The sequence below is a fragment of the Rhincodon typus genome, chromosome 6, assembly GCF_021869965.1.
Source record: "Rhincodon typus isolate 14 chromosome 6, sRhiTyp1.1, whole genome shotgun sequence".
Classification (NCBI taxonomy): domain Eukaryota; kingdom Metazoa; phylum Chordata; class Chondrichthyes; order Orectolobiformes; family Rhincodontidae; genus Rhincodon; species Rhincodon typus.
Window position 1 is genome coordinate 100,986,779 of NC_063337.1, and position 144,179 is coordinate 101,130,957.

Genomic DNA, 144,179 nt, shown 5'->3' on the forward strand with positions numbered 1-144,179 from the left:
ATTGTGTGATGAATGTAAAAGAAAATAAGATAGAGTGTAGAACAGGTCACCAAATTACTTATTTTTTGCGCTACTGCCTGAGATGAAATTCACCAACTGCATCCACCTGTCAAAATAGATCCACAAGCTTTCATTTGTATCATTGAATTAACAGCTTAGCAACCGTAAGGTGCCAGCTCACAATTTACAGCTCTAAGCATTCCAGCCTCAGAGACTGGAGCTCTACCTGTGCTTATTTTTACGTGAGGCTGGTCACTGGTAATACCATTATTTCACATTGACGCAACTAGGTAAATCTGTCCCTCCCAATTGAATAGACCTGAAAATTTCCTAACGGAAAAGGTCATAGAGTCCATTGATTCTATTGTGCAGAATTCTCCTCTTACTGCCTCATAGTTATTTATGGAGGGACATTCACCTTAAAATAATAATTCCAAGAATGTCTCATATCAATAGCGCTATGAGAAAGAAGCACAGACAATGAATTAATATTCCAGTAGATACTTCCTTGAAGCAAGCCTTTTAATTAACTCATATAACCTGTATTGCAGCAACTGGAAATCTCAATTACCTGCATGTTGATACATGAACGTGCAAATATGCAAATATATACACTCAGATGCACACACACAGGTGTTAGCTGTGACTCAGCAGTATGGTTCTTGCATCTAAATCAGAATGTTTGGGAGTTCAAACAATATTCCAAAGACTGTCACATATAGTCAAGGCTGACACTTTAGTGCAGTACTGAGAGCGTGCTATTGTCTTTCTGTTCAGATGTGGTGGCATGGTAGCTAAGTGGTTAACGCTGCTGCCTCACAGCACTGTGTTCAATTACAGCCTCAGGCAAGCATCTGTATGGAGTTTACTCATTCTTTCTGTGTCTGTGCGGGTTTCCTCCAGGTGCTCCAGTTTCGTCCCACTCTCCAAAGATGTGTAGGATAGGTGGATTAGCTGTGGGAAATGCATGGTTATGGGGATAGGTAGAGGGTGAGTCTGGGTGGAATGTTTTTCAGAGAGTTGGTGTGGACATATTGGGCCAAATGGCCTGTTTCCACACTATAGGGTTTCTATATATATATAAAGCCTTCTATAGTCTTTCAGATAGGAAATGAATCCTGTGCCATTTTGGCAAAGAACATGAAAGCTTTTCCAATGTTCTGGAAAAATGTTTATCTCTTAACCAGTTCTTTAAATGAAACAGAATATCTGGACATTTAAATATAACAATTCGCTCCTGTGTTTCTTATATTGCAACAGTAACTATACTTCAAAAACATTTAATTAATTGTAAAGCATTCCACAATAGTCTGAGGTCATGGAACATGTTATATGTTAGTGTGTTCTTTCTTCAGTTACACATTTATACAGATATATGTATTTGGGCAGACACATGTGTGCATGGACAAACATACAGGCAGAGTCGATGGAACAGCAATTCCATTCAGGTCTGTTTAAAAATGAGCCACTTTATAAACAAAAGTTAACTTTAATGGTAATTGCACATTGATTATACTTAATGTAGTGTAAGAGTTTTCCTATAAATACGACAATTCAGTGAAGGGGATGAATAGTTCAATTTAAAGTAAGATTGGTTAAAAGGAAACACTGTGCATTGCATTGTGCCAGGAAACTGTCAGGTTAGAAATATCCATTTAAACTTTTGTCCTTGAGTGACTCTGATAGCACACCACTACAATTTAGTGAATATTCTTAGCCTACTTTTCTTCTAGCACTGGCTCTTGCTGGGGGCAGCTGCACAAGTAGCAACAGTTCTGCATCACTTTGCCAGATAGTCCTTCTTCATGTGAGACACCTTGAACAGAAGTTGCCTACGTACCATGAATGGCATTACACCTGGATTTCATCACCTGCTTTTCCAATGTCCAAACATGTCCACCTAGCAGAGGTGGGCTCTACTAACAGGAAAAGGCAGTGTTACGGGCCAAACCAGACCTCCTCAAAATATTTTAAGAAGTTAGCCTAGACCCTAACGTTTTCTTATTTTAAAGGTGCCTTGTTGCAAATGCAATGGGGCTGGTCAAAATACTTGACGTTAAGAAACACGCAATTTATTTAAACAAAAAAAGAACAGATGTTAAAATACAACAAAAGAAACAAGAACTTCAAATAACAACTCTATTGGAAAACTTAACAGAATAATAGATACCCTAACTATTATTAATTAACTGGTCCAAAATAGTAACATCCCATAAACATACCCCTTGGCAAATCAGTAAATTCAAAAAAATAGATTTATCTCACAGGTAACCCTGCAGCAGACATAAACCCCAGCTTCTAGTTGTAACCGAGACAGGGAGAAGATATCTCCTACTTCTTCAAAACTTCTGCAGCTTATGCCCTGTTGACACTCCAACAGCAATGCCAAAAGCTAAAAAAACTTAAAAAAAAACCTGAAAAACCTGATCTGTGAGAGTTGGCCACACCCAGCTAGGCTGCTTTTACTGTTGCAAAGTTTTATTAAAAACCCCAAGGTCTCCGAAGCTCTTCATTTTATAGGGAACCACTAGCTAGCTCATCACCCCTGCCTTAAAACCTCTCTTAAAACAAAAGGACAAAATAACCTCTTAAGGACACAGCATCGTCACAGCAGTCAGTTAAGGGAGCAGACTACTTGGCACTATCCAGGTCAGGCAAGTGATTACAAACATATACAGGTGCTTCAGTGATATCGGGTCACTTGGAATGGACAAGGTTCCAAATGGAGACTTTCAGTGTAGTATAGTGACATTCATGTAAACCATGATGATGTAACTGGTTCATAACTATGGTATCAGTAAACATCAGTCCAGAATGAGTGTGTGAAGAGACAGGTCTTAGACACTGTACTAAAAGCTCCATTTAACAAATTGTGAGTTTCCAAGGTAAATACAAGAGCTTCACAGTGGTTAATGAGTTGAAAATTACTTGGTAATAAGGAGCAAGCAGCCTCAATGACAGTATATGTTCAGTTCTATCCTTTTTCAGCATTATTTTAAAACTACTAGGATTATGGTCACCGGCCCCAAAGTGCTCTCCCACTGATACCTTGGTCACCTGCCCTACCTTATTTCCCAAGAGTAGGTCACATTTTGCACCTTTTCTTGTCCACATACTACATAAGGAAATTCTCTTATACGCACTTAACAAATTCCTCTCCATTCAAGCCTTTATCACTTTGGCAGTCCCAGTCTATCTATGGAAAGTTAAAATCCCCTACCATAACCATCTATTATCCTTACCAATAACTGAGACCTCTACAAATTTGTTCCTCAATTTCCCACTAAATACTGGGGGGACTATATACAGCCCTAACAAAGTGATCAACCCTTTCTTATTTCTCAGTTCCATTCAAGTAACTTCCCTGGACGTATTCCTTGGAATATCCTTCCTAAGTACAGCCATAATGTTATCTCTAATCAAAAACACCACTCCTCCTCCTTGCTGGTCCCCCTTCTATCCTTCCTATAGCATCTATACTCTGGAACATCAAGCTGCCAGTCCCATCCATCCCTGAACCACGTCTCTATAATTGCTATGATATCCCAGCCCTAAGTTCCCACCCATGCCTTGAGTTCATCGACCTTACCCATTACAAATGAGTTTTGAGTTTATTTAAATTCGCCCTGTTGCCACACCATGGACAAATTAAATTCAGTAAACCGGGTCATTTATGAATTGACAAAAAGTCTGAAATCAGCTGGTTCAGTAATGTCCTTCATGGAAGGAAATCAGCCATTCAATTCTTAAAAATTAACCATGACAAAGCATGCCCAGCATCACTGTCTCAAAGCAATTAAGCATGGGTACCAAATGCCCTTTTGCATCAATTATACAAAACATACATGGACTGATGGTTCAATTGTCCTCCAGAAATAGCTTTCAAAAGTAAGGTTAACTGTTTTAAATAAAGAAGGGAAGAAATACATTGCATTTATAAAGTACTTTTCAGGTTTTGTTGACATTCCAAATGCTTTCACTGTTCTAACATAAGAAATGTGGCAGCCACTTGGGCTAAAATAAATCCACAAACAACATTGTGACAATGACCTGGTAATCTATTTTTAGTGATGTGGTTGAGAAATAAATATTGGCTGGAACAATTTTAAATTTATTGTGTCTAGTTCAAACTTTAATAAAATGCTCGGTCCAACTCTGTTTGTGACATTGTTATCAGTTTATATTGAGCAGATTAGTGATGCTGACACTTCCTTTCTGAAATAGACTGTGTTTCTGATATTCCACTAACATAATTAGGTCAGATTACATTTTCTATTCTTTCTATGCAAGTTTAGATAATATAATGTGAGTGCACAATCAATGTCGCAAATTGCCCACTGAAGCAAAACCTTTAAAACGATTACATGTTGAAACAAATTTTCAAAATCATTATGTTGCTGCAGGGCGAAAGGAGAGCAAAGGATGTATATGCATTATACTGTATCTTATCCTTGTGTCAGTACACAACATCATATACGCAACATTTCTGGTAGCATATCACAGGGTTCAGTATTTTCCTCAAAGTAAAGTGTAACAGATTTATTATCATTTATACAGGAGAGTAATAAAATCCACCAATGCCATCAATTGCAATGTTTTATTTGTTAGTTTAATGCTCGCATTAATATATATTCAAATGCTGACTTCAAGTAGAAGTTATGGCTCTTGCTTCAAGGGAGCTAATACAATCAAGTGTGAACTGGATTAGGATCAGCATTCAGAGAGTTACCAAAATAGGGCAACATTACATCTTGCATTGATGCTATCAGCAACATTATCAACTGACCTTCTTGATTTGTTACAACAGTAAGCTTGATATCTAAAGGACACAGGTTTATGATAACTAATGAAAAGAGCCAGTGGGGAGATTTTTTTTAACACAGTGAGCTTTTTTATGTTTTGGGAGAAGTTTCCTGAAATGGTAGTGCAGCAGAATGGGATATATATTTGAAAATGAAAACATTGCAATGCTGTGGAAAGGATAGGGAAATTAAACAGGAATAATTCCACAGAGGACAGTATCCCATCACCAAGTCACTCTTTATTTACATGTGGACAGTCCTTAACAATGATCCAGCTCCCGCAGAGCCAGGTCTCAGAATATCAGAATGTCTGACACTTATGTTCTTATCTATTAGCCAGGGCTCCCTGATTGGACCAGATTAACATTCCCAATCAGGGAACTCATATTATGTGAGGTCTACCTCGTTGACCTCATTACAATCACTACATGCTGTGCCCTCTGAATCTGAAGACATGGGTTGCTTAATTTTTTTTTGTAGCACCCCTTGGGGCATTTTAGCACCAGATCAGGTTTCTCCAACTCAGCCTCTGATATGGGTAGCTCGCCTCTTATGCCCGGAGCATCTCGGAGATACTCATTCTCTTCTTCAGGCAACAAAGGCATCAGGGTGGTGTCATCAACTGTGACCATCTCAGATTCCGAGCTATCTCCAACACTTGATGAAGACAGAGAACTTGTGGAACAGTTGGAAAGGCAGTCGAGGAACCCGGCAGGTTTTGCTCCCACACTGTTTGCGAGTTTGTGTCTTTCATATGGTCCACATGCTTCTTCAGGACTGTTGCATCCTACCTGAACTTCATATGTCACTGGACCTGAACTCACTTCAACCATTCTTTTACCCATGCAGGGCCACTCCTGTGGGTCCGACACCAAACTTTGTCCCCTGAAGTAAACTGTCTTTCTCACTTAGTGGAGTCTTGTGTCCAGCATTGATATTCCTGATGCCATTTCACCATCAGCCCCAGGTTCGGGAAGATCAGATTTAACCTAGTGCAGAGTCTTCTCCCCATTAGCAACCCTACTGGAACTATCCCTGTAATTGCATGAGGGGTGGTCCTATAATCAAATAGGAACCGGGATAGTTTGATATCGAGTGAAGCTGTAGGCTGTTTCTTTAAGCATGCCTTCAAAATTTGGACTGCTCTTTCTGCCAAACCACTGGATAATGAATGGTATGGAGCTGTCCTTATATTTCGAATGCCATTTGACTTTAGGATATACTCAAATTCTCTGCTGGTAAACGGTGGCAGTGTGACCAACACATCCAGGAGTCTGTATATTGCAAGCAATACGCACAATTTTTCTATCGTCGTCCCCGTGTTTGGCAAATGAACTCTATGTATATCCAAGACAACAAGTTGCAGGGCTGGATGATCACAGCAGGCCAAGCAGCATCATAGGAGCAGAGAGGCTGACGTTTCGGGCCTAGACCCTTCATCAGAAAAGGGGGAGGGGAAGGGGTTTCTGAAATAAATAGGGGGAGAGTGGGAGGCGGATAGAAGATGGATAGAGGAGAGGATAGGTGGAGAGGAAACAAACAGGTCGAAGAGGCAGGGATGGGGCCAGTAAAGGTGAGTGTAGGTGGGGAGTTAGGAAGGGGATAGGTCAGTCCAGGGAAAAGTGCCGAAAGAAGATGTCTTTGGTGGTGGGGTCAGATTACATCTTTCCCCCCCCACCCTTATCTGCTTTCCGGAGGGACCACTCTCTCCGTGACTCCCTTGTCCGCTCCACACTCCCCTCCAGCCCCACCACACCCGACACTTTTCCCTGCAACCGCAGGAAGTGCTACACCTGCCCCCGTACCTCCTCCCTCACCCCCATCCCAGGCCCCAAGAAGACTTTCCACATCAAGCAGATGTTCACCTGCACATCTGCCAATGTGGTATACTGCATCCGCTGCACCCGGTGTGGCTTCCTCTACATTGGGGAAACCAAGCGGAGGCTCGGGGACCGCTTTGCAGAACACCTACGCTCGGTTCGCAATAAACAACTGCACCTCCCAGTCGCGAACCTTTTCAACTCCCCATCCCATTCCTCAGACGACATGTCCATCCGGGGCCTCCTGCAGTGCCACAACGATGCCACCCGAAGGTTGCAGGAACAGCAACTCATATTCCGCTTGGGAACCCTGCAGCCCAATGGTATCAATGTGGATTTCACAAGTTTCAAAATCTCCCCTCCCCCTACCGCATCCCAAAACCAGTCCAGCTCGTCCCTGCCTCCCTAACCTGTTCTTCCTCCCACCTATCCCCTCCTCCCACCTCAAGCCGCACCTCCATCTCCTACCGACCAACCTCATCCCGCCCCCTTGACCTGTCCGTCCTCCCTGGACTGACCTATCCCCTTCCTAACTCCCCACCTACACTCACCTTTACTAGCCCCATCCCCGCCTCTTCGACCTGTTTGTTTCCTCTCCACCTATCCTCTCCTCTATCCATCTTCTATCCACCTCCCACTCTCTCCCTATTTATTTCAGAACCCCCTTCCCCTCCCCCTTTTCTGATGAAGGGTCTAGGCCCGAAACGTCAGCCTCTCTGCTCCTATGATGCTGCTTGGCCTGCAGTGTTCATCCAGCCCTGCAACTTGTTGTCTCGGATTCTCCAGCATCTGCAGTTCCTCCTATCTATGTATATCCAACCACTTTGAGTGGGCACCCACAATGACTAAGAACCTTGGGCCATTGAAAGGACCCAGATAGTCAATGTGTAACTGAGTCCAGGGTCTACCCGGCCATTACCACAAATGTGGGGGAGCGACTGGCAGTAATTTTTGTCCTTGTTGGCACTCTGAGCACTGCCCCACCAACGCAGCTATGTCTGCATGTTATCCTGGCCACCAGGCATAATCCTGGATGATCCTGGTGGAATTCAGCCAGTATCTGGTGGCAACCTTTGCTCAGGACAATCTCTCTTGCTCTCCATAATAATATGCTGACCTCTACTGTGATGTGGTCTCTCCTGGTGCAAAAAGGTTTGAATTTTGGTTGTGACGGCCCTTTGATTTCCCCTATCACCACCAGCTGTTTCAGTTTTTCCAGGACCAGATCTTTCTGCGTCCAAAGTCTGATATTGTCAGCTTTGACTGGAAGGGTATCCAGAAAATTTAAAAACATTACGGACTCTTCCATTGGCAGTACCACTAGTGGTGTATCTGCCAGTGGGAGGCAGCTCAATGCATCTGCATTCGCTACTTGTCCTCCCAGTCGGTGTTCCAGTGTGTAATTATGCACACTTAGTATCAGAGCCTACCGCTGAATTCAGCCTGTAGCTATGGGTGGCACTGCCTTGTTCTCTTTAAGTAAACCCATCAGGGGTTTGTGTTCCGTTATTATCACGAATCTACATCAGTAAAGGTATTGGTGGAACTTCCTGACTCTAAATATGACTCTCAAATCTTCCTCCTCTATCTGGGTTTTTTTTAATGCTCTACATCAGCCAAAGTCCTGGATGCGTATGCTATTGGGCATTCCTCTCCATTGGGTCACCTATGAGCTGATACTACCCCGATCCTGTATGGAGAGGCATCGCATGTCAATGTCAGATTTCACTTGGGATGATAGTGTGCCAACAATTTAGAGGATGATAACTGTTTCTTCACTTCCCTGAAGCTGACTGCTCCAGACCATTTTGAAAGCTGACCCTTTTTAAGAGTCGATTTTAAATTTACCAGGATGGAGGACAGGTTACATATGTACTTTCTATAATAATTCACCAGCCCAGGAAAGACCTAGGCTCTGATACAGACATGGGAATCAGTGCACCTATGATCACCCTCACTTTGTCTTCTGAGTGTAACCCGATCTTGCACCTCTGTCGCCCAAGTAGATAATTTGGTAAGCCAGGAACATGCATTTTCCCTTTTAGGATGCAAGCTCGCCTGGGAGAAATATCTAATGATGATGTCAAAGCTCTGTAAGTGCTCCTTATTGGTCTTCCCTGTCATTAGCATGTCATCTAGATAAATGGTGACCTGGAGTAGATCTTGTAACATGTTGTCCGCTGGAAAATTGACACAGGCTGATGATACACCAAATGGCAGTCTCATATATTGATACAAACTCTTATGGGTAATAATTGTAGCATACTTCTGGGAATCCTCAGCTAATCTCAATTGCAACTCTGCATGGCTCATGTCCAGCTTCACGAAGGACATAAGAACTAGGAGCAGGAGTAGGCCATCCGGCCCTTCAAGCCTGCTCCGCCATTCAATAAGATCATGGCTGATCTTTTCATGGACTCAGATCCACTTACCCGCGTTCCCAACGTATCCCTTAATTCCTTTATTGTTAAAAAAAAGTCTACCTTATCTTTAAAAATGTTCTCTGAAGTATCGTCAACTACTCCACTGGGCAAGGAATTCCATAGATTAACAACTCTCTGCGTGAAGAAGTTCCTTCTCAATTCAGTCCTAAATCTGCTCCCTCTAATCTTGAGGCTATGCCCTCTTGTCATAGCTTCACCTGCCAGTGGAAACATTCTCTCTACTTCTATCTTATCTATTCCCTTCATAATTTTATATGTTTCTATAAGATCCCCCCTCAATCTTCTGAATTCCAATGAATATATCCCAATCTACTCAGTCTCTCCTCATAAACCAACCCCCTCAACTCTGGAATCAACCTAGTGAACCTCCTTTGCACCCCCTCCAGTGCCAGTACCTCCTTTCTCAAGTAAGGAGACCAAAACTGCACACAGTACTCCAGGTGTGGCCTCGTCAGCACCTTGTACAGCTGCAACATAACCTCTCTGCTTTTAATCTCAATCCCTTTAGCAATGAAGGACAAAATTCCATTTGCCTTACTAATTACTTGTTGTACCTGCAGACCTACCTTCTGTGATTCATGCACAAGGACACCCAGGTCCCTCTGCATAGCAGCATGCTGCAACTTTTTACCATTCATGTAATAATCCTTTTTACTATTACTCCTACCAAAATGTATGACTTCACATTTATTTACATTGTATTCCATCTGCCAGACCTTTGCCCACTCACTAAATGTATCTATGTTCCTCTGCAAAGTTTCACAGTCCTCTGCACACTTTGCTCTGCCACTCATCTTAGTGTCATCTGCAAACTTTGACACCCTACACGTGGTCCCCAACTCCAAATCATCTATATAAATTGTAAATAATTGCAGTCCCAACACCAATCCCTGAGGCACACCACTAGTCACTGACTGCCAGCTAGAATAGCACTCATTTATCCCCACTCTTTGCTTCCTGTTAGTCAACCAATCCTCTATCCATGCTAGTACTTTACCCTTAACACCATGCATCTTTATCTTATGCAGTAGCCTCTTGTGCAGCACTTTGTCGAAGGCCTTTTGGAAATCTAGGTACACCACATCCACTGGGTCCCCATTGTCCACCTCGCTCATCATGTCTTCATAGAATTCCAAAAGATTTGTCAAGCAGGACAGCACCCCCTGCCAGCTTTGAGTATAAATCCTCTATGTGAGGGATTGGGTATTTATCCAGCTGCAAAGAGTGGTTTACTGTTTGTTTAAGATTCCAACAAAAATGAACTGAGCCATTGGGCTTCACAATCAGGCTGGATGTTGCTGTCTGTTCCAAAAACTGGACTGGTTTGTTGACTCCTTTGCTGTCCAGCCTTCTGACTTCTGCCTTCACTTTTGCCCATAAGGCAAAAGGATCCGGGCGGGCTTTGCAGAATCATAGAATGGCTTCCTGGTCAACACGCAAGATGAGCTTGGCTCTTTTGATTGTCCCTACACCGTCCTAAAAGCTTCTGGTTATTTAATTAGGACTTCACTCAGGCAACCATTTTCTAATTGTAAGATGTTGAGCCAATCTAGGTGAATCTCAACCAATTTTGCCCCCTCCAGTTTGAAACTTTTACTATAATCAGTGGTAACTGAACCAACGGTCTCACGGGAGACCGGAACCAAAATTGTACCCTTAACCTGTAAAGGTTCCCCGGTATTGGTTCTCTGTCTGGCCAAAGTCTTATGCAAACATAAGAGTTGGAGTCCAGAGCAAATTTTGTTGAAGACTGGTTCTGCGATCACTGAAATGACCGTTCTGGTGTTGACCTCCATTTGAACCAGATGGTCATTTAACCAGATGTTTGTTTTGATTGAGTCTGATTTGGATATTGCTCAGCAACTGAATGTCCAAACCAGATGTAGGTGGACGTTCCATGGTGTGCACTCTCCTGGATACCGGCCTGAGTTTTCTGACTCAATTTAAGTCATGTGGGACTCCTTTGCTGTCTTGAGTCCACATACTGGCAGCAACTGCAATGGCTTGCCAGCCCGGATCCTGAAGAAAATTTTAACCGTATGACCGAGGCTTGGCTTTGTTTTCAGGTTTTGTTGTGGGCTGACCTAGAGTCCCTCTGTTCAGGATATGTCCTGAGTGAGACTATGCAATTGCCCTCACTCAAGTGGTGTTCCCTAAACGCAGGAGGACCAGTGAGGGTGTCCACTTCCATCAGAATACCCTGCAATTCAAATGCTGCACTTGCTGCATTTTCCAATGATAAAGCCAGTTGTAGTGTCGACTTGAAGTCCAGTTGGGCGTCAGCTAGTAGACACTTCAGCATGAATACATCATCAATCCCACTTACCAAATGGTCTTTCAGCATCTCACTAAGGGTTAAACCAAAGTCGACTTGATCTAGTCAAAAATCTCGATGCTGATTCCCCTGGTTCTTGATTTGCTGAGTAAAACTAATGGTGTCTCAGAATTAGAGGAGGCTTGGGGTCATAATATTCCTAACTAAATCTGTCAACTCTTGAAAGGTTTTAATGTCTGGTGCCTCAGGGAAAGTAAGACCCCTAATAACCGAAAAAACTGCGGGTCCACAAGCTGTCAGGAGAATTACTCGTTGCTTTTCATCTGCCCAGAAAGAAGAACACATTCTTTCCGCATACTGAGCCCTGTCTTTGATGGTAGGATCAAATGAGTCAAGTTTCCCAAATAGTGGCATGATGCCAGAAGTGCTTATTCCAATTCAAAGATGACTATTGCAAGTGAACTTCTTCAGAAGCATGCTTTTCTTTCATTGCTACTGAATTGACACCATAGAGGCTCGTATCTTGTCACCAAGTTACCCTTTATTTAGATGTGGAGAGTCTTTGATACTGATCCAGCTCCCTCCGAACCAGCTCTCAGAGAGAACAAGATGACTGATTCTCCTGTTTTTATCTGTCAGCCAGGGCTCCCTGATTGGACTCGATTAATAGATCAAAGTAGGGAACTCATATTCTATGATGTCCACCTGGCTGACCTCATTACAATCACGGCAAAACCAATTGATTAGCTCTTACAAATAGCTACCACAGGCAAAATGGAGCAAATGTCCTGTTTATGTACTGTATATTTATATGCTTCTATGTCAATGGACAGAAACATCAATTGTGGATAAGAAGACCCTATGCATTAGGCCTTCCTATGATTTGCATGAAAACAGGCATTTGAGTAGGTGCGTTCAAAGATGATAAGAAAATACATATCCTTAAACCACATTAGTTAGATGACAATGGCAGTAAATGGAGGAAATGGGTAAATGATAGGTGAAAACATTTGCAAATAATTGATTCCTACTATGAATGTTTTGCACAAAAACAATATCTCAACTTCCTTGAAATTTGCAATGAAATTTACATTAATAGTAACTTCCTTAATCTCAGGGTGTCACAACATATTCTTCTACCAAATATAATGACTGTTGTAATGTAAAAAATTTAGTAACTACCTTGCACACAACAAGTTTCCACAAACATCAATGGGAGTAAAATTGGATACTGATGTCAGTCAAGGATAATTTTAGCTAGATCACAGGGAAGATGCCCCTGGTCTCCTCAGATTAGTGCAACGGGATATTTTACATCTAGCTAAAAGCATAAACAAGACCTCAATTTAAAGTTTTATCCAACATTTTCCCAGTACTGTGCTTGAATGTCAGCTGGATTGTACACTCAAGTCTCTCGTCAGATTTGAACCCCTGACCTCAGGCTCGGGAAAGAGTGCTACCTCTGAGTCAATACTGTAACAGAATGTATGCTTCTAATATACAGGAAAAGTAAGTTCACAGTGTTACAATGTTAGTGCAATTACAGTGACCAATGGAAGTAGTACGATAAGAAAAAATTGCAATTTCTTTAAATACTTGTATTTAAATATGCTTAAAAGGGACTTACAGGAATTTGCATAATTTGTAAAGATATCAATTTTGAATTTCTAGGCTGATATGAAAGACGGAGATATGGCAGCTATTGATCTGGAAGCAGTACCAAAACGAGGAAAATTGTTGTACAAAAGCCATATGACCGATAAACAGAAAGGAAAGCTGGAGCCGAAGTATCCAGATGCAGAAGATTTTGTAGACATTATGGAGGGAGACAAAATAAACCGCTTAAAGCCTGAAAATCTGAGTGAATAGCTTGGAGATATAAATGGAACATGTGTTTTACCAGGAGCAGCCAAACCATAAATTTGGGTGTTATTGGTTGATCTGTAGCAAAGAAAATCTGAAAATTTTCACCATTAAGGCTATTATGACCCAACGGTAGAAGAGTTCATAAAAGTGTACTTTGCTGATGATAATAGTACTGATAAAGCTCATAGGTGAAAGCTGCTGTTGGATCAGACTTGTAGCCTACCCTGCACGAATGAGGATCAGTATATTCTGGAACTATGTAGTAACCAATTCCACATATCAGAGGTTGTGTTGTCGGGTCTCATAAGATATATATCTGTTGTATTGACTGTTTAAAGTGAAGGTGTTTAGTTTGCAACATAATTTGTCTGCTTTTTTCTTAATTTGCATTATTTCTGATATCTGTTAAAGTAAACATTAAATCGAGTGAAATCTTGATCATAATTTCTTCATTTGCGGTTCATTCAGTAAATGTGTTTACTATGGTTTAAATGTCCCCCAAGGGAACACAATACCATGACTAAATACAGTGAAGGAAGATAATTGAGTCTATCAACATTATTCTCTTTGCATCAAATTGAAACGCATCACAGGTTTCCAACTTTTACCTCCACCATTATGTTATTGTCGGATTTCCTTAAAGGAACAATGACATCTACCCAGATTTGTGCATTTCAGCTGCGGGTCTTTATGTGTCTTGACTGTTCGATTCTCAACACATAAGATCGTTGAGCACATGGGGCAGGACATCCCACAAAGCAGCAGAATCTGGATTTCCTTCCTTTTCATTCCTAATCAGTTGCTGCTCTGCCTCATCAGGAAGGTGTTTGGATTCTGAACAGGGACAAGTTGTCGCCATTTAAATAATTAGTGGTGAGCACCTTTCTGCCATTGGTGTCCATGCTGTTGCGCTTCAAGGAGAGTTTCAGAGTGTCTTTGTGGCAGTTTCTTTGTCCTCCCTTGGATCTTTGAGAGTTGACAAAACAGACCCTGGCAGGGGCAAGGCTTTTTAACCATTCGGACAATGTGTCTAGTCCATTGTTTCAGGAATGTTGCCGAAGATTACAGCTGATTCCAAGGCATCAGCATCTATTTAACAATTGTCCTATTGAATCCAGAGAATGTGACTAAAACACTGTTCTTGAAAATTCTCTGGTGTTTTCTAAGTGTCATTATCCTACCAGAAGATTATTCCAAGTATTCATCATTATGTGAAGAAAGTCTGCTCAGTTCATGTAAGAAGGAGTGAAAGAATTTGCATTTGTATAGCACCTTTCACAAACCAAAACAACTCATAGCTCACAGGTTATTTTGAAGTACAATTACTGTGGTATATGGACAAATTATACAGTGATTTTGCAGAATTCAATAATCTCCAAACAAAAGGCTATCAAAACTTTTGATAGGGTGAAATACAGGCATAACAATGATACTGCTTGGTGTCGTGTAAATGCAAAGAAAGAGTTACAAAGTATCTTCAATTTTTTGATGGTGTAGTTTATAGGGAAATATAATGGCTGTGTTTAAAATCATGGAAGTAGGCCACAGAGTGGATATTGTTTCTAATATTTGGGGGTTTAGAAAAAGGAGCCATTGACTGAAATTAAACGTAAAATATTTGGAACTGAGAGCTGTTTTTTCTTCTTCTTTACTTTGATGAAGCAGTTGTGGTATTGCTGATTTAAAGCAAATTGTCAAAACAGCAACTAGCAGATTGACACTGAGTAGCAATGATAGGTTTATACCCTGTCATCCATGTATACTGAATTGTATATTCTGGTGCATCATAAAAAGAGCATCAACCTCACATCATAACCCAAGAACTGTAAGTATCCTGGTTTATCATCTTTCTGTGTACTGTCATGAATAACTTGTTGAAACTGTAACAGTCAAGAACAAGTGTGTGAAGTATGACCTCAGTGTCACTTTACAGAAGGTTAGTCTATTTACCTCAGCTATAACTCTTGCAAGCTCCATTACCTATGCCAATTATCGATGCACAATATAACACAATCTTGTAAACAAACAAGCCTAAAGCCTTTTCCTAAGCAAATAACATGACCTCAATTTTTTAATCATAGGTCCTGTTTACAAATATGTATTACTGTACAACTCCTAATGTGACAGTACCAATTGTTCAGCTTTATCTTGTATGACTTCATTTATACAGACTAACCAAAGCTGGCATACATCAAGTATATTATAAATTACAGAGGTGACAAATATTAAGCTGATAGGTCTTTCTCTGTAGATGGTTCTATGTTCAGTTCTGGAGAGACAGACTATATTAAAAAAAAGCCTGAATTCTGCAGCATAGATTCCCAGTCTGTTGTGTTCCTAATGAGGTGACATAATGATATAATCATCCAAACACAATTATCTGCTCTTTTACGTGCAGGGTGGTGCTACAACCAGGTGAGGAGGGACTCCCTTCCTTATTACCACACCCCACATCTCAGTCAGGTGAAACAAATATTTTTATTTCATCTTTAACACACAGCTATTGCAATTCAACTAAAGATGCAGTTATCTAGAGCAAAATGACTGAACTAATTATATGGTTTTCCTGAATGAACGAAAGAGCAATTTTATTAACTATCAACCCCAAGAAATAAATAATAGGAACACAACATCGAACATACAAAATACATGCAAAACGTTTCTTTGGGCGGCACGGTGGCTCAGTGGTTAGCACTGCTGCCTCACAGTGCCAGAGACCTGGGTCTGATTCCACCTTCAGGCGACTGTCTGTGTGGAGTTTGCACATTCTTCCCGTGACTGCATGGGTTTCCTTCGGGTGCTCCGGTTTCCTCCCACAGTCCAAAGATGTGCAGTTTAGGGTGGATTGGCCATGCTAAATTGCCCGTAGTGTCCAGGGACTTTTAGGTTCATTGGGTTAGACATGGGAAATGCAGGGGGAGGGGAATGGGTCTGGGTGGGATACTCTTTGGAGGGACGGTGTTGACTTGTTGGGCCAAATGGCCTGTTTCCACACTGTAGGGTCTCTAAGTTTAAATGGAATATCTGGTACAGACTGAAAAAATAAATACTATGCAGTTCAAAACTCCTTTAAGGCCTTAAGGTGTTAGGTTTTTAACCTGAGAACACAGTTGTTTGATTGTTGACTGGTATCCTTAGCAATGATGAAGTTTTTAAACGTTTTTCAATGAATGGCTTTTATCCAGTTTGCTTTTTCACTGGGCCCTCTCTTTGAAGGTGATGAGACAAACAGGGAGTAACAGAAAATCTTTCAGCTCTTGCATACTAATTCGTTTTCCTTCTATCTTCCGCAATTCAAAATCAGCTGCTGTAATAGATTTCATTGTGGACTCCAGAGTCTGGCTGTGTTGTCTCTCCAAGCTGGTACTCCACACGCAAATTTTCAAACCAAATACATGAAGTGATCATACGTATGAATTAAACAGTAGATGTGAAATTCCTGATGCTGACTCAGCTGACTCGTCATTGGGCTCTTAATTCCAGATGCTTTATTGTCCCCAGAATACTAGTTGAGTTTTTGGATTAATAGTCTAGCAATAATACAACCAGGCCATTGCCTCCACTGTTTGGTCAAGCCATTTCTTAAGGGCACAGAATTTTTGTCTGTACACTTCTGCATCAGCAGTTATGCACTTAAAATAATGGACTTTCCTTGCTTAAAGTTGATGTCATTCTCCTCAGGGAAGAAGGAATAAGCTTTGTGAGCTACCTCATCAGCCTGCTCTATAACACTGGTATCCAGTCTTCAACTGGTCACTGAAGAGATTAAAAAAACAAGAGGTGTCCACCTTTTCCACATCAAGTTAGGGATTAAGTGAGAAAACATGAAAACTTCAGTCTTACATCAGAGTTAGGTCTGCTTTCCTCTGCAGAGCTGCTTTCATACTCCCTTCTCAGCTCCAGCTGTCTCAGTTAGAACTCTCTTCCTCTTTCCTTTCCTGGGATTTTCTTTCCTCTAATCATTCTCATTCCTACCTCTCTCTTTCTTGACTTCACTTGGTATTGCTCTTTTCTGTCTTTCTCTTTTCTTTCCTCATCTTAGTTATTAGTCCAAAGGCTAAGGTTAGGTGGATTGGCCATGATAAATGCAGGGTTATTGGGATAGGGTGAGGGGATAGGTCTGGGCAAGATGCTTTTCGGAGGGTCGACACAGACTTGGGTGGACAGTGGGAGCCTTTTTCCTCGGATGGTGATGGCTAGCAAGAGGGGACATAGCTTTAAATTGAGGGGTGATAGATATAGGACAGGTGTCAGAGGTAGGTTCTTTACTCAGAGAGTAGTAAGGGCGTGGAATGCCCTGCCTGCAAAAATAGTAGACTTGCCAACTTTAAGGGCATTTAAATGGTCATTGGATAAACATATGGATGATAATGGAATAGTGTAGGTTAGATGGGCTTCAGATTGGTTTCACAGGTCGGCGCAACATCGAGGGCTGAAGGGCCTGTACTGCGCTGTAATGTTCTATGTTCTATGTTCTATGATGGGCTGAATGGTCTCTTTCTGAGCTGTAGGGATTCTACGATTCTATAACTCGATTCCATTGTCCCTCTTTCACTACAATCAGGTTATAAATCTAGATTTCTAATTTACAGCATCTGTAGTTCTTTCGGCTTCAAAATCCAGATATTTTGTTGTTTGTTTTGCAATTACTTTTTTCCAAACTTTGGATGAAATTCCAGCTCTAAGTATCTAGCTACTCATTTTAATTCCGTTAAGGGCAAGGCTTTTAGTTTATCACAAATTATCTTATTCTTCTCTATGAAAGCATTAATATCAACATGGGCATGTTAGCATCTTTAAATCTTAAATACTCAAGAACAACATTGTTTCAGTTTCTTTATTTAAAAAAAAGCTTTTCAAGGAGCAATTAATTTTGTCATACACTATGGAAATATGATGCTGAAACCCCAAATTGTCATGACAAGGTGAAATGGGGAGTTCCCTTTTTTAAACACCCTTCAGTTAATGACAACAAATATTTTTATTTCTTCTTTAGCACACAGCTATTACACTTCAATTAAAGATGGAGTTTGCCAGGTCAAAATGAAGCAGCCAATTGCAAAGCTTGCCCAAGTGAAAGAAAGAGAAATTTTGTTATCTATTAACTCCCAAAAAGCAGTAATAGGAAAACAACATCAGGTGCATTAAAATACAGGCATTTACATGGGAAAGAGTTTAATGCATACAGAAAGAATGAAGGCTGTGTAGTTTAAAAGTCCTTAGAACTTTTGATGTTTTAGATTTTTAATGTGAGACCATCATTGTTTAACTGAAATTCTCAACAATTGTAAATTTTGGAGGTGAGTTTGTGGTGAATGTTTATTTCCAAGTTTGCTTTTTCACTGTGCCCTGTCTTTTCAGAGGGAGGGAGGGACAGAATCTTCCTGTTCTTATTTTCAAATCCATTTTCCTCCTCTCCTTCTCTCTTTTGCTACTCAAAATCAGCTGGTGAAACAGTGTTCATTTATGGTTCTTGAGTTTGCACTAACGTCTCTCCAAATGAGATATTCTGTAGTCAACCTTACGAAAGCACCACGTGAAATTATCAAATAAGTGTGAACCAAAACAGAAGCTGCAAATTTCTTGACACAAACTGCCAGTGACTTTACATAAAATAACAATTTCAGGGCACAAAGTGTTGTTTATTTCAAAGTGGAGCCTTGGCCTTGCCTCAATCTGAAGTCAAGTGATCAGAGCAGCCATTTTAGTTCAGTATTTGTCTTTCTTTTCAAAACAATTTCAGTCTATGAAAGGTCTTAGATACAGCAATCAAATGATGGAAGTTAAAATTTAATAATCCATATTTACCTCTGTCTTAACTGTGATTTGTCACATAAGACTGCAGTGAAATGAAGGTCTTGATTCTAATGAGTATCATAAGCTTCACCCACTATGATAATGTCCATATGGTCTTGGGGGGAGAACAGCTAAAAATTTCAAAGCAGTAACACCAACCATCTGCTTCTTCCTCAATTGTCTCTGTAACAATGTTGATCATATTAATGTAACATGTACATTGATGTTCTTAGGAGTATAGCTGATGACATCATAGTTTACCTGAGTATAAAATAAACCACAAATATTTTTGATGAAGTTTTGAAAACATTGATAATTACTTCAACCTCAAAGCAAATAAAATTCACGAAGGAGCAAGAGTAAATAAAAAAAGTTCAACATCTTGACAATTCCATGAATAATTACATTAATGATCTTTGCCAATTGTTAGCAAAATGTGACTAAGGAGATTTAAAGTCAGAATTCACAAAATACAGAATTGTGTTGGAATTGCTGATGAGAGGCATAGTACTTAAGAGGCATAGTACTTAAGATTAAAGATATGTTACAAGTGACTCTGCAACACAGAGGCGTCATTTAATGGAGAATTTATACATATTTCACAGTCAAGAGTTCTTACTCTTGAACAAGATTGCATGTTTTGATCGTAATCTACTTTAAATGGTGGAAGGAGTCAAATTAGTTAAAGTCAAGAAATAAACCAGTCACGGTACAGTTGGTCATGGAACATCAGATCAAAGGACAACCAGTAAAAGGTGATGGAGAGCTGCCTTTTTGAACCACTGCAGTCCATGTTGACCCCAATGTCCTTAGGGAAGGAATTCCAGGATTTTGATTCAGTAACAGTGAGGGAACAGCAATATATTTCCAGGCCATGGTGTTCCCTTGTATCTGATGCCCCTGTCCTTCTAGATGGAAGTGGTGGTGGGTTTGGAAGGTGCTGTCTAAGGATCTTCGGTGCATCTTTTGTCAAAGAATATTGGAATCTTGAGATCACTAGACTCATGGTGGAACCCAAACTGAAGAAAGAATTCATTAAGATTCACTATGTTGGTTAAAAAAAAATTCATATACTTCGCAAGATAGAAACCTATGACTATACCGGATTGGCAGAAATGTTTTCCACTGTTATCAACACTGAGGAAAGTTCAGACTCCAAGGCTCAGCAGCGTTTGTGGGAAAATGCAAGCAATCAGGCAGCCAATGTGTAAGCATACTCCACATGCTGCAGAGTGTAGCATAACTTGGTAAACAAATAGCAATGTCAGAATTGATTATGGTATTAAATACTGAGGTGATACAAGTTCAAGCAGCATATTTCAATTTTTTATCCTTCCAGGTAGAATTCTCAGTACTCAGTACCATGTCAAGAAAGAAGCAATCATCAAATTGTTAAACTAAGACAGCAAACATGCTGGCTTCACTATTTAAACAATCGCTGAAAGCAAATGAAAGCATTCAACCTGAAATAATGAATCTAGCATAGATTTAGGAACATAGGAACAGGAGTAGGCCATTCAGCCCTTTAGTCTGTTCCACCATTCAGTGAGATTATGGCTGATCTATTGCCTAATTCCATATACTAGCCTTTGGCCCATATCCCTGTGTCTTTGGTTAACAAAAATTTATCTATCTCGGATTTTAAATGATCAATTAATCTGGCATCCACTGCTATTTGTGGAAGAGAGTTCCAAACATCCACAATCCTTTGCATATAGAAGTGCTTCCTAAAACCTCTCCCGAATGATCTCATCCTAATTATCAGACCTTGCCCCTAGTTCAAGAATCCCCGATCAGTGGAAACAGTTTATCTTTATCCACCCTGCCATTTCTTGTTAATATTTTGAAATCTTTGATCAGATCACCCCTTATTCTTCTTAGTTCTAGAGAAAACAGGCCTAATTTGTATAATTTCTCCTCATAACCTAACTGTTGAAGTCCAGCTATCATTCTTGTAAACTTACACTTTACTCCCTTCAAGGCCAATATATCCTTCCTGAGGTGTGGTACCCAGATCTGCTCACAGTACTCCAAGTGGGGTCTAACTAGTGTTTTGTATAACTGCTGCATAACTTCTGCATCCTTGTACACCAGTCCTCTCGATATAAAGACCAACATTCCATTAGCTTTCTTGATTATTTTCTGCACCTGTTTGTGACATTTTAAAGATCTCTGGACCTGAACGCCCAAGTTGAGCAAAATACTAGCAAATTAACAATAAAATCTGTGCACACAGTTTGAAAGCGAGGTGCACACAATTTTATAGAAGCCACCACCTAGACAGAATGATCAATTTCCACAGATTCAGGAAGAGCCTCAACAGAGAATGTAACTGCTTGAACAGGGCAGCCATCCTGCCCCCAAAGCAAAGATCATGAGATTAAATGTTCTCCATATATTACAATGGAGCAATTCCTGTGTGAGCAGGAAAGATATCATCAGCAAAAACAATCCAAGAGTTAAAAAGTTAAAGTGATTTTCAGACCTCACGCTGTCACAACAGAATCAACGATAGTAATCTTTAACCCATAGATCCACAAAGGTCACAAGTAAGGAGAAAACAATTTTTTTTATTTGCTTGTGAGATATGGGCATTGCTGACTGGTCAGCATTTATTGCCCATCCCTAGTTGCCCTTGAGAAGGTGATGGTGAGCTGCCTTCTTGAACTGCTGCAATCCATGTGCTGTAGGTTGACCCCAATGCCGTTAGGGAAGGAATTCCAGGATTTTGATTCAGCAGTAGTGAAGGAACAGCAATATGTTTCCAAGTCAGGATGATGAGTGGCTTGAAGGGGTTATTGCAGGTCATGGTGTTCCCTCGTATCTGCTGCCCCTGTCCTTCCAGATGGAAGTGCTGGTGGGTTTGGAAGGTGCTGTCTAAGGATCTTCAGTGCATCTTTTGTCAAAGAATATAGGAATCTTGAGATCACTTGAATTTTGTCAAGTTGGACACTTGTGGGGAAATGGGCCAGTGGTTTAAGTAATTACATGCAGAAATATATAACTATGCTTGATGAGAAAAAAAGCTTCAAATTACCATCTGCCTAAGCAGCTCTAGATTTTGCAAGCTGTGTTGTGGTAGTGGTCTATTCTGGAGAATCTCCATCTCTTCAGAACCTACTGTTTTCCTAATTTGTAAGGGCATCATAATTTTATAAGTTCTGCTGTTGCTTGTAAGAAAAAAAAGAGCTTGATACCGTTGCTTCCTGTGAGAACCTCAGGCAGCCTCATTCTACGTCACAGTCAAATAAGAACATTTTGAAACATCTTTTATCATGCAGGGGAAGATTGGTACTAATTTCCATACAAGGTTTCACAAACAACAAAGATAAATGACAAGAAAATCATTTGTTGTCACATTGATTGAGGTGCATATATTGCCCAGGACACTGGGAGAGCCCCTTTCTCATATTAGATTAGATTCCCGATAGTGTGGAAACAAGGCCTTTGGCCCAACAAGTCCATAACAACCCACAGAGCATCCCACCCAGACACATCCCCCTAATCTACACACCCCTGAACACCATGGGCAGTTTAGCATAGCTAACCCATCTTTGGGCTGTGGGAGGAAACTAGAGCACCCAGAAGAAACCCACACAGACACAGGGAGAACGTGCAAACTCCACACAGACAGTTGACCGAGGGTGGAATTGAACCCAGGCCCCTGGTGCTGTGAGGCAGCAGTGCTAACCACTGAGCCACCGTGCCCTTGTTCTTTAGATCTTTTGCATGACCTAAAGGAAGCAGGTTTGACATCCTATCCAATATTTAGCATCTCTGTCATTCCCTGGAGTGAGAGAACTACCAGTGAGAGAACCAAACACAATGCTTGTCATTCCTTCAGAAAGGTTGTTACTATTATAATCTGCAAGGTCTCTGAAATCTACTATTTATAGACACTCAATTAAAATTACTACCTGTGATCAGAATCCTTCATTTCTTATCTGGCCCATAATTCAGTATTGAATTTATAAGTCCCTTTTCATATTGTAAGTGTTCACTATAGTAAGAAATCTGAGAAATTTTATTAACCACTTTTTAAAAGTCAAATAATTCAAAGTTCATATTAACTTTTTTCTCCAAGAATTCTTAACATTACCTGCATTCTCCAAGTATTCTAATTTTTGTTAAATATTATCTGCCCTTCATGAAAACATGTTGGTTCAGATTTATTGCCTTAACTCATTATATGCTTTTAAATTCCTTCCTTCACAATAAAGTTGAATATTTTCCTACTATAAATGTCAAGCAAATAGGCCAGTATCTCCCAGAAGCAACATTTTGACCTTTTAAAAGACTGTTTTCGCATCCAGTGTTTTGTAATCATCCAATGCCATCCTTGTACCCAATAATACCCAATCTCATTTATTTTATTATTCTTACAGCTTATTTTATACTTAGCCATGGCCCATATCTGGTTCTAATTATCTTGTGGCCCTGAGTCTATAGAAAGGGAATGCTGTGCATGTTGCAATATATGTTTTTTTTTGAGGGCATTTGATAAGGTACCACAGAAGAGATTTATTTTGGAAATTGAACCAGATGTTATTCAAAGGAATTTCATCACACTGATTGCCGGAAAGTGGGTGACAGAAAACAGAGAGAGAACGGGAATATATGTAAATTTTTGTTTTAGATACGGGGAATGTTTGCGATGATGAACCATAGGAAATTGTGCTGAGGTTTCTCTTCTGATTTCAATTTACATAAATCACTTGGAGATAGGCACACAGGGAGGGGGGTCTTAAGTTTGTTGAGGATACCAAATTCATCAACTTTTCCTGAAGGCATGGAATTTTGTCCAAGATAGATTTCTATATCCACATCCTAGATCATGATCAGACAGATCACTATTGGTCTTCACTTGGAGTTCTTGTCACTCACAGCAAACACAATCATTGTAATAATCCCTGAGTAATTCTATAATTGCACGACCAATTTAAGAAATAAAGAACTTGTATTTATAAAGCACCTTCCAAGACCTCAAGACATCTCAAAGTCAATGAAACATTTTTGAACACTGTTGCAATATATAAAATGTGGTAGTCAATTGGCACACAGCAAGATATATAAACAGCAATGTGATAATGACTGGGAAGACTGTTTTAGTGATATTGATTGAGAAATAATAGCAGTGTTTTATATCCAACTGACTTTCAATGAGTCGTGGAACCCAAGATTGACTTCCAACTCATGAAGCATAAAAGATGCTATCATACTACTTCAAAGAAGAACATGGGACCCCAGAAATATTCATCGCTCAATCAATAATGCAAAAGCAAATTATCTGCTTTTTGTTAGTTGGAACTGAATCTTACATTTTTTTGGTTAAGTGCCAGGATTTGAGATTCATGGAAGATTACTCTTGGCATGTCCTGGCAAGATCTCACACCCGATCTTACCAAACTTACCTCATTTACTACTTACACCAACCCCATGGCACCCCTCTCACCCAATTCTAGCTGCATCCTACGATTTGCCATTCCAGAAACAATATGCCACTCACCGGACCTGTGAGGGAAATGATGGGGGCTGCAAGACAGATTGATATGAGGTTCTTTAGAGAAAAAATATATTAAACACAATCCCATACACTGTACAGGTCCCAGATCCGCAGGGTCCCTGATCCTTGGTGATCTTAATGCATTGCCTCCTGAGAGGAGACATCTGAGAGACTATCCTCTTCCAGCCAGGTGTGTCCTGGTGACTCCCAGTCTTATTGTGGCAAAATGCCACCTAGAGTTAGTGTCAATTTCTCCGACCCCTTGTCACTGCCTTCGGTGCTGACAACCAATGACTAGGGCATGGGAGTGCAGGCGTGTGTGTGTGTGTGTGTGTGTTTGTTTGTTTTTGTATGTGTGTGTATGTTTGTGCGTGTATCTGTATATCTGGTGCCCATACCCATGTCCTGAAATACTGCTGCGCGGTGACCTACATAGAGGCTCTTTGCTGGTAACCCACTCTGACTTCCATGTCAAGAATTCTTGGTGTAGAGTTTGCTTGCATTGGGTTACGGGATTGAAAATTGCATCTTAGTGAGGTGAAATGAGCAGTTCATAAGGTTGTTAAGAACCAATAATACACTTAATAGGTAACTGGCCATGGCCCAGTTAAAATCTGGGCCCCTAGGGACACAGTTTTCAGTGTTTGGCGTGGCATGATGGCTCAGTAGTTGGCACTGTTGCCTCATAGCACCAGGGACCTGGGTTCAATTCCAGTCTTGGATGATACCTGTGTGGAATTTGCACATTCTCCCTGTGTCTGCGTGAGCTTCCTCTGGGTGCTGCAGTTTCCTCCCACAGTCCAAAAATGTGCAGGTTAGGTGGTTTAGCAATGCTAAATTGCCCGTAGTGTCCAGGGATGTGTAGGTTAGGTGGATTAACCATGAGAATTACAGGAATACAGTAGGGGGTTGGGCTGGGTGGGATGTTGTTTGGACGATCAGTGTGGAGTCAGTGGGCTGAATGGCCTGCCTGTAGAGATTCTATGATTGTGCACAGGTTGATCAGTGTGCCAATGTATTAGTTTCAACTTTCAGAAGCTGCAACCATGCACAGACTTTGGAGATTCATGCAGCACAAAAATAATAATTTGAGGGAATGTTGGTGAATACGCTTCAAAAATTCTTTATTACCAAACCTTTTCCCTAGTTTAAAAGAAAAATCTCAGGTGAAAGAAGTTACTTCAAAACATGAAATACTCCTTTGGTACTACACAGATGTAATGACTTAGATTATACACTTAAGTTGCTGGAGTAGGAAGCAAATCCACAGCCACATGAACCAGGACCCAACAGGTCACTCTCTGTCACTAATTTAATCATATAATCCCTACAGTGTGGAAACAGGCCCTTTGGCCCAACAAGTCCACACCAAATCTTAGAGCATCCCACCCAGAACCCATCCCCCTATAACCCACCTAAGCTACACATCCCTGAACACTACAGGCAATTTAGCATGGCCAATCCACCTAGCCTGCACATCTTTGGACTGTGGGGGGAAACTGGAGCACCCAGAGGAAACCCACACAGACACGGGGAGAATGTGCAAACTCCACACAGACAGTTGCCCGAGGCTGGAATTGAACCCGGGTCCCTAGCACTATGAGGCAGCAGTGCTAGCCACTGTGCCACTGAAGATGGCTATGACCCATTGCTAATGTACAACACCAGATAAATATTTAAATGTCAGTTTCCTCTGGGGCAACTTAAATGATAAGTCCCGCAACTCTGCCTGTTTGTTGCACCTTCAAAACAATGTTGGCAGCAGGTGGATCCCAGACAACAGGAGACTGGGAAAGGTGAGTGTTTTGAGAAAAACACAACAGTTTCCTTATGGACCAATGGAAACCTTGAGCCTCTGCTGCAGTGCTCCTCCTGTGATGGTTGCAATTGCATCGTAAGACATCTTACCAGCCCACTCCCCACCCTATCCACAATGCCCCCTACAGCTGCCTCCGCACCAGAAACTGTTGCCTCCAATCCCCCAGTGGCAATGATCTTATCCATTCCTGCCACGTTTCAGTGGGAGAGTCAGACTGGGAATATCTATCTGACTCCTCTCGGCACACTGCACTTATGACTCAGATAAAATCAACTGTTAATGCTGCAAAATGATATAGACTGGAAAGGTGGTGGGTATCTCTACAGCTGATGGAGTTTGAGGTGCAATAATATGAAATGGTTGATTTAGAACTTAGAATACTGAAAGGCATTATACTAGAAATATAGTCCAACTCTGAACAGAGTGGAGAAACAGAGAGACATGGAAGTGTTGATAAAGGGATCTTTAAAGTGGAAGTACAGAGTAGAAATAGCTGGTAAAAGCAGTGAAATTCTGTTTTAAAAGTCACTGCCAGGAAGGAGATGTTACACTGATGAAGAATGGTTTGGAAAATAGCAGGGTGTTTTTACTTCTCTCTCTCTCTGTTTCTTTTTTGAACTACAGTGCATTCCCCCTATCAAGGCTCACTCAACTGACTGTAATTGCCATTTCAAAATGGCCTTTGTGTTACTGCTCGTTATCAACTTGTTAATAGCAAAACTGCAATACTCCCAATTACAGCTACTTTATGTGGAGCACCTGTAACAAATAGCTAAAAGTATTTAAATCTCACAGCCTATAAATGTAACAGTCTTCTGGAGATTTATTGTCCTGATCTAATACTTGCTCATTACATTCTGTTCGCAATGATCAGTACATTGAGTTTGAAATATTCTTTCCTATTAGCTAGTAGATTAATTTAACAGTTTCATTAAACTGCAGTGATGTGAATAATTCAAAGTAAACATCTTTAATGTTCATCGTTGATCAAATTACTCTCAATATTTAATAGATGAGTAACCAGTTGCGGTATTTGTAATAGTGTCTGGCTCTTTAAAGTCTGAGATACTTTATAGCCAAATGGTTTCTTTGAAACTAGATTTTGTAGATTCTATTAAGGGAATAGAAAGAAGAAAAGTAAGAACTTGCACTTATATCTTAACCTCGGGATATCCCACAGCTCTCCACAGCAAATGAAGAGCAGGAGATTTTCATTTTGAAGTGGTGGAAGTTGAGAAATTTCCAAGCTCTGCATGCTTGCCTTGGGAAATAGTCCCGCATAAGAGACAAAGTGTATTCCATGGGGCTCAGTGCATGTTCAAGTCAGGCCAGTTCCCCAAAGGCAATTCAGAGGCTGCAGGTGAAAACGTCTGCCTTGGTTTGCTTGGACTTTGTCATTGTTGTTTTCTTCGATATCAAGCGCTACATCGCAAAGATTCAAATCCCCTCCCGATGTCACATCCACGCCAATCCATGTCCCTGACTGAACCCAAAAAGCCCCTCACACCGTTCATGCCAACTCATTGCATTTCCAATGCCCATTCACCCATTACTGACTCTCTGCAGAACCACTGAATTTGAAGTTATAATGACGTGTGGAAAAGCTAAAAAAAAAGGCCCTTCGTAAATTTCTTTGAAAAATTATTATTGTTACAACCCTATAAAAGGTGTTGTCAATGCAATCTTTAAAGTATTAAAAACAAAAGGTGTAAGCAATTGACAACTTTTTATTTTGTGCAGTTAAAAATGGAGCCATTGACAAAATACATCTAATCAAATGTTTTCCCTTGTGTGTACTTCCTTCAATAAATTAATGGAAATGTTTAAAGGTGGTTGAAGCATAAGAGTAGGGAAGTCTTACTGGAATTTTACAAGGTGCTGGTGAGACCAAATCTGGAATACTGTGAGCAGTCTTGGTTCCGTTAATTAAGGAAAGATACCATTTCACTGGAGGCAGTTCAGAGAAGGTTCACTAGGATGATCCCTGATATGGAGGGATTGTCTCATGAGCCAAGATTAAATAGATTGGGACTCTATTCACTGGGGTTTAGAAAATGAGAGATGGTCCTCAATGAAACATATAGAATCCTTAAGGGACCTTGACAGGGTAAATGCTGAAAGGATGTTTCCCCTCATGGGAGAATCTAGGACCAAAGAGTATAGTCTCCGAACTAAGGTCCACCAATTTAAAATTAAAATGAGGTGGAATTTCTTCCCTCAGACGTTTGTGAGTCTTTGGGACTCCTTGCCACAGAGAGCTGTGGGGAAAGCGGCCACATATATGTAAGCTGAGAGAGATAGATTCTTGAATAATAGGGGAATTAGGATTATGGGGAAAGGGCAGGAGAGTGGGCTTGAGAAGTGTCAGATCAACCATCATCCTATTGAATGGTGGAGCAGGCTCAATGGGCTGACCAACTTACTCCTGTTCCTACTTTTCATGATCTTTATAAGTGTGAGCTCCCAGCATCGACCACTTAGTAATACAACAGCAGCAGGCACATGCAAACATAGCCACTGACAAGGTTTTCTCCAAATTCGTCCCATCCTGACCTGGACTACGTTGTTGTTCTTCATTTTTTGCTGGCACAAAATTCTGGCATTCCCTTCCTAACAGTTCTGTAAATATAACTTTACCAGATGGACTGTAGCGACTTGAGGAGGAGGCTAACCACTACTCAAGATCCATAATGAATGGGTAACAATAGGCAGCATGGCCAGTGAGACTCACATGTTGTGACAGAATTTTAATCTCTGGGATTGTTCATTTGAAATTGTCCCTTCGCATGATCCCAATATGCAAGCGTTTACAAATCCGACTGTCGTTAACCAGTCCAAAATGAACCTGGGAGCTTCTTGGACTGTGTGGTTTAATGTCACTTCTTCGATATTGCCATCATAAGCATCAGGGTCATAATCATTCGCTGTACGTGTTCAGTTTTTCAGTAGAGTTACTGTTAATGATGTAGTCTATCTAAATGCATCATGGGCCATGTTACACATTATCCAGGCAGGAAATAAGTGCAAAGAAATATACGTAGAAGTGTCAATTTCAATTAAAAAAAATCATTTGAATTAAGTCAATGTCTTGATTTGAGTCGTATAATGTTTTTTTTAAATTCAAGGAATGTGGGCAGCATTGGCCAGGCCGGCATTTATTGCCCATCCATAACTGGCCTTGAGAAGTTGGTAGCTAGCCATTTTCTTGAACAGCTACAGACCATATGGTGTACATACACTCAGAGTGCTCTTAGGGAGAGAGTTTTGATCTAATAACAGTGAAGGAATGTTGATACAATTCTAAGTCACAGTGTTAACGTCAATGACATTAGAAATCCAAAAACACATGCAAATGTTCTGGAGACCTGGGTATGAATTCTATCAGGGCAGATGGTGAAATTTGAATACAAGATGAATCTGGAATAAAAAGCTAATCTGATGAACACCATGTAACCAGTGTTGATTGTTGCAAAAAAAATTGGTTCACTAATGTCTTTTAGAGAAGAAAATATGTTCTCTTTACCTAGTCTGGATTAGGTGAGCTGAGACCAACTCTTAACTGCCACCTGGCAATTAGGAATGGGCAATAAGTGCTGGCCAAACTGACACCCACATTACTTGAAACAATTAAAAAACAACTTGTGGGTGCAAATTTTCCTTGCCAATTACCAGAGGAAGTCTGAATGCTGTGCTGTGTTTGGAAAAGGACTGCTTCCGTTTCTGAGAAGTCTCAAATCATGCCGAACACTGTGCAATCATGTGAACTTCCTCACCCCTGATCTTACAATGGACAGAAGGTCATTGATGAAGAAACTAAAAGTGATTGAGCTGAGGGCACTACTGTGAGGTATGTCTGTATTGATGTCCTGAAGCTGAAGTAACTGATCTCCAACAATCAAAGTCATCTTCCTTTGTGCTTGGTATGACCTCATTCAATGGAGAGATGTCCACCTGATTCCCATCTACTCCAGTTTTGCTAAGCCTTGTGGATGGCAAGCTCAGTTAGATGCTTTGGCCAACATTTGTCCCTCAGTGAACATCACAAAGACAGATTATCTGACCATTACCACCTTACTTTTTTAAAAGTATTTTGTGTCCTTGCATAAGTTTATCCAAAACTCTATGAACATTTACATTTTTCAGGCCTTTTGAAAATATTCTGCTTTTCTATGCTTGCTGCCAAAGTCAATAACCTCACACTTCCCCACAGTATATTCCATTTGTCACCTCCAGAGCACCAACTCTTACGTTTTAGCATGGGATTCCTGTAAGCAAGATATTTGGAATGATTTGTTCCTGGAGATGCCAAGTGTCACTGCTGTTGTCATGACGATTCTCAAAGCAGCATAAAGCCGAATTTGCTATGAAAATGCTCTGGTGGTGTCATTGCACTTTGAGTGCATGTTGTTAAGCAAAATGTAAAAGCTAACTTCTACTGATCCTACCTCCTGTCTTGTTTCACTTCCACAAACCAATCATAATAGTAATTTCACTGAAGTGCACTTTCATAAATACTGTCAGTCCTCCAGCATATCTGCATTAAATACTCTTATAAACTTGCAAGGCAATGATGCCCTTCAAAATAAGGACAGTGAGTTTTGTAATGAGGATGAAGTGAAGTGTATTAAATGTTTGGAAATGAAAAGGCATTTAAAGAAGGTGAAAAAATTCTTAACCTACAGAAATGTCCCTGACCCTGAATAAAGAATTAAAAGAGTTTTAATTAATCATGAAGACAAATATATGATAGGCTCATTTCTTATCAAATAAAATCCCAATCAACTTCTACGTTGTATTTTGACCATCGATCTCAAATTGCACAGGACAATGGGTTAATATAGCTGTGGTTCCAAATCGCCCCCACTCAGCACCATAACACTATCTCCACTTCTATCAGTCTCAACCATTAATGTACTGTCAACACTGGTTGAGGAGAACTGCATTCCCAATTTCATATTTTGCACAACAATGGTAGTTGCAAGAATAACACTGCAAAATTATTCTGCAGATTTCCTTTTACATTGTTATGGTAGCAATTTAAATTTCTCTGAATTTTACTTAAGAAATAATATGTTGTAGTGGAGCATGTATGGAATTTTTTTGCAGTTGCTTTGAATTTTGTGGGAAATTCCCAGCTCTGGTTAATTTGGACTGTGCTGAAGAAATGTTCCAAGATTAATTCTATTATTACATGCATACAGCAGGTCCTTGAGATTCAGTACCGACACAGATTTCAAATAACTGATCTCAGCACAAAATGAGCAGTGGTAAAATTGGTCATAGGATGCCTGGTTTAAGGCAGGCATAATCATAATGGTATTCATTGTTAGTCAGTAACCCTGTTTTGCCAACAAATAGGATCAAATGTAATGCTCTGTTGAAATGCTCTGTTAGTCTTATAATTTTGCGCAATGTATAATGTATGCTACTAGAATGAGCTCACTACCTGTAAGTTTCCAAGTGGAAGTCAAACCACTTGCTGTACCTGCATGCTAGCCTCATGTGTTCCTTGCATAAGTTTATCCAAAACTCTACGACCATTTACAATTTTGAGGCCTTTTGAAAATATTCTGCTTTTCTATGCTTGCTGTCAAAGTGAATAACCTCACACTTCCCCACAGTATATTCCATTTGTCACCTTATATCCACTTGTTATATATTTTTGCAAATCTTTTGTGCCACATTTTATAGAGTCAGAAAACTTAGATATGTTATTTTCATCATTAATAGATAAATTTTAAATGGCTGATGATCCAGATCTAACCTTGCGGCACTCTACTGGTTACAGCCTGCCAACTTGAAAACATTCTATTTATTCCTACACTTTGCTTCCTGCCAATAATTAACCCTCCAACTTTGCTAATATGTTAATATGCCCAAACTCCATTGGCCTTCATCTGACATATTGGCCATTTGTGTGACATTTTATTGAAAGCCATTTCGAAATTCCAAGTTTATAACATCTAATGGCTTCCCTTTATCTAGCCTATTACCTACATCCTCAAAGAAACTCTGCTAAATTGTTGTGAAACCCTCCACAAATCACAGTCCCAACCAGAAAGTAGAAGTGAACAATACATTCCTTGAAGACTTGCATAAAAACAAGCTGTCTTTAAGCCTCTTTCTCCTGATTAATGTCCTTCTTTGGAACATCACATGCTGGGATATCATGAGGAACTGAGATATGCATCTCACAATTTTTGCCCATTACTTGTATCAGATGGTAAATTATGGGGACAGCTCAAAAATATGTTGCAACACATAGATATAGAACAGTTTCAGGAAGAATATAGAATTTACTTTGCTGACTATGTTATTATTTTCCGGTATCCTGCACAGTTTTCTAAATTTTAAAGCCTAATGCTTTGGAAGTACTTATAAACGAGGTCAGCATGGACGGGTTGAGACATAAGGTCTGTTTCCATGCTGTATGGCTGCAAGTGTTACTGCCACTGTCTTTCTTTGAGATGCTCCTTAAGGTCTACCACTTTCAACAAACTTAGTTACGTCTCATCCCAGCCCTCCTTTCTTTGGCTCAGTGTGCACTTTTTCTTCTGAATGGGTCTCTGTCAAGTAGTTTTCTACATTGGATGCATTATATAAATAAAAGTTGTTGATGATTGTGCATCAACCACAAAGTCAAGTGTCAACAGGCACTTTGTGTCACAGCCAAGTCCAGTTATCTCCTCATTTGATATGTACAAGTGTGCTTTCAGTATGTCTGTAATCAGTAAAGGGAACACTGGCTGTCTTTTCCCTTTCTCTGACCCTGGGGCACTGAAAACACAACTTCATAATTCAATCTCCTGCATTTTATTCGAAACGTAACGAGCCATTTTAAAAGACCTTTGTTTTTGCTAGATTTCAGGAAGTATATGGAGGAGAAAAAGAAATGAACCCCAGGCAAATTTCCATAGGAAAAAAAGTCTTTTATTTAAAAACAATTTCAGTTTGTAACAGACTTATGGAATGTGATTTTAATTTTGTTCATTTTTCCTTGGACTGCAGGGGGGTGAAGGTGAAAATTAAATCAGTTTCAGAGAGAAAAAAAATATGGTTGACAAATCAGATGAAAAGGGGAAAATGAGGAAAAAGCAACATTCAATATTTATAAAGCAAGCTTAATACTGTGTGTACAAACTGGACGAAGAAACAATTAAATAAATATTCATGGCACAAATATTCAGCGGTCAATTTGGTAACCTTACCAATTTTCATTTTTCTCCATTTTAAACAGTGCAAAGGGTGACACTGCCTTGAAAACCAGCTCTAGCTAAAAATACATTGCAAAAAATTCAGATTTTATACAAAACATCCTCCTTAGAATTTGTTTAAAAAAAATCTTCTATTTACACAGACATTTTACTTCAAGGAAAATTAAGTCATGCTCTGCTGTGAAATTCTGTTACTAAAAAGGTGAATAAGGCTATTTTAATTCTCCCTTCCCTCCCTGCCCAAATTGTTATACATTAAAATATTCCACATATTTACAGCTTCTTCACAACTAGCATCAGTGTGGTGTGTGGTGCAAATTCTATAACCAGGTGATAGGAATGAATGCTTCTGCAAGGCAGTTACAGTGCCATTTACCTGGCAAGGAGGGTTAAGTAAGACAACCTATATGGGATCTGTTTAAAGTGCCTTACTCTAAATCGGATACACAATCACTGCACATTTTACAAACCAGACATCCCATTACTCTCCGCGCTGGATTTTTTTTAGAATTGGAAACTCACTTGTTGTTTTCAGAATCTGATTTAAAGTGAAAACAAAGTCAGGCACAAATAACCCACAAAGTGTTTCATAAAGAACAAACAAAATCTATAAAACTGAGAAGTGTCTCTGCTAATGTGTTTCTTGTCTTGAAGGCCTATAAAAATACACTTTACATGGAAATGGTGAAAAATCCGAAGCGCAGGTAATGTACTTAATTGTCATGGCAACAATTTAAGTACATGCAAACTGTTTCACCTTTGTTGCCACTGTAAATTTTAGGCTTAACAGTTAGGCTGGACAACCATTTGGGATTCCTCAGCCCAAATGCTGCACACTCTTTGAATTTTAAACTACGAGATATCACAGTTTGGACAGTGCCATGCAGTAACTAATACACAGCCTGCACGAGACGTCACGACAGGAGTGAAGATGATTTTGGAATAGATTTTCCCAGTGCCAGGCTACTACTGATTGATATTAGTTTAACAAAATTGCTTTCTAAAAAATTAGGCCTACATGTAAACTAAATAGATCAGGCTGAAAAGCTCTCCAGTTCTTGCAAATATAAAGCAGGAGCAATTTCCCAGCTTTTGTTCCTTAAGAAGTCTTATGGTAACTCTATTTTTGTATTTGTTATTTATGGAAACATGATTCCATTCCCAGCGGCAAGTGTCCAAATAGCGATGTTATGACCATCCAGATAGTCTAATGTTCAAACGATCTTCATCTGCCCTCTGTGCATTCTTACAAAGTAATGCTTACTACAAAAATTAGCCCACAATATTCTTCTTCCTGGGTCTGCTTTCTGATCACTTCTTCTCCCTTCTCCATTATGTGTAGATTACTGGAATTTTTTTCTGTCTCAAGAGTACTCCAAAGATAAGGCCTTAAAGGTCACTGAAACTGCAGCAGTATGCCAGTCACAGTGAGAAGCTGTACCATGTAATTCAGAGACTGCTCCACAGTCTATTCATATATATCAAACCGTAAGGCAGTATATTCCCTCAGACATTTTGTTTGTACCACTGTCACACTGTTCTTAAAAAGCATCATCACTAGCCCCACTCCTGCCTTTTATCACTGATGTGTGTCCTTCCCTTTAATGCTTCAGTAAAGCACCATGCAGATACAGGCCTTTCATTTCTCTCTCTCTCTCTCTAATTCAGTTTCACTCAAAGTAATTATTTAAATTCATTTAAAGTGCAGCCCTACAGCACTGTGCTTGTCACCATGTCGACAGCCTACATCTTGGAACTTTTAGTACCAAAGTGCTCCCTAAATAACCTATCTCTACACTTCCTTTTCAGATTCAAAACGGCAGCAGCATACAACTGCAAATGCAGCTAAATGTCACAGATGAACTTCTGGTCTCCTGCTCATGGCCAACGTGTGTTATGTACGACTTGCAGGGACTCCTACATGTATGTGGACATGATGTATCACTTTCTGTATGACTGATTAAAGTTGGCTGCTTTATACTGAGTACTAACACTGGTGACTGGGACATTTGATTCAAGTTAATGTTGTGGTACGTTTTAGAAGTTTCCTGATGTTACAGTGATCATGTTTGAAGGCAAAGTGGCCTTCAGGTTAGCAAGTAATACTGGTAACAAGTAAATAAGAAGACAGAATAAAAACCAAAAGTACAGAAAAACAACAGAGGTGGATTTATGAAATCCGGTTTTTATAAAAGATAACAGTCCAGGGAAAGTGGAGACTGACTATTTTCTATTGCTGAATATCCAAAGCTTAAAATGTTACTAATTATAAATACAGTGATAGATAGTTCACATAACCCTTTGCCTCTTGCTTCCTGGTATATTTTAAGCATATGGTCCAGAAATTAATAGTAAGAGCAAAAGGTGGAACAGTTTGGTTGAGTCCCTAACTCAACTTTTCTCCGGCTTGCTGCTCCTGTTATTTGTAAGCAGATTCCTACACATCATACACACTAACCGACTCACTCTCCAGCTGAATTTCCTGCAAGTTTCCACTTTCCCCTTTAAATCTCCTACACGTTTGAAGTCAATCCTGGTGCAAAGAAAATTCACCACTAATTTCAGCAGAAGACCCAGGTATGCAACAAGCCAAAAAATTTTCTCCAGGATCCCAAACCAGCCTCAGTTCTGGCAGATCAGACCTTGTAGTATATATTTGCCGGGCTTTGTGGTGGCATCTCCTGAACTATGTACACAGGATGTCCATAGTCTCCACTGACTTTTTCATAGTGAGGGCAGAAAGCACTGTCTCCAGTCCTTAAGGGAATGATAATATCACTAGGTTCGGAGCCGTTGTTGTTGCCTCCCCGTTTGGGGGTGGCCAGTGTGCTGAGGGAGAGAGTAGTGGTGTGCTGCGGGGAGTGCTTTCTGTGTCGCCTCTTGTACTTTAGCAGCAGGACCACCAACATGATGATGATGATGATGAAGATCACGCATCCAGATCCAATGCCTGCAAATAGGGCCACGTCAGGGCTGAGGAATCTCCCCTGGTCCGGGTCCCTAGGTGCAGTCGAAGGTTTATTCTCACCGCTCAATGAGCGTGTCCCACCTGCAAACAAAAAGAACTGTTTGAATAATTTGACTCTTTGAAACAAAAAGCCCTTCAAAAAAAATCTCCTGGAATATAACTTCACTCTCAGGATTTAATGCTGTTAAACTTTCTGTACATCAAAAAATAATTGAAGTTGCAGTTTCCAAATAATGAATAGTTTAGGACACCCAGTTTGACATTATTTGAATTAGCGAGCCAGAAATCTGTGTGTTGTAAGGCAGATTTAGTGATTCCACCATTAGATATATTGCTGACGAAGGTAAGGTTTGCAGAGAAAATATATTAATGTTAATAATTGCTAAATTATTGCATTACATACTCCCTTTAGTATGTAAATTGACTTTGAACAGTCCATCAAAACAAAGGGACTTTCGTCTTCAGTAAAAACAGAAGCTTTAGCAATTGAGTTAATCCTTTAGTTATCCAAATACAGATACCAGTGGTCAACAATAAATATTTAAAATGACATATGCCTACAAATTATCCCTGGACCCTTTTATTGTGAATAAATCTTCATCAGTCAGTAACGCAGAATGGAGCTGACAGTCTCACTTAAAACAGATGCAGGCTTGCCTGAGGCAGTATGGTAAGAGTAAGAAAATGTAAATCCTTAAGACAATTATCCCTCGTCATACTGTCTGACTAGCTACAGCCCCATTGCTGCTGGTGCTGAATGTATTAGTCATTCCATATGCTGATAAACAAGCCAGGCTATTCATTCAGTAATAGGACTGTGTGTTTGAGCCTTTTTTTTACTCAGAAGCATTGTTGTATTTATCTAACTTACAGTTCCAAAATGTAACTGACTGTAAAATTAATTTACATTGCAATTTTTCTTTGTAAATCAGAATTTTATAACTGACAATTATATTCCATCTCTGTAAATCCACTTGTCTGGTAATCTCTTCCCCTTGTCATGTTGGATCTACTCCAACTCGACTTCATTAAGAAAATTTTTTTACAAGTAACTTCCAATTCCCATATCCTGATGCCACTGAATGTACTGTAAAGGTAACCAGGTAACCTCTTCCCGGAAGTTTATATCTGATGCACTTCCCCACTGCTTTCATTGAAATTTAAAAAGATTCTGGGTGGTGAGGTGCAGGTTCCGTAGTTCTTATTTACTGCAAAAACTAATCAAAATGCTGAACTGAAAACAGCAAGACAGAAGACAAAATACAATCTTCTGACTTTACAAATATTTTAAGAGTGAAGAAAGATTGTGGGGACAAAGAATTCCCAAAAGGAATGATTTTATATCTTAGAATCTGGAAAATTGAGTGGTGGTCTAATCAAATCTTTTTAAATTATATAAGGGTTCTGTATCTACTTTTATATAAGGTAGATACAGAAAAACAACTTCCACTTGTAGAATCCAAATAATGGGGTATATAGTCATAAACTGAGAGCTTCAGCAGTGAAATCAGTTCATACTTTTTCCACAAAAAACACAGGCGAAAACCTGCAATTTTATCACCCAAATGCAGAACCACCTTTGATTCTGGAAAGTACAGAACACCAACGACCACTCCATATTAATGAAATGGATGTGGCGAGACAGAGAAGAGAGACAGATCTTCCTTATAAGCTGGGATGCAAAATGGTATAATTTCAATAAATTAACAAACTATTAGATGTATGACTTAATAATTCGACTAAACCTTCTGACCTTAAGTCATTGACCTGAATTGTTAACTTTGTTTCTCTCGTTGTAGATTCTGCCAGACATGTTGAGTTCTTGTTTCACATTTGTAATAGTTTAGTTTTATATTTTTCAAGGAACCAAAGCTGCAATTTACATGGAATTGTCCTTATGGTTAAACAGCTGGTGACTTCATATCATGAGTCTTCTCACATGGACCCAGTGTAATTACTGAGGTAACCACAAAAGCTGTTACCGGTAGACAATTACTGTCCTGGAACGAAGCAATTTGCAAATGAACCGATTTAAGTTGCTGATATAAAGGCCTGAGAGATGGAATTCTGCCGTCCTGCCATGGTAGAGTTATAGAATAAGAATCAATCGCACACATATGTGAACATTTTATACCCAACAATAAAAAATAGAACTAATAGAGACAGGTCCTAAATTTATCAGCAAGCTGACTGGATTCTAGCTATTCACAAAAATGTAGGGCAGTATTTTATCTAAAATATGACTTACTTTCTGGCACACTAATGTAAAGCAAACTCATGGGTCTGAAACATCGATTTAAATGCTTGAAACAATAAACAGATCCCTGTAGTGAGTCACAGCTTTAGAAATTGTAATATTCAGTCTTAACCCTCCCCTTTGCTGCTCAAAGAATTGACAGCCAAAGACAATCTTGCTGAAAAACGAATTCTACTTAGCAGGCCTGTAACAGTCTTCCAAAGCTGAAGCAAAGCAAGGCACATTAACAGATATGATAAAATCAATCACAGTTACATTAAACAGATTCTTGTAAGCTGCAGCTGAGTACTAGCCTGACACCGCAAGGAAGAAGAACAGGAAGAAATTAAAGGCTTCCTTCTCCTGAAAGCACAGTACATAGAAGCTCTCATTATCTGTCAAACATCTGGAATCATTCAAACCCAAACTCCCGAGCAAGTAAATTAGAATATTACATTCTCTCATTTTAATCTGGCTACACCGCAAATGATACTGCTGCTCATTTTTCAGCAATGAGGAAAGACAGCAAGAAAGTCTAAAGGATTAGGAGTAAAAGGAGCTTGTCAAGAATTAGGCAAGAAGTTGGAAATTACTGTTACAGACACAATTGACCCAAGTGCAGAAAACGACACAAATCATGACAATTCTAGGTGCTGTAAAAACAATGCCTCAACACCGTAGCTGTCTTGTGAAAATGGTGGACTCCTATTGCTTTTTACAGTCCTAGTCTGGGATGGAAGAAAAATTATCAGGGAACGCTGAGATTACTGCTGGATTAATGGATATCACATAATGGCACACATGGTTATTTCATCCTTCAGGTCTCCTGAATGTCTTGTGAAGTACTACCTCCCTCACTTCATTAAAATGTTATGTTTTAAAGAACTTTGTGACATTTTTACTCAGGGACTTTTTGGATTAGACCATAAACAGCCAACTCAAAAAACTAAATATCTAGGTTGCTGTCCCAAACAGTTGGTGCAACAGATATAGGAGTTTCACAGATTTATAGATGACAACCAACACAGATTTGTTGAAGTCAGACTGTTTTAAAAACGTAATTGAATTCTTCAATGATACAAAGGACCACTGATGAAGATAGATCTGCACATATACTTTCTAAAAGGTGTGATCTACATTGCTACATAATAGAATTATTAGCAAAATAGAAACCCATGGGATAACAGAAGGATGGCATGGTCACAAAATTGACTAAGCTGACAAAACACAGAAAGTAGTTTAGTGAATGTCTTTCAAAGGGCAGAAGAGTGAGCAGTGATGTTCTTTCATGGATCAATATTAGAACAACTGTTCTTTTTGATGTATAATAATGACCTTGACTCAGGTATTGGAGATATATTACCAAAGACAACTAACACAAAACTCAAATGTAGTAAACAACAAACAGGGTAATAAAAGACTTCAGCAGAATACAGTCAGGCAGGCGAAAAAGGCAGACAGATGGCAGTTGTGTTTTAATGCAGGAATTTGAAAGGTGATACATTTTGGGAGAAAGAATGAGGAGGCAATGTGAAATAAAATGGTACAATTTTGCAAGGGTACAGGAACAGAGAGACCTGGTTGTTCACATCCACAAGTTTTTGAAGGTGGGAAGACAATTTTTTAAGAAAACACATTGGTTCCTTGGCTTTGTAAATAAAGGGATAAAGGAAAAAAAGTAAGGAAGATGTGCTGAACCTTTGTAAGTCATCGGTTAAGTCTCAGATGGAGTACTGTGTCAAATTCTGGGCAGCACACTTTCGGTGGGAAGTCGAGACCTTGGAAAGAACGCAAAGGAGGTTTGCGAGAGTGATAACATGAAGGACATCAGTTATCTGGAGAGACAGGCAAAGCTGTGAATATTCTTCTTAAAGCCAAGAGGTTAAGGGGAGATTTAATTGGGATGTTCAAAATTATGAGTGAATTTGATAGAGCAGATAAGGAGAAACTGTTGCCATTCACAAGAGGGTCAGTAACCGGAGCACACAGACTTAAGATCACAGTTTAAAGAACCACAGAAGAGAGGAGGTTTCTTTAAAAAGTAGCAATTTATGATCTGAAATATACTGCCTGATGAAGTGATGGAAATAGATTCAACAGTAACTTTCAAAATGGATTTGGTTGTATACTTGAAATGGAAACGTTTGCAGACCTGTGGAGGAAAACAGCAGAAGAATGTGACTAATTCATTAGATCTTTCAAGGACAGCGGACTGAATGGTCTCCTGTGCTCTGTGATTCTATGTACAAGAGTCCCATTTGATCAATACGTCACATACATACAAAACTGAGCCAAACTAAGTAGTGAAACAATTATGGCTCATATAAAGATGCACTTAAGTCTCACACAGGAGTAGTGCTGGTCACAAAATTGCCAGAGAGACCAGGATTCCTGCCATTTGGTTATTTGTGCCATTGGCCTTCATGTTTAATTTGCCCATGACATGAGCTTTCAGGCAGGTGTAAGAAGTTCCACAATTCAGCTCACAGGCGAGGTATCTTCCTTATAATCAGCTTCTACTAGATGGTTACCTTCACTCTCGGTCTTTTGGGTGGGCTTGGTTGTGATGCCATCCCCTTCTTTTGCAGGAGCTCTGGTTGATTTTTCTTTTCGTCCCTCAGAATTTGCATCTAAAAAGTTTTTAAAAAGGTTGTTTCAGTTACTAACTGCAACGTTGAGTTACCTTCATCAGTCAGACAAAGGGGAACATCCCTCAACACTGATGCGTTACTTCTCAAGCAACTCATACTAAAGGTACTGCAGACTCCAGACGGCCATGATTGGAGTGAAATTGGTTTGCTTTTAATTTTATCAGTTTAACATCTTGGTAGCCACTTTGGTGGACAGCAATGATCAACAAAGATTTTTTTTTCAGCTTAGGACTTAACCAAATGAATCAGCAGAACCTCAATGATACGAAAAGTGTATTTTCTGTCCTGACAAAATCCAAGGTGACGAGCAATTAATTGCAATGCATTTCGATAACAAGGTCATTTAAAACTTTGACGTTTGTAGCAGTATTACTCAGCTTTTGTTTATAAGCTCCTCTTATGTGCACAGGCTTGAGGAAGAAGCACTACGCAGTTTTTAAAGTGGCCATCTCCTAGGCCTGGACTGAGCTTAATGATATTGCAGGCACTCAACAGGTTTAAATGCTGACCACTCAAATATTTGCAACAGCTATAGAGAAGCTAACCACTAGCAGGCAAAGCCTTTCTAAATGATAATTCAATCAAACAGTGGATGCTGACAGAATAATAAGTGGACACTACACTAACATGACAAGTGTATGAAACATGTTGAGAGGGAAATTTGTAATGTCAATGCATACACTGTTTAAAAACTAATGTAAATATAATAGAATTAATTTCAACCTACCATCAAGCATCATTACAAGGAATCTTGTTAGAAATAGCCACATGCAAGACATTTAACCAAAAAAGGCTCCAGCCTTGAGCAAATCCACTTCGTTTTGTTGCATTATATACAATAATAAATGTATGCCAGTATTATATCATTTCTATTCTTTTAAAATGCTCATTGATATTTTTTTTCAAATCTTTAACTGGCAAATGAAGAATGCGAAGTCTTTCTTTCCAGTAACTAAAACTGCAACAGTCTCAGTTTTTTTTTGCCTTGGTGTCACTGCCTTTAAGGAAGGGCCACAGTTCGTTAATATTCATATTACAGTATGACTGTGGATTAAAATTTAGGACAAGCTCATAGATCACTTCTAATCCTTTTCCATACAGACTGATTCTGAAACTCCACAAAATTTACAGGGTAACCATTAGGCAGTCCTTACTGCTGATGTGGACAGATTACCATGGTAATGACCAAACTGTATTATCCCTTATTGTGAGAATGATTTTGAACAGTTTATAGGCCTTGTCTTTGGGGAAGATGATACGGCTCTTACCTTGTCCAACTTTCATGATGAGCTTCATGGCTTTGGTCTGGCATACACCACCTTCTCGGTTTTCCAGGCCTTCCAAAGTACCATTTGATGTTGCTAAGGATACAAGAATAAAGTATGATCATCAACATTCCGTCCTACACAGTCCGTCGAGAAGTTGTATTCTCTGAGCAAAGTTGCTATCACAGGTTATGTATTACAGTCTCAGTCACAAACCTGAACATTGGAACATTTTATTTAAGGCTGCATTTGTTGTGACTGCCAAAACCAGGCGGGTGAACGATCATGCTGAAAGTCATGGCAAGCTGATAAAACCAGCCCCAGGAGATGGATCCGGGCAACCGGAAATTGCGAGGGAGAGGGAAAGAGGGGTGAGAACAAGTACCAAGTGACTGGGGAACCGGCAGCAAGGGGGAGTGGGGAGGAAGAAGAAGAGGTGGTTGGAGGGTTGGGAGCAGACAACAAGTAAGCAGAGACGGTGGGGGGATTTATCAGGAAGCTATGGAGAAAAGATGGGGGGTTGGGGAAGCGAGGGAAACGGGCGAGCAGTAAAGAGAAGCGGCTGGGGATGTGTCAGCTCCAGCAAGTAGTGTGGTGGCTCTGCTGCACTGCCATTTCTAGACTGGTTACATCAGCGGTGCACTTGCACATAGACATGTTCTGAAGCTTGTCACAGCCACCTAACATCATAAGCCGCATCTGCACGTGCACCACTCAGGAATTACAGATAATCACTCCATTTATTCAATACCTCCAATTCCTGCTTCTCTCCCCTTCACTTAAGGCAACAGTAATCTCTCAGCTCTCAAAGTCTAATCTTCCAAAATACAGTTAAGAACAGGCCTGTATTGTGGCACCACATCAAGAGATTTGGAGAATGAAGGAGACATATAGATTTTAGATGGAGAAATCAATGACATAAAGCAATTTTCTGTGTAGATCATGTCTGTCAATGCTGGAAGTGGTTTTTATAACTGATTAAAAAACACCAAGGACATCACTATTAAAACAACTTGCAAACATAGAAGAGCAAACGCAGGGCTCTGAAATGGGTAATAAACATGTTATCTCCATTGCACCACCTGGTCATTTGGTTACAGGTGTACACAGGCAATAGCTTTGTGAGGAAAATCAAGCTGGGAAACCAATTCCAAACACTATTAGCTGTTTGAAAATCATTCTGATACCAAAGTTAAACTTTGTTGCAATGTAATCCATTCAGTGCTTTGATGTTAAAAATGCAAATAAATCAACCTATTCGTAAGCCTAAGAAAAATTGCAGCTTCCAGACAGGATCAGACCTTAGTTTACTAATCATACACTTCCTACAACAGCCACAAGGGCAGAACAAAAGCTACAAAGCCTGAATAGCTAATGTAAAAGACTACACAATGTGCTAGGCATTCTGAATCAGACTTCCCTCATTTTTTTTAAAAAAGGCAATACTGATAAAGTTAAAAAAAATGTGACTTTAACTCTGATTTGTCCTTTTTTTCAATGCATGATTATATTTATATTTGCATTTACAGAGCATCTTTTACAAATGTAGTCATTACTGTCATGTAACATCAGTGCCAGCCAATTTGTACAAAGCAAGCTTCCACTAACAATAGTGAAGTGAATAACCAAGTCACCTGGCTTTAATGATATTAGCCCAGGATTGGCAAAGACAATGTTCCTACTCTTCTTTGAAGCCTGCTGTGGGATCTTTCATGAAGAGGGCAGATGCAACCTTGGCTAAATACACCAGCATTCCAAATATCAGCAACACTTTGTGTGAAATAAATTCTTCTCATCTCAATTCTAAATGGTCGACCTTTCATTCTGAGGCTGTGACCCCATGTTTTAAACTTCTCAGCCAAGGAAAACATGCTCCCAGCATCTAACTTGTCAAGCCTCTTAAGAATTTTACATCTTTCAATGAAAGCACATCTTATTTTTCTAAACTCCAGACAGTATAGGAAATACACAGAATAAAGACCATGGCCTCAAAATTTGCTTTGGCAACACAGGCAAGTTTATCCCACTTGTAGGTACGTTCTAATCAACCTGTTCAGATGGCATTACACACCTCTGGAGCAGGTGGAACCCAGGCCTCCTGTCTCAGTAGTAGGGACAATACCACCACAACACAAGAGCCCATATTTTAGCTCACTTCTGTGACACAGTGCTATTTTCTTGAAGGTGTTAGCCCCTTTGCTTGTGGATAAGCAAAAATCAGAAATTACTTGAAGATTCACCCTCTGTCATTGTACGTAGCTGTTAAATTGGATCTGGTTGTCTATAGCCAGCCGAAGCCCTGTAATTATGCCACATGCTGCTCCATAAGAAAAAAAATGATAAAGCAATGCAGAGGCATTACTGCCAGTTTGCATGTGTACATTCTAAGCAATGTAGACCATCAGACAACAGCAGCAATAAAATAAATTTTTACACAGATTCCGTATGGGCAGGTTGAAAAAGACCAACTGAGGTGAGTTGTGATAGGTTCATTAGTGAACTGAGCCACCAAAGGGCACCTGTAAGCATGTGACCAGAAAAATCTCAATTAAGAATGAACAATTATAACAAGATTTCCCATAGACTGGAGCAAAAGGGAACCCTCATATGAGTGCTGAACAATGCAAAAGCTATGAATTATGGCAGATCACCCTGAAGCATGACACAGAACTAGGTAACAATATCACATAGACTGGAAAGAAGAAGTCATCATAGCTCAGTGGTACAGCATTTACCTGAAAATCATATGACTCCCTAGTTCAAATTCAGGTGCCTCCTGTCCTGCATATGATTCCCCTCTAAATATTTCATTCTGGTCTCGTGCAATGATATTGTCCCTAAGCCTGAGTTCAAATCCTACCTGTTCTTGAAGTGTATTATAACATGTCTGAATGTGTTTATTTAAAATAATTTTACAAAACTTAAAGCAAACAATTAAAAGCAGTTGCAATGCTGAATTATTTTAAATTGAGTTTTGATGTATCCTTTATGTGTCTACTCTTTATTTTAGATTTATTAACCATCAAATTATTTTAGGATACTTGCATGCATATATTCTGTCTGAAACTGCTTTTAGGTCAGGCATTCACCAGGATTAATTGTTTTCAGCGCCATTAAATTTCAGACAAATGCATTTAAATGCTTGTGATTGTTACTTAATTTCAGGATTATCATTTTCCCTCTTTTCCTCCCATCGTTCATGCCATCTCAACACATTCCTGCTCTTTTTTCCTTTAATCAAGCTTGTTGAACCTCCCTTTGTTCTAGCGGATACCACAGCCACAACCTAAAGTCTTCCTCAATTCTCCGTTGACCCGAAACGTTAACTCTGATTTCTCTCCACAGATGCTGCCAGATCTGCTGAGCTTTTCCAGCAATTTCTGTTTTTGTTTCTGATTTCCAGCATCCAGTTTTTATTCACAGTCTGAAGGCTATGTCTTAAGCAGTTATCATGTGCTGGCTGTGGAATAGGAGCAGACAGAAAAACACATCTGTGGTCTGTTTAGTTTCAGTGTGCAAAGCGATTACCATTCAAAATGTATGAAAGAATTAGTGGTGTAAATTATTGATATAATTTGACAGTTTTGGACGGCACGTAAGAAAGAAATGAGCAATTCCACTTCCAATGATCTGAGAGGATCCATTATGTTTGCTTTACATGATGCGCCATTTCTCAATCCTTTACCCTCATGAAACTTCTCAGAATGGGACAGAAATAAATGCCTGTTACGAACTCAAAACTCACATTATAAAAAGACTAGTGGCTGACGGTAGTTTGACAGTCCTAGGTGGAGACACATCACAATCCAATCCACACAATTAATTTGACAATTAGGCAAGGGTGTTTGTAGAAATTATTTGAAAAATTCATAGGGGTTGTCAAGCCATCCCCTCACACATCCAGCTGCATGAAGCTAAGCTGTAAGTAAAGCCTCCCACTGCAACGTCCCGCTTTACAGTTTCAAAAAAGAAAGAAATTAACTGGTGATAGCTCAGGACACTGGAGCTTCATGTCATTAACACTTGTTGAAAGCTATGTGTGTAAGTCAAACACAAAAGCAAGTGCAAAGTATTCCCAACAGAGTGCAGCTGTAGGACTCTGATCACTAAGCAAACATCATCTGCATTACCCTCCACCTCCCCCTTTTTTTAAAAAGATTTGTTACTCAACTTGAGAATACTTTTCAGCAGCAAACTGCCTCCCAGGTCAACTGTTGAACACATCATATTGTTGAAAAGAGTTATGGAAACAAATACCGTAAGTTAACCCTCTGTGGGTTGGCTTCTAAGTCCCAGCAAGTCCATCGCAAGGTAAAAGTGGTGCATCTTGAAATAAGTCATTAGCTTCTTAAGGTGAATCCATATTTCACAGTCCCGGGAGTAGCACTACACATTCTTGCAGTCAACATAAACCAAAACTAATATTTGATTGTACGTCCTCAAACTGCTTAATTCTATGACAACTTTGTGTAGGATTATAGGAAACTTGACCTCCATCCATCAGTTGTAAATGTCAGCTGAGTGCCAACTTGCAGCAATAATAAAATCTCAAAATAATGTTTTTGCTATTTAATATCAGGAAGTAGCTGGATGAAAGATTTTCAGGTTGAGATCTCAGTCCACTCATCCAACTAAATCTCAATAGCTTCATAACAGGAAAAGGCTAGAAATGATATATTTGTCATGTACATGACTATGTTTTTAATCAATACATGAAAATCTGGCTGTTTGAGTGCAGTCAAATATGAAATGACAATCACTCACAACACTGACCGAAGTTAATCTGACAGCCAATATATCAGATTCACAAGGAATCTTTTGGTCGCAGTCATGGCTGCATTTGAACTAACACAAATTACCCGTCTAATGTGCTGCAGTAAGAGATATTAAGGTAACCTAAACTGAAAATAGCAGTATCTCTAATTTTGTAACTGAAGTGCACTGTTTTCACATTGTATCCCAGTGATGGAGGTGTCTGTCCTCACAAGGACCTAATAGCAACCAAGTGGTTCAAAGAACAGGAATGGAAACTTTCATTCATTCTGAGGAATGAGTCGTTTGTTGGGGGTGCGGGGTGACTGATTTGCATTTGCATTACAATTCCAAGGAGAACAAGGTCACCACTGGCTTCATAATGTTTATCCAGCTGTCACATCTATCAAAAATAGAAAGGACTATAGGCACTGTTACAGGGTCCTCATCAAAATTGTGCACAATTTTAAAATAGCTTGATGACATGAATTAATGAGTAGAAGTGGATGTGCTTACACAAGTGCTGCTTCTGGATTTGAAATTTTCCCAATGCCCAACAAAAGGGAAGTAATATTATTTCTTAATATGTCCTCATTTGATCATTATTATGCTGCTTCTCTAGGGACTGGCTGAGCTTCATATACAGCATGGGTCTTAGCTAGCTCTGGTCTATCAGGTCAGTAACATTGCTTTGCCTTAATCACACGATGAATTAAACTGTTGGATTTGTGCCTATACTGTCGCGCACGCTGCTGGTAAACAGGGATTCCTTGACAAGTAACATCAAATTCAACCATGCTTCTTTCTTTGAAAATTCAGGAGAAGAAGGCAAGCACAAATGATGCTTTGGATTTTTCTGCTTGATTCAAATTAGCCAAATTATTCTATCTGCTGCAGCCTTAAAACTTGCCTCCATTTCCTGACACTTGCTGGTCAATTTCAGGTGCAGTTTGTGAATTCAGCATGGGTGCTGCTAATTAGAAGAGGCCAGAACAAAAAGGTTTTAAAAGTGTTTTAAAGAAAGTACTGCCTGAAAGCAGTAAAAAGGTTCTCAACTTACCCTAAAAATAATCGCAGGGGAACCACTACCTTATTTCAAAAGTTATCAGCAGCTCAAATCAGTTCACATTATTCAAAATTGAAAGTCAGGGAGAGGACAAAAAAAATTCAATAGAAATAGATTGCATTACAAAAGACTTTTTTAAAAAAAAGTATTAAACTTGAAAATGTCTAGCTGTAGAGTTAGCCTGCAGCTTTTGTTTTCTATTTTCAACTAATTTTCTCAAATTAATTCTCTGATAACATCCATGTGGCACCCAGCTGGAAAATCTGCCCAACATTTTGTCATCTGATTATGACTGAAAAAAAGACATTTCGTCAAGACTTTTCATCTTGCCCTTATCAAGACAACTCACTTATTCCCTTTACTGGTACCCTGACAAAATGCCCTGATGAGTGGAAGACAAAAACCTTTGACAAAATATATCTTTTCTCAGCAGCACACACTCAGTGCTGTGCCACCAAATGGTTATTTTGTCCTTTTGTCAGAAAGCTCCCAACTGCAGACTGGCTGACTGAAACTAGCATTTGATCAATTATCTCCATGGATCACATGCACCCAGTCTTTAAAAGAAAATCCATTGAACAATAACACAATGCTCAGACCAGCTGTATTCAACCTAAGGTGTCAGCTGTGGCTCAATTTGTACCACTCTTACATTGGAGTCATGAAAGTTAGTTATAAGTTCACACCCCACTCCAGAGAATTCAGCACAAAATCTAAAGGAGTACTGCACTGACAAATGTGCTGTCTTTCAATCATTTAACAGAGGTTCTGTCTCTCCTCTTAAGTGAACAAAAACATTCCAACTGTGCTCTTTGAAGAAGAGCAGTCAAGTTATTTCAGGTGATTCGTCCAACATTTATCCCTCAACCAATTGATTATCTGAACATTATCTCATTGTGTTTTGGGGGTCCCTCTGCAGTGTAATTACCATTTCCTACATTACAGTAGTGTCTTTGCTTCATTTCCAAACAAAGATATTTAGTTGGCTGTAATGTTCTTTACAATGTCCTGAGATCACGGAAAAGGTATTATTAATATAAGTCCTTTTGAGCTTTCACATATTTTCCACCTCCCTTCCAGTTGCTGATGGCTCAAGCATTTGACAGGACTTCTTTCTACCTTGGAAAATGCAACAAATGTTGGATACTGGATTAGCTAGAATACCACTTCAGCTGTTACTGACTAATTGCAACTGAACCGATGAATTTTCTTTTGACGTGCTAGGAGTTTTGTTGACACATTCAGTAGAAATTTACTGCAGGCAGTATTGTTTGATACTAACAGATACCAATTCAAACTGGTTGAAGTAATCATTGTTGACCGCAAATTTGAGCGTATGGGAAGGTTTATGTTAGTATCACAACATTTGATAAAACATTATCTTGTGCTGTGCCACTAAATGAAGAACAGGCTGAATTTTGGCCTTCAGCTTTAATTTCCTCCTATATTTTTGATTGGGCAAAATATCACACGTTGCAAATGCATGTCCGTTATTTCTTGAATCTCTGATCAAGACCCAAAGGCTATTTTTTTTATTTTGGTTTTTCTCATAGACATAACAGCAGCAGAGCCAGAAGAATGCAAGTTGAGATGTTCATTTGTCAACTAGAACTGCACTGCATCCCATACACTTGACCAGGACACAGCACATCATGAAAAGATTGTGATCTGCTGTCTCTCTCATCCCCCTACCAGCTTTTCAGAGCCTAGCACCATAGAGGAACCTGGCACAAGCCATTCCTCTTAGCAACAGGCTCAATACATAGAACACAAACATTTGTGATGTCAAAGTTATACAGCCACATTCAAAGTTGCTCCTAGATAGGCATGAAATTGAAATTAACAATGGATTTCTTTTAAAAATAACACTAGCTAAGAAAATAGCAAAACCATAACTATTTATTAGTTCAAAGACAGGCCATGGTATTCCTTCACTGGCCCAAGAAAATCTAGGAAAAGCTGAACCCCTGTTCAAATTTCTGTAGTAAGTATTCTATCAATCATTAGTCCTGTGCACAAGTCAACCTCAAGACACAGATCAGCAGTTGATGTGTTTTTAAATTTATCAAATTGACTTATGGATCACAGATCAAGTGTGGCTTGGCGAAACAACATTTATTTATCTAACATCAGTTGGTCATGACATCTCAAGGACAATAGTCCAGCTTTTTTAAACACACAAAAGGTGGAAATAAATCAAATGTAACATGTAAGCTGGCTGCAACAAGGAGCCGGAAGGACAAGGGCTCCTCCCCCAAAAATCAGCCTCCCTTTGTAAAGCAGGCTATGGAAAAGGGGCCTCATTGAGCTGCAGCACTTGTAATTCCTTTTCACTTTTCCCTGATGAATAAAAGAAAACACGTTTCTTTTTTTCTTTGTACATTCCACAAAATGCACTTCTCTTTGGTCCAAGAAGATGATTTTGTAGGGATCGGGACTGGAAGTGGAGTAACTGGATTACATGCTGCTGAAGAATTGCTGAATAGAACACATTGCTGAAGAATGGTAATGGAATCTCAGCTCCGTTGGTGGCAAAAGCACCAGGTTTCATTCTCTGACTGCGGAAGGGAAGGCGGTTCTAGTTTAATGCTTTCTGTTAATTAGCCGTTCACCTAATAAAACATCAGCTATCAGTGGATTTAATGTTTCTTTCGCAGCCAAATTAATTATGCTGCATTCAAGTGTCAGTCGTACTTTTTAATATGCCTCCTTGAGTTACGACACTTTTTCATTGTCATAAAATACACCGGCATTGATCCAAAGTATTTTTTTTCATCCTAAGTTTTTTATGCATTTTCCTGGACAGGTGAGAAAGACAACCTTGTCAGATTAGCTGTATCTCAAAAAGGGTGCTGTATCAGTACATATGAAAAACTCTCGCCAGTCAAATCAAAATTACCAACAACGAGAAAACTGAACACACCGCCGATTTTCCAACTTTCGCCTGTCCCGTTATTTCAGGAGACACCACACTGCCTCTAACTCAGTAGGGTCGCTTGGAGGGGGGTAACTTGATTTGTTGAGCTAACAGGAAAGGTCAGTACCATGTCAAGTTTTATGCAGTCGCCTTTCTCTATCTGGGAGATTTCCCTTCACTGTGAAACAAAAACATGGTGGGTGCCTATGAATATTCCTAACGCTGGCAGGTTTTTTTTCTAATCAGCTCACAAAGACTAACCTTCTACTGGTAAGCATGAGAATATAGCATTCACCTCCCCCCATTCGCTTCGTCAATAAGACCACTTATCTGCAATGGAAGCACCAAGCGCTGCAGTAATAGTCTCGCATTATGCCCAGGTCCTTCAAGGACGAAAAGGAATTCTTTAAACTCGAGTGTCTCGATTTAATGAGCACAGATTCTAGGGGCTATGATTGTCTTCCAAAATGCAAGCTTCAAACGTTGCCTGTGGCAAAGACAAAGTGTGTGAGAAGGACACTTCCCATGCCTGCTACAACACCCTATATCCACTGCAGATCTCAGGAAGAAATCAAACACTGGCAGCATTTACAAACCGACCGAATTTTCATTTTGGGACTTTAGAACTTAAAAGCTAACACTTACCAACTCCAACGCACTGTTTTGCTTCTTTCAATTGTGGTTTGCTGGTTTGCAAACAATACTGCCTCTCTAACTGAGAAACGAGCCTGAAAAGCCAATCTTCTTTCATAAATGGGGTGAATATCTGTGTACAGCAACTGGGCTGACATGCCAAAGAAAAACAAAACTGGCTAAGCGTCAGTTTTGGGGAATTTCACAGAGCCTTGGTGACATTTCACTCGCAACTCAAAGTATACAGCACACCTCCCTGACTATCACTACCTTGCACCCAGCAGGTGGGGAAATGTTCACTGGTACCGGGGACAATGTTAACTCAAAACCGCATAGCTCCGAGGGCTCAGTGATCCGCGCACAGGGATCGGCGTTCACGGGCCGATCCTGACATTGACTTCTGGCTCCAGAAGTCGCTGTTATGCGTGGTCCTCAGAAACTCGGCAAGAAAATGGGAGACAACTCTGCGGGCACCAAATGTAAACCTCAGCTGTGCACTATGTCCAACCCTTCCAGCCTGGTCTGAAGTAGCCATGCAAGTGGAACTGGCAGCAATGCTGCAGAAAGATAAGTGACCCCGCAAGGATAAATGCCCCCATCTTCTCTATGCAACCTGACACTCACTAATACCCTGTCATTGGCATCCACCTCCCACCAAGGCTAATGGTCTACCACTGCCAATTTTGCATGCTGTGTTTCTCCTCACTGGCTCTCACCACCTATCCTATCCCATCCCCCCCAACCCACCCCACAAACTGTTAATCTTTTCCGGTCCTCTGCATTTCCTTGAGACACCTTTTCTGACTGACTGTCACATCTTTGACTGCTTCTTGCTGCCAAACTGACACACTGCCTGGTTACCCATCTGGGCTAAGAGGCAAGACAAGGCAGAGAAGTTGTGAGCACCCAAGTAGGCACAAACTGAGTGGGCACCAAGGGAGCGAGCCAAAGGCCCTATGATACACCCAGTTCCAATGCATATAATGGCTACCTGTTCATGCATCCAGTATAGCTTGGCTGCAATGTTGCAATGAAAGGTGCCAGTAAGCTCTGAAGTGCAGGGCTGAAGTGCCGAACCGTATTAAAAGTGTCAAACTGTGCCATGTTTAGGTGGTAAGGCTATCAATGCCAATCTTTGGACAGTGACACAAATGGTTGCTGCCCATGGATCATGAGACTTCTGGCCAATATGGATATCAGGACAAGAGGCTAGGAAAAGCTGCAGTCATCAGACTCCCACTCAGATTTGCATTTCTGGAATCATCTTGTCTGGTTTCTCTCCATCGCTTGGTAAATTGCAAACTGTATATAACTAATGGAGAATAGGTAACAATGAGTTGTTAAAGCATGAAAATAGTCCCTTCATCACTCAATGGTGAGATTTCCATCTCGCTGTTAAAACCTTGTGTAGAAAATCAGGTTGTTTTTTCAATTTCAAATATCTTTTTTTCTGTTCTTGCTATGTTTTACCAACTGACTCACCATTGCCCACAATGTACAGTAGCTAAGAAAATTCTACCCATTGTTCCCAAGAGGGGATAAAGAGAACTTAGTCGCTTTGAGTGCTTTATTTAACCTTCAGCAGTGTGACAACTTAAAAAATGTGCAAGTATGGAATTAATCCTGATAATGATCTCATGCCAAATTATAAGGACAGGGTCATTTACATAACGGAGCAGGATTCTGTGCTATTTTGTGCAAACTGAGTATGATCAGCAGGGGCAGAAGAATTTTAAGGTACATGTTGCCGTGATGGAGATGTGTGGCAGAAGATATAAATTTCCATTTGTTTTTCGTGAGATGAAATGCAATGGGAAAGCCCTACATTAGAGAAATTACAATGCAGCAAGAAGCTGACATCTGGCCGCATGCAATGGATTCTTATCTGTGTGTGTGTCCACGGTGGGACTGTGAGATAGGAAATGTGTTTGAGACCCCTTCCGAACCTACACCTCACAACATGGGTCAGAAAGTGTTGGAAGTGACTTACATCCGTAGTTCCTTGTCCAACACAGAATGCTCTATTTCCACGCCCCAAAGTACTGGGAATTTCTGCACTTTTGTTCTTCAGATTGTATCATTCAAATGGTCATGGATGATGGCTAAATAGACGAGAGATTCTGTTGCTGTTGCCCTCTTCAAATCTGTTAGTTCTTAGACTATAATGACGAGATACAATTATTGTTTTTCTCACACAATTGGTCTGAGTTCCACTTTAGATTTTTAATGGAAGTCACTTGGTGGAACTTTCACCTCCAGAAACGTACTTCTTTTTTTATTTAACATAGCCGCTGTCCAACCCACCACCCAGCATTTTGGTTGAATTCAGTTAGTTCTCAGTTTGGCTGCTAAATTAAATATTTTACATAAACAGCCACGTTTAAGTGTGGGAAGGGCTGGCTAGTGATCATATGCCCTGTTTCAATGATACCTCCTGCTGGCTGACCACAGCCAGCAATAGAAAGGGAATTCCAGGATCTAAGCTGTTTCACATTATCAGTGGGGGAGAAGGATTCATGAAGGCAGAAGCCAAAAAGCATCAAAATATAAGCAAAGCAGTGCAGTTAAACACAAGGCAGGAAAATTCAACTGTGCAATTCTAATTATCGCAGAAGTAACTTACTCAACAGCACATGCTGATTGAGAAGAGTACTGCATTTTCTATCACTGTCGTCTCTCACATGTAACACTGCAACAGAAACCATTAGAATGTGACAGTATTGATGGGATAGTGAACATTGCAACAACCATGTAACTGCATGAGTGCAAACTGATGCAGACATCAAATTCAGTGTTTCTGTTTTTATTCCAAATGTTACATTTTTCTAATTAGCAGGAGTTTTGCTGAACTTAAGTACACCACAGACTAGCTGTTCCTGAAATGCGAGGGGAAGGCATAAAGACTTTATGCATGCCCTGTGAGGGTTGTGTTAGGATGAAAACCAGTTCTGTCTATCTGAATGCCATGTTTGGAAAATCCATCTAATAGACCAGAACGCACAATCTGAAACCACACCCAGGCCAAGATATTTCAATATTTTCTCTAACTGTTGGGGCAGGCATGTTAGGTTGTGACGCAGGCACCCACACCAGCAATATAACTCACTGATATAACGCATACCTATCAGCTCACAACATGGACAAGTATCTTCCATCAGGCACTCTTGAGCCTGATCACCTGAAGCGGCTGGTCAACCAGAGGCTAGCAGCTTCTGGGCCCAAAGAACCACTGCTCAAAGGTACCTCAGAAAGGATCCAGGGGAATGAAGGGAATATTGCTTTTCTACTTCTCACTGGATGCAAGTGTCAAGGGGAAAGGGCAGGAAGATGGACTTCAAAAGCCACCCTTTACCTGCCATCCATGTCTCCGGGGGCCCCCAGTACTGAGGCAATTGGAGCTGCACCCCCACCCAACCACAACCCAACTCAGCTGGCAGGCAGGTCACTCTGCTTTCTCAGGTGGGAACAATCCACCTTTCTCATCCCCTGGGGAGACACGTGACTGGGGAAGTGGTGAGTTGAGGCCCTTAAGTGGCTATTAATCGACCATGTGTGGGCCTTAAATGCTGTATTGAGATCGTCATCCATAGGCATTCTCACCCAGTATTGAATTGCTGATGTGGCAAGAACAGGGCCAATTTCTCTCTAGGGGACATAGAATATCAATAGCAGCTCCCCCTTTTAAGATTGAGATGAGGAGAAATCTTTTCTCTCTTCAGGTCATTAATATGTGGAATTCTCTTCCCCAGAAAGTATTGAAGGCTGAGTTAGGTAGATTTTTGATAGACAAGTGAGTCAAGGATTATAGGATGTGGACAGGAAAATAGAGATGAGGCCATATTACCAGATCAGCTATAATCTTATTGAATGATGGAGTCAACTTGAAGAGCTAAATAGCAACAACTACTCATATGTCCTTTGTTTCTTACGAATGATTCTCATAGATGGTCAATAGTAATGAGTGATAAAAAGTTATGAATAGGATTCTGTTTACAAATTATCTACCAATATCATCGCTCTCTAAAATAAAGAACACAAAATTACACTGTGAGAGGCTACAAAATAAGTGCTAATCTCACTCTTTTGTTTAAATTGAATGCATTAATATGTTTAAAACCAATCGATAAATAACAAAACAAGTTTACTTTGATGAATATATTAACTCCAGTGAATTTATGTCATGTGGTCAAATTTTTTATCTACTGAATATTTTTGTTGCTTTGGAAACAAATGCACACATTACTACTTATAAACGAAAAACCAAATTAACCACATAACAAAACCACAGAGAAACTCAATCTCTCCTTATCCATAATTGCCAGTCAGGGTAATCTCTCTGGGAAACTGAGATAGAAACAAAAGAGCAGCCTCAAAGGGTTAATCAAAAAATAATTCTGAAGCATTAAAATCAGCCTGTTTCAGTCCACTGATTTCCACTCTTGAAAACGAACCAATCACAAACACAAGCAATGATATTAGTGACCCAATGATTACCCTGTGGGCTCCAGTCAGGCAGAATGTACCATTTTAAGCAGGAGGTCATCCCTTGGTTAGTCGATGTCTACATTCACTGCGTTAATTCCAACTGACAGTTTGGAATACAACATAACTAATGAGAAAACACACCGCTCTCCCACACAATGGCTGGTTTTAAAACTATGATGTATATGAAGCTACTTGCTATGACTACAAACAGTCTTCCAATAAAGTTAATAAAGTGCCACAGTCAGGTTGTGCCCCACTCATGAACCTTATTGCTTTACAAGGAGAATCTTTTCTTGGTAGGAATCTGGAGCAATTTTCCACTTGTCTGCTTCAATAAAACATGTGTTTGTCGTATGTTTTCAGATCAAAGACAACAATATATTGTTTGTACAACACTAACTGCCATTGATATTATGTAGCTGTCTTTACTTTGTATTTAATGGGATTACGTTTGCATCTATCAGAATTTTGTATTGTCATCTTCAGTTGATGAATGAATCAATTTGCAATGCATCTCTGGAGCATTTCTTTAACTACTGAGAGCTCAGTTTTTTTTTGATATGACCACAGGTTTTGGCACTGTGACCATCACAACATTGAGACAAACATCTCTAATCAAGGTGCATGGCTAGCAATTAAGGATGTGGGATTCATTTAATTAAATATGGAGTATTTCCATATATATTGTGACACCAGGGATGGCTGTACTAGACACCTCTTTCATTACCCAAAACTTTGAGCTCTACGTTGTTCCACTAATCGTGTTGCCTATGTTTCAAAACTAACTATCGATCAGGAAAATCCATTCAACATATAACAAATTGATCAAAGACCAGTAATATCTCAAAGACAAGAAATGGCATGGAAGGAAAGAAGGGCATTTTTCTATTTGTTTTCAACTACCATCTTCACAAAGAAATTAATATGAAGTCTCCAATTTCTCGCTACTCGCCATCAGACATGCCTTCATCGCACTTTTACCTCATATTTTCCATAGCAATATTTGCGAACAGTCTGAAACAAAATGGGGCTCAATTTTAACTCACATGCAGAAAAAAAAGAATTGCAAGAATCGGCAGTGGGCAAGTTTAGCCAGTTTTGCCTCCTGTATCTGATTACTGTGTCACTTACAGTGATTTCCTGACCAAAAAGGCCACTGGACTAGCAGAATTCAACCGCCTGCTCACGAAAGTCCAGCACAGGGGACTACCATCAAGGACTCAGGCAAATGATTCACTCATGGGACAAGTTCTTAGAGAGTGGAATCCTGGCTGAGAGAGGGTGGGAAACTAAAAATATGAGAAGCCTGAAGTTTTCTTGTGGTATCTGAGGTACACTCCTACTTCAAGGAAGATCATAAAGAAAAATAAGAAAACTCATTTTGCTACGCCACTTCTGGCCCTAGCTCCCTGTGTACGTGTTTACAATGCTGGCCAGGAACCTGGACTGGGCTTCCTTGCTGATTACAATTTAAAATTGTCAGTCTGAACATGGCAGGAACAGTGTGGATAAGCCATAAGACAGCACCTGCTTTATGTTAGCTGCTTGATTTCGACAAATTCAGTGCAAAAGTGAGCTAAAATTGATGCCAATTAGAAACAATTCTGCAGAAAAACATGCCAGCACCTTACAATTACAAGCAATTGATGAGGCCACACCTGGAATATTGTGTGCAGTTTTGGTCTCCTTATCAGAGGAAGGATGTTCTTGCAAAAGCAGCAAAGATTTATCAAATTGATTCCTGAGATGTCAGGACTTACGTATGAGGAGAGATCAAGTCAGTTAGGATTGTATTCCCTGGAGTTTGGAAGGATGAAGGGGGGGCGGGGGGATCTTATACCTAAAACATTCTAATAGGACTAGACAGATTAAATGCAGGAAGAATGGTCACATTTGTGGGAGAGTTCAGAATCAAGGGTCATCGTTTAAGGATAAGGGGTAAACCTTCTAGCACATAGAATATGGAGAACTTTCTTCACTCAGAGAGTGGTGGAGCCTGTGGAATTCACTGCCACTGAAAATGGTTGAAGCCAAAACATTATGTGTTTTCAATAAGGAGATAGATATAGCTTTTGTGGCTAAACAGATCAAGGGATATGGGGGGAGGATGGGATTAGGGTATGGAGCTGAATGATCAGTTATGATCATATTGCATGATGGAGCAGACTCCAGGGGTTGAATGGCCTAATCCTGCTCCTGTCTTCTATGTTTCTATGTTTAAAGATGTAGAACATGCATCTCGGCCACTTGGTCATAACACTCTTTCCTGCCTCTAAGTCAGGGGATGTGATTTAAGTTCCACTCCAGAGACTTGAGAAGCTGATCCACGTAGGCACTCCAGAGCAGTACTGAGGGCAGTGCTGCAGTGTCGCTGAGATGACACTCAGCTCTCTCAAGTGGGAGTAAAATATTCCACGTGCTGTTCGAAGAAGGGCAGGGAGTTCTTCAGTGACCATGCTTATCCTTCAATAAACATAACTAAAACAAATTGACATTTATTGCAATCTAATTGGCTGCCTCATAAATTACAAATGACTCCATTTCATTTGCTGTAAAACACATTAGGATATACTGGGGTTATCACATAAATACAAGTCTTACTTTCTATATTTTTAAGCAACAAATGGCCTGTTCCTGTGCTGTATTGTTTTTGGTTCTTAAGCAATTGTTTTTCAGCTAGATTAGCAGTCCTCAAATGATGTTACTGAATTTAAAGTCTAGCCAATTACATAAAATACACTTGAGAAATTATTTTACACTTCAAATAATAACCACACTGTTTACATTGTCAGTTTTATTGAATTGTGTATTAGTCTAGCAGTTTCTACTTAAAACTTTCTACCCATGTGTAATAAAGTTTCCTGTTGCTAGCTCCCATATAGGAAATAACTATTTCTACATATCATGTAAAGACCATTCCTTATCACTATGTTGCCTTGAACTATGGCACTTCAATTTCATAAGTAAGATGGAAGCATAAAGCCTTATAATAACCTATGCATTCAGTACCTCTTCTTTCAAGCCAAGGCCAGGACTTTCAAAAAACAAAATTAGACCTGTTTTATATTGTCTGCTTCTGCCAGGGTCCATCACTACATAAAAGGTCACCAGTCTCCACATTGCAGAATTGGGTTTACCTCTAGGGTTTGGCTTTGTGTGGCAACTGGGTTCCATTAATTAAGTCAGATGCCATCAGACATCACAATTACAGACAAACACTTCAAAATATTGCATGTTCCGAACGCTGTCATTGTCATCCAACTGCAAATTGAACTAATGAGGTCTATTGCACACGCATAGCATTTGCATGCTCCCTCATTTCTAGTCTGAGTCAGAAATGTGTCCTACTAGAGCAATGGAAGGATTGCAAATTAATGAAGGTGCTGTAACTGGAGACTGAGCAAGGCTGGGGGAAACACTAAAGGCCAATTTCACAACCTTGGTAATTTGTGAACTGAAGACAAGCCAGAATTCTGCTTGTTAAATTCAGATTGTTATAAGGTTGCTTCATATATAAATTTAGGCCTGATTAGAAAAACAGACAGCTCACCAGCATGGAAAATTACACAATGCATGACATACAGCTCCAGTAGAAATGTAAGAAATATTGCTTATAGACTATTAATAAACATGCAGTACAAGCAAAATGTTGTGTGTATACTCATATCCAACTATTCATTGGTCTGTTCTAATTAAAAGCTGCACAATTACGCACTTAATATCTTATCATGATTATTGCTGCTCATTACAAGTACAAAAGAATCTGAATTTTACATATTGAAATAAAGAAATTTTGACATGTTAATTTTAAAGACTATTGTAATAATATTTTTCTTTTAGCTTGCCTGAAAATAGAATGCTCCCACATTAAAGCACCATAGGGACAACCCGTATTATGTGGTCAAATGTCTGGAATTAAGCTTGCACTCTAAGGTTAGAATATTATCACAAGTCACAGAGAGAGTTCATTAGTTGGGAACTGGCAGTCTGTGATTTGAGAAAGGTAGTCGACCATGGGTAAGTAATGAAGATTTGCAGTGAAAAGGTATTCTGGAGAAATGCTCCTCGTTATCTCTGAATGCACTTCCAAATCTAACACCTCATCCCAAAGCTTTCTATTCCTCTAACTTTAGTCTCTTCCACTTACTCTCCTTGTTTCAGCCCACTATGGGTAGTCACAACTTCAGACATTTTAGCCACATTCTTTCTCAAAATCCATCCTTCCCCCCACCCCCGTCCCTACTTGCAAAAAACTTCCTTAAATTCTATCTCACTAACCAAGCTTTTGCTCGCCCCTCCTAATATCTCCTTCTTTGGCTTGTCATCCATTTTTGTCTCACTACTCTTTTGTGAAGAATGTTTTCCAACGCTATAAAGGTGCTAGACAAGTGCAAGTTATTGTTGCTTTAATTGTATTAATAAGGGCCACAGAATTTCTGGGCAGAGATTCACTCTGGGTAAAGGGATCGGCCAGGTGGTAAGGTAGCTAACTCATCATCAGTGGGAGAAGATATTTAGGTTAACTTACGCTCTTCTCTGCTTTCTAATATTCTTAGCATTCAGGATCTAATCGATATCCCCAAATTGATCATCTCACAGGACCTCACTAAGGATTTGTGGAACACTTTGAATTTCCAATATAAGAAATGTATTGCCTTGCATTGATTTGCAAATTGCAGGACTGTTTCAGCTTATGGCTAAACTCACTTAGAATGCAATCCTACAGTGAACCTTGTTACCCTCAGTGATTTCGAGTCTTATAGGATAAGAATTCAATATTCTTTTTAAAATACTGACAAAGAGGTTCATACAAAAAATTGGCAGTAGGTCTTATTTCTTCATGTATTGCTGTGTATTATCCATGTTTTATTAGAGGCAGATGTTTTTGGTTACAGATTTCTCATATCAGACTATTACTTCTCTTTGTACTCAATCCCTGTTCACATTTTCTTACCCAAGACCTAAGGCAATAATTAAACGTTTCCTTTAGCATTGTTGACTGAATTACAAGCAGAAAATTCTGTTCACATTTTAATGAGGGTTGCTTTCAGCATGCAGAATTTTCCGTTTACACCTACGTGATTTAACGTGTGGAATAAGCTGCCATCCATCTTGGCTATCTGTGCCTGTTTCACTCCCTTAGCATATTCAGCTACAAGGAAATGACCTTTTCTTTTATTTTCCTAGTTTATATAGATGAAGCAAGCTGTTAACACAGTGTAGATTGCAAAAGGAAAATACCAGCTGATTCTACAAACAAGCTCAGTGTACAAAATGACTTACAGCAATACTGCGAGAGATGGAACTGACAGAAGCAGAAAGGTTCAAATGAATGAAGATGGAAACAAAACAGAAAACCACTAAATCCCAAACCTCAGGCTCCTTATTCTGTTGAAATAACATCTCAGAAGAAAAGCAGGTGCCCATTCCCCAATGGTCTGGTCAATATTTATCTCTTCACCAAAACTGCTAAATATCAGATTTGTTGGTCATTCACTTAATTTGGATTTGGGAGGCCTTGCTGCTTGCAAATTGGCTACATTTGCACTGTTTACTGGCTCCAAGGGATATCCTAAGGTGCTAGATGGAAGCAAGTTCTTTCAAGTCTTTCTTTTTGAATTATTGAAGTGCTTGCAATTAGTTCAAAACTGGCAAGGCAAGATACAAAATTGTTGATACTTACAAATAATATAATAGTCCTCATATTTTTTGAATTCCAGTCCCCAGAGATTAGGGCTAAATTCCTGAAACTTGATGGTAAACTTGACATCTTGATCTGGCTTGTTGCAATTGAGTAATGGTGTGGGGCTGGGCACAGCATTGCAGCTGTCAGCTTGGTCTTTCGACACCAGATACAGTTTAAAGTACTCATACTGTCCAGTAATCCTGGAATCCACCTTGGGACAAATAATATCCAATTTGTCTCCTATCTGTGGGTACATCACCAGACCTTTACTGGGTAGAAACCTGAAAGTTAAAACACATGAAAAAAAAACATGTAAATAAATGTGCATTTGCCAAAAAAAAACACAAACATACTGTTTTGCAAGTTTTTACTTTCCTGTCAGGTTTTTACAGGAAACTGGAACTTCATTATTAACTGGCTGCAATAATAAAGTAGATGGGGATGGGATGTCAAATGAAAGCAAATAAAAATATTTTCCATTGATCTCTTTTTATTACACAGTGTCCCTTTCCAATCAAACTCCACTCCTGAACTTGCTCATTCCAAATAGTTAACTATTTGAAGTCTTACAAATGACTATTTGTGCATTTTCAGCTCATTTGTCTCTTTATTAGCCAAATTATAAACAGAGGAATATTGCAATTTGTTGAACAATTCAAAATCGAAATTAACAAACCAATTTTTCTTTCCTTCTCATGTTCACCATGCAAATTTACAGACTTCCATTACAGAAAAGTTAGAACATTTCCTTGAACCACACAAGACAAGAGTTAAGGTACATAGAATAGAATCCCTGCAGTGCAGATACAGGCCATTCAGCCCATTGAGCCCACACTAACTCTCCGCAGAGCATCCCACCCACAACTACACCCCTACCCTATCCATGTAACCCTGCACCTCCTGTGGCTAACCCTCCTAACCTGCACGCTATGGGTAGATTAGCTCAGCCAAACCACCTAAACTGCACATCCCTGGAAAATATGGACAATTTACCCTGGCCAATCCACCTAACCTGCACATCCCTGGAAGATATGGGCAATTTACCCTGGTCAATCCACCTAACCTGTACATTTTTGGACTGTGGGAGGAAACCAGAGCACCTGGAGGAAAGCCACACCAACACAGGAAGAATGTGTAAACTCCACACAGACAGTCACCCAAGGGGGGAATCGAACCCAGGTTCCTGGCACTGTGAGCCACCATACCACCCTGCACATTTTTGGTTAAGCATCTTAGGCAGAACAAAACTTGGGGGCACATTTTACACCAGTTTAATTTCATTAAAAGAGCTACAACCTCAAAATCATATATATATATAGTGATTTAGTGCCTGTTGCTGCAAAACTTGTTTTATTCATCAAAGTATTTCTTGGTATACAGCTTGACTTGTCTCACTCAAGATACTAAAAGTTGCAAATGCTGCATTCCTATCTGTATACTAGCTCTAGTCGTTAGGTTTAGATATGTTTGTTCCAGTTAGTGCTCGGGAGCAGCTCCTTAAGCTTGTCGCTGCTCCTAGAATATCCTCAAGGGCCAGAGATAAAGTGCATTTGTTATATAAAACTGATAGGGTTTTATAGCAAATTTGACCAAAGCTGTACATGGCTAAAACTACAGAATTTGTCAGGGATTACAACACAAAGGAACATTTTAACCATTATTCAGCACTTCATAATCAATCTATCCCGTAAGTTTAACGGCATATTAAGGGTTTTGAAAAACACCTCAAGCAATTCATGTCCTCTAGTTTAATTACATTCTGCTTTACAAAATTGAGAATAGAAGGAATGAATAGCATTGAGATTCACCCCACAATGCAAGGTGGGTTAACTGTTCATTGTTTATACTACTTGGACAACAATTGGAGATAACTGTGTAAAGTAGGAAATTGCAGTTTTCAGATGACACAATTACTTCTGCACATGTGTCAGGCCACCAAATGATATCACATCACTGTCCATTGTCAGAACTGAAGACTGTCCCCGTCTCTAACTTTGTCTAGCCCTGCAACTCTCAGGGGTCTTTGCATTCCTTTAATTCTGGCACATCTCCAATTTTCATCATACCACCATCATTGTGTCTTCAATTATCTAGCTTTTTTCACTAAATTTCTTTGTCTCTTTACGTTTCCATTATTTGAAGGGGCTCCTTGAAATCTACATTTTTGACCAACTTTTTATCGTCTTTCTTTACGTGGCTGTGTATGTGTCAATTTAAGTCTGATAATACTCCTAGAAAACATATTGGGACTTTTAATCTTAGAAATGTTCACTAAATGCAGGTTGTCGTTCATGTTAGGACTGCGTAGCACATAACTGAACAGAAGTTGGAATGCTGTTACTGCCTGCCTACAGCCTGACCATCTCTCAAATTACAAATTCAAGATAGAATGCTTGATGAATATTGTCCAATTACACAACATTCCACCCTGTGTTTCTCGCACAGTTGTACACTGGTCAAAACGCCATTGGCAATCTTAACGTTAGAAACTTTGAGAAGCTCAAGTCATGCTTCTGACCTTGTGAAATCCATGTATTGTTTGCATGTTAGATCCAATTTTAACTTTGAATTTTGAATGGATTAAAATGAGGTCCAAAAACAAACAAAAACTGGAAATCAGAAACAAAAACTAGAAATTGCTGGGAAACCTGAATAAGCTTGGCAGCAAATTGGGTCCAACTGTTTCTGGATTTAAATATTTTAAATGCTTATGAATTCTATGCTGATTTTGAATTAATCACTAAAAATTGCAATGAAGTTTACTTCATCGATATACTTCAGATTAAATAGTCTTGTTCTATTCTTGGTTTATGCTGCTGGGTAAGTCCACATTAACCACGCACAGCATGAAAGACTCACAAACCGCAATTGCTTTGTTCAATAAATTATCCCAACAATGCCTTTACATTTTATTGATTTTTTCGCCACTTTGGAACTAAAGTGAAATCAACTTAAGGAAATTATGATCAAGCATGTGACCAAAGTCATTACCAGAATTACAATGTAAGAAACTCAAATTATGATCTGTCCTGCTTAAAATCAATATATTTAAATTAATTTGATTTACGTGATTATGAGGAATCTGTGAATTGATAAAGGCTTAATCTATCCCAGTGCACTGAGAACCACGCTGAATTACAGTAATTTCATATCACATGGGAAGTACTTAATGCCAAGTAATAGTAGGATTCCTAATATTCATGTTATGCTTTACAATTCTTAATTAGTATTATGACCTGATACAATTTTACACTAGGGTTTCCAATCTCCTCTGCTCCAAGTCAGTAAAATAAATGATATAAGCATGCGGTGAGTGATTGATCATTCTGTGTAATATCGAAATCTGTGTATTGTGCACATAACCTATATTAAAATTGTCTACCACACCTTGATCAGTATGGAGGCAAGGAAAACAATGCCACATTCATTGATAAAAATGTTAACTCTTGAAAAAGAAGGGTATCAGTGGCTTCAGGATTAGATTAATCTCATCCATTGTTAACATTAGCTTACAGTTATATTATTTTGTAAAATTAAATCAAACTGCTGCTCACTTGCCCATGGACAATCATGTGTTGATTAATTCTATTACAATGCAATTGTTTCAATAATGTTTACTGGAGACTGTTAATTCTAATAATCACGTAGAAAATAAAAATCATTACTGATAGCATCACAAGAGCTTAGCAGGTCCTTGCAAGCATCGCTGTACCAAAGAAGATCGAAACCTCTATTATCCAATCAAGGCTTTAATGCCAGAACTAACCCAGTAAATGGATTACTGTTGGCAACAAACTAATTACAATCAGAAAATCTGATTTTGGCTTCTTTATTCACCTTCTTTGCCATAAAATACTGCTCATTGAAACACACAAGCAAAAAGGATTCTGGAAAACGATAGCAGAAGAAGGCAGAGCAAGAGAGTAATCATGAGGAGGTCTAGTTCATAATGATCTAATCTTTCATTGGAAGCAGTAATCTAATCAGGGTGTGGAAGTGATGGTCCACACCACATTTACTCAGTTTAACAGGTTACTTCAATTTGTTGATTAGAACACAAGTAGTCAGACATTGCTTGATGGTCACTATTCTCTAAAACTTTATTTTGCTTAGGATCTTATTTCAATGCCTTTTTAAATAAAATCTTTGCTTCAAACAAGAATTCCATACTGAGTAATTCAGTAGTTTAGTTCAAATTGTCTTTGGATCAATGAAACCTTGGATTTAAATCCAGCCTGGATTGGTTGGGTTTGGAGTCTTCTTCTTCTTCTACTGAGAATGGTCTCATGAGGCATGGTTCTTGGACTCAATCCATAGTCTAAATAAATCTAAAGCATGGCACACTGTGTCATTAAAGTGATAGACTCAAAAATAAAAATGGACTTCTGGCTGTAGAAAGGATAAAATATCAGTCATAATTTATCATAGTATATTCAGTTGTTCTTCTGGTGGGAATACTTGCCACATATAAATGTTACCCGCAACGAAAATTGGTGAAGAGTTAAAATCTTATGTTTTACCTGAAATGCCAGCAGTGTTCGTAATGTCACCCAATTTGTGTCAAAACAACAATGCCTTCAAAGGAAGGTTAAAACTAACAAAAAAGACTTCAGATAAAGAGTGAAAAAATGCCAGATTCTCTGCTATCAACCATTTGTAGAAAGAGTCCATGGGATAGGTTTTGACTTTGTGTAGCAGTGACACTCCAATGGAAACAGAAACTTAGGTGAGAATGTAAACCAAACCATTGATTAGTTACTATCCATTTTGCACCATAGCACAAAGTCAACATATTTTGAAGGTGAATGGGAATGGAGTAAATGGGTTGGGATTGGACAAGATGTTTTTTCGTGCAGAACAATGGCAATTCAGTTGGGCTAAATGACAGCGCCCTGGTTCAATCCTGGAATGTTCGATAAAATCATTGTAAATGGAAATGATTTTCTGGATAGATTTTATTTGATCCTAAATGGAATTAGATTTTATGTGAGTTCAATGGATTCTTCCAAAATTTACTAAATTGAATAGCAATTGTAAAAGTGTTTGGAGCTTAGCCAGTAAACAGATCACATTCTATGTTACTGATCTGTTGCCTTAGCTCCAGCTGCTACGTTTGAATTTGTTGCCAGACTCCTGTTTTCTGTAGGTTTGACACGTAACAATGCTATTCTGGTGATTTTAAATGTGACTACATACACTGAATTTGTAGCAAATCAGAAAGTACTAATACATGACCAGTAACTGGCCCTTTAGAGGTCTCACTTTCAAGACAATAGTCAGGATAGTTCTTTTAATTGCCACTCTCTTTAGTATGTTAGATTATGTTACAATATTATTACAGTTGGTGACTTAGTGATATCATTTCAATAACAGGCCATAAGGAGACTATGTTTTTCTATACCAGAAATCATGAAGACAAAACACTTGTGAGAATCCAGCCCTGTTAGTGCTTCTGATTGATTATGGATTATTGATCAGTGAACTTGATTGTATCTCTGGATGCTTAATAATGGTGTTTACGTGACTGTGGCTTGTATATAATCAGCCACCTGTCAGTATGTGATTTTCACTTGAACAATTACTATTGGTAACATAGGTCATCGTCTTTTATAATCTAGGAGTTGGGAATGAAATGAGACTCTACTCAAGAAGCCGATTCTATTTTTAGAGTTGCTAGTAGCAGTCTAACCAAGGATCATGGATCACTCCTCCTTCGGGGCTGCATTCTGACAAAAAAAATGTGATCACCCGTTCCTTCTAGTTACCCTTCAAATTTTCAGTAATTGTAGTTTATACTGTCATCCCATTTCCTAAAACGTTAAACATTTCAGCCTGAATACAGTAATTTATCCCATTATTTGATCACAACGATATTGTTTGCGGGGTTACCATCTTTAGTAACTTTAAGGAATGGTGTTTAATGTTTTTTTAAAAACAATTATCAGCAGGAATGACATTTTATTGTATAATTGGCTGCTAAAACTGTTGATGGTCAATCCTGCAATGTTTTCTTCACAGAAAATTAATGCAGATCCACAATTAAAATAATATGTGGCAGTTTCAAACATGGAGCACATGAAGAAATGCTAGAAAATTGTGCAATAGCCTTCCTGAAGCCTTCAGTTGTTCTGTTTTTACCTTCATGGGGTCAGGTGCCCTCTCTTCAATTTAGCCAATAAATACTTCAGCGTTGATCCTCAGAGATAGTATGCATAGTTCTTATTAGAGACAAAAACACACCACAGCAAAAAATTAGCTATTGCTGTAAGCTGTTCATTTTTTCTTTGTAGATCATGTAGGTTTGTGTAAGCAGTAAATCTGTAATGGACAGATACCAGGTATGGAAGCAAATGGTGTTTAACAGGAATAAAGCAACAAAGATAATTGCCCCGTCTTTTTGCAAGCTTCCATCAAAAAAATTAGCATTATGGTCACATTTTGTGCAAAGGATTGCAGAAATTCAAAGATTGTACATTGGCTTTTATTAATATACTTTATCCCCACAAAACAGAAACCATGCAAATGTTCTGCATTCATGCTAGTTCTTTTCACAGGAATAGATGTAACCCCAAATAATTTAGATCGGCAGGGTCTAAAGTCAATGCTAAAGTCAATCACAGTTTTTTAAAATTCTTACTTCAACTGGTGCCACCATGCCATAGGTAGAAAAGCACTCTATTTATTTACTCTCTATTTATGCTCCTCATAATTTTGTATACCTCAATCAGGTCCCTTCTCGACCTTCTCTAAGGAAAACAATTCCATCCTATCTAATCTCTTTTCATAGCTGAAATGCTCCACCAAGCAACCTCCTGGTGAATCTCCTCTGCATATTGTCTCGTGCAATCTGACCCTTCCTATAGTGTGGTGACCAGGAATGCACACAGTACTCCAGGTGTGGCTAACTAACATCTTCTGCAGCTCTACCATAACCACTCTGCTCTTATATTCAATGCTACAACTGATAAATGCAAGTATCTCATATGCCTTCTGAACCACCTTCTTCACTAGTCCTGCTGCCATCAATCTGTGGATATGCACATCAAGGCATCTCTGATCCTCTGTACTTTCTTGAGTGCTACCATTCATTGTGCACTCTCTTGCCTTGTTAGTTCTCCCAAACTGTATCACCCCACACGTTTTAGCATTAACTTTCATTTGCCATTTGGGTTAGATGGATTCTTGACTGACAAGGAAATCAAAAGGTGTGGGAGTCAACAGGAAAGAAGAGTTGAGGCCACAATCAGATCAACCATGATCTTGTCAAATGGTGGAGAAGGCTTGAGAGTGTACTCATGCTGCAAATCATACTAGCATGTATGCATTGGCACCTTAACACAGAGAAACCAATGCTTAAAAGAGTCATTCCTCTTGTAAATATGAATAAATTAGACATAAGTTAAGTTACAAGATTTGAAGACTTTTAAAATTGCACTTGGTAAAAATAACATTGCCATAATTTTAAGTGATAATAAAAGTCATAATTTTATATCTGTGCACAATGTATATGTTTGAAAAATCCTTGGAGGACAGACCATGCTGAATTGTTAATGCACCTTAACTTCAGATTTTGCATACATAAAAGATCAGGTTTGCATAGCACTTTGTCATTGATTACAACATAATACTTGCTATCAACCGATGGACTATTTCACATCAGAGCTTTGACGAGGCATCATTGAGACTCAAAATGTTAGCTTGCTCTCTCTCCACAGATGCTGTTTGACCCACTGTAATTTCCAGTATTTTTTATTTTCTGTACAGATTCCAGCATTTGCAGTAATTTGCTCCTATAATACCTATCAAGGTATTTTGCTCAAAAGTAAATCAAAATCAGCATTTGGATTAGAAAGGGCCATCACTGATGGCATTCACCCAAGCATTATTCTCTCTCCACATTGCCCTGGAAAGATTGTGGAGTGATTGTGTTGTATGACATTTCTGATCAGGATAATCAAATCGAAAAACAAATTATTCTGTTGGTTATCACCGTAATCTTGGCTCAAAGGCTGTTCAGAGGATTACAGCAATGTTAGGTTGGCTGCTGAAAACATGCACATATAAGAATTTCAAGGAGTAAGGTCTGACTTTGATATTTAACATGGCTTGCTCTGTGTTACAAAGCAAATAACTTGCGAGCTGCTCCTGACCAAACACACACACACAGTCAATAAGGTTAATGCAAAGTGTTTGGATGTGATTTGTTCAAACGGAAAGGATAGGTGTTACAATGTTTTCAGGCACCATACTGGGAAAAGCAGCCTTTGATATGCATGAGTGTAGATTAAAGAGGAATTCAGCCTGAGGTTCCAAAGTGGATGGTGTGTTAGTGCACAAAGAATTCATCCAAACAGCCAAGAAATGTATTTCTGCAGAATTTTCTAATTTACATCTCTTGGTTTTAAATGTCTTTAGTTCTGTTTAACAGAGAATGTTAAATAGACACATTCTGCATGTTATTCAGACAGTCAATTGCTTTCCTCCTCTTGATGTGAAGCTGCCAGTGTTAGACTGGGTTGGACAAGGTCAAAAATCACACGACGCCAGGTTATAGTCCAACAGGTTTAATTGAACACACAAGCTTTGTGAGCGTAGCCCCTTCCTCAGGTGTAATGAGAGAGGAAGTATCATGACACATAATTTATAAGTAAATTGCATATTAATAAATCAAAACCTGCATCTCCTTTCTAACTAACTGAGGATTTAACAGGAGGGAGTCAGCCAGCCAATTTAGGGTTATTAAATATATTTGCATCGGTTGTATAATCCTTTGATCTTTGACTTACAAATTCAGCGTCTTGACACCGCCTCGCTCACTATACCTGAGGAAGGGGCAACGCTCCGAAAGCTTGTGTGTTCAATTAAACCTGTTGGACTATAACCCGGTATTGTGTGAGTTTTGACCTTTTGCTCCTCTTGCACTGATACATATGGGTGGGGTGAAATGGAGCGTGGTTGGGGCTTAGGATAGTTAAAGTGGCAAGTTTTCAACTGCTTTGTTCCTCTCAGAAGCTTCAATAGGAGTGAAAACTAGATAACTACCCACAGTGCCCAACATTCCATCCATTGCATTTTATTGTACTAATTTCTGCTTCTCACTATCATGGCTGCTCTGTGCCTGCAAAGCTGAAGATCAAAATGAACTGTAATAAACTACTTAAAATCTGTATCTAATGCTCAGTCATTTTTTAATGAGTCACTGAATCTAAATAAATGGGATCAAAATGTGTTCATCCTGTCATGAAGTGCACATACTTTGCAGAAAAGAGTTGAAGGCTAGATGTAAAAGTATTGATCTTATGTTAGAAATGTATACCTTCAGGCTCTCGTTTATACATGTGAATACACTCAAGACATAAAAGGATAAAACAAATGTTAATGCAGTCAAACCTGAGACATGCCATGGAGCAGGTATCAAAAATTGTACGTTTAAAGTACGCTGTTCCATCTATCCATTTCAAGAGAACATCCTACATTAAAATGTGTGAACATTTAAATATTGCACTTCTGTAGTGCCCAAGGTTCCCCAGGGGCAATCATGTCAACATTTTTACTCCCCCGCCAAAAAAAACTTTTGACAATGATAGCGGATTTTAGAAAGTTGCCTTTCCAAGTTTTAATATTTTAAGTAGCATGTTTAATTTTATCGCAAATGTGCAATCTAAACCTCACCATGTAACTTGTGTACTCAGTAATGCAACTTCAAGACAGCAAAGTCTTCAGATTCTCTCCCATGTTTCCATGTAACTTCACCAAAAGTACATTACAATGACAGCCATTACTGCCTGCATGATTAACCAAGCTCAGTCTGCTAGGTTAAGGTCTTAATACTACTAGGAAACTGAATCTGCTCTCAAGTTTAATGAAAATGTAGGATTACTACCAAATTATATATATGAATATTTTGGACATGTGGTGGGTTTTAGATCTTCAGAATGTTCTGAGGGCTATGGATGTTTACTGAATCATTGGGTAAATTCAAGGCAGAATCAGTAGATATTTGGATACAACGGGAATCAGGGAAATACAGGAAGGTGGTCTTGAGGTAGAAGATCAGCCCTGATTGCACTGAATGGGGAAACAGGCCTGTTGGGCTTATTCACCTACCCCAGCTCCTATTTTTTTTTACTCCATATCTACAACTAGTTAATTTTCTTTTGCAATAAGGTTCCAGTCTCACGTGCGGAGTAAGTTATATTCAGTGTTTAAAAGAAAAAGTTGGAGACTAACAGCTTTGAAACCTAGCTACATCAAGGACTCATTTGAACAAATGAGACCAACAAAATAAGTGATACAGAAGATATAATTCAGAAGCTGTTGATGGAATCAGTTTGTCAGCAGGCAATTACAGTATGTATTGTTTTCAGAAGAGGACACTGAGAAAAATTTACAACTTAACTTATATTGAACAGTGAAGAAAGTTGCCTTCTATATTAAACCAGCAAGTAACAATTTGCTAACTAGCTTACCAACATCTCTCAAAAGTTTTCTTTTGTTTAAACTTCCCCCTTCCTCCAGGTTATGTGAAATATTTCATTTCTAATTAAATCTATAATTATGCACTTGCCTGCATTTTGATAAGACAACTCATGAGCTAGTCTTTGATGAAATCTGTCCCTTTTATTTTGCTTGACAGGAGTAAAATACTCACGTGCTTTAACTTTTCTGTGCAGAAGTGAAATTTACTCAACAGACTGAGTAATTTCCCTGAAAGCGCTCATCACAAGGACAATATCCTTTTCTAGCTATCTTTTCACCAACACTGACTGGTTCAATTTTGAAACGTTAGGAATCATCAGAACTTCTAAATTCAAATGAGTTGCTGGCATTTCTTCCCCAGTCAACAATCTTTGCAGAATTGCTATTTTTGAGTATATTGACCTAAATAAAGGACATCAGCCTCTAAGCTCATAATCTACCAAACTGTTTATCTTGAACTACAGATTTCCACTATCTCATAAGGAGCAACTCAACATAATTTTATCACAAACAGTTTTCACGATCTATATTTGTCATTAACGAAATTGCATAAAGCATTAGGATTATGCTGAAGATGCTGGAGATGAAGGGTCTAGCCCGAAACGTCAGCCTTTCTGCTCCTATGATGCTGCTTGGCCTGCTGTGTTCATCCAGCTCTGCACCTTGTTGTCCAGGATTATGCTCAAGATTGTTCTGACTTAAATTAAGATTGTTGAAGTTCTCAGATTTTTTTGGTGAGTTTGTTCAATGGAGCACCTGGTCCATGTAGTACAAGGTATCCCCCAGCTTGATGCATAGTTCTGTGCTGAGTTTGCTGGTCTTAGATAAGTGTAATTAGGGATGTTTCAGTTGCTGTCATTGTCTTTTAATTCAAGAGGACGGGGTAAGAATCAGCCAGTTCTAAATCATCATCAAAATAAAACAAAGAACGGCAAACGCTGGAAATCTGAAAATTTAACCCTGCTTTCTCTCCACAGATGCCACCAGACCTGCTGAGTTTATCCAGCAATTTCTATTTTTGTTCCAAATCATCACCCATTGGTTTTCACTTGTGTAGGCATTGAGTTAGGACAGATCAAATTTAGCTACAGTTCTCATCCATACTCATTGTCAAGGTTTGCAGATAAATAATATACGTTGAGTGAAGTACTAGAGGGTGAACAGTGTGGTATTCAGGAAGTCAATTTCTTTCGGGGAGAAGTGACAGGGAAAGAGTGGAAAAAACTAGTAAAGGTTATTAGCAACAAAGCATTTGCCTGATATTTCTTGACCTTCTTTTGTCTGTGAAAAGTGACACAGAAACCTTTAAATCTCATTAGAACAACATTAACACTTTCACTACCAGAAACTATTTAAAATCTGATTGTAAGTATTAAGCTTTTTCAAGAAAATCACTGCTATTGTCATTTAGGAATCCAAGTCTGAAAACCTTCTTCCAAATGGCACACAGTGGATCTATCCTGCTTAAATGCTAACCAACAGCCAAAAAACAGTTGTCTTTTGCTTTACCTGGCAAAATGCTAAGGTACTCCCAAAGCTCAATTGTATTTGCCTTTTCAAGCCGAAGACTTTTCAGGATCCAGCACAGACACAATTTAACACTTATACAAACACTATAAGCTCATGAAAAGCAAAATCACAGAATTCCTAAGTGTGGAAGCAGGCCATTCGTCCCATTGAGTCCATGCCAACTGTCTGAAGAGCATCTCACTCCCAGTCCACACTATCCCTGTGACTCTGCTATCCCCATGGCTAATCCACCTAGCCTGCACATCCCTGGACACTGTGGGTAATTTAGCATTGCCAATCTATCTAGCCTACACATCTTTGGATTGTGGGAGGAAACCCGCACAGACATGAGGATAATATGCAAACTCCACACAGACAGTTGCCTGAGGGTAGATTTGAAACTGGTCCCTGGTGCTGTGAGGCAGCAGTGCTAACCACTGAGCCACAATGTCATGGGGCAGCATGGCAAAGGAAAATGAAGGAACCATCCCCTCTGGTGGGGATTCTTAGTATTCTTACATCTTCATTGTGCAGATTTTAAATTTTTTTAAGAATGAAAGATTGTGCATTTTAAATTTGATACTTCATCTAGTCTTCCTCTCCATTCCCTGAGACTGAGATCGGCTGGATATATTTATTGCAGCTACGGTGGGAAATGGCTGGCTTGGAAACTGACGATCAGACCATCGATCAGATGCTAGGTAAGAAGCAGTACTCAGAGAAACACAATCAACACAGCAGTGCAAGAACAATGTGGCATGTTTATCTTTGCCTCTCTCAAGGAGTGTGAGACCAAAGCCTGTGCCTGAAAGATGGCTGCATCAAAAGCACCCTATTTTCCTTTCAGATAACCTCAGCCCCACCAATTCTCCTGTGTTCTGTTGCTACTCAGCGTGTTCCTGTCTGTGGCACAAATAGATGAAAGAAACAATCTCAAAGCAATTTTAATCCAACCGAATAGCTGCTGCTGGGCCAAGAGTTAAAAAAAACCTAACCAACCCTTGGTACAATCTGGAGCTTTGGCATAGAGGGCTTCAATAAAGCATCAAATTAAATCTACCTTTTTCCTATTACACACAATGAATGAACAAGAACTGAGCAGCTTTTCTTTACCATTCTCCAAACCCAAGCCAAAAAACAGGCCTTTTATACATCCTAATCCCAGCCCGTTCTTATATAGTAAAATGCTCAACAGCTCTGAATGCTGCTTCCCTCCTTTCCTTTACAAATTACAATGACAGATGTGTCAGTTTGGACATGAACAAAATCTATATGTTGCCTTGGCAACCCCGGTTCCCACTTATGTTTTGTATATAAAATGGACGCATTTGCTGTATTATTTATCAGAAAGGAATAGACTGGTAGTTTGCTTTAGAAACGATCAGATTACTACAGCTGATGTCTTTGTGACTGCTTATTTCAATCGTGCTAGATCCGGCTCTTTCTATTCTGTCCCTTAATTTACATTACAGCTCCAATCTGCAGTGTAATCCTTTCATTGTCAATTACTTGAGGGCTGATTTCCTTTTAAATAGAAGATGATTGTGGCATAGCTTTTTCCTAATTTTCCATTCTGCATAGGGAAAAAAAGTCTCCCTGAAGAAAACAGATAGATACATTAGCAAACAAACACTTCAGTATGTCAAACAAGTCTAATTCGTATCTAAAACTATAAAAATATGGGAAACTGGACACAGTAGAAGCAAGATGATCAATTTGATTTTAGCTGCCCTTCCTGCACATGCTGTCTGACCTGCAAACTACATCCAATATTTCAGGTGTTATTTTAGATTTCCAGCATCCATAGTACCTTGCTTTTCTATAAGGGGAACAGGATCCAGAATTACTTCTGCAAACACATTTTCATATCCTGCTAAATTACAGAAAAACATATTCTGCAACAAATTGCCTCTTGCAGCTTGGATCAGTAAGCATATTAGAACAGAAAACATGTCCAATGGGAGATTATTACAAACTAACTCTCAGCAGTTTGGGAAACCTGTTTGTCAACTCTCTGCAGTTTTAACATGTCAATATCCAGCTTCAAGATGTGAAATCACAACACAAAACTTGCAGTACATCACTGTCATCCAATTTATGAAGAGCCTTAACTTTATTACTCAAGAGTTTCTCTAACAATTTTGCTACTTGTGCACAAAATTAACCAACATCAAAAGGCAATTTTTACCTTGCCTAACCTGCCTTGAAGCCACAGAAGATTAACTTACTTTTGATACTATTCTTACCTATAAGCTGAAGCAAATTGTAAGATGATCTGCACCCACATTAATATCATAATGTCTGCATTCCTTTAATATTGGATAACTTTAATCAACAGTTCGATATACAAATCATATTGAAATCCCTCAAGATTAAAAAGAAGTTGCTTCTCCAATGAAACTTTTTGTTCCCGTAATACGTACAGCTCTACCTTACAGTACAATAAACATTTTGGAACACCACCTTTCCCATGATTGATCTATAGGTAGACAGAATTGAGAAATAGGTTTGGCATATTTGCCAAATTCAAAATTCCTCAGGGGTTAAGCATAAAGGAGGTGTTAAAGTCTAAAGACAGGCTGCTTTTGATTTATTTTTGCTTTAAGACAGTGAACATTCTACATTCCCATGTGCCTTTTTTTAGATAAGAACATGGGACAAACACCATAACAATGAAACTGCTTTTATCAAGTACAGATCTGTTTTGTCATACTTCTTTAATTGGTATTTGTGGCTTCTTTTAACATCTCCTGATGATTTCCATGCTCAGAACTTCGCAGCAATTTATTTTTATCAAATTACTGACTCCTTCGTAAATTGCAACAACTTAAAATTCTTTTCACAGCAATACATAGTTTTTAAGAATCATAGCAGCACTTGTTAAAAACAGACAGAATTTAGTTTGGAATTGCAGATGTGTCAATCAATTTATGTATAGTAAAGGCATCAAGACAATTCTGCACTGATTTATGTCCTCTCGCATGTCCAACCTATCATGTGCTAGTGTAAGACCATAGGAGAGTCAAAAATGTACAACCATTCTGCTTGAGTCATGTCCTTTATAGTAGCAGCTCCTGGTGCAACACATCTAGAGCCTTCCCGATTAAAAGAAAACAAGGATCTTACTTCAACGGGTCCAGTTTATCCATGCAATGTTTTCTTTGTTTAACAAAATGTTGCAAAAGTACTTCAAAGAGACATTGGCAGCAAGTTTCTCATTGTTTAATACTTAGGAAATGAAAAAATGAGTCCTAATGTAAATGCAGTTCTGCAGCCTACTCAAAATGCAATCGATACGCACCTGATTCCCAACAAAGAAATGTTTTATTGGGACTAGTTTGTATTACTGTATGATCTGTTTGAAAGGACTAAGTTCAATCTAATTTGAATGTGCTCTAACATAGGAACCATCTTGGGTTAACAAACTGAAGTTTCCCCAAACTCACTAACACAAATCTACCGATTCTCTCATAAGGTATCATTCTATAGATGAGCAGCATATTCTTCATATCAAGTTCCTACTTGAATGCAAACATTGCCTGTTTGTTTTACGCAATGTAATGCCTTTCTGACTTTTGCAGGATGACGAATTTATAAAAAGCCCATGTTTAGTGTTGAATAATTTTGCTCAAGATCATTCCCAGGTTCATACAATTTATGTTTTCAGTTGTCATAATGTATGATGTGACTTCTATTCTGGAAGTCTAGTTAAACTAATTTGTTCCTTGTCCAATGACATCCTTGAACTTGAAATAACTTAGTAACTGAATGTAGATGTTGCTTCATTAAGTGAAAAAATTGGTTGCAGCAACTGGGAATTAGAACTTATATTTAATTAAGATTGCAAATGAAGGATCTTCTTCACGTCACAAGAAACAAAAGTACAATTTATTTTTAACCAATCTTTGGCTCTAAAAATCCTAAACCAACTTTCTTTAAAACTGTTTTTAAGCAATTACATGCATGGGACTTTTATTATAATTATAAAAGTGAGTTTACATGTCTCAACCCACATTAAAGAGACACTGATTGATCATTACCGATAAGATGCGGTCATTAAATTTGGTAACTTGTGAAGTAACATTTATTTTCAAGTGAAAATCTGGACAATCTCCTGTCCCACTCTTCCAACAAGGGCCAAAAGACAACCATAGGATCCTGGCTTTGAATCATCACTAATGCAGGGACACAGAAACTAACAATTGCACCCCAATGCTAACCCAAGACACATCAACTTTTTTTTACATCACGTTGTGTATTGCATTTAACTACTGAACTAAGCCACCAAAGGAGCCCTGCAATGCAAGAACATTGCATAGTAGAAAATCCATCATTCTTCATCAACATTAAATATAACAGCTTTGAATAAATTATTTCGGTTATTTAAAGTAGTTGGCCAGAAACTAAGAAGGTGTTCATTGAACTAAAATTAAACCTCAGTATTTCATTCTGCGATCAAATAGCTAAGTCAGTACACAGAACATTCTTGTTTTAATTATGCCCATGAATTTTGAAGGCCTCAACAATGCAGATACTGATGGGTCTTCAAAATGCAAATAGAATAACTTGTCATCTGAGAGCTGTCCTCTGTCTGAAAAGTGACATGCTTTTTAATGAAGTTAAATAATTGCCTGACCATTCCGCGTATGTGAACATAAAGCACAGTCTTTCTGCTCAGCACCAGTGTTGGCATTTGCATTTCTCATGCTCTGTGTGTCATGAGCTGCTACTACCTCCTCACTGTCCCCAAGCTCCATGGAGGCTTATGGCTGGGATATTTTGTTTTAAATAGCGACTAAGTCATTTTTCTTTGTGGTTAGGGTTATTATGATGTAAATCAGAATCCTGCCAAAAATCTGCTTTTAATCGAGAAATATCAAGGGTGTTGCCTCTACCTTTGATGATGTGAACTGAACAGACAGACTGAGGTAAAATGTGCAGTGCACAGGCAATTGGCAGAAATTATCTTTTACTCTCATCTCTTTGAATTTACTTCAGAGAGAAAATACAATTGTAGGACTGAGATCCAGAGTAAACAACAACCTTTTCCAACAAATTACAGCATCCTCTAAATACTCTACTCACGACAGAAATTAGAGAAAAGCTTATTTTACTTAAGCAATCATGCTGGATTTAAAAGAAATATTAGCAATGATGTCTGTACAGGTTTTCTTGAAAGCCCTCCTTTTAAACTAATCTATCATTCTTAAAGATGCCAAAGATTTAATATTTTATTTTTATTTCCTGAATTCCTGAAAAAGTATAGTTTGCCGTGTATAACAAACCGTCCTATTATTTGATCAGAATGGATTGGTTTTCTCTATAAAGCAACCTGCTTTTATAGAAATTCAACAGAAGTATATTAGATCGGAAAAGAGTTCTAAGAATAATGGAAACATGAAAGAATGATTTGGGACAATAAAAGCTGTATCTTTTTAATTGCTTCCTCTTAACAGCAAAGGTATTCACATTACAGATAATGTCAGGAGTGAGAGGTTATCAATAGAAAAAAAACTTTTTTCACTGCCTCAGAGAAGATTAAAGGATCTAATAACTAGAATTGCAAAGCATTTTGGAAAGAAGTGAGTTATGTAAGATTATTTCCATAAATGGATAACAAAGAGGAAGAAACTCACAATTCTCGCTGAAGAAACAGAACAGGTAAGTAGACTATTAAAAAAAAACCCTGTTTATGAAAAACCTCCGTCTAAGCAGCTATTGAAATAACTATTCTAATTGTTAAGGTAATTCAACATGAACTTAAAATGAAAAAAAATTAAAAGGGCAACTTCAGCTGAAGAGACATCATGGGTCGAATAGGCCCCATGTCTGCTGTAGTGTGTGTGGTTCCATAATAGGATCAAAAATATGGCCTGTTTCTGTACATTATGAATATAGGTGAACAGAAAACATTTGCCACTTATTGAGACTCAAACCATCAGCTATAAGCAGCAATGAAAAGGTGAATGACAAAATAAGATCTTCCTGTGGTTACACGTAGCTCGAAAAACCTTACTAAATAATTGTTCTTGGACATACATATTTGAATTTTCTTTGCACACCTCTGCATCTGGAAAATTTTAATTGTCAAACAACTCCAACTGTCAAGGATATCTTGCACATCTTCTCAGGTTTTAATGCAACACCATTGTTGTAAAAGTGAGCAAACAGCAGTAACTAGAGGGTCGTGAATGTGCCTAAAACTTCAGTGCAAGTACTAACTTCAGTGCAAAGCACCGACACTGCATTCTTCTCTCTACTCTAACTGCACGGACACACTAGCACTCAAAAATAAGCAGAAGACGGCATCTTTATGCATGTGACAAGGCAGTTTGGTTTACGGCGAGATAGGACTGAAACAAAATACTATAATGGAGGAATTAATGATAAATAATTGTAGTAAACACTTGTAAGTAAAATTAAAACCCATTTCACAACAGCAATTTTTGAAAGGGAAGAAATCTGTTAACATTAATTTTACATATATTATTGCATTAAATTAATTGTAATGCCAATGATTAGAAATGTGACTTATCCTTCCATCTCTTTGTGTCCCAACAGATAGGGATAAAGGATCAAATACATGAGATGTATTACTCCTTAACAATAATTGATCTATGCGTTCTGTAAGTACAGCAGAAGCATTTGACTAACATTACATCACGCAGGCAAAAATGTTCTATTCTTTCTTCACTAGTGAGCTAACAGGCAATGAACCTATACTTGTACAAATGCTTCAACTAAACTAACATCTTTATGATCTGGATGCTTGTTCATTTCAACATTCTATGTGGACATTCTCTGGTGAGACTTTATTGCATCAAACCAATAAGCTGTAGAAAATGGTCAATACCCTGAAATGCATGAAGACACTTGAGTCATTGTAAAGCAGGCTGCATAGGTCTGACAAGCCTGTCCTTGTCAGGCAGTTTAAGGACCACCTTGAAGCAGGCCCTTGTAAACAGATATATAACGTAATGAAATACAACACCCACAAAGCAAAGTTTAAGACTCCTTAGATTTGCCAACTCTGGATGAAAATACCCCTGGAAGTTTATATGACTTTCTGCCCCAACTGTTCCACCTAGTCAAACAACCTTTTCTCTCTCTTCATTACCTTATTAGCAAATAAACAAAATGCTGCAAGGAAACGAGAAACACCCTTTTAATGCCACTAAACTTTTTATCCCGGGTTTCTCATAGTACTGAATATGGACATTAATCAGTAAATCCTGGAGATTCAAAAGCAATTGTAGAAGTGCAGTTACCCTAGTGCCTATATTTAAAGGTAGCTGTTAGTAATGGTAATGCCCTGAAAAAAAACCAACAAACCTCACATGTATATATAAGAGTAATGTTAATGAACCGTCAGACACAATACTCCAATTATCCAAATGGGACTCCTTGATTCAGATTGTGAAACTACCTCAGAATGTTTGGGCAGTGGTTACTGAATATGTTGTTCATTCACCCCACCACCTTGTATGAAATATAATTTCCAGAGAAATTACCAATAACCCATGAGGAAAACAAAAGGCTACATACAGCTACTGGCTGAGAAATCTTAGTGGCTGCTTTAAACATCTGAAGAGTGACCTCTGTAGGATTGTACTATTTTGGAGAGCTTTTCATCTCTATCTATGTAATGAAGTGAAAGGCTGCACTTCAGAATAAACCTTCATTATCTGACTGAACTTTCTTCTCATTTCCAATCAGAAATCTTCTGATTTATAAAAAAAATTAACTGCCCAATTTCTAATTTGTTAATATTCTGATTTTTTTTCTCTTTTCTAACTTAAGTGCACCTATTAGAAATTGCTAAAACTGGATAAAACTGTGTCAGTTTAGTCTAAAACAAAAACAGAAATTGCTGGCAGACCTGCTGAGCTTTTCCAGCAATTTCTGCGTTTGTTTCTGATTTACAGCATCATCAGTTCTTTTGGTTTTTATTCAGTTTAGTCTGATTTGTTTTTAAGTTTAATATGTGTTTTGTTTTATATAGCCAAACAAATAGCACTAGAGATACATTAACATTATTGCATAACTGAACGGGGGGAAATAATAAAGTTTCTAATGTGTTTAAATGCGTACTTAACAGTAAATTTATCATTGCAGGCCAATCTGAATTTTGCAACGATTACATGTCGTTTGCAAAATGTCTGGGTTACAGGGTGTGTATCTCTTGATGTGCAGAGAGAATTGGAAGGTATTATCAGGTTGATCGCAAGCAATTTGATCTGTTAGGTTTGTACAAACGTGCCGCTTATCTAAACTGCTCCAAGAACAGGCCGGAACGAGATGTCTTACTTTGCACAAGATGGCCCGAAGCTTAAAGAACAGCGTAATGGGGAAATGCCTGGGTAATTCAAGCATTTGGGCACTAGTAGCGGATTTGTCCGTATTTGATGACTGTGTATCTGTTATATCGTGCATAGTTATAAACCCGGTTACCTGTTGCTGCTGCCTCCCAGTGTAATGTAAGGTCCCTGGTAGAAAGTGCAGAATAATTAATTCAAACTCCTTTCAACTTTCTTCCAGTGATCACTGAGGGAGCCTTACTTCAGCGAAACATTCTGAGTAGTTTCATCGAAGTAAGGCTCCAGTGAACAACGTTTTAAATTGCCTGGGAGACGGCGAGAAAGCCTATTGTGCTGAAGTGTGAGAAATGCTGTCTTCTTTTCATATGGAATTGACTCTTCCCCGATGAAAACTCGAATTTTTATTTTGCCAAGCAGTGTCTCCCATCTGCAATCTGTTCTTAACATTTAAATAAACCATCTTCTCCCATCTCAGCACTAACCGAAAGTGTTCGCACCTGCCCGACTCAATGCTAAGTGACGCTTTTCTGTAAAGTCTGAGGTTCCCCCAGAACACAAGGCGTTTCATCAACTTTTTTTTCTCTCCCTCTGTATCTGTGGAACATATGGTGCGTTAATAGCGAGTTTCACAAGTTCGCCTTCCCGAAGTACGGAAGAAAAAAACTGACTCAACTTGTATTGAACGGAGGTGTCACTTGGGCTGAAGATAAATGGTTAGCCTGCAATGTGATTTCTCAATCAATTTTTTCAGTTGTTTTATATATATACATACATAATTCCGTGCCAAAATTTAACCCAAATTTCAAGGAACAAGCAGTACATCCTCCCATACTCTCAGTTTTATATGCTATACGTTTCAAATGAAAATCTCTAGTCTGCATTTGGCACAGAGACAGTCCAGGCGTTAAAAAGAAAAAGTTAGGACTTAGGAGTTTTAGAGGCAATCCTGCCATTTCTACCACGCTATTTTTCCCCCTCAATTTGCCTTTCTTCGAGGTGAGAACCTATACTTTTCTCAAAAGAAGCAGCTTTGAAAGTTGCAAGATCTTTTAACAGTAGTGCAGAATTTTTTCAACGTGTTTACATAGTAAATGCTAACATTAAGTTTTTTTTAAAGTTCATACGCATTAAAAGGTGAATTAATATATAAAGTGGTCAAATCCCCTGTTCACTCTAAATGCTGACGGAGTGAGGAGGCTTTTTTTTCAAAGGGCTGAGAGGGCGAGATATTAAAACAGGGTGTGGAGGGGTCAAAACTGAGCCTATTTAGATTTGTCATCAAGTTTCTTATCTTGACCTGTTTTTGGTAACTGGGACACCCCATTTGCTCTAACACTTTAAACAAACATTTGCTGAATGAGTTCCAACAGAAAGGTTTAACCCAACTGCGATAAGAAGCTGATTCATAGACTAAACACTGGAGGAGCGAATGATTGTAACTGTTTGCTTTTCCTATGCGTTGCAATGATAGTGGGGTCGGGGGGGGAGGTGGTTGGTGGCGGTCTAGGAGACCTGAAAGCGCCATGTATTAAGAGGGGAGAGAGGCGGCTTGCGATGATAATGGCACGGGGCTGAGGCACACGAGAAAACGTTCAGTCTGCTGCTCTTACACCAGTTGCACTGGGAAACGTGAACAATATCAGTCCCTGCGATGGATCTAAGAGGGAGGTCTGGACGACATTCATTTTCATTAGTGCCTGCACCTCGGTGCGGGGTTTGAAGTACACAATTAGCCCGCGTTTCCTACACCAACACTCATTTAAGGTCGGGGCTTCAATGCAGGAAATACACTCTGGGCAAATCAAGACGTTTCCCGGAGAGAATCCCCCTTGCTGTCGAAACTTCAGGCAAAGCGTCTCCTGCAGAATCCGTTCCAACACTGACAGCGCAGATCGCTGTATCCTCCCAATATTAACACCGAGTCTCCTAACGCCACCTGCTCCCTTCTATCTGACTGCTGTTAGCATCGCGCTGGGGGTTAACATCCGCATCCGTCGCTGATTTTTATATCTATATCTATATGAAAGCTCGATCTGACCCCCTTCCTGCGAACCGAGTGTGTTCCTCTCTATCTCGGGCACCTCCTAACTCGTGTTCTCACAGCCCAGGGCCCCAAGTAAGGTTGTACCCATGCAGACTGCAGGCTCGGTTCATTTTCCAGTGTTCCCCTCCACTAAACTCGCACCCCCACCTCCCTCCCAATCATAAACAAAAAAAAGCTTTCAATGTATAAACCCAGCCATTTCCAAAAACACTGAGGAGGGAGGGAGCAGACAGTCGCTAACCGCTTCCCCGTGGCGGATCGCGGTCTGGCTTCACTACAGACCGGGTCCCCTCCCGGAGAACCGGCTCCAGCGCTATTTCTCCTCGGACTGTCGCAATGAATACACACCGCTGTCAGGAGAGTAACTCCCACCACCCACCCCAACACTGGAATAGGGAGAGAGGGGCTACGCTTAACAAGTCAATGCCGCCTTGTACTATATGTTTGTGCAAGAAATTAAATCATAAAATTTGCAAAAAGTGCTGAGCCTTCCAGAAGAGGCGTCTGCTGTTTCACTTACTTGGGATTTGAGGAATTCCAATATATAGGTGCCAAAATTTCACAGTTTGATAGAGCCACCCTGCATAAAACGAACAAAACTCCCAAATAGTATCTCCAAAGCGAGTTCCTTATTGCCATCATTACCGGTCACTTGGTCCAATACAGTTCGGGTAGAAAGCGCCCCGCGTCCCTGTCAAATCTTTGGATGTATCCTTTTTCTTTAAAAAAAAAATTAAATGAAAGAACCAAAAGATCCGAGAGTCTGCCTCGCAGTTGCTTCCAATCCGCTGGAGCTGTTCGCAGAGCGGTCTCTCACACTCGGCCACTCGCTCTCCACATTCTCCCTGCAACACCGCCGATGCTTTACTTTCAAATCGCTGCTACTCTTTCTATGTTGTTGTTGTACCTAGATACCTGCCTTACAACGCAGAGGCAAAATGAGCCAAGGCAGGAGGAGGGGTGGTGGTGGGGGGAAGAGAGAGAGAGAAAAATAATCAGTTGCGAGCCTTCCTTCTCTCCTCTCTAGGCAATCTCTCTGCTGTTTGAGACATAGGTCCAAGTCTGTCCGATTGGGTTGTTCACAGTAAGGGTTGCAGCGATGTGCATGCAAGCGCACTCTGTCCGTGTTATATGTGTGTGCGTGTGTGTATTTCTGCCTTCCTCAGCTCTCCACTTGGCGACTTTCACCATCCAGGACGTGATGAGGCAGCTCTTTGCAGAAAGGTTATATACCTCCCAGCAGCAGGGTCTCAGAGAGCCCGCCCCTCTCCCCAACACCCGCTCATTGGTTTACCCAGCCACCTGCGGCCGCCACTTCGGGTTGACTGACTGCAATATCCAGGCTCCCATTGGTTTTCAGATGCGTCAGTCAACGCCTCCCCCCACTTTATTGTTATTGTTCCATCGGGTGAAGGCAGATCTGAGTGAGCAGGTAACTCAATAAAACTGAGCGAGGCAACACCGCTACAGCTTTCCGATGTAAACGCATACACTGTTCCATTTGCACTTGCTAATTAGAAAGATTGCAGTTTAAGCACAAATCTCGTTATCATTTGATTAAAGTGTTGATGGGGACAGGGGTAAGAGAAGGTTGCGGGTTTTAGGGAGTGGAGGTGGGATTATGTCCCTAATGCATTGCACTCAGCAATAAACTGGTAGGATTTTCACTTTGTCGTAAAGTTTCCCTGACATTGTCTTTTTCTCCTCCCCCCTCCCTCCCTTGCCAATTCTGTCAGATTGCACGGGGGCTGGGGAAAACGACTGCCAATGCGAGGTTTGATATTTGCACAAATCAAATAGGGGGCGGGGAGTGCAAGATGATGAGGAAAGGTTCGCTCTGGAGAGAAATAACTGTGCATCTCACCGAGATAAACAATTATGCCGTGTCCATTGATTTGCTGCAATTCCGTGCATTTGTATTCTGTTGAAGGAATTATACGGCTGGTTAAAGGCACTGATGTATTTTGTTCTGGGCTGGGCATTAAATGCAATGATGTGAAGGTATGATATTGCCAGCAGTCTGCCGATTTCAGTCTTTTTCATGGACCGACAGCGCCCACTAGAGATTAAATCTTTAATTTTCCACAAAAAGAAACTCCGGCCATTAATTTTCTCTGGGTCTTATCGCCTTCCTAAGTTTGGAAAATTCTCGCGGCACTTCACTGTCACGGTAAACTTTTAAAAATAACAAGAATATCTAGAGTTAAAAGATTTTGAAGTCTGCCTTGAATTGACCGACATAGTTAACTTCTTGAGTATTTTAAAGTCATTGTGATTACTTAATGCTAACTTCTGAAATTCGCGGAAACTAATGGTGAGGGTAGAATTCAGACTTGGAAATTATTTGTGTCTGCAATATTTAAATTATTAAGAGATCAGAGTGATTGCGTTCAGAGTTATATTGTCTTCAGGAACCGCATGACTTTTGAAATTATCAGATAATCAGCTCATGTAATATTAAACTGTTAAATAGGCATCCATCAAGCAAGAGCGGTTTTACTGTTTAAAAAGACCGATCTTTCGGACAGTTAATCAGCCTCTGCCATAAAACCTTGCCCAATTATTTTAGTGAGTTGTAATTCTCCCAACTCTATATTAGTGTTAATGGAATAAATGGAAATGGATAAGTACACAATCGGGGAAAACGCGAGTTTACAATTAAAGGGAAATACTTGATGGAAACTGCAAATAACAATTAATGTTTAAAAGTAAGTAGACAATTGATGAAAAAGAGCAAGCACGGACGAGTTATGAAAAGGTTCCAACTCGATATTCTGCACCTAAATCTTGAAACCTAACAAAAAGGTGCAAATAACGTGTTAGTTTTACTTAGTTTTCAACTCGCCAGACATAATCTAATTTACAGGCGAGGGATCCCGAGTGTCCGGAATCCTGAGCAACTAAATCCCATTTAGTTCAAACGGGTTTGGTAGTGTATATCGATTGTGACAGTTAATAAGTTTCGCAATAAGAAAATAAAGCGACAGAAGTATCCAGTTTGACCAGTGTGTGATGTTCTGGACATTGCGCGGACAATTGAATGATTTTCAGTGGCGACATGTTCTCAGTAAACAAAGGAACAAGATTCCTCTCTGTTTCCAGGTTAGTTTGAATTACCTCCCAACTAACTGAAGAGTAGGAAGAAACTACGGAATTGTATTAAAAGAAAGTTCCAAGCGGGATAATGACAGCTTGCAACCTTTAAAAAATGTTGTTTCCTTTTTAATGAAACAAATCTTAGTGACTTCTAGTCAATTAATGTATTAATCCCGGGCGGATTGGATCGACAGATGTGATAATATTCTAGATTTTCGCAAATTTAAGGCGATGCTATGAAATGCACAGTTGCAGTTTGTGAAACAAACGTGAATGTATGTGCGCATAAATTGTTCATTCACGAGTCACCCCAACAAAGTTTTCACTGCTTTCTGTGTCTTTCATAGTTAGCGATCAACGCGGACGCGAGATGATGATACGTAGCAAAGTTCCGAGGTGATAGACAGATCTATGGAAGAATTCAAATGTGTGTCAAGATTTTCTTCTTTTTATAAAAAAGTTTTAAGACCGTAACCCTATTATCGGTGAGTTGGAGTTGCGACATGATGGAGTTTTATATTCAAATCACTTGTTTATCCCGCACACCGGCCTGAGAAGACATCAGTTAAACAGAAATCGTCACGCGTGTCTCCTACAAACAGCAAAGGATTAGCAACGATTGTAAACCCTTTCAACATCAGCCCTAACCATTACAGCTGTCGACACGTTTACTGCAGCATTTTATACGCTAATTCCCACGCTCATCATGAAGTCACTGGAACATCCCCCCCCCCCCCCCCACCCCCACACACTTTTGCTGGTAATTAATAACTTCGATCTGCGGGAAGGGTCATGCGCTTTGAGAAGTTTTGATTCCTCCCCACAGTTTACTCGACTGCAACACGCACAAGTGGAAGACCGGCGTATTAGTTCGGAGCTTATTAACAAGAAACCCCCGTTGATTTGAATGCCTCCTGTTCCAACAACAATCCAAAAGATGTTTTTGTTTTGTAAAATAAAACTTAACTGATTTGCCTGTTGTTTCTCCGGCGGGAGTGCCGCGTGTTTATAAAACAAAGAACTGAGGAAGCTGGAAATCTAAAACCAAAACTGAAATTGTTGGAGAAATTCAGCAGATCTGTGGAGAGAGAAAGGAGAAGACACTGCTGAAGAGGGGTCTTTGGACCCGAAGTATTACCCTGCTTTCTCTCTAAACTGTAGTTTATAACCTTGGTTCAGAATTGTAGTACAATTTACAGTCATAGTGGGAAAGATAAGGACAGGACACATTGAGAGGACGTTAGTTAGCACAAGTTTTATTTCATTTTCTTATCGATTTTGCGCGTTAAGATTTTACCCGTCAACAATAAAAGAACACAACTTGCGAAAAGCTACATTAATCCTTTCTCTGATATGGATCATCTAAAGCGATCGTGTGTTTCCCGGCTGTCATTGAAGTTTTAGCCTGAAATATACAGGAAGTGGCGGATTTGCTGAGTGTCTGATCTTTCCTTTTACTGTGACCCAGAATAATCGGCAGCAACACCAAACCAGAGGAAAAAGAAATATGACCCCTGCGTCCGATCTATAAAAGTAACTGCTCACTGAGATCCCAGAATAGGATCTGTTACATATTGCCTAAAATACGAAAACCGATTTCAAAGCAAATTCTCAAAGCCATTAAATTGCAATTCACCATTTTCCCACAATGTCCCTCCAGACATTTGATATGCAAAGTGGCGCCATATGAAACGATATTAATCACCCTACATAAAAACACTGGCCTTTCCAAAACTGTTTGACAGCATATTATTGCTAAGATCTTCCAATTCAATGTATACAACATTGTAATGAATTAAGCATGGCAGTAAAGTCAAAATGGTAAACGTCGAAAAGCTAAAAGACACTGAATCCAGTTTTTATTTTCTCAACATTCATCTGAAAATAACAAAATAAAACAAATAACTGCGGTTGCGGAAACAGAAATTGCTGGAGAAACTCGGCAGGTCTGGCACCATCTGTGGAGAGAAAAAAAAAACAGGTTCTGGAGAAGGGTCTGGAGTCGAAACGTTAACTCTGCTTTCTCCGCACAGGTGCTGCCAGACCTGCTGATTTCCTCCAACTATTTCTATTTCACCGAAAGACAAATGCCCTTTATACAATTCAAATTATTTGAATCGTCACACTGTTGGTTTCAGAAAGATTAAGTGTTTGTCTTCAATTTGCATCAGATCATATATTGTCCCTAATTCAGTTATTTATCTGGTTGGTCCATATAATCAGTATCTTTAACTTCCTGGAAAATCTACAGCAGATTGACACAACAGCAAAGCAAACAAGTAAGATTTCTGAGGGATTTGTTGTATTTAGATCGTGCGCATTTTTAATGTCATTGCACAAGGTCTTGGAGTATAACGGAAATGGTTTTATTTCCGAGGAGTTAGGACAGATTCAGCATTGTAGCTGAGCATGCTATTAACCCTAAGGATGTTTTGATGAAAACCAATCAGTGTGATTGTGAAGGTGCGGTGCTGAAATCCAACACAAACTTGGATTTCTTCAAATAAAGTTGCCCAGGAATCGAACAGAAGCCACAAGTGAAACGCGTTTGACCGCACAGAAGAAACGTCTTCAGCTGTAATGAAAGGTGATTTTTAACTACTTATTATCTTTTGTGAAGATTATAGGTTTCTGAAGGCTGGTCTGAAGAACACGTTTTTTTAGAAGTCAGATCCATTGATGCACCGTAAGGAGAATAAAACTCGTCCCTTTTGAAAGGCTTTCGGGCACTTGATTATTTAAAATGCAAAACTGATTTATTTAAGGTTTATTATAACCGAACAGATGAATCCATAGCTAGAAGAAAGCTTTTCGGCCTAAACCGCTGTGCTGGCCGCTTGAGACAGTTAGTTGCTTTCTCTTGATCCAACTCCATAACCTTGCCCCGTTTTGTTTTTGTTCCTTTTAAGATATACACCTTACAAAGAACATGTGGATTTTTGAAAGCCTAATTGACAAAATTCGCACCTGTGTCCTAAAATGTGCCTTAGTGCCGTTATTTAATTCCAGTACTGAAGACACAGCGTAATCTTTAAGGGCAAGCATTTGAAATAATACAAACTGTATCTACAAAGAGTAACGACAAACATTTTAATTAATTATATATAGTATGGTTTGGAGTAAGAGCAGGCATCTGAACTAATCATATACTTGTATCTATAGAAGTAAGGACAAACATTTGAATTTCTTATACATAGTATCTAAAGGAGGAACAACAGACATTCAAACTAATTATAAATTTGTATTCACGGGAGTAAGGACAAACATTTAAATTAATTATATATGATATCCATAGGAGTAAGAACAAATAATTGAATTAATTATATCTATTACCTACAGGAGTAACAGCAGGTATTCGAACTACTTATATATTTGTATCTAAAGGAGTAAGAGCAAACATTTGAATTAATTATATATTTGTATCTATAAGAGTAAGGGTAACTATTTGAATTAATTATATATGGTATCTCTAGGAGTAAGGACAAGCATTTGAACTAATTATATATTTGTATCTATTGGAGTAAATGCAAAGCATTTGAACTTATGATGTATCTGTGTCTGTAGGAGAGATGGAGGAAAAGAGAGAGAGAGGAAATATGGTCTGATTCGGAAAGTGACCATGAAAGTTTAGTTCGTACAAGTGAAGCAAGTTTTGTAGACTGCAGCACATGGAGAGATTTCCGGCACCATGAACCGGGTTAAATGTTAGCAGCATCGACTTAAAAGCTAGCCCGGAAATGCATGGCGATACAGTTTACACTCCAAGTTTGCAGATTTAATTTAATCGTTTTGTGCGACTTTATGGAAGATTCACTTGCATAGCCGCATACGACTTGATAACAGTGATAATTGTATTCGTATTCTAACAATTTTAGAGTGTCTAACCTGAGTCCGTGAACGTTCAAAGAAAGACCAGTCATTGAACCCAGACAGAAGGAGGGATTTCTCTTTACGAGATCAGTATTTCAAAGCATTAATGCATTGGATTCTTTCTAGACTCGAAATCTATTACAGTATATTAACCTCATTTTTAAACGTTGTCATTACCTCATTTTACGCCCGGCTTCTTATTTCTGTTGCAGCTTTTATGACAAATATGTAAACTCGATCCCTTTCCCTGAACTGCAGAGGTTACTTGTTTCAGATTGAATCAGCTCACCTAAAAAAAATATAGTAACAGTGCTGTGCACCATCGCAAACCCAGACATATCGATCAGACCCATTAACAGGTAAACCGCAATGAGAAACAGCCACTTCTGTTATACGAGAAATGTGTATTTAACTGTCAGAAACAGTATTGTATTAATGTCTTATGGTATCTTAAGCTGTAATACGAAATGAAAGCTTTTATAATTCTTGTCTGCAGTTGTGGCAGGGTTTGAGCTATTGGGAGAGGCTGAATAAGCTGGGGCTATTTTCCCTGGAGTGTCCGAGGCTGAGCGGTGACCTTCCAAAAGTTTATAAAATCATGAGGGGCATGGACAGGGTAAATGGACAAGGTCTTTTCCCCAGGCTTGGGGAGCCCAAAACTAGAAGGCATGAGTTTAAGATGAGAGGGGAAAGATTTAAAAGGGACCTAACGTGCAGTTTTTCACACAATGAGTGGTGTGTGTACGGAACGAGCTGCCAGAGGAAGTGGTGGAGGCTGGTACAATTACAACATTTAAAAGGCATCTGGATGGGTAAACGAATAGGAAGGGTTTAGAGGGATATGGGCCAAATGCTGACAAATGGGACTAGATTTATATAGGGTATCTGTTCAGCATGGATGAGATGGGCCAAAGGACTCTGTTTCTATGCTGTACAGCTCTATGACACTATGCTCCCATGTCTCCATCAGTATCCTATGGAATTGGTCAGCTGGTTTTATTTAATATTGACTTTTGTTATGAAGCAGAGAGGAGGTGAACACCCCTCTGATAATTAAAACTGAAGCACCCAGAGAAGCTCCCCTCACTTCATAATCTGTTGAAGGAAAAGTGAAAAGCGATATGACCTGTCTCTCACCTCTCAATCTGTTATAGAGGAGAGGTGAAACAAAATGATATTCAGACAGTCACTCCGCAATCAACAAGTGACAATTTATTTATCTAACTCTAACAGTTAACAAATTAACAGAACTACTAACAAACCAAACAATTTCCCCTGAACAACTAATTTTCCCTGAATAAAACTAAATTCTCATAGTATGCTGTTCCAATAGATATTAGCCCCACTTATCTAAACCAAATTAATTAAAAAAAACTTAATCTCTCAAAATTACAGCCAAGATAAGTCTTCCAGAATGTTCTTTGCCTTCTCCACTGTCCTCCAGTGAGGAATGCCTTCCTCTGTCAAATTCTTGTATCAGGAGTATTACCTAACAGCACCATGGTGCTTACTCTGAGAGCTTAGAGATTTCTGGAAGAGCCTGTGGGTTTCTCTTCAGATGGCAGTTGTTCTCACACTGATTTGCAAATGGCCTTTTCTTTGATGGCCTATTAATTTCTTACAACAGGATTGGTCCTAGGTTGTCAAAACCTTCAGATTTAAATTTTTTTGGTATCTAGGGCCTGGTTTAAATTAATTGGCTAAATTCAAAAACCTGTTGTCTTGGTAAAAATGCTGCTTTGTCTGGATACAATGTCTCAATTTCTCTGTGCATCTGCTGCTGTCTGAAGATTTTTAAAAAAATCTCCAAGCCTAAAAACACATCATTTTTTAAAGGTACCACACACTCTTCTCCCTATCATTTTACAAACATCATTTACTCTAAAACTCTGCCTTCCAAACCATAAGTACTATACCAACTTTGCAACACTGTAACTGTGCTGGCATATATTATAAGCACCATTGCTTGCTGTGCAGTTTGTTCAGGATGATGTCCTAACTGAAACTTTAATACTTACCTGTTTGTCAAATGATGATTGACATCAGGCTACCAGGTCATAGGAGAGATAATTTACATTTTATAGCAAACATAGAGATCGCCCCAAAGGCAGTGTATTGCAAGCTACAGACTCAGATAGAGTCAGTTCTGGAATATATGTCTTTGCACTTTACTTCATAATTGGTTGGAATGTTATGGGGTATTGTATCAGTTTTGCATCAGATTTGTTGATAGTGATGTGCATCAAAAAATAGAATAACTAGTACTATCATGTTGCTAATATGCAAAGAAAAAAAACATTCTGAAAAATAGTGCAATATACTCATTTTTTGCTTTGTTTGAGAAGGTAATATTGGTAATTTGTTTTATCAAGCTGCTTACATCGAGCCAAATTATTTTGATGGATGCTTCAGATTTTGAATTTCAGCCTAAAAATAAAATGCTTCAAGTGGTGACTTAAATCATGTGACCAGGCCCAAATGTTTAACAAGTTTCCCTGTTCTTTCCTAGTGTCATGGATGAACATGAGACAGACAAGCTGGCTAAAGCATTTCATTTTCTATCAATGCGTTGTCAATTGTTGGAAATTCTTGGCTGGTCATCACTCTGAATTAGAGAATGGGTGTAGAAGGCAAAAACAGCAAATGATCAACAGGACGTCTTTGAAGAATTCAAATCTAGACTAGAAATGCTCCTTTGAGGGGAAAGGAAAGGCATTGAGATCATCTGAAATAAGAAGATTCAGACCATTCAGCCCAACAATCCTGCACTGTTATTAAATAAAACCATGACTGCTCTAACTGTGGCCTTAACTTGACTTTCAGGCACTCTCACCTGTGCTCCATTATAATCCTTGGCTCCGTGTAAATCAAATATCTGAGCTACTGCTTACTGGCTGTCTAAATATATAGAGATTAAAATGAACAGAAGGGAAGGCTTATAAGACATAATAGGTTCATAATTCAGTGGAAAATAAGCTGAATAGAGAAAGCACATACAGAAATTGGAAAGGGAAATTAGAGGGGAAAAGAGAATGTGTGAAGGTAGCTTTGTTTTTGACATGAATGGAGGTCCCAAAATCTTAAGTAAATATTTCAAGACTGAAATGTAGTCAAAGCAAGGATGAAGCCAATCAGGGACAAAAACGGAGACCTTGGAAAGCTAGCAGACAAGACTGAAATTCTAATGAGTACTTTGCTTGCCTTTATGAAAGAAAAGCATGTTGGCAACTTCACATTAAAGGAGGAGATAGTAGAAATGTTGGATGGGATAAAATAAGGTAAATCAAAGGTACTTAACAGTTGGCATCAGTAATAACAGTCTTTGGTCTAGACTGATATAGCCTGGGTTGTTGAAGGAAGTAAGGATTAAAATAATGAAGACTTTGGCCACAATCTTCCAATTCTTATTTCATATGGCATTTGTGGCAGAGGATGGGACAACTGCAGCCTTTCTACCTCTGATTAAAAATGTGGAGAGGGACAAACATGTCAACTATGCTAAAACATTAGCAATCCCAATTCGAATATTGTGTCCAAATGGGAGCATTGTATAGGGCCTTACCGAGGATGCAATGCAGATGTACTAGAACATTGCTGGCAGTGAGATTACTAGATATGTGGAGAGACTAGAGGGGCTAGGGTTGTTCCCCTTAGAATAAAGTAGATTACAAGAAGATTCAATGGTGATTTTTAAAATCGGAGAAGAGTTGGATAGAGTAAATAAGAGAAAAATGTTTCCAATGGCAGAATGATCAGTAAGCAGATGATTCAGATTTAAGGCAAATGATAACACATCAGTGATAAGCTAAGAAGCTATATTTTTAAACAATATAGTGTCATAATCTGAAACAAACTCCCTGAAAGACTAGTGGAATCAGATTAAATGATATCTTTTAAAAGGGAATAGAATAATTAGTTGAAGGAGAAATACTTGCAAGGCTCCTGGAAATTTATTCACATCAATGCTTTTCACTTCTTCTGAAAGTTATAGCTTCACAAATATTAGCTAAGCCAATGGTCATTCTTTTTATGAGAGCCTGGACAGAGTTTTTAACTGTGTGCTTACCATGACTGTTCCCAGTCTGATCTAATCTCTCTCGTATATCCATTTTCCAGCTGAAGTCACCGCTTATTGAACTAACGACAAGCTAATTTTACATCTTTCCAGTCAAAGAAGGGTGAAAACAATTGTAGTCTTCATCTGGTCACCGTGACGACAATTGTTTAACTTTACAAATAGAAGGAAGATGGAGAGAAAACGATAAGCAGGAAAGATTTCGCATTGAAAAATGGAGATAAGCAGGATAGAAATAAAATTATTCTAACATCTTAGTTTTACATGGAATTGCTTTAAGGGGTGTTTTGAATTTTTATAACTCCACTGTTATAGTGTTGAAGAAAATTACTAAATAATATAATAGAATGTGTGTATGCTGCACTGCTGAAACTGTTTCAGTATCACAATGTATTGAGATCATAATCTCAGAAGGACCTGACAGAAACTGGGAGCATGTGATCCTCTGAAGCTGCTAGTACTCTAAAGGTTGATATTTATATCTCACATTTGGTCAGTATACTCAATGGAGTGCAAAAATTAATCAGTAATCTTCTACAGAAATCAAAATGATGCAAATTACCATTCAATGGATCTTTCAATGCAATTGGAAAAATCAAGCTTTCTATTAAAAAAAAGATTCCTTTTCTAAATTGTAGAAGTTCTTAGTATATGTTGAGATGTTTGTCTGTCATAATCAATAAACAACTGCTGAAGCCTGTTGTGTGCTGCAAGCCAAGAGTGAAATATTATCACAAAAGAGTGCAAGCTGTCAAACCTCCACTGGGAAGGTTAGAAAGTACACCTTTTAGTCTTTGAACTGTGAGATGCAAGGATTGCAAAAAAAGTTATTAAACAACCAAATGTATGTATCTTTCCCAGCCACTAAATTTTCCATATAATGTAAAATCAGGAGGATGATAAAAGTACAAACTTAAAATGACCCTGCATCAGCAGACACACTGTGAGACATGTAAATGGGGCAAGGAAGGCACAATTCCTACAAAACTAGATTTGTCTTCTTCCACTGTGAAGTATGTTAATCCCAGTAAAATCATCCAAAGCTGCAATACAAATGAAGGTATTCAGTCTAACAACTTAAGTATTAAACATTCCTCATGTGTATATCTCCTATTTAATGAACTTATTGTATTATATATTAGTAGTCAATGATATGAAGTGAATTATTTGAAGTTTACTGTGATCTATGTCAGGCCAAGCATGACAAGTTTTACAGATCACCATAGTGTAATGCATTTGTTAAAGCAACATATATGATAGACTATAAAGTAAAAAGAGACACTATTGATATTGAGAAATAAAGAACTAACAGCCATAACTGTACATTGTTTGTCTACAATCTTTTAAGAAAGAACTTGCTTAGAATAGCACTCTCAGAACTCTCTTAACTTTATATTTCTATATTCATTCATATGGTTTGAGCATTGCTGGTTAACACAGCATTTAATTCCCTTCCCTAAGTGCCTTGGAGAAAGTGGTGGCCTTTTTGAGCTGCCCTCTTGATTCTCCACGGTTCTTGGGTGTGGGGACATCAACAGTACTGTTAGGAAGGGAGTTCCAGGAATTTGACCCAACCACAGTGAAGGAACGTTCTAAATTTCCAAGTCAGGATGTTTCATGGTTTTACACAGGCAGGAGTTGGAGGACCATGCGTCTTTTTAAGTGGTGGAGGGGGAAGAGGCTGTAGAAGAAGCCTTGCTGTTTTACTGCAGAGCATCTTGTAGACAGTACACACTGCTGCCACAATCTCCCAGTGGTGGGGGTGGGGGTGTGCAGATGAATGTTAAAAATGGTGGGGAGGGTACGAATGAAGTGGGTGGCTTTATCCTGATGGTGTCAGGGATAAGTAAAATCCTTTTTCAATGTCAAGGGTAGTCACTCTCACCTTCCTTCTTGAGTTTAGCTCTATTGTGCAAATTTGGACCAATACGGTGAAGAGAACAGGAGCTGAGTGGCCCTGACAGAATTCAAACTGAACATCTGTGAGCAAGTTATTGTTGTCAAATGACACTGGAATGTCTTATCACCAGTACCTTCTATCACTTGCAGATAATCAAGAGTAAATTATAGGATAATAACTGGTTGTGTTGGATATGCCCTGCATTTTGTGAGAAATTTTCCACATTGCTGGATAAATGCTAATGTTGTAATTGTACAGGAACGGCTTGGTTATGAATGTGGCTGTTCTGGAGCACAAGTCCTCAATACTATTGCCAAGATGTCAAAGACAATAGAGTTCTTTCCCTAAAGGTCTTCGGTGAACTAAATGGATTTTTACAACAGTTGTAATTCCTGGTCACCATTTGACTAACTTTTAATTCCAGGTTTAAAAAAAAATGTTCAAATTGACAATGCGTGGTGGTGGGATTTGAAACTGTGTCACAGGGCTGTTTGAAATAGTTCACTGCCACTTATCTGCCTTTGCCTGTGTTGCAATTAGAGCCTGTCTCATTATCAGTGGTAGAAACTGGACCACAGGTGAGTCAAAACGGAAGAGATATTTGGCTTAGTTAAGATGGTTGATAGCATGTTAACAATACGTACAAATGACATTATATGTCTGGCATAGTTAATAGAACTCTCAGAAGCTGTACCCTGTACCCTATGAAGGGTAGCTTAGAACTCATTGGCACTACCCAAAAACTGTGTGACATCATCAGATTGGGTGGAGCTCAATGTGGCAATGAAAATAAACTCCTGCAGCCCCATTACCTTGGACAACATTATATCCTGATAGTTTACAAGTTGTGCATCACTCAAAATTTTGACTGAAATAGCACAAGCTTCTATATATTGTAGAACATAGTCAGTTTATTTTTCCAGTTCAGAAAACGTCCATTAACTTCTACTGTCTATTTGCTGTCACTTAGCAAATATCATACCCATATTGGTACTATCACTTTTATTCTACAGATTATAACTTTGTTCATATGTCTGGTTCATTTTTAAATAGTTTAAATAACGTAATAGTTCTTTTCTTTGATTTTCTTATAGCTGTGGGAGACCATTTAATTTACACTTCTTTTGAACTCTCACAAAACCAGGGACCCAAGTTCAATTCCAGCCTCTGGTGTCTGTCTGTGTGGAGTTTGCGCTTTCTCCCCGTGTCTGTGTGGGTTTCCTCAGGGTGCTCTGGTTTCCTCCCACAGTCCAAAGATGTGCAGGTTTAATGAATTGGCCATGCTAAATTGTGCTGTAATAGTGTCCAGGGATGTGCAAGCTAAGTGGATTAGTCATGGCAAATTCATGTTACAGGGTTAGGGTAGCGGGGTGAGTCTCAGTGGGATGCACTTTGGAGAGTTGGCGTGGATTTGTTGGGCCAAATGGCCTGCTCCTACACTATAGGGATTCTATAATTCTTAAAAATTTCTTTTCAAAGTAACTCCCTAAGCAGACTCATTCATATGAATTCATTTGTTCTTTTACATAACCTGGATCTTCTAAGATATTAAAAAGGCCACCATTTAGATTCAGAAAGGAGGCACATAAAATTAAATCAATTAATAAGCATTAAGTTTGAAGTACGTCAATAGCGAACAACTGAAAAAAAAACTTGCAAAATATGACAAGATCTTTTAGTTCAGGTAATTGAACTGAAGCTTTTTATAAGCTGTTTACATTCTCTAACATGGATTACTACCGGACGAAAATTAGTCAAACATTGACATTTTAATCAATTCAGATCTATTTTTGTGGAATTCATAATGGGTACTTTTAGCATTTAAAACAAATTTATGGTAATTTTGAAATTCTCTTTTCCCCAGAATGCTGTGACTTTTCTCATCATGTGTTGTATAAAGTCACTCAAGACAGCAATTTAAAGTTACAATAAAATTATTTAGATATTATTTGTTGGTTTTGTCAGCTTATGGATGGTCGTTTTAAAAACAAATGGGAATTTGGTTAAGCTACTTTTGCAAATTGTTTGGTCCTATTTGGAGTCTTTTTCAACCTTGAAAATCATTCACATTTAGTCAATCAGATATTTGATCAGTACTTTAACCTACCAGCTTATTTATGCCATGTATTTATTTTGCCCTAATGGTTCTAATGCTTTCAGGTATAATGGTCTCGAAAGTAATATGTTTGACACATGGTACCATTGAAAGATGATAAGTGACGGATGTAAGCTAGATGCATGGCTTTTAATTATGTAGATATTTATAGATCAGTAATCCCAATTTCCTCTAATTAGACAGCGTCTGTTCCCACAGTAATAATGTACCATAAACATAGAGCTACAGGATTTTATCAGTCATGTCTTAAAGTAGCAAAGAGGTAGAGAGAGACAAAGAATTTGACAGCAAAATCTGATTAAAACAGCTGATGCTTATGATTGGTTGCTGTTTAAAGTCATTTTTAATGATTAAAGAAGTTGATTTTTATAATGCAGCAACAGCATTCATCTTTTGTAGCAAAGCACTTTATGGCTGTTTCATACAAGAACTTTAAATCCAATTAGGAGAACTTAACGATGCATTAACTAATAGAAAAGCTGACATAACTTCCAAATCTAGCATAAAACTGACCCGCATGATTTTTGAGTTATAGGAGAAAGTGTAACAAAGGGGCACAATTTATATATGCAAATTAGGCTAATTATTTATGACTCTATTATCCTTTATCATACCATTATAATCATACCCTTGAACCTTCATAGAGGGAAAACCTAATCCTTTTCTACAGTAAGAATACATTTTGTAATTAACCCAATCTTCCTTATGAAATTGGGCTAATTAACAAAATTTATGTTATCCTAATAACACTGCGGAGGTAATTTTCTAACCTATGAGAATTATGGCCCTTTAGGGATTTAGTGTAGCATTAAATTCTTTTATTTGCTTCCCATTTTGGAGAGGAGCGGTTTCCAATAAATCCCCATCAGACCAGCTACTGGCAATAATACATACAAGAAGTTCACTGCCATTATTTAAATCTAGGAGCTCAACTAGCCACTTTATTTGGGCTAATATAAGCTGTTCAATTCTAATGAATACAAGCGAATGTGACATTTGATACTGCTGATGATAATGAAAATGCCAAAGTCTGAAGAGTGATACTGGCCATTTTTTTCTATTTCCAGTCTGCGATTGTTTCATTTCACAAAGCAATTTTGAAAATCTTATTTGTGTAAAGGTATTTGTAAAGTATCTTTAAACCTCTCAGGACATCCCAAAGCACTTTACTGATAATTAGCTCTTTTTGATGCATAGTCTCAGATGTAGTGTGTGGTATAGTGGCTCAGCTGTTAGCACTGCTGCCTCATAGTGCCAAGGACCCAGATTCGATCCCAGCCTCGGGCAACTGTGTGGAGTTTGCACGTCCTCCCTGTGTCTGCATCGGTTTCTGCTGAGTGCTGTGGTTTCCTCCCACAGTCCAAAGATGTGCATGATCGGCCATGCTAAATTGCCCATAGTGTCCAGGGATGTGCAGGCTAAATGGGAAATGTGGTGTTACAGGGATTGGGGTAGGGGGGCGGATCTGGGTGGGATGTTCTTTGAAGGGATGGTGCAGACTCAATGGACAAATGACTTGGGCTTCCACACTGTAAGGATTCTACAATTCTATGTAATGGAGAGAATTGTAGATTCCAACTTGCGCAAAGCAAGGTGCCTTGAAAAGGCCAGATAATCTGTTTCTGGTGCACATCTGGAAAACTCATTTATCTTTTTCTCATTTTGAAAAGTTACATAGGATCTTTTGCATCCACTAGGGCACAGATAAAAATGGTCCACTTTTTTATATGAATTCTCCCAAAGCATGAAAAACAGCTTTTCCTAAACCTTAAAAAGAACTGGGGTAAATTAAACTGTTAACTGATATTTCACAGTTGTACATTGATTCCTAGGAGCAGACAGAACTATAGGCTGCTTACCAATATATCCTATGCAAAAATTCCCATTGATATATTTGCAAAAGCCCATAAGTGCCATACAGGCTGCAAGAGAATTGATATAGTGCCACTTGAAACCCTACATTATGTTCCAATGTTTTCTGCAAATATATATATCTTTTACATTAATATAGAGTTGTTACTAGATTATTAACAGAAAATTGTTGACGTTTCTGAGCCCAGATTTCTGATTTCCTTCCCTAAACTTTGCCACCTGTCTCTCTTGGCTTTTTTAAAAAATCTTTTAATACACTTCTTCTTTCGTCTTTCGGTCATCTGCCTTAATGTATCCTTAGGTGGCTCATTGTCAAACTTTATTGTATATGACTTCTGTGAAAGATGTTGGAATATTTTACTACATACAATATACTATATCAATATAATGCATTTTTGTCACATGATTTTGTAAAGATCAGTACAAAGACAAAGTTATTGAATATGACTGAAATTGCCACCTTGTTGGCTATCAACTGTCTAATTAAGTTTGAGGTAGAACTAACTCAAAGTTTGTTGTTCTTCTCCTGAATTTGCTTTTCTCTCTCCCCGTTATTCCATTGGCATTGCAGTACACGATAGTAATCTGACAGAAATTGGGAAAAAAAATCACCTACTGGCTACCTCAAACCTACTCAACTTCCTTTATGAATGAGGCTTGAAATAGTGTCAGTCAGTGCTCCTGTTTCAGAGAGATGGGAGTTATTTTCTCATGGCCCCCGTTCCTTGTAGGATGACATACAGTTTTCAAGCAGTGAAGTGTGCTGTATGTGCTCTGTGCAGTTGTATTGGGTGTTAGATGACCAATTTCTTTCTGGTTCTTGAAATTATACAAGCCACTTACTAGTTCCCTAGATCAGTGACTTAATTGGTTGCAAAACCCTTTAGAAGGGCTTGAGGTCGTGAAAGATGGTACATAAATGTAAGCACTTTAATTTTAGTGCTTTCAGGTTTGCGATCAATCCAAAAATGTTTGTCTGTACCATATACAAATAGTGGCCAAAATCTAGCCTTAACACTTTGTCGTTCATCTAACTTCCTTATCACTCTCAATTATATCTACTTTACTGTCTCCAACTCAGTCTTTCAAAAGTCAATTCATAAAATCCTAACACTATTACGGTAGCACCATCCCTACGTACGTCAGGACTTTCACACAACCAGGAGCATATTTCGAGCATTAATGCTGCATCAATTTCTCTAAAGAGGGGAAACAAGTTTGACATTAGAAGGTTACTTTGCCAGAGAATAGTGAACCTGTGAAACAGATTTCTGGCTCACAATGCAATTCCTTCAAGTGAGAGATGAAGCATCTTCCGGCTGAAGATGGGGACCTGCTCATACAAAAGGACGACTTCAGTTGAGACCAGCGTGGTCTCATGGGCTACTTTTAATTGAAAGAGTTGGGGAGAATTCTTTTTCACTTCTCTTTTCTGTAATGATTAGGGCTTTTAACCTTTACCCAGAGGCTACATGCCTTAGAGTAGTGTGGGGTGTATTTGATGCACAATTCTTCATCTCTGTATGGACCAGAATGGATGCCCAGTAGGTCATTTCCTGTCTATCAACTTTCAGATGTTTATATGTAAGCATTGAAAAAGAATGCCCACTGCCACTAAGGGGTTCTAAGGGAAAATTACAGATTGGTAACAAAGACAGCTTTACCACTTTAGCTTATATCTCAAGGCTGGGCCATCACCATGTTGGTTGCTCACTGTTCTTGGTGCGACAATAACTTTGTTTGAAGACAGCCAAATGATTACTGGCTCTTTCTCTGTTCAGGGTTGCATTATTCACTTTCAGATGTTGGTTGCAAAAATATCGGGTCATTGGCATTTGTGGAGCTGTTGTTAGTTTGGATGGTGTGAAAATGGAAAGAATAAAAATAAGTTTGTACTAACATGTCATGATGGTTCAATGCAAGTTCAACACATTCAACAACACATTTCTCACTCCTGTATTAACATAGGATGCCTCTCTTGTGTTGGTCATTACTTTTCACTGAGGTATTCTACGTGATATTGATTGTCATAATCTGCATTAAGATCTGCTTTTCTAAGTATAGAGTTTATGATCTCCTGTTTATACAATTTGAAATAAGCAGGAACTGAAATAAATAATAAAAAACTCCACATTTTTCCTTTAATTATGGTTAAGTCTTTGATTTCTCAACTGAGGCAGGATAGTTCTTACCATCCTATCATATCAAATAAGCTGAAGCTTAAGTATCTTCAAATTGAGATATAGTGGTAAATTTACTGGCTTATGTTTGACTTTAAATCATAAAGCAACTTGGAAACATTCATCTCAGTGCTAAAGTATGATAGAATTAATTTGGCAATTCTGAGTTGCTATACATAATCCCCAATTTTCACATGCAAATTAAGTTTAATTAACACATTTAGGTGATTTTAGTTCTCACTAATTTGACATCATTTGAGTGACGAGTCAAACTTAATCAGTTCAGCATGTAAGGTATGTGACATTTCATGAATAAATGTGCTGTTTTCTCTCTACACGTAAATCTTAGATATGCTTTATCCTATTTATGGTAATTTCTCCAATGTGTTGATTGCTTCAGTTTATGTAGACTCACAAAATGTGCCATATCACTTACTTCTGGGTATTGTAGGAAACTTATTATAAACAATGTAACTGAACCCCTTTTCAATTAAATATTCATTGATATATTATTTCCGGTGCTTTCAAACCTTTAAAGTGGTTGATGTCTTTGTGTTGAATTAAATGGTTTGCACCCTAGACCTCTATGATGGAATAACTTTGGATCAAATACTAGACTAGCTGGAATGCTTCTTGTTCTAAAGGTTGCAGATGAATTCCAGCAATGAAATGCACTTGCCAACAGTGGTATTTGAATGATGATTCAAATTAAACCTTTAAAACTGTCAAGAGATCTGGCCTGGCTTTTGAGATTGCAATAGTAGCAGGGGATCGATTGCCAGCATTGTCACAATGGCATTTGTAGCAACTGAAGACTTCTTTCTTCTCAGCTATAATAGGTCATCAGATAAAAAAAATTATAAAATCGTAAAGATTGTGGTAATAGAATTATTTGGACTCAGATCACTGTCAGTTCTTTCAAATATGCATTCCTTTCACCTTTGCTGGATGATAACAAAACTACTGCCAGGCATCATTAATACTTCAACCCACTTACTGAGATGATCATTTAACAGGGCAGTGAAAACAAAGTGACTTCCAGTCTCTCAGGAGAGAGACACACATGGCACTCTGTTCATTTTGTCTCCTTACCTCAGAGTTTATTTCATCGGGTGGAAATTTAATGCTGCTTATCAATAAGGTTCACAAATAAATGAACTGAATACTATACAAAATGCTTTGTAGGTCCTGGAACTGAAGTGGGGAATTGGTGGCCACCTCACTGTCATGGCTGGCATTGTCTTAATCAGCATTAATCTTTCGTTCTTTGTTTACTTCACTCAGGCATTTTTTTCATCCGCAGGCAAAGGGTGCAGGCTGCTGCACAACACATATGCAACTCTTGCCATGCATAAACAGCAACAACTTTGAAGTATATACCTTCTTGAATGTAGAAAAATCATTTTAAAGTTTCAGTGGGTCACTTCCTGTTATCCTAAGTCTAAAGTATGTATTTACCCTGGTCCTTTAGCTGTTCAGGTGATGGTTGAGATGAAAGTGGAATCTCAATTTATCACCTTATAGCAGCATGCATCACAAACTGCTCCAGTTAGCAACACCAAGAGAGATATACCCACTCTATGGGAGTCAATTAATAAGTTGCACATGGATCCAATTAGTAAAGCAGAAGGAGGAAATGTAAGTGATCAATTAAAAGCAAATATGAGGATTCCTTCAGCTGCTGAGGCAGACGTGATAGTACCTCAGTCAGAAGCTTGTGGAGTTGTTAGATTATGGCCCAGGCAGCTCATTCATCCTGATTTAGTTGTGCCTGTGCAAGTGCCCATGATCTGCATTTATACAGAAATGCATGAAATATGCTGATTGATGATCTATTGTCATTTGTATTCTACAGTGAACAGCAGTAAAATACAGCGAAAGCTTCAACTGTTGCCACAATCTGGCACCATTTCGAATAGTTTAAGAATAAGAATAAAAATAAAAATAATTAAAGCTGAGAGTCCATCTTCATTGCGCTGCCTCTGCCACGAGTGCTGAGCCCTGAGCTAGCTCATTAATGACACTGGCCGTGCCAACCCTTCTCCGCCTGTGCTGGACTCACCAACATCAGAGCTGCCTCTCTTTAGGTTTCAACCCTCACTCGCCCCGCAACCAGGAGCCTCCTGTTCTACTGTCACCACCACCTCACCAACAACCAGGAGCCCCGGTTCTGGGCTTACCGCATCCAGGAAGCGATGCCACTGCCTTGCCGATGACCAGGAGACCTCACTCTGGGCCTACTGCAACCTGGAGCAGCTGCCACTGCCTCTCTGATAACAAGGAGTCCCCGCTCGGGGGCCTACCACAACCAGGATTTCCTCGTTCTGCTGTCAGGCCAGGCTACCGCTTCAGCAAGAATCCTGCTCCAGCCATCCTCCTACGTGATGACACCTTTTCCACTGCTGTCAACAGGAAGAAGAAGAAGAAAAAGTGAAAGAAAGAAACAAAAAGGGTAAGGAAAGAAGGGAGGAAGAGGCCAGTATGGAGCAGACGGGTTCCTCCAAATAAGCATATTTTATTCCAGATTTGTCCTTGTATTTTTTTCATTACTAATCTAAATCTTAGGATCAAATATTACTGTTCTCCAGATGTTCCATGACTGACACATGAATCATCTTGTTCCCAAATTCAGATTCAGTAATACCTCTTTCCTTAAAAGGCTGGAAACATACTGATCAACGAACCACTCCTGAATACACTTCAGCAACACTTCTTCCTCTCTTCCCTTTACAATGTTATCTCAATCTATATGAAAATAACTGAAGTCCCTCATCATAAAGACAGAATATGAAGAACTGAAACATTGCTCTAGAACTTGTGTCATTTCATTATCTCACATCAAATTCAAATTTGCTATTACACTTTGTCCAGTAGCTTGAATAATTTCAGTTAATGATTGATTAGAGAGCTCAAGTAGGATGGACTGATCATTGCATTTCTCATTGTCTCGTTCTCACAAATTTTGCACATTTCTGCTATTTGAATCAGCCTCAATGAATGGAAGTTGAAAACATTTCTGTCAACTGTGTGTGGTCACAGATTTGTGTCCTGTCGACAGTGTAAAACAATTTCCTTATGCCGAAGTAGGAAATCTCAATGGATTCAGTCTTTTTCAGCTCTACCATGATTCGAGGAACACAACAAGGAACAGGATGACAAATTCAACTCCTTGAATCCGCTCCACTATTTAACATGATCATGGCTGATCTCCCCTCAGCTTCAACTCCATAACACTTCAACTCATTACTAATTAAAAATCTATCTCCTCCTTAAACTTACTCAGTGCCCCAGCATCTACAAAACTCTAAGGTATGAATTGCACAGATTCGTGACCCTTTCAGAAGTAATTTTGCCTCATCTCTGATTTAAATCTTCTACACCTTATCCAAAAACTGTGGCCTCACATTCTAGATTGCCCCAGATGAGGAAACACCCTCTCTATAACTACTTTGACAACTTCCTTTAGCATCTTGTGTACCTCAATTAGATGTCTTCTCATTCTTCTAAACTCCTAAGAGTACAGGCCTAAACTGCTCAATCTCACTTCATAACACAAACTAGTCAGCTCTGGAATCAATCTACTGAATATCCTCTGAATTGACACCAACACATCCCTCCTCAAATAAGAGGACAAAAATTGAATGCAATACTCAAGGTGCAGTCTCACTAATGCCTCATATAGTTGCGGCAATACTTACCTCATTTTATACTCTATTCCTTTATGAATAAATACCAAAATTCCGCATGCCTTTTTTATCATCTGTACATACATACTAGTTTAAATGCATGAGGGCATGCAGATCCCTCTGCACCAAAGAATTCTGAAGTTTCTAATTACATAATAAATTGCCTCTCTATTCCTCCAACTAAAATGGATAACCTCACACTCATCCACATTAAACTTAATCTGCCCAATGAACTCTTCTACTGCATTCCCCCAGACCAGTTCAGCAGATGTTTGTTCTTGGACCAGTTGTTCTGACTGACTCTTCTTTGGGCAGTATTGGCATTTGTTAGTCGCTCTCGACCTATTCGTTGTGTATTGTAACGAGCTGAACTCTTTTCTTGAATAAATGACATATAAATTCTCTATCAACTTACTTATTGTTTGTGTACAGTGTTGTCTGGGGCACACCTTAAATCTTGAGTGTTGCTCCGCCTGGACCATGTAGTTTCATTGCTGTAGGCTCAAATTGTTGTTTCTTCACCCATGGAAAATTATTTGATAAGGCAGCATCAAGCTTAAAAATAATGTGGTATCCATTAACATTAATAGGTTTGTCAAACTTCATTGGTTGGATCAATTTCCCCTAAGAATATATTGAATACTTTTTTATAATTCTAGTACACATTAATATCCTTTATATGAGTAGCTGTTTGACTTTTTGCTGTTCTATAGTTCTACACATCATCTGGAAGTGACCTATAGATTTAAAATTGTATTATTCCTCTTTTTAATAACTGCACACTTCTTGTGCATATAAGGCCTCTTTGTTCTGCAGCACAGAAAGTGATTCTTAGCATGTGTTTGTCTATTTTTTGTATTGACATGTCTCTTTAGAGTTTTACAGTACATAAACTAAAAGGATTTTTTGACTCCCCTGAAATGGTGTTATCCTTCTCCTGTAATGATTTCCTGAGTTTCTTCCTACTTTCAGCACAATCAGAATAGCTTTTTCAAAAGTGTTGGAATTGTAATTGATCTGACAAAGAAAATGAGGAAGCCACTTCCACACTACACTGTGTTCCCCAGCCAACATCTGTCTCAAGTTTGCTGCAGTGCTCCAGCACAGCTCAGCACAAGCTGGAAGAATAGCACCTCATTTTCTGCTTGGCTACTCTACAGCCTTCTGGACTCAGTCTCGAGTTCAACAATTTTAGGGCTAGACGTACCTTCTCCCGTATCCTTACCCCAGCAAACACATTCAGCCTTTTCACATGGACTACTATTACACACAACCTATTGTTAGCCAATAATAGTCCCTATTAGTAGCTGTTCATTCTCCCAGGCATATCATTATCCAGTCCTTTGTCCAACTGTTCTTCTCTCTCTGAGCCGTATCTCCACCTATCCTTGCCCCCTCCCCTCACCCTAGCTTCTGCTTTAAAAACGTTTTCCTAGCTACCATCAGTTCTGAGTGTCACTGAACCAAAAATGTTAACTGATTTCTCTCCACAGATGCTGTTAGAACTGCTGAGATTTTCCAGCAATTTTTGTTTTTGTTGCAACTATGGTTCTTGATTTTCCTTCTGGTGCGATGCCTCATGGTATTTGGTCATTATGGTGGCAACACTCATTGTGACCTTTATAAATTCTACCTTTCTCAGAGGATCCTGCACTGCTAACAGTTTCCCCTTGCACCACAGGGATTTTTAACTGGATTTACAGAGCTCCAATGCTTATTTGCTTTCTAGCTGAACTTCTAATCTGAAATGTGCTGACAAATTCTTGCTTCTCAATGGCACGTGCAATTACCAAGTGTGACTAGCGACTATTTGCAAATGCGGCCCTGATGTCAAGGGCAGTCACTCTCACCTCCCCTTTGTGATTCAGCTCTTTTTTCCATGTTTGGACTAAGGCTGGAAATATACTTGTTAAGAGAGGGTAATAGGTTATCGAGGGTTACAGAGATATGAATGAGGTTACAATCAGTTCAGCCATGTCTTGTTACATAGGAAGTAGGCTTGAAGTCTAAATGGCCTTCTCTTGCTCCTTGTTCATATGCATACTCAAATTGGTCCCATGGGTAATCTCCTAGCATGCATTTATCTTAGTTCAAAAATTTAGTGCACGAGTGATACAGTCTCAAGTGCTTCTTACAAATCCTATGACATAATCCTCAACGGAAACTGAACCAGTGTATGATTTTAAAGTATCACAATGTGTGTTGGAATTATAGATCACAAGTATTATCAGACTTTGTATCACACACTATTAAAGACTGTCATGCTGTCCACATCAATGTGGGCTATAGAACCATGGTAAAAGCAACTGGTGAAGCTGATGTTAGAATCCACCACATGCCTGTTACTTGGTCATTATGCGTACGTACTAAGTGCACTCTCAGTGCATTCAATAACTAGCCAGAATCACACATGTATACTTTCTGTCACATTCAGTTATATAAGGATTAGCAATTGTAATCTGTTTTCTGAAGTTCTTTAAATAAAGAAATAATGCATCTCTGTAGTGCATTTAAAATCTTACTTTTATTTGTGTAGTTTGTACATTTACAATATGGGGAAAAAGCAGGCTAACTTTTGCTAAATGATGAAAACAAATCAGAACATTAAGAGGTATATGTACTGCAGATTCAGACAGTAATTCTCCTCGCCCCCAGAATGTGGTGATTTTCCTTACCTGTGAATGTCAGCAGCCATTCCAGTGACAACAGCATTGAATTTGTTAACACACCACAGACAGACTCCACGGTTAATTCAGGGTTTGTCGGGCTATCAATTTTGATTACAGATCAAAACAAGTGTATTTAAAATGGGCACCATTGCTAATTTGCTTCATTTACAGTTGATATTACTACATCATCCCAATACTACTTAACATTTACATCACATTGGGTTTGCTAAGTTAACTACAGCGGAACCCATCTTTAGATCATCTCTGTGAAGATCCCCTTAATCTTTCGAAATCCCAATCTACTACAGTCAATTTGTGAAGACAACTGATGAGGATGATTTCTGTTTGAGAACATTTGACACCTGCAAATCAGAGATGCTCTATACAGGGTTCCATTGTACTGATAAACAGGATGTTTGAATTTCAGTTTTAAAATCACATTTCTCATTCTGCTAAGAAATGTTGTAGAGCACAGCCCACATCTGATCATTCGAACTTTGTCTTTTCCAAAAACACTTCAACATGAAGCTACAAGGTTTAAAAAAAGAACACAAGCACTAAGTTATCCAACAGAGCTTTTCAGTGAGAAGGACAGCTTTGGCCTGGACTTCCCCTTGCCCAGGATCAGTTTTTGTTCTTCCTTTTGTTGGCGCTGTCTTTCTTGCTCTAGCTTCATCCTTTCTTCATGGATTTTTCTTTGCTCTTCAACAATTTTCAATTGCTCTTCAGCCTGTAAATTCAAATTTTAAAATTTAATTGCCTAAAAAATCAACAGTTTCCATTACAGAAAACAAGCTGAAATTTTGAGATTGGAACACAAAAGCAGCTCAGGCACACCTGCTCTGAAATGACTTCAATTCTCTAAGATACATTTAAGTAAAAATCATTGAAGAAATCAATTAGATACCAATCTTTCAGCTGTCATATTCAAAAGGCACCAAAATATCTTAAAGCAGCAAGACATTAAAAAAACACAATTTGGCATTATATTTTTTTGAACCGAAATCCTTTGAGTAGCAAAAGTGCATTCACCAATGAAAACTGAAAATATTCACGTAATTCTGATTCGTTTGGTTAGATGACAGTTGGGCAAAGAATAAGTTAGCATCAGTCTGCTGTACAGATCCATGCTGTCATTGGATATACCATCATGTCAAAAGGAAATTCAGCCCATTTATAATTTGAGATGAAATGAAGGTTTCACCTGGTGTAGATATGCACTGTTACTGATTTGCACAATACTTAGATCACATTTGGTCACACGGAAGTACTGCAGTTTGAATTCATTAACCTTTAGACATCTTCCATCTAACATTTCTAAAGTTTTTTTTGGATGCTGAAAGCAAAATAAGTTTCTGCAAGAGTTCATAAATTCTGCACATCTGCACCCCATGGACCTTTAACTTGGTTTGTAATTCTACTACTTGAGATGCACAACACAACTTGTTTAAGGATACTTTTGGTTTTTAAACAGGGAGCCCACAAATTAAGTAGCTATTTGCTACGCATTGAGTCGTTCCCTGAACAGCTACAGCAAAGGCTGTTAAGCAATGACAGGAACATCTTTTGGAACCCTAGCAATCATGTAGGTATTTTATCCCCCTCAAAAATCCATTACTGCCTTTAGAGAGACTTGCTTCCAAGTTATGCATAGGTCCACCCCATCCTGTACCACAAGGAACTCTGCCATACTGGCTGCGAGACTCTTAATTTTTTGAAAATCTTGGAAACATTACAATATAGTGTCTGCAAAGATTCTTGCCTAACATGGTCAAACCTTCAGCTATTCTTTGTTAAGTGGGCCAAAGATTGACATTTTTGATTAAATTAAGTAGAACCAGATAACAGTCCAGAAGTCACGGTTCCTTGATTTCAGCAGTCCATTTGTAATTGAAATAACTATTTAGTTGCTTGGATAATACTACAAATGACCATAGACAATAGTCAAAGAAATTACAGGAAAGAAACTGGCCAATGCCTCTTGCAATTACTTCAAATAGGGCAAGGCCAAATATTAACAGGTACCAGCAATGCCTGAGCAAGAACCAGAACTCAGACCAAACAGAATGGCCATCCTTGGGTTGATATTGAATCAGAGATAGTAGGAACTGCAGATGCTGGTGAATCCAAGACAACAAGGTGCAGGGCTGGATGAACACAGCAGGCCAAGCAGCATCATAGGAGCAGAGAGGCTGATGTTTCGGGCCTAGACCCTTCATCAGAAAAGGGGGAGGGGAAGGGGGCTCTGAAATAAATAGGGAGAGAGTGGGAGGCTGATAGAAGATGGATAGAGGAGAGGATAGGTGGAGAAGAAACAAACAGGTCGAAGAGGCGGGGATGGGGCCAGTAAAGGTGAGTGTAGGTGGGGAGTTAGGGAGGGGATAGGTCAGTCCAGGGAGGACGGACAGGTCAAGGGGGCGGAATGAGGTTAGTCGGTAGGAGATGGAGGTGCGGCTTGAGGTGGGAGGAGGGGATAAGTGGGAGGAAGAACAGGTTAGGGAAGCAGGAACGAGCTGGACTGGTTTTGGGATGCGGTAGGGGGAGGGGAGATTTTGAAACTTGTGAAATCCACATTGATACCATTGGGCTGCAGGGTTCCCAAGCGGAATATGAGTTGCTGTTCCTGCAACCTTCGGGTGGCATCGTTGTGGCACTGCAGGAGGCCCAGGATGGACATGTCGTCTGAGGAATGGGAGGGGGAGTTGAAAAGGTTCGCGACTGGGAGGTGCAGTTGTTTATTGCGAACCGAGCGTAGGTGTTCTGCAAAGCGGTCCCCGAGCCTCTGCTTGGTTTCCCTGATGTAGAGGAAGCCGCACCGGGTACAGCGGATGCAGTATACCACACTGGCAGATGTGCAGGTGAACATCTGCTTGATGTGGAAAGTCTTCTTGGGGCCTGGGATGGGGGTGAGGGAGGAGGTATGGGGGCAGGTGTAGCACTTCCTGCGGTTGCAGGGAAAAGTCGCGAACCATTTCAACTCCCCCTCCCATTCCTCAGACGACATGTCCATCCTGGGCCTCCTGAAGTGCCACAACGATGCCACCCGAAGGTTGCAGGAACAGCAACTTATATTCCGCTTGGGAACCCTGCAGCCCAATGGTATCAATGTGGATTTCACAAGTTTCAAAATCTCCCCTCCCCCTACCGCATCCCAAAACCAGTCCAGCTCGTCCCTGTTCTTCCTCCCACCTATCCCCTCCTCCCACCTCAAGCCGCACCTCCATCTCCTACCGACTAACCTCATTCCGCCCCCTTGACCTGTCCGTCCTCCCTGGACTGACCTATCCCCTCCCTAACTCCCCACCTACACTCACCTTTACTGGCCCCATCCCCGCCTCTTCGACCTGTTTGTTTCCTCTCCACCTATCCTCTCCTCTATCCATCTTCTATCAGCCTCCCACTCTCTCCCTATTTATTTCAGAGCCCCCTTCCCCTCCCCCTTTTCTGATGAAGGGTCTAGGCCCGAAACATCAGCCTCTCTGCTCCTATGATGCTGCTTGGCCTGCTGTGTTCATCCAGCCCTGCACCTTGTTATCCTTGGGTTGATACTGTGTTTAGGAGTAAGTCTCATGCCAGCATGATAACCATATCTTAGTTGAAACATATTAAATTTCATCCTTTGGTAGGTCGCTTTGGCAGTGGGGAGGGGGGAGCAGGAACAGGATGTTCACCTGTTTTTTGGAAAACAGCCAATGTGATGCCACTGTTTAAAAAAAGGAAGTAGACAAAAAGCAGGCAACTATAAGCCAGTTAGCTTAACTTCAGTAGTGGGGAAAATGCTTGAAGCTATTAAGGAAGAAATAGCAAGACATCTGGATATAAACAGTCCCATTGGGAACACCCAACATGGGTTCATGAAGGGTAGGTCATGTTTAACTAATTTGGTGGAATTCTTTGAGGATATTACTTGCATGGTGGACAATGGGGAACCTGTGGATGTGGTGTATCTGGATTTCCAGAAGGCATTTGACAAGGTGCCACACCAAAGGCTGCTACACAAGATAAAGTTGCACGGTATTACAGGTAATGTATTGGCATGGATAGAGGATTGGTTGACCAGTAGAAAGCAAACAGTAGGGGTAAATGGGTGTTTTTCTGGCTGGCGGTCAGTGGCTAGTGGTGTGCCTCAGGGATCAGTGTTGGGACCGAAATTGTTTACAATTTACACAGATGATTTGGAGTTGGGCACTAAGTGTGGTGTGTCAAAATTTGCAGATGACACTAAGGTGAGTGGTAGAGCAAAGTGTGCAGAAGACACAAAGTCTGCAGAGGGATATAGATAGTCTAAGTGAGTGGGCAAAGGTCTAGCAGATGGAGTACAATGTTGATAAGTGTGAGGTCATCCATTTTGGTAGGAATAACAGCAAAATGGACTATGATTTAAATGGTAAAAAATTGCAGCACACTGCTGTGCAGAGGGACTTGGGTATCCTTGTGCATGAATCGCTGAAGGTGGGATTGCAGGTGCAGCAGGTAATTAAAAAGGCAAATGGAATTTTGTCTGCCATTGCGCGACGGATGGAGTTTAAAAACAGGGAGGCTATGCTGCAGCTGTATAGGGTCCTGGTGAGGACACACCTGGAGTACTGTGTGCAGTTTTGGTCTCCTTACTTGAGAAGAGATATACTATCACTGGAAGGGGTGCAGAGGAGATTAACTCGGTTGATTCCAGAGTTGAGAGGGTTGGATTATGAGGAGAGACTGAGTAGGCTGGGATTATACTCATTGGAATTCAGAAGAATGAGGGGAGATCTTATAGAAACATATGAGATTATGAAGGGAATAGATAAGGTAGAGGCAGGGAGATTGTTTCCGCTAGCAGGTGAAACTAGGACTAGAGGGCATTGCCTCAAAATAAAGGGAAGCAGATATAGGACTGAGGTCAGGAGGAACTTCTTCAGCCAAAGGGTTGTGAATCTGTGGAATTCCCTGCCCAGTGAAGTGGTTGAAGCTACCTCGCTGAATGTTTTTAAGGCAAGGCTAGATAAATTTTTGAACAGTAAAGGAATTAAGGGTTATGGTGAGTGGGCGGGTAAGTGCAGCTGAGTCTCAAAAAGATCAGCCATGATCTTATTAAATGGCGGGGCAGGCTCGAGGGGCCAGATGGCCTACTCCTGCTCCTAATTCTTATGTTATGTTTTCTTTAGCGAAGTGCATGCTAATAGTGGCCCAGCTCAGGAACTTGAAGGAACTACCTTGGTTTGAAGCTGGATCAAAAGTTTTTAGCAACAGCCAAGTCCATATGAATGAAGCAAAGAATCAATTCCAGTCAGCAAACACAGCACTCTGGCTATTTGATTTGAGAGGGCAAGCTGATGTCAGTTGATGACTGATATTGACAAAAGCTGGACGAATCACAATGCAATTGTCTTAGTTGCACAACTGAGATCTGAAGACTGATTGGAAGACAGGAATGTTCAAGAACGTTGAGAATTTTAACAAGGAAGGCCCATGTGTCAAATCAGACTCTGTACGCTGTCTCGAGAACCGGAACTTACAAGCTTCAGTAGTCAAGCATTCAGTGAAGCACTCATTTGTACCAAACTCAAACACAGACACTTATCAAATGGTAAGGGTGAAAACATGCAATGAGTCAGTATTGAGTCGTAGATACTGACAGACTTGAAATCATGACGATATGTAACCTGAACCAGTGACAATGAAGTTACTGTGATTGGATTGAGTAGCTGACACTTAGAAGTTGCATAATGAACGAAAGTACATTGCAACCATAAAGTATGGAAACCCAAGAAATCCAAAATAATATTCTTCCTCGTGATAAAGATCTGCTATGGTTTCTCAAAACAACTGAAGTAGAAAATATATTCCTTCTACCTTTACAGGATGACAGCCACATATTTTGCATCTGGAGATAAGTATAAATAATTGGTACCCTCATGTTTGGGAGAAATCAAAATCAATACGCTTTGTTGCTACATTTGCATCTTATCAGGTCAAACTCTTCTGATCTGCTGGAAGAATAATATCTCTATGTTCTGCGGTAAACAGAGGTAAAGACTCCTCAGCTGCCATATGCACCAGCTTCCTCTTTAAAATGATTTGTTCTGTTAGCTTGGCAACTGCATCAAGCAGCTCAGTCAGTACCAAGACACAATACAATATAGGCTGAGCAAAGGAATGCAGACTTTTATGATAAGCAGCAATATCCATCACCACTCGCAATGCAAGCAATTAATAAAATACAATTACTGTTAGTGGAAAAATACAAGCTTTAATCCAGGCTACTGTGGAACTGAGAGCATTGGACACAGTAAGTAAAAGAATGGTCTGAACCATACTGAGGACATAACTGCCATTCAATAAATTAATTTAATTTTTAATGAAACCTACCAATTTAGCTTGAGCTTCTGCTATTTTTCGATTATTTTCCTCCAATATTCGCTCAAGTTCTTCTCGTTTAGCTCGTTCTTCCTCCTAAGTAGGAGACAATATGATGTTAATAGAGAGAAATAATTTTAATACTGTATCTACACTAACTGCTCCTTCCCTTAGTATTCTTTCCTTCCTCTGACTATGCCCAAGACAGCCACCTTTTTATTGCCATTCTTGTGAACTATTTTGCCCCTAGTTAAATTCTTCCTGGGTATAAACCATCCCACCCCAGCCCTCAAACAGCAATGACCCAAACCCTCCTTTGTCAGGCTTGCTGATATTACTATTTTTAAACCACACATAATACAACTGCTAAAGAAACTTTACCAATTACATTAACAAAAATAAAAAAGATAGATTTTTCTCAGCAATTACAAATACCTACGTATTCTTTACCTATAACGCCATTAATCAGCATTAAAAGTTGAATATTTACTGTCTCGTCCAGTGTCCTGCAGAGTGTGCTCCTCGGCTGCCATATGCGCCAGCTTCCTCTTTAAACTGATTTGTACTGTTAGCTTGGCAACACCTGCATCAGCAGCTCAGCCAATAACAAGAAACACAACACAACGTAGGCTGAGCTGAGGAATGCAGATGTTTACGGTAAGAAGAAACAATATAAATCACCATTCCTAAGGCAAACAATTAATAAGAAAGATACATTTACTGTTAGTGAAAAATACAAACTTTAATCCATCCTTCTGTGGAACTGAGAGCACCTTTCACAGTAGGAGAAACGATGGTTTGTTCCGTTCTGAGAACATAAGCGCCATTTAAGCTATTGGTGATCAAGCAACTTTTCAAATCAAGGCACTTTGTTATTACAAGGGGATGAGTAAATGCTGAATGATTTATACTAATTTTGGGATCAAAAGATTTTATAATGATCTACTTCAGCTACTAAATACACTTCAACGTTTGGAGATTATTCTGCTGCAGAATTCAGACAAACACCTTCCAGGTGTTTAATGTTAACAATTTCACAATGTACACAGAACGGAAAATTATATTTTCTGTACTGTGAATGGCCCAGGAAATTTGCCCTTGTCTGTAGGATGACAATGTTAACATGAAGCCAAGCAAACTATGAAGAAACATAAAAAAGAAAAATGATCTTACTATGATTAGTAATGTGCTACAAGCTGACACTCATCAACCCTGGAACTTAAAATAGCCTGGATATAAATAAGTTAGAATGCAAATCATAACATAATAGACAACATCTTACAGTAAATCAATACGCTGAAAATTTACAACTAAAATGAAATGAAAACACAAAAATGAGGCAGCACTGGCTATCATGCAACTTATAATAGTGTTTCAGAATATAAACTCAATTTGAAGGTCTTTAATTTTATGAAAATGTCATGTCAATTAACTGTAGTATTTTCCTAACACATTTTATGCCACTCTTTGATGCATTAAATGTAAAGAAAATGTAGAATGATTCCCCTTCAAGGCTGCAAACAAGAACATTCTGAAATGAAAAATTTTCTGACAGACCAACTGCGTAAACAAAAAAACTCCTTCACTTGATGTCAATCGATTAAAGCAGAAATTACAAGTTACCAAAACTTAATTACTTGTAAAATACGTCAGTAAGTCAATGTAGCCAAAACTTCTGGTGGTTTTATACCTAGAGGAATAACCAGTACATTTTATCAGCAAAACAAACTAACCACCATCCCTTTGAAGAACAATATAAAGTCCTATTCATCCAATGGCTTTGCACTGGCAATCACTAAACGTGTTAATGCCATTTGTCAACACGACAACACAAGACAAACAAATTCAATTTATTCTTACCTTTCAGAAAAGGAGGGGTATTAAAGCTATCGGTATATTTTTATATTTTATACAAAGTCATGAACTTTACACGTGGATTTCTTTTCCAAGTGTTAAGGTCATATGACCACCATGCATTAATTCTAAGTCTAGGCTTTGATCTTGTTTGTGTCTGAATTGAGATACGAAGGTAGGGGGATAGAGGAGGGCATAAAATGAATGTGAAATATACTGAAATAAACACAACAGGAGAGGGGAAACAAAGATCCAAAATTAAGCCTTAGGTCCGAATTTGAGATCATGAGATTATGCCATTTTCTCCCTCTGCCATTGACAAGTAAATCTGATCAATTATGTAAAAGGTGCAAACTTCCCAAAGGTAGGGACGGAATGACAGGGATAATAAAACCCTTTGATAATTATAAAACAAAGGAAAATTAACCATGTAAATGTTTATAATGTCACTGACATAATCTGTAAATATTTGGCATAAATATACAAAAATGGAACTGGGGCTTCAGTTTTTTGGTCAGTATAAACAGGTTGTCACCATAAATGCATAGGGCCATATAAAACTTCACAAAGTAACATCAGATAAAACATATGGTAAACAAAGCACTATTGTGTGCTTCAGTCCTAATTCTATATAACAATGCCTGACATTAAAGTTTAAATGTATTACTTGAAAGAAAATGCACACATCGTTAAAATGGTGGTTTTAAAAAATATTCATAGGATGAGGGCTTTGCTGGCTAGGCCTTCATTTACTGTTCATTCCTAATTGCCCACAGGGAGGTAAAGTCAACCATATAGCTGTGGGTCTGGAATACGGCAGATCTCCCTCCCCGAAGTACTTTTACAGCAATCGACAAGGGGTTACATGGTCGCCGTTAAGCCAGCTTTTTACTGAATTCAAATCTGCTATGGTGAGATTCAAACCCATGTTTCCAAATATTAGCCTGGGGTTCTATTGTCCAGTGAAATTACCCTGCACCACCACTTCCCTAAGTTACTTTATACTCAAATGGTTAATGTTACATTTTTGAAGTTGTATGGTCAGCTAGGTACTGCACTTTTCTGTAAGACTAAACATTTCATTTCAGAATCCAGGAGTGATGAGTGCTAGCAAAATTAATAAGAGTAGCAATTCACTATTTCATAGGAAGACATTTTCCAGCTTCTAGTACCATGACCACATAATATATAGGATGTCTAGCTTCAAGGAGGGACTCACCAGTCGCCAATAGCCCTCTTGGGAGGTAAAGGTACTTATAACTACACGCTGGAGGTGGGTTACAAAGGACTAGCTCCAGTCCCACAAGAATCCTTTGAATAAAATGGAGGCTGATATCAGAAACCTCAAGGTAAAATTTCCCCTTTATAATCTTATTTAAGACGAATATATAGCAAACATAAACCACTTGCCATAAGCAAGCACTGCAAGTTCAACCACATTGACCTACTTCAGCTTTGGAAAGACTAAGCCACTTGGAGTAAGGACGAAATACAAAGTGTTTACACAAATGAAGGGCAAATTGCGAGACTGAAAAGCCTTAAAGAAAAAAGCTTTTGCATGGTTAGGTAAAAAAATTCTGCAGCCATGGCAAAAGTTTCAATTAAACTGAAGTGTGGGGAAAAGATTTTCAACGGAGGTTATGCTGGAACATTAGTATTATTTTACCAAAAGTTCTTGAATTTAAAGAGCAAATGCCATGGAACAATGCTTTGTGTAGCCTAATTAAAAACTACATTTAGCATCTTAAACTATTATGAAATGTTCATTTGTACATCAGAAGAAATACAACTTATGAAAAACAAAGCTATGGTACTGCAGACTGCTGGAAAAGGGTAAGATGTATTCTGATTCCATTTACTGATGAAGATTAAGTGGTGACCATTAACTGCGACTGAAAGTTTTGCCATGGACTGTCGTTTGCTTTTCCAACGATCGAGCGTTACCTCTCTAGCTTTCTGTGCAGCGAGCTCAGCATGTCGCTGTCGCTCAAGCTCCTCCAACAATTGCTTTTCCATAATGCGCTTGGCCTCCTCGACACGCCGGAGTACCTCACGCTCAATCTCATCTTTACGTTTCTCCAACTCCTCTTCCACACGTTTGGCCACAAGTTCTTCCACCCTTCTTGCAGTTTCTTCCTCAATCAGCTTCTCTTCTATTTCCTGCTGTCGACTTAAGTGATAAGGGAAAACAATTAGTAAGCAAGTTCATACAAAAAGTGGAAAACTCCAAGAACAAACACTTCTATTTTTAAGCTGGTGGTAGCACCCTCCCTTCTAAATCAGAATGTTGTGGGTCAATCCACATGAGACTCAGCACATAACGTAGGCTGACTACGCACCATACTACTAATTAAGTCTTACACTGTTGGAAGTGAAAAAAAATTCCGTCTCATAGAATCCCTACAGTGTGGAAACAGGCCCTTCGGCCCAACAAGTCCACACCGAACCTCGGAACATCCCATCCAGACCCATCCCCCTACAACCCACATAATCTACACCTCCGTGAACACTACAGGCAATTTAGCACAGCCAATCCACCCAACCTGCACATCTTTGGACTGTGGGAGGAAACCGGAGCACCCAGAGGAAACCCACGCAGACACGGGGAGAATGTGCAAAATCCACACAGACAGTAGCCCGATGGTGGACTTGAACCCAGGTCCCTGGCACTGTGAGGCAGCAGTGCTAACCAATGTGCCACAAGTTGTCTCAGGTGAAAGTTAAAACAGCTTTTAGAATGATTTTGAATGAGAGCAGGAGAATTCACCACTGGAGGCCTGAGCAATATTAATCAGACAACAATGCACAAACAGCTTACCTGATCATTAATTTTGCACTGTTAGTGGGGCCTTGCTGTGTGCAATCTGGCTGCCATGTTTCTTGATGTTACAAAGTGACTGCTTAAATTGACTGCAAAATGCTTTTGCCAAGTAAAAATGTTTATTCTCTCCTTCCCTATGCCTATTTCCTCAGTTCTTTTGTATGCCAGTTACTTTCTCTGTACCTCTTAATCCATCCCCATAATTTAAATATGGGAATCATACTTAAGTCTTCAGCCTGTCTGTACTTTTTAAACATTTATTATTTAATGGGATATGAGCATCATAGGACAGGGCAGCATTTGCTGCCCATCCCTAGCTCCTTGGAACTGAGTGGCCATTTTACAGGACAGTTAAGAGTCAAATCACATTTCCATGTATCGAGAGTCCCTTGCAGGCTAGACTGTAAATTTCATATGAGAGATGAGTGAACCGAATTGGTTTTAACAACAATCAATAGTAGTTCCATCACCACCATTACTGAGACTAGCTTTTAATTTCAAAATCTTTTATTAACTGATTTAAATTCACCAGCTATGATGGGATCTGAACCCATGAACCTAAAGCATCAACCTTGGCCTCTGGAATAATAGCCCATTATGACTACCAGTGTGTCACTGTCTCCCCTTCATGGGTGGAATCTCCAAAAAATCGTGTGCGGAATTAAACAATCTACAAAAGACATTTTGCAGAGTGCTCATGTTTTCCTCTTCCATAACAAGGTGATTCAACAGCACAGATGAAACCAGTTCAATCTTGTGGCTTGAGTACATCATAAAGAATCTATAGGCATAAAATCTTAATGCATTTAATTAAGGAATGCATTAATGAATCAAATTCATTTCACTCAAAGAAAGTAGTCCAAGAGCTGCAAAAGGAAAATCCATCACAAGTATTGCTGATGGTTTTGTGTATCCTGATTTGCAAAGTATATTTTTACTACCATTAAATGGGCCACAAATACATGTATCAATAAGTTCTAACTAGATTTTTCAAGTATTTGTTTCTTTTAATCAAAGTATGATAGAACCTACACTCATTCCCATTTTAAGAGTAAATTTTAGTCCAGATATTCCAAGGAGTGTAATTTTTTTTTTAAAAAAAAAAAGCACTGTTATGGTGTTCCACATTTCTAGTTGAGTATCCTAACCCTGGCTCCTTCAGAAATGTGAAGCATACCTGAAATCCACACAAACCTCTACATCATGCAAGATAATTTTTTTTGGGGGGCTGGGGGTGGTTAAACTGCACTATTTTGCAGTAGTCAATTGCTTTTTTCTGAGACTTAGCAGCAAATTGCGGAGTTAAAATGGCAGTCGGTGTGTGTCAGGGAGGTGGGGTTGTCAGGGCTGGCGTTTTGGGGGAGATGCGGCAAGAGAAGAATGTCAGGGCAGACAAGATGTAGTTGGTTGCCGGGGTCCCAGTGGCAGGAGTCAAGGGAGGTGTAGTTGGGCATCTGCTCAACAATTACCCAGGAGCTAGTCAAGGGTTGTAATTGTCTGACTGATCCTGGGTAGCTAATAGCTTTACTTAAGTAGAGCCCTCTGGATCGTCTAATGTTAAAGCTTTTTGTTTTGAGGGGTGGATTTCAGACACTAGGAACTGCCCACCTGAGCTTTCAATTTCCCAGGTAGTACCCACAGAGTCTGCTGCCTCTGGGCTTTCACAATGCACAACTCAAGTCTGTGCTGCTCCATCGACTATCTGGTTATTGGAATATCCCAGCCCTTATGTCTACATAAACTCTAACAAGCATTAATACCAGTCTAACAGGATCTACATACTTTTGTCAAATTTGTTCGCATTGACATTTTGTCTCTATCAACAAGGTACAGAAAACAGCTTAAACTGTTTAAACTTTCTAAATTAGGAGAAAATTGGGAACTGATTAGGCTGGAGGTGAATCAAGAAAATCAGGGAGAAGATAAATTAAGGCCCATGCTCTGCACCAATCATCTGAGATAATCAGGAGCTGCAGCAGACTGGGACACCTTAGAAGCATAAAACAAAATCAAACTACGATAGTGCAGAAGGCACTGATGCACAAAAGGCGTGAACAAAAATGCACTTGTCAAGTGTATAACAACTGAGAGCCAGGTCAAATACAGAATGCTCAGAGGAAAATTGAAGAAGTAAGAAACGACAAGATGCAACTGCCAACTAATGTATGCTCTACAAATCATGGTTTAAAATCACTAAAGGACATGGCATTAGATGGGCTGTCTATACTTGATAAGAACCGATCATCAGATGAGATGTTTCCAAAGATATTATGAGAAATTGATGAAAATGCCGACTTATGAAGATGATGCCACTAAGTAATTCAGAGTGCATCTTTCACCACAACTATTTCATGCATCACTATGTTCGCAGGTTTTTGGGTGATGGGTTTCTATGTTAACCTATTTGCAAACCAATGGCTCCATTTTTGGGTGTACCTTTCATCAATTATTTGCCTCAAGCAAATTCGGGACCTCCTCCTCGCAAACAATAGAACATTTTCCATTGTTGCGAAGTTGGGTAGAGTATTTGGTGTTTGCAAAATGACAGGGGGAAGTGTTTCTAGGCTTGGAGATTAAAAATAAATGTGCAGGTGTACAGTCAGCTCCTGAAATTGAAACATTATATCAAAAGGCTGTGTGGTTAAAAACCCAGGCAGTACTTTGTTTTGTTGGTAAGGCATTCAGGATTAGTTAGTAGGTAAGGGGGAATTGTTCGGTTTGTTAGTCGTTCTGTTAATTTGTTCAGTTAAGAGTTAGATAAATAAATTGTTACTTGTTGATTACAGAGTGATGGTCAGGAATTCATTTCATTTAACCTCCCCATTATAACACATTTGACGTGTGGCAGGGGGCGCAGAGGCAGGTTGTACCACTTTTCACACTTCTTTTAACAGATTATGAGGCAAGACAAGCCTCTCTGGGTGTTTCAGCTTTAGTTATGGAGAGCCAGGGTTAACCTCCGCTTCATAACAGATTGGGGGCTCGTCCGGTATCCGCCTGGTCCGGTCCGGGATCTGAACAGATTTGGGGTACAAAAGGTCCCAGCAGATTTAAACAGACTTGGGGATTAGTTTCCTAGACTTTAAATAAAACTTAGGTGAGAAGCGGAAAATCTGTTTAATTTTGATTACGTGTGTTGGTTAAATCAAAAGTGGGGGAAATATCACTTAATACTACAAATGAGGTTCCGGAGTATGAAAATGCTTTCCCAATTTGTCAAGAAAGTTTAGAAAGACAGAGGAAGGATATATTTTTAAAACTTAGCAAATAGGTTAGAATTGGATTTACCTAGGAACAAGAGGAAAGTTGAAATTGTAATGGAGTTGGTCAAGCATTTAGGTATATCAGAGACACAGGCAAGTGCAGTGGAGTTAGGAAAAATTAAATTGAAAATTAGACAACTGGGAGTTAGAAGATAAAGGAAAGAGCTAGGGCACAAAAGGAAGAAGGGGTACTTCATAGACACATTCAAACCTGCACCTGGACCTGTGGACAATTTAAAAGATTTAATCCATGAATTATCAATACCATGTGCACATTACCCTACTGACCACGTGAAAACTGACTTCAGCTTCAAGCAGCAGATTTTGTATTTGCATCAGCAGTCTGAATGAATGGCAAATTAGCAACTCTGTATTAGTTGCCGAGATATCCGGAATTTGTGTGGTATTTTGACTTGCTGAACAAGCTGTCTGGTCAGTTTTTAGTTGAGTTCAGTAATCAAAGGAGAAATCCATTGGAAAACACATTATTTCCTGAATACAGTCATTCCAAGTAGTGTAATTTGCCAAGCTTTCATGTTCTGGAGAACTGCTGACATTTAGTCCTTTCGTAGGACGTATGTGAGCTAAGGAAGATACCTTGAGATAATTCATTCCAATTGTTGGTATAAGCAAACCCAAACAAAAACAAGCAGTTAATATTTTAAACTCACAATACTAAGCAAAAGGGAAAAAACAGCAACGGGCAATTATCCATACTGAAAAATAAGTCTGGAAATTCAAACACGAAATACACAAACAGGAACTAAATACAGTCTGTGAATATGATTTTAGTAAAACTGCAAGACACATTTGAACATTTATACCTGAACAACATACATACAAACTTCCTTAAAGCTCTCAACAAGATATTGCAAAAAAAGGCCAATTCATATGTCTTGTGCAATGGAGAGCAGATGCTGCAGTGGCTCAGGAAGAGTTGCTCATGATCGAACAGTATCAGTACAGAAAACACGTACTAATAGGATAATCAAAAATCAGGATTAGTCCCTTGCTATGGCTAACAGTACTGCATACAAGTAGGTGGAAATGCTGAGTTTGTACCTCAAGGCCCCCCCGAGTTCCTTAACTTATTTGGATCGTCTCAGGCTGCGAGAAGAATTTCTTCTTTTATCTTGTTGGATATGTCTATCCATATATGTTGGATATGTGTTCTTTTCTTTTGTCTCTCGTAAGATATGCATTGACTGATGAAGAGAGGTACTATTTAGTTCCATCCAAGAGTATGTCTGATAGCTTGATGAACTACTCAATCTTTCCTTGTTTGTTTTTTCACATAATGACGGATTCTTTAACCAAACCTTTCAACAAGTGCTAAACTTGGAAGCTTGTGTTGAAGTGAAAAATACTTGGAACTAAATTGTCTTAAAGCAGACTTCAAAACTCTTTCCTAAGAACTGGAGTTTTGCAATTGCCAAGATCTAATGCAATTCTCCAAATTAATTTTTAATGATTGTGATACATTGCAACCAGGTAAACTAGGTGTAAACATGTTTAACGTCTGAAGTAGTAGTAGTCATACTTTGCTTTAGTCAGGATGAGTACTGCCAATGAATTTAGAATATTAAAATTTAGCAACTAAATGTATGATGTGCTGTCACCGTATTGTTATTTGATTTGATTTAATAATTGTTACATGTATCTTGATACAAAATTACAGCGAAAAGTGTTGTATAGTGTTGCCACTCCCTGGCGCCATCTTAAAACACAAAAGGAAACCACAACATAAAATATAAAGGCAGAAAAAAATAAAGAAAAACTGTCTAACTTTACAGTCTTTCTTGTTAAGTGCTCTATCATGGGCCTGGTGGACAGGCATGAGCTTCATCATGCCATGGCTGCCGGAACCAGCTTCGGCACCATCTCACATTCACCAATGTCCTTGCCAATGCAGACGTCACCGATGCCGTCCAGTACTGTACCTGTCCAAACTCATTCCACTGCCGTCATGAGTGTGCTTTAGACACAGCGTGGCAAGGCAGCCAGTGCTGATGCCACTGGGTCTCATATGGGGCCCAAACTTGCCTCTGCTTCCTTAAATCTGCACTGAACGCAGACACCGTTGGGAACTCAAACTTGACTCCGCAGCTGCAGCCACGAATCGGTGCGAGGGCTGCTTTGACAATGCAGAAGCCACCTGGAATGCTAACTCTTCTCCGACATTGTCACCACAAGTCCACACTGCTGGACCTACTCACCATCACGAAGTTCTGCCACATTCACACAGATTGCTTCACCATCGGAGGAATTATGAGCGGTCCTAATCATTACATCATCAGTGAACATCCCCACTTGTGACCTTATGATGGAGGGAAGGTCATTGATGCAACAGTTGTAGATGACTGTGTCTAGGCTACCACCTAGTTTACCCAGTTGTAACGTATCCCAATAATACTGTGGATGCCTACTAGACGTTTTCCTGCTATCTTGTTTGGGTATGTGTACAAGAGACCAACAAGAGAAAAACCAAGTCAATTTGCTGGATACCTATGATTTTGTTGATTGTACATACGTACTTACAATAATATTGTCTATGTTCTTTACGTAATCCTGCTTTGTTCTGTGACTATTCACCTTCACTTTAATCTTTCTATTAAGGAGAACAAACTACTTCCATTTTCCCACTTTGCATTCTAACTGCTCAATTTTTGCCCACTCAACTTCTATCTTGGTCTGAATCCTTGTTTTGTCATCTTTACAACATATTTTTCTACCTATTTTTGCGTTATCTTTGTGATATGAGGAGATTTTCTATAAATTTGGCCTGTTATTTCTAGAACTTAGAAGGCGAAGGGGTGATCTGATTCAAGTTTTCAAGATATCAATAGAAAAGAAAAGATAGATAAAAATAAACTATTTCCATTGTTAGAGATGTAATGAAGCAGTTCTACACACAAAAAAGTGATAGATATTTAGAACACACTGCCACAAACAGCAGTAGATGCTGAATCACTTGTTAGATTTAAAATCTGAGGTAGATAAATTTTTGTTACACAAAGGTAATATGGATATGGACCAAAGGCAGGTATGTCGAGTGAGGCCACAGATCAATCATGATCGTATTAAGTGGTGGAACAGGTTCAAGGAGCTGAATGGCATCCTTTTGTTTCTATGTTTCTATCTGCAAATCTACCAGGATGCCTTTGACTGTCTCATCTAAGTCACTGATATAAACTTACAAAGTTGAGGGGATAGCGCAGACCTCATGTGGGTCCCCGATCATATCTTGCCAAAATGAGAAGGGCTCATTTATTCACTGTTTTCTGCCAGCCAGCCAGCCAGTCTTCTAACCATGCTACATCATGAACTCCCACTTCACACAATAACCTTACATGTGGAACCTTGTCAAATGATATTTGGAATCAAATGCAGTACAATGAGCTCGCCATTTCCCATATGGAATGCTTTAGCCAACCACAATTATACTGAATGGCAGAGGAAGCTTAAGAGGCTGCACGGCTTTCTCCTGCTCCTATTTCTTTCATTACAACTGCAGGCACAGATGGTAAACAATTTTCAAAAGCAAGGTCCCCACAAATAACAATGCAGAAAATGATCAGAGTGTCTGTTTTAGTGATATTGATTCAGAGGCAATTACTGGTTGCCACACTGAGAAAATACCATACTTAAAATAGTGCCCTGGGATCTTTTATGTTCATATGATGCATACATAACCTCGGTATGAAGACTGCTGTACCTAAAACAAAATCTTAGCAGAAATGCGTAAATAAATTCAGGCAGAAAGGACAAGGAATGTGAGAGCTTACATTCCCAAGACAAAAGGAGAATCTCAATAAAGTCATAAAAAAGTAAATAGAATCCTAGGAACTAGGTAAAGATATTGAAGTTAAAAGATAATAGTCAATCTATATGAAACCTTAACAAGCCAATAGTGAGAATATTCTGAAGCCTGAGCTTTACTATATACATACAACTCCCTAGGTAATAGTGGTGTGCAGTTTTATAGAAATACTAATTGGTGTGAGGCAACATAAAGATCAATTTAAAAACTGAGACAGTGTATTCTTACAAAATGAGGTAAATGATAGGAATTTAATTGACTATAAAAGGAACAGACGGAACATAATATGTTTTTGGTTCTTAAATTGAATGAGGGGCTTTACATAGAAGACTGAGTATAACACACTGAACAACTATATTTAAATGACATACTTAACATTGCAAAGCATCCCAAACCAATACATCTGACAAAAAAATTGACACAGAGCCAGACAAGGCAATATTAGAACAGATGACCAAAACCTTGATAAAAGGAGCATCTTCAGAGGGGAGAGATGCAGAGAACCAGAGTTTTAGGTAGGAAATTCACAAGGTTAGAATCTAGAAAATTGTAAACACAGTCAACAACATTGAAATGATTGAAATCAGCCATGCACAAGTGTCAGTAACTTCAGAGATCTCTGATGGTCGATTGACTGGTGGAACGTATCAAGTTAAGGAAAGGTAAAGCCACGGAGAAACATGAAGCCAAGGATAAAAATTTCAAACTTGATGTCAGATCAGGAGCCACTGTAAGTCAATGAGCATGCTGGGCAATGAATCAGGAAGCAAGCAGATTGTTTGATGAGTACAGGCCCTTATAAGGTGAAGGTCGGCCAGAGAAGCACCAGAGAAAAAGTCAAGACAAAAAAGTATTGACAGTCAGGACTGGGACAGGGAGAAACACTGTGCTTTCTTTTAATCTGTCGGATGGTGCACCTAATGAACGTCGAGAGTTGGTGACTGAAGGAGACAGCGTGTCAACACTTATAAGAGGGTTAAATAAGGAACAAGTTTGAAAAAAAAAAGACATGGGAGCAGGGCAAGCACATGGGACCAATACTAGTGCTTGTACTCAAACTTCTCTCAACTCCATCAGCAAATCATTTATTTTAGGAGTTAAACAGTTGCCTCAGCTTGCATACATTATACAGAAATTGCAATACAAAAATAGATGACTACTTCATTTAAACACTGGATTTTGATATAAACGAACAGTAAAATACTGTTGAGGGTTGACTCCTCCTACACTGATTCTGAAGTGCTTTCTGTTCTTATTCTGATATGATTGTGTCCACACTTCTGAAGTCTACTTATGCCAACTCAAGTCTCCAAGATCAATTTTCTGAGACTTTTAACAGCATTCAAAAAATATATTTTAGAGCATTCACATAGTTCATTCCATAAAGCACTACATTAAATAGATCAATAAAGGCTAAAATTTAAGACTAATCCAAAGTAACAAAGAGATTGGTCACAACACTCTCGACCATTATCTGGAGGAACAGAAGAAACGATTTCAGCCCTGACCGTTCAGCAATTACGGCCCTAAGTGTATTTGAGAACAGGGATGGTTCAACATTCACAAGTTTTATGAGCCATTAAAATACTCAGGATTACTGTTCTCCGACAAAGTTTGCACATTCATGTAATAGTTAAAGGAAGAAAACAAAGTTGAGAGACAAGAACAGAAAGTACTGGAGAAACTCAGCAGGTTTGGCAGCATCTGTAGAGAGAAAGAGAGTTAACATTTTCAGTTCAGTGACCTTTGTCAGAACAAATGAAGGAATATAAAGTTAAGTGGTATTGTTTGAATATAGTGTAATTCTTCATGTATAGCACATATATGTTTACTCATTCATCAACAGATGTCTGAACTCTGACTCCTGAAGCATTCTGTTATTAGGTACTTTAGAGCTCATGAAGAATTCAATAAGTAAAGCTGGCAATATTAGAAATTATTAAAGACTGGGCTACTGAATTGCTATAAGATAACAACATAACATCTGAAATGACTGTAGCACTTTCCAGGCTTATAGCAACAAACCCAATTAATTTGACATCATCGCCTGATGATACATTTTGATTTTAGGAGTATACATCCCAGATTTGAAGCAGACATGCCTCTCAGCTGTTTTTAAAAAAAGCACCTACTCAAACAATAATGAAATTTCACAGACCTGAAATATTCTTAATAAGGCACATCTTTTCATTATTGTGAGAGTAACACAGTTGGGAAGGAGGAAATGAGGTGAGAAATAATGGGTTAAGAATACTTCTTTCTACTCCTAGAATTTATAAACCCAATAACATAGGGGATTGCGTGAAGGTGCACCCATGTGATAGATTTTAGCCTATGAGATTCCATGGCATATGACCATTTATAATACAACACTGATCAGCAGCCTTGGAAGAGTTAAGTGATAAATTATTTGGGAAATGTGAACTTAATGGCATAGAGTTCAATTCTGAGTTCACTGGAAAATACGTGGATGTTGGAAGAGGGGGCTGCTAAGTATGCAATGAACTATATCCTATACCTGATTTTTTATTATATATGAAATGACCTCAGAATGAATAACAAGAAAAGTAACAGGCGGATAGACATGGGCAACGAGCATTTGATGACGGCTGGTGAAACTAGCAATAGCAACAGTGGAAAGCTAGAAGAGGAAGAGGTAGGTAGTAGGTCACTAACATTACTTTTTATCTTCTCATTTCTTAGTTAATTACAGACATGAGGCATTGGAAATCTGTAATGTTAGATGAAGGGGAACTGAAAACGTTTATCTTTAATCTAAACAAAACAAATACACACTTGCAGATATATAGACACAAACACAGACTGGTACTCATTCTATTTTCAAGCACAAAAATTCCCCCTTGTTTCGGAATTAGTTCTTCTAACTTTGCTTCCATTTCCACTTATTGGATACATACACTTCTGAAAGGAAATAAGACAGCTTAGTTCACAATCAACATCAATCCTACATTAAACAAGTAACACAACTACTCAAAGGAGAAAAGTGACAGTCAAGGCCGCAAGACATGTCTTTAGATCAAAATTCCTCATCAGCCTTGTACAGTGTTCTTAATTTTAGAAGCACAAATTGAATTTGTCTATCGTTTTCTAAAATTTAATAAAGAATCAGTAAGCAGTATTGACTTTAAGGCAGGTGAGTTACATCCTGATTTAATAGCCACACCAAGCACAATGGACCTCAAATGCACAGAAGACTTGCAGCATATAACATTAGATTGAAAAATAAGTGATTGGTACAGAATTCTTGTTTGAATAGATCTGGACCATTGATGGACAAGTGTTTAGACTGCACACAATCTCTGAAAAAGTTCCTTGGAAAACCAAACATCACTTGCCTTAATCCATATTTAATTTATGTGCAACCTGCACGTGTACCCCAAAATTGGATTACAGCTCTAAAATTACTTTATTCTATTGCAGCACAGGTCTCTCATACAGCTATCCAAACAAACCAAAAATCTGTGTCTAATTGCCTCCATTTCTCTACTACAAGTGTCTCCTCACAATATCTTTATCTCGAAGAGTTCACGATAAGAATGTTTGAAACTCAATCTCCTATTAATTTTCTTGCCCACAACTTTGCATTTGTTGTTACCACTTCCTTAGCCTGTGTCATAGTTGTTCACCAACTTAAAATATGCAAGAAGACGGAAGGCAACAGGTGGGTTGGAGGCAGGTACTGAACGGAGGTGAAATGGTTGGATTTGCCAACAGTATGGAAGAAAGGGGCTGTCCCCTATTCAATAGGATCTCTTTCAGATGCTCTATATAGTAGCAGACACACTAGAAATGAGTATACTGGGCATATTTTGCAATGACGACTCACTGCCAGACTACTACAGTCCCTTTTCCTTATACTGAAATATGCTTATAGCTCAAACTCTCTGCATACATAGTAACCAGATTCAAACCAGGGATAACTGACTAGCTGAAATTAAACTAATTTTGTGCTAAACACTGCTTTGAAGTAAATGAATAATGACACTGAACACAACTTACATTTATAAAGCCTTTTAAATGTAGTAAATATCTCAAAGTGATAAAGAGTTTGATCTAAAGTAGTTTTCGAAGGTGCATTAAAGGACCAGAGTATCAAGGGTTTTCGGGATGGAATTCTAGTGTTTACGTCGGAGGTAGTTAAAAGCTCAATGGAGTGATTGAAGTAGGAGATGTACAAGATCAGAAGTGAAGGAGCAACGAACTCAAGCAGGTTGTGTAGGACCGGAGTTAATTGACATGGAGCTTCCAGGTCATAGAGAGGATTGAAAATAAAAATCAGAGACAAAGCAAACCAGAGTCAAATGTATGTCAGCAAGTACGGGGTGATGGGCAGTTGTTGGAAGTTGGGATAAGAGAAGGTGAGTTTTGAATAACCCCAAATCTATGGAGGTGATAGGCCAGCCCAAAAAGCATAAGAATTGGCAAGTACAGATTTCTCAGAAGCACAGAGAAGAGTTCCAGCAGATGAGCTTACACAAAGCAGAATCAGACAATATTATGCACATGGAGGATAGTGGTCTTTGTGACTGCAAGGACATGCAGTCAAAAACTCACTAGAGTCAATTATAATAGCAAGAGACCTGGTCTGGCCTCAGACTGTTGACACGGAGGGGATGTAGCTGGTATCAAAGGAGTAAAGTTTGTAATAGGAACTGAAGACAAGCTTCTGCCTCCCAATATTTATTTTGGAGGAAAATTCTGCTTCCATTACTAGATGGCAAGGAAGTGGTGCAACAATTTTCGAGGAACTAAAAGAGCTGATAGTCTATTTGGAACATGAATTGCAATTTTGAATTTCAACATGGGAAGCACGTGATAACAAATGGGCTGGCGGGGGGGATCTCTGAGGGATTCGAGAGATGCTGGCATTGCAATGTGAACAGAAGCAAATGCTTTGGCTCTGACTGGATGAAGAAGAATAGAACCAGACATGTTCAGTCTGACACAGCTGAATAACGAAGGTGAGAGAACAGGATGGCAGGAAGTAGTATCAAAGGCTGCTGACTGGTCAAGAAGGGATGACACACCATACAAAAAGAAACAAGAAATCAAATTTGTGGCAGGAGTGGAAACGTTATTGGAACAATCCAAACATGAACTTACCGGAAAAAAATGAACAGATAAGTTCAAGATCTTAAGCTGTAAAGAGAGATGGAGAAGGGTAGAAGAATCAATAACTTAGAGAAGTGCTGATGGTTGATTTAAGGGGAGAATGGCAGTATCAGGGGCTAGAAGCATTAACAAGAGTAAAACCAGGAGATAACAAAATCAAGAGTTAAGTCAGGTAGTTGGCAGTTTCGTAGAAATAGGGTCAATGAGCAGCAACAACTTCCACAGACAGCTTCTTGGAGGCCAGAAGAAAGCAAGAAAGAAAGAAAAGGAGATTAGCAACAGGCCTTCAAGATTGCTCCACGATTCAGTAATATCTACCTAAATTTCAGCTTCCTCCATTGCTCTTAAGTCATTGATTCATAGTGTCTAAAGATATATTGATCTCAATTGCACCTCCATAGTGGAGATTAATCATCTTAATCTAAAATAATCAACTCCAGATCCTACTGTAGATTCCCCAGTCAGAAGAAAGAGTCCTCCTGCACATACCCTGTCAACTCTTAGGAATGGTCTGTTTTTCAATGAGATTACCATTCATTCTTCCAGGCTCAAAAAATATAAACCTAGCTCTAGAAAGGTATACATGCAAACCTGCAACAAAATTGGAATTGTATGCAGACTGCAAATCAAACATGTATAGAGTTCTATTTTTTAATGTGCAATTTTCATCTAAAATAATTCTGGCCATAATTTTGGAAAGCATTGTAGAATCAGTGTCACAATGATATTGCATTCACAATACCCATTAAGCACCAACATGTCCACATCTACTTTTGCACAGGACTCAAATACATTTCAAATCAGATTAATTGTACAATTTCATCTCTTTCCACTGGGAAACCAGCCTCAACAATGGAAGAGGAACACTTTTAGCCTTTCAATTGCCAGAGTCCATCCAATCAAATGGGCTGTCTTTAACAACCAGTGGGAAACAACCTTTCACAGGAAATGACCCTATCAAAACCTCTCCAAGTAGTTTGCTGAGCCATACAGCATATTAACAAAACTCCTACCCAACGATTAACAGGCTTAATGCAATCACTGCAAGGTTATGGACGGAGTGGCACTGAGCATATGATTAACGGAAAGTTCACAAAATAAAGCATAAAAATTCCACACAAGGGTCATGCATTCGTGGTCCACCCACAATTTCTCCCAGTACATGTGAAATCAGACTCCCCCCACCCACCACCCTACAAGAGGGACATGAAGTGTGGGCACTCTTTCTTTAATTGAGGGGTAGGCTGCCATTTTAGATCGCTCACCAAACTGAAACCACTGCTGCTGGCCTCAGGCCTAGGCCGCCTCCGAAAATTCACTGCACTCGCCCTTCTCCAATCACCATTACCCCCAATTCTCCCCTTCCCCTGCCAACCTCACATCAGTACAGGTCACTCTCCCAGGCAGGAAGCCCACTCCCTCCCCTGATGGTTTCAAAAACCGAGGCCGAGGCCTCATGGATTCGGACCAGGCCCGGCAGTAATCAAGGAGCAGCAGCACTCACATCTTGCGCTGCCTCTCCAGCTCGGCTTTCTTCTCCTCCTCCTCCCGCTTCTGTTTCTCATCCAGGCTGCTCCTCTTGCTCAGGTTGCGGCCGAAGATGTCGATGCGCTCCGGGGTGGTCCGGCAGCGGGAGCGGGAGCGCGACTCCCGGTTGGCCGCGTGCCGGCGGCTCTTCTTCTCCCGGGACTTGGAGCGTTTGCGTGGCCTCTCCTTGTCCCGCGAGTGCGAGCGGGTCCGCCGCTTGCCGTGCTTGCTGCTCTTGGCGTGCTTCGAGCGCGACGAGCTGCGACTCCGAGACCGGCCCATCGCAGCAGCCGCCGCCGCCGCCGGCGCGGAGCCCGGCTCAAGTCGGGGGTGGGGGGGTGGGGTGGAGAACAGCGAGGGGACGCACGGATCGATGATCACACCCTAGACTAACTCACTTCCCGCTCTCCCGTCCGCCCGACGCTCGAGTTTATCGCTTCCCCGGTCGAGGGCTTCCAGCGGCCGCGGATTCCCCGAGGCCTCGCCCACGGGGACGCGGCGGCAACAGCGACAAAATGGCGGCTCTGGTAAATATGGCAGAGCTGCTCGGCACCTGCACCCACAGTGCACCGCGTCGCGGGCTGCACCGGAGATTACCGAACGGCTTCGGCTCTCTCCGCCTCCAGGATCCTCCTGACTGAGGGGACAACATAGGGGAAGGTGCTGTGATCCAGAAGCAGGGTACATGCCTCTGAGACGCTAGACCCAGGTTCCAGTCCCAACTGCAAAGGTGTGCAATAAACATCTCAGAACAGGTTGATTAGAAAAAAATCTGACAAAGCTCTTGATGCAACGTGGCATGTTCCTACCTCCCAGCCAGGAGAACCATGTTCAACTCCCCCACCTGCCCTGTCATAACATTACGGAACAAGTTGATTAGAAGATATCTTGACAGAGAGAGCTCTTGTTGCACAGTGGTAGTGTCACTACCTCTGAGCCAGGGGACCTAGTTTCAAGTCCCAACTGCTCCAGAGGTGTGTAATAACTACTCATCTCAGAACGGGTTGATTAGAAGATATCTGACAAAGAAAGCTCATGTTGCATAGTGGTAGTGTCCCTACCTCTGAGCTAGGACAACCAGCTTCATGTCCCACCAGCTCTGGAAGTGTGTAATAGCATCTCAGAACAGATATATGGTCATACAGTCATACAGCACGGGAACAGGCCGACCAGGTTTTCTAAACTGAACTAGTCCCATTTGGCCCATATCCTGGGTTGATTATAAAATATTATACAGCGGGCTCTTGTTTCACAGTAGTAGTGCCCCACTTTCTGAACCAAGAGGCAGAGGTTCAAGTCCCACCTGAATAGGAGGAGGCCATTCAGCCAGCTCTGACATTCATGGCTGATCCAAAACATTTATTCATCCCATTCCCATAACTCTGTACACCATGGGTAATCAGTAATCTATCAATCTCAACCTTAAACATTCTTAAAGACTGAGCTTCCAAAGCCCTTCGGGGTAGAGAATTACAAAGATTCACAACTCTCTGTGTAAGAAAGAAATCTCCTGAGAACTAAGTGGCTTCCCCCTATTTTTAAATTAAGCCCTCTAATTCTTGTTGAAGGAAAATGTCTTACCTGCATCTACCCTGTCTATCCCTTTAAGTATTTTGTAAATGGCAACAAGTTCATTTCTCACAGGCCCAGTTTGCCGAATCTCACTTCATAGCACTGTCTTGCCATCCCAGGAACAAGTGTGGTGAACCTTTCTGAACTCCCCATTTGGCAATAATATCTTTCCTGAGATAAACAGACCAAAACTGCACACAGTACATCAGGTGCAGTCTATATAATTGAAGCATGACTTCACGACTCTTGTACTCAAATCCTCTTGCAATGAAGACTAACATTCCATTAGCCTTCCTCATAGCTTGTCGCTGTACTGTCCTGTGCTGTGGTACCAAAGCTAACTGGAGAGACACACACACAATGCACATAAACACAAGTGATGTTAACTGACATCAGTTGTATACATTATAGAAGCTGGAAAACTGAAGGTATCAAATAATCCTACAGATTAAAAACCTAGCAAAAAAAAAATCACTATCCAACTGGAACATCCAACTGAATCTCTTCATTAGTTCAGGAAAATTGTCATATTTGGACTTGGCACTCTACTGATACTGCTAGGCCTGTTGAGTTTCTCTAACACCATCTGTTCTTCTTCACTGTTTCCCTCCCTTCAACTTCATTCCATGTATCAAGTGCTCTTTATGTGAAGAACTACCTAGCAACAGAAGTATAGAACAATTGTGGGGAAGGGTCACTGGACCTGAAACATTAACTCTTCACAGATGCTGTCAGACCTGCTGAGCTTTTCCAGCAACTTCTGTTTTTGTACCTGTCAACAGAGCTTGCCTCCCTTGTTCCCTCATCTAAAACTTCAACACCAAAAATACAGAAAATTTCTCAGCTACGTCCTGAGCACTCAAAACACGAAACCAATTTACCTGTTGGTCAACTAGGTCATCAGTAGAGTGGTGAAAGGGTTGTTGAATCCACTATTAAACAGCATTGACCAAGAACCTGGTCGCCAATGCTCAATTTGGGTTTTGTTAGGAGCACTCAGCTCTAGACCTCAGATTTGGTGCAAATGTGGATAAAAGCACTGAATTCCAGGGATGTGGTGAGTGTGATTACCATTGAAGTCAAGGTAGAATTTGACTAAATGTGGAATCAAGAGATCTTGTAAAATACAAGGCAATGGGATTTAGAGAAAGCTAACTAATTGGAGTCAGACTGAGCTCAAAAGAACAATTTTTATTTATTCACAGGATGTGGGTACTAATAACAAGGTTAGCATTAATTTCTTATTCCAAATTGCCCTTGAAAAAGTGAAGGTAAGCTGCTTCCTTTTTGTCATTCAAATAATGACTCTATGGCTCTGTGTAGCTGCCCCAAACTACATTCCCTATCATTTCTGCTGCTGCTAGAGCTCTCTGAGGTCTGCGCACAGCAGCAATTTCCGGAATTGGACATCAGTGCATCAGACATTAATTGGTGTGTACAAGACCAATGAACTCCAACACAACCACATGGCTTAAAGGGAACATTGCTCCTAGGTGTCAGGCACCTCCATGTCAGGTAGGAAATTATAGGACTTTGAACCAGGGACAATGAAGGAACAGCAAAATATTTTCAATTCAAGATGGTGTGTGAGTTTGAAGGGAACTTGTAGGACTTGGTTGTTCTATGTTTTCGTTGTCGTTCTAGTTAGTAGGAATCAAATGTTGGAATCAATTATTAAGGAAGTAATAACTGCACATTTGAAAAATCATAATCTAATCAAGCAGTCAGCGTAGAAATCATATCTGACTGAGTTTTCAAGGAAGTCTCAACTAGATTGGATAGAGGGGAATAGGTAGAGGTGTCATATTTGAACTTCCTGAAGATGTTCAGCAAGGTACCTAACAAAAGGTAAGTTGTAAGATGATAGCCCATTGTTTTGGAAGTGGCATATTGGTGTGGATAGAGAATTAGCTAATGGGCAGGAATCAACAATAAAGGATTATTTTTCAGGTGGTCAACCTGTAACCAATGGGGTTCCACAAAAAACAGTGTTGAGAAGTCAACTGTTTTGTTTATTTATTTTTAACTTGTTTATTCATTTTGTGGGATGTAGGTGTCGCTGGCTGGCCAGCGTTCATTACCCATCCCTAGTTGCCTTTGAGAAGGTGGCATTGAGCTGCCTCCTTGAACCGCTGCAGTCCACCTGCTGTGGGTTGACCCACAATGCCTTTTGGGAGGGAATTCCAGGATTTTGACGCAGCAACAATGAAGGAGTAGTGATATATTTCAAAATCAGAATGATGAGTGGCTTGAAGGGAAACTCGACGGTGGTGGTATTCCCATATGTCTGCTGCCCTTTTCTTTTTAGATGGAAGTGGTTGTGGGTTTGGAAGATGCTGTCTGATAATCTTTGGTGAATTTCTGCAGTGCATCTTGTAGATTGTACACACTGCTGCTACTGAGCGACGGTGGTGGAGGGAGTGAATGCTTGTGGATACAGAGCCAATCAAGCGGGCTGCTTTGTTCTGGATGGTGTCAGGCTACTTGAGTGTTGTTGGAGTTGTACTCATCCAGGCAAGTGGGGAGTATTCCATCACACACCTGATTTGTGCCTTGGAGACAGGGTTTGGGAAGTCAGGAGGTGCGTTACTCACCACAATATTCCTAGCTTCTGACCAGCTTTTGTAGCCACTGAGTTTATATCGTGAGTCCAGTCGAGTTCCTGATCAATGGTAATCTGCAGGATGTTGATTGTAGGTGATTCAGTGATGATATCACCATTGAATGTCAAGGGGCAATGTTTAGATTGTCTGTTATTGGTGATGGTCATTGCCTGGCATTTTTGTGGCGCAAATGTTACTTGTCACTTGTCAGCCCTAACCTGGGTATTGTCCAGATCTTGTTGCATTTGGATACGGACAGCTTCAGTATCTGAGGATTTGCCCACGGTGCTGAATATTGTGCAATCATTGGTGAACATTCCCACTTCTGACCTTATGATATACAATATAAAAAATACAATATATATTTTACAATACAGTTTACAGTATATACTAATGATTTGGAGGAAGGAAGTGAATATATTGTAACCAAATTTGCAGACAACACAAAAATAAGTAGAAAGGCAAGTTGAGAGAGGAGTACAAACAGTTCACAGAGAGAGATTGATAGGTTAAATAAGTGGGCAAACAGTTGGCAAGTGGAATATAATGTGGAAAAATGTGAAATTGTTCATTTCCAAAAGGAGAACAAAAGAATGGAATATTAGTTAAATGGAGAAAAAAGGATACAAAGGGACTTGGGGGTACTTGTGAAACCCAAAAAGCTAACACACAGGTGCAGCAGGTAATCAGGAAGGCTGATCGAATGTTGGCTCTTATTTTAAGGGGGTTTGAGTATAAGATTAGGGAACTGCAACTGTTGCAAGTGCTGTTGAGATCACATCTGGAGTACTGCAAGTAGTTTTGGTCCGCTTATGTAAAGGGAAGTATCATTTCATTGGAGGTAGTTCAGAGAATGTTCACTAGGATGATACCTGGTATGAAGGGATTGTCTTATGAGCAAAGGGTAAACAAGCTGGGGCTTTACTCACTGAAGTTTAGAAGATTGAGAGGTGATCTCATTGAGACATAGAGAATTCTTAAGGGGCTTGGCAGGGCAAATTTTGAATGGATGTTTCCCTCATGGGAGATTGTCAGTCCAGAGGATATAGGCTCAGAATAAAGGGTGTTACTTGAGGACTGAGATGAGAAGAAATTTCTTCCCTTAGACAGTTGAGAGTCTATGGAATTCCTCCCACAGAGAGCTGTGGGGACAGAGTCCTTGTGTATATTTAAGACTGAGGTAGAGTCTTGATAGTAGGGGAGTCGAGGGTTTTGGGGCAAACACAGGCCCAGTTATGGGAAAGACATTATTAAGCTGGAGAAAATTCAAAAGAGATTCCTGATGAAGGGTGTGAACCCGAAACATTGGCTTTCCTGCTCCTCTGACGCTGCTGTGCTCCTCCAGCTCCATAATGTATTTACCAGGATGTGGCTAGGTATGGAAGGTTTGAGTTATAATGAAAGGCTGAATAGGCTGGGACTTTCTTCACTGGAGCGTAGGAGGTTGAGAGGCGACCTTAAAGAAGTTTATAAGATAATGAGAGGTATAGATAGAGTTAATGGTAGTTGCCTTTTCCCTAGGATAGAGGATTTCAAGACAAGGGCACATTTTTAAGGTGAGAGGAGAGAGATTTTAAAAAGACATGAGGGGCAAATATTTTACACAGAGGGTAGTTCACGTGTGGAATGAACTTCCTGAGGAAGTGGTGAATTTGGGTGCAATTACAACATTTAAAAGACATTTGCATAAGTACAGGAAAGGTTTAGAGGGATGTGGGTGAGTTGCAGACAGGTGAGATAAGTTTGGGATTATATTCAACATGGATTAATTGGACCAAAGTGTCTGCTTCTGTGCTGTATGACTCTATAAGGATTATTTGATTACCCATGATCCTATTGGAGAGCAGAGCTGGACCCTATGCCTGTTCCTATATCTTATTGTCTTATGATCTTAAATCGTGGGATTGAAGACTAAGAAGGTTATGGAAATACATCTTGTGGATGGTACACACTGCAGGCATAGTGTGTCAGAAGAGGAACTGTTTGTTTAAAGTGGTAGATAGGGGCCATAGTAAAGTGGACTGCTTTGTTTTGGATGGTGTCAAGCTTTTTGAGTGTTGAAGGGAAGACTATTCCATCCACACACTTTACTTTGGTGGCACAGTGACTCAGAGCACCAGGGACTCGAGTTCAATCCCACCTTTGGGTGACTGTCTGTGCGGAGTTTGCACATTCTCCCTGTGTCTGTGTGGGTTTCCTCTGGGTGCTCCGGTTTCCTCCCACAGTCCACAGATGTGCAGGCTAGGTGGATTGGTCATGCTAAATTGTCTGTAAGGTCCAGGGATGTGTAGGTTAGGAGAATTAGCCATAGGAAATGCAGTGTTACAGGGATAGGGTAGTGGGGTGAGTGTGGGTTGGATGCTCTTCAGAGGGTCAGTGTGGACTTGATGGGCCAAATGGCCTGCTTCCACATAGCAGGGGATTCTATGATTCTATTTTGGTCCAGTCATTCTCAGCAAAAGAAATTGCTAGAGTGAACTATCATCGAGTACTTCAACAATGACCCACCCAAACATAAGACCAGAAATGTTTGCTGAAGCATGCATAATGCCCATCATGGGTGTTGAGCTGTGTTGTCAGTGGGGAACTGAGCAGGAGGTACCAGTGTGCAGATGAGTCAGCGTGCCAGTGGTGGGTTGTGACCAGAATGCCTGTGTAGAGGTATGTGTTGGTAGGGGTTTATTTACAGTTTAGTGTGTCTGGGTGACAGGAGAGTGAAGATTTGGCTGCTGATCTGAAGGATTGCTTTTATATGCTACTCTGCCTTCTAGGAACAGCACTCAATAAATCAGGGTCATAAGTAAAAGGCAAACTGCCCAAATTTATACGTTAGCAGGTCACGTTGGCACTACGAGCAGAGGCAACCATGAAACCATCTCTGGAAAACAGAAAGTTTGGGGTTCCAGTGTATCTTGGCCCAAAAGTACTTCCAATTCTATGCGGCTTTCAATACCAGCAAGTGTCTCACTACTCTCTGCTAATGGGACTGGAAGACTTGGACCATAGACTTCAACCCCTGCTACAAACTCCATTCCCTCACCACCAATTCCATTCTTCTGCCTGACAGTTGTCGGAGTCCGTACCAGATTATCCTGCTGTTGTAGTTGACCCCAAAATTGGCTGCCAAACTTGATCCACATAATCACTAAGACCACCAGTTTCGACAACTATAACTTTAACTGGAACAGCCACATAAATATTGTGGCTCCAAAAGCAGTTAGGAGTTACTGCTCTGAGTGACTCACCCCATGTCTCCCCAGAGTCTGCCTACCATCGACAAGACACAAGTCAGAAGTGTGATGGAACATTCTCCACATGCCTTACTGAGTGCAGCTCCAATAACACTCAAAAAAGTATAGAAATGATCCCTAAGTAATATCATTCGAGATGAATTTTCCTGTATCATTGTCACTTTACCCAGCACCTTAAAATTCATCACCTTCACCACAGTGTCTGAAGATGCAATGTGTACTCCTTACAGCAAATCACCAGGGCTTCTTTGATAGCACATTCCCACATGCAACCTTCATCACCTAGAATAACAAGTGCATGAACTGTCGCAATTCAAGGAGGTGGTTCATCATCACCTTCTCAACGGCATTTAGAGATGGACGGTAAATGTTGGACAATGGCACCTACGTGAAAACTCAAAAAAACCTGTGATGTTATTGTACTGCTCCATTTAAGCAGAAGCTAAGTTCAGGAGATGTTTTTATGTTGATAGAATTCGGCAAATAGAGATGCAGAGCATTGGACTGTTGAATCAATTGTGAGAAGAAAGGCAATGAAGCTTTGGTCAAAAAGTGGGGTATTAGAAAGTGAATAGACAGGTGGAGATTTCGCAGCATGGAATTCAAGAGCGTGGTGCTGAAATCTGTACTTGTCTGCATTTACCTTGTTACCTTTTATTAAAAGAAATGACCATCTTAGTTGACTTGTTTACAGTCAACTTTCTTCACTCTGGTATGCAATTACTCTTTTATAACTTGTTCGTCTGTCTTTCACGGCCTGAGACAGATGCCAACTATATCTGGGAATTAGTTTGTTGTGAGTCATTTAGCTTATTTAGGAATTCAATCTATCTAATATGTCTCTGAATCATTAATTTTGTTTTGTTATTACTGCTTTGGGAGCAACGTTGCTTATGTCTTCCCATGTGAATGTAATGATTCATAATGTTATCCTTAATGCTCAACCATTGCTTCAGTTCTGAGGTCCTCAGAAAATGAAGTGAAGAATTATATTAAATATAAAATCAGATAAACAGCCACAGTTTACTGTCCCACTTTTGCTTCAGGGATTTGCTATCCAAACTTTTTATTACCCAATCACAATGGCTTGATTTGTCTTTCGGCTTTGAATGCTTGTGGTTTTTGCACTATTATTATTCACTGAGTTTTCAAAATTTAAAAGATGTTTATAGATGAGTATCCAAAAGTTAGATTGTAAAATTTAAACCCAGTTGGTGGTATAGTACAAAATATCAACAACTGCAAATTTCCAGACGCCATCCTACAACTCATTCGCTTCAACCTCAAGCACAATGTCTTCACCTTCGACGACCAGTTCTTCATCCAGACGCAAGGAACAGCCATGGGGACCAAATTTTCACCCCAACATGCCAACATTTTCATGCACAGATTCGAGCAAGACTTCTTTGCTGCACAGGACCTCCAACCAATGCTCTACACCAGATACATTGACGACATCTTCTTCCTTTGGACTCATGGTGAAGAATCACTGAAACAGCTACATGGCAATATCAACAAGCTTCATCCCACCATCAGACTTACCATGGACTACTCTTCAGAATCAGTCTCATTCTTGGACACACGCAACTCCATCAAAGATAGACACCTCAGAACTTCACTCTACCGCAAGTCCGTGGACAATGCTGCACTTCTGTAGCTCCCACCCTAAACATATTAAAGAGGCCATCCCCAATGGACAAGCCTTGCATATACACAAGGATCTTCTCAGTTGAGGAGGAATGTGGCGAACACCTGAAGGTTTTGAAGGACGCCCTCATAATAATGGGATACGATGCTCAACTAATCAATCGCTCAACTAATCAACTAATCGTTCCGACGTGCCACAGCGAAAAATCACAACAACCTCCTCAAAAGATGGACACGGGATACAACCGATAGAGTACGCTTCATCATCTAGTACTTCCCTGGAGCGGAGAAACTGTGCCATGTTCTCTGCAGCCTTCAACATGTCATCAATGATGAT

The 144,179-nt window shown here is 39.5% G+C and overlaps 2 protein-coding genes across 2 annotated transcripts; both read right to left on the minus strand.

The window, feature by feature from the left end:
- Nucleotides 1-35,685: 35,685 nt before the first annotated feature.
- Nucleotides 35,686-85,735, minus strand: LOC109933618 (ephrin-B2-like). The gene is made up of 5 exons (XM_020532632.2): nt 85,069-85,735; nt 62,196-62,479; nt 42,663-42,755; nt 41,275-41,373; nt 35,686-36,588 (listed from the first exon to the last, which is right to left on the minus strand). The coding sequence occupies exons 1-5, from the start codon at nt 85,188-85,190 to the stop codon at nt 36,176-36,178; spliced, it is 1,011 nt and encodes a 336-aa protein (XP_020388221.1). The 5' UTR covers nt 85,191-85,735; the 3' UTR covers nt 35,686-36,175.
- Nucleotides 85,736-109,848: 24,113 nt separating this feature from the next.
- Nucleotides 109,849-135,332, minus strand: arglu1b (arginine and glutamate rich 1b). Its single transcript, XM_048597544.1, has 4 exons — nt 134,747-135,332; nt 120,150-120,375; nt 116,364-116,447; nt 109,849-110,742 (listed from the first exon to the last, which is right to left on the minus strand). Exons 1-4 carry the CDS (start codon nt 135,049-135,051, stop codon nt 110,575-110,577), a joined length of 783 nt encoding a protein of 260 aa, XP_048453501.1. The 5' UTR covers nt 135,052-135,332; the 3' UTR covers nt 109,849-110,574.
- Between the last annotated feature and the right edge of the window lie 8,847 nt (nt 135,333-144,179).

Excerpts from the sequence above, each read along its gene's own strand:
- LOC109933618 (XM_020532632.2), bottom strand. The coding sequence starts at position 85,190 with ATGATGGCAATAAGGAACTCGCTTTGGAGATACTATTTGGGAGTTTTG. Across the intron at positions 42,756-62,195 it reads TGAGGACTATTATATTATTT|CAACATCAAATGGTACTTTG; the intron begins GTAAGTATCAAC and ends TTGTATCCTTAG. Across the intron at positions 41,374-42,662 it reads CATCATGAAAGTTGGACAAG|ATGCAAATTCTGAGGGACGA; the intron begins GTAAGAGCCGTA and ends AAAACTTTTTAG.
- arglu1b (XM_048597544.1), bottom strand. The coding sequence starts at position 135,051 with ATGGGCCGGTCTCGGAGTCGCAGCTCGTCGCGCTCGAAGCACGCCAAG. Across the intron at positions 116,448-120,149 it reads CTGCACAGAAAGCTAGAGAG|GAGGAAGAACGAGCTAAACG; the intron begins GTAACGCTCGAT and ends TCTCCTACTTAG. Across the intron at positions 110,743-116,363 it reads CAGAAGCTCAAGCTAAATTG|GCTGAAGAGCAATTGAAAAT; the intron begins GTAGGTTTCATT and ends TTGAATTTACAG.